General features: G+C 41.3%; 17 protein-coding genes across 31 annotated transcripts; 7 read left to right on the forward strand and 10 right to left on the reverse strand.

Annotated features, from left to right (window-relative positions):
- Positions 1-554: 554 nt before the first annotated feature.
- arl8ba (ADP-ribosylation factor-like 8Ba) lies at positions 555-6,117 on the reverse strand. The gene is made up of 7 exons (XM_062403732.1): positions 5,893-6,117; positions 3,168-3,248; positions 2,967-3,040; positions 2,746-2,839; positions 2,554-2,621; positions 2,101-2,171; positions 555-1,507 (listed from the first exon to the last, which is right to left on the reverse strand). Exons 1-7 carry the CDS (start codon positions 6,013-6,015, stop codon positions 1,458-1,460), a joined length of 561 nt encoding a protein of 186 aa, XP_062259716.1. The 5' UTR covers positions 6,016-6,117; the 3' UTR covers positions 555-1,457.
- A 1,000-nt stretch (positions 6,118-7,117) lies between these two features.
- On the reverse strand, positions 7,118-9,946 carry tnfrsf18 (tumor necrosis factor receptor superfamily, member 18). Of its 2 annotated transcripts, XM_062403710.1 has the most exons (7): positions 9,822-9,946; positions 9,587-9,712; positions 9,280-9,411; positions 8,818-8,926; positions 8,659-8,729; positions 8,389-8,517; positions 7,118-7,788 (listed from the first exon to the last, which is right to left on the reverse strand). In XM_062403710.1, exons 1-7 carry the CDS (start codon positions 9,892-9,894, stop codon positions 7,640-7,642), a joined length of 789 nt encoding a protein of 262 aa, XP_062259694.1. In that variant the 5' UTR covers positions 9,895-9,946; the 3' UTR covers positions 7,118-7,639. The 2 variants fall into 2 exon arrangements, with proteins under 2 accessions (XP_062259694.1, XP_062259702.1); XM_062403718.1 differs by lacking the exon at positions 8,389-8,517.
- Positions 9,947-13,091: 3,145 nt separating this feature from the next.
- Positions 13,092-16,878, reverse strand: si:ch73-361p23.3 (tumor necrosis factor receptor superfamily member 4). The gene is made up of 7 exons (XM_062403746.1): positions 16,756-16,878; positions 16,471-16,584; positions 16,122-16,256; positions 15,962-16,028; positions 15,617-15,870; positions 15,419-15,520; positions 13,092-14,750 (listed from the first exon to the last, which is right to left on the reverse strand). The coding sequence occupies exons 1-7, from the start codon at positions 16,835-16,837 to the stop codon at positions 14,662-14,664; spliced, it is 843 nt and encodes a 280-aa protein (XP_062259730.1). The 5' UTR covers positions 16,838-16,878; the 3' UTR covers positions 13,092-14,661.
- A 2,828-nt stretch (positions 16,879-19,706) lies between these two features.
- ddi2 (DNA-damage inducible protein 2) lies at positions 19,707-28,471 on the forward strand. Of its 4 annotated transcripts, XM_062403778.1 has the most exons (10): positions 19,709-20,182; positions 21,432-21,561; positions 21,921-22,229; positions 22,339-22,465; positions 22,563-22,690; positions 22,834-22,962; positions 23,591-23,694; positions 23,801-23,993; positions 25,559-25,607; positions 25,918-26,006. In XM_062403778.1, exons 1-9 carry the CDS (start codon positions 20,045-20,047, stop codon positions 25,567-25,569), a joined length of 1,269 nt encoding a protein of 422 aa, XP_062259762.1. In that variant the 5' UTR covers positions 19,709-20,044; the 3' UTR covers positions 25,570-25,607; positions 25,918-26,006. The 4 variants fall into 4 exon arrangements, with proteins under 4 accessions (XP_062259771.1, XP_062259762.1, XP_062259743.1 ...); XM_062403787.1 differs by lacking the exon at positions 25,918-26,006 and having other exon boundaries at positions 19,707-20,182; positions 25,467-25,587; XM_062403759.1 differs by lacking the exons at positions 19,709-20,182; positions 21,432-21,561; positions 21,921-22,229; ... (1 more) ...; positions 22,563-22,690; positions 22,834-22,962 and having other exon boundaries at positions 25,918-28,471.
- An 817-nt stretch (positions 28,472-29,288) lies between these two features.
- Positions 29,289-33,667, forward strand: si:ch73-15b2.5 (rho guanine nucleotide exchange factor 5). Its single transcript, XM_062403801.1, has 12 exons — positions 29,289-29,602; positions 29,682-29,819; positions 29,897-29,952; positions 30,045-30,343; positions 31,122-31,282; positions 31,359-31,511; positions 31,585-31,714; positions 31,810-31,884; positions 32,527-32,619; positions 32,731-32,879; positions 33,074-33,238; positions 33,326-33,667. The coding sequence occupies exons 1-12, from the start codon at positions 29,394-29,396 to the stop codon at positions 33,381-33,383; spliced, it is 1,686 nt and encodes a 561-aa protein (XP_062259785.1). The 5' UTR covers positions 29,289-29,393; the 3' UTR covers positions 33,384-33,667.
- A 451-nt stretch (positions 33,668-34,118) lies between these two features.
- On the reverse strand, positions 34,119-36,294 carry cplane2 (ciliogenesis and planar polarity effector 2). The gene is made up of 5 exons (XM_062403813.1): positions 36,084-36,294; positions 35,241-35,393; positions 35,012-35,136; positions 34,767-34,906; positions 34,119-34,478 (listed from the first exon to the last, which is right to left on the reverse strand). The coding sequence occupies exons 1-5, from the start codon at positions 36,292-36,294 to the stop codon at positions 34,256-34,258; spliced, it is 852 nt and encodes a 283-aa protein (XP_062259797.1). The 3' UTR covers positions 34,119-34,255.
- A 546-nt stretch (positions 36,295-36,840) lies between these two features.
- Positions 36,841-38,212, reverse strand: LOC133974864 (heat shock protein beta-7-like). Its single transcript, XM_062412661.1, has 4 exons — positions 38,134-38,212; positions 37,710-37,843; positions 37,060-37,185; positions 36,841-36,979 (listed from the first exon to the last, which is right to left on the reverse strand). Exons 1-4 carry the CDS (start codon positions 38,210-38,212, stop codon positions 36,974-36,976), a joined length of 345 nt encoding a protein of 114 aa, XP_062268645.1. The 3' UTR covers positions 36,841-36,973.
- Positions 38,213-39,989: 1,777 nt separating this feature from the next.
- On the reverse strand, positions 39,990-53,211 carry epha2a (eph receptor A2 a). Of its 2 annotated transcripts, none has more exons than XM_062403835.1 (17): positions 52,837-53,211; positions 51,951-52,018; positions 49,909-50,545; positions 45,968-46,123; positions 45,526-45,858; positions 44,878-45,005; positions 44,577-44,754; positions 44,376-44,478; positions 44,057-44,106; positions 43,845-43,970; positions 43,567-43,752; positions 43,398-43,459; positions 42,871-43,080; positions 42,554-42,703; positions 42,048-42,241; positions 41,461-41,616; positions 39,990-40,812 (listed from the first exon to the last, which is right to left on the reverse strand). In XM_062403835.1, the coding sequence occupies exons 1-17, from the start codon at positions 52,910-52,912 to the stop codon at positions 40,704-40,706; spliced, it is 2,922 nt and encodes a 973-aa protein (XP_062259819.1). In that variant the 5' UTR covers positions 52,913-53,211; the 3' UTR covers positions 39,990-40,703. The 2 variants fall into 2 exon arrangements, with proteins under 2 accessions (XP_062259819.1, XP_062259810.1); XM_062403826.1 differs by having other exon boundaries at positions 44,057-44,109; positions 52,837-53,209.
- Positions 53,212-60,213: 7,002 nt separating this feature from the next.
- Positions 60,214-67,044, forward strand: h6pd (hexose-6-phosphate dehydrogenase (glucose 1-dehydrogenase)). Of its 2 annotated transcripts, none has more exons than XM_062403856.1 (5): positions 60,214-60,269; positions 63,361-64,017; positions 64,111-64,228; positions 64,326-64,595; positions 64,783-67,044. In XM_062403856.1, exons 2-5 carry the CDS (start codon positions 63,385-63,387, stop codon positions 66,129-66,131), a joined length of 2,370 nt encoding a protein of 789 aa, XP_062259840.1. In that variant the 5' UTR covers positions 60,214-60,269; positions 63,361-63,384; the 3' UTR covers positions 66,132-67,044. The 2 variants fall into 2 exon arrangements, with proteins under 2 accessions (XP_062259840.1, XP_062259830.1); XM_062403846.1 differs by lacking the exon at positions 60,214-60,269 and adding an exon at positions 62,198-62,350.
- Positions 67,045-67,607: 563 nt separating this feature from the next.
- Positions 67,608-70,329, reverse strand: LOC133968073 (uncharacterized). The gene is made up of 7 exons (XM_062403892.1): positions 70,201-70,329; positions 69,125-69,273; positions 68,950-69,012; positions 68,756-68,835; positions 68,538-68,668; positions 68,306-68,372; positions 67,608-68,190 (listed from the first exon to the last, which is right to left on the reverse strand). Exons 2-7 carry the CDS (start codon positions 69,196-69,198, stop codon positions 68,087-68,089), a joined length of 519 nt encoding a protein of 172 aa, XP_062259876.1. The 5' UTR covers positions 69,199-69,273; positions 70,201-70,329; the 3' UTR covers positions 67,608-68,086.
- Positions 69,242-70,731, forward strand: rbp7b (retinol binding protein 7b, cellular). The gene is made up of 4 exons (XM_062403903.1): positions 69,242-69,688; positions 69,906-70,084; positions 70,232-70,333; positions 70,417-70,731. The coding sequence occupies exons 1-4, from the start codon at positions 69,616-69,618 to the stop codon at positions 70,468-70,470; spliced, it is 408 nt and encodes a 135-aa protein (XP_062259887.1). The 5' UTR covers positions 69,242-69,615; the 3' UTR covers positions 70,471-70,731.
- A 403-nt stretch (positions 70,732-71,134) lies between these two features.
- cenps (centromere protein S) lies at positions 71,135-73,674 on the forward strand. Its single transcript, XM_062403916.1, has 5 exons — positions 71,135-71,438; positions 72,098-72,221; positions 73,137-73,170; positions 73,281-73,347; positions 73,534-73,674. The coding sequence occupies exons 1-5, from the start codon at positions 71,409-71,411 to the stop codon at positions 73,642-73,644; spliced, it is 366 nt and encodes a 121-aa protein (XP_062259900.1). The 5' UTR covers positions 71,135-71,408; the 3' UTR covers positions 73,645-73,674.
- Positions 73,503-78,717, reverse strand: tardbpb (TAR DNA binding protein b). Of its 3 annotated transcripts, none has more exons than XM_062403868.1 (6): positions 77,933-78,717; positions 76,901-77,064; positions 76,671-76,820; positions 76,402-76,569; positions 74,932-75,997; positions 73,503-74,270 (listed from the first exon to the last, which is right to left on the reverse strand). In XM_062403868.1, the coding sequence occupies exons 1-5, from the start codon at positions 78,171-78,173 to the stop codon at positions 75,500-75,502; spliced, it is 1,221 nt and encodes a 406-aa protein (XP_062259852.1). In that variant the 5' UTR covers positions 78,174-78,717; the 3' UTR covers positions 73,503-74,270; positions 74,932-75,499. The 3 variants fall into 3 exon arrangements, with proteins under 3 accessions (XP_062259852.1, XP_062259867.1, XP_062259860.1); XM_062403883.1 differs by having other exon boundaries at positions 76,680-76,820; positions 77,933-78,716; XM_062403876.1 differs by lacking the exon at positions 73,503-74,270 and having other exon boundaries at positions 74,335-75,997.
- A 2,186-nt stretch (positions 78,718-80,903) lies between these two features.
- gnb1b (guanine nucleotide binding protein (G protein), beta polypeptide 1b) lies at positions 80,904-92,940 on the reverse strand. Of its 3 annotated transcripts, none has more exons than XM_062403928.1 (11): positions 92,555-92,940; positions 87,725-87,834; positions 87,539-87,577; positions 87,351-87,457; positions 87,030-87,093; positions 85,741-85,903; positions 85,259-85,325; positions 84,948-85,149; positions 84,615-84,831; positions 84,376-84,491; positions 80,904-82,625 (listed from the first exon to the last, which is right to left on the reverse strand). In XM_062403928.1, the coding sequence occupies exons 2-10, from the start codon at positions 87,779-87,781 to the stop codon at positions 84,385-84,387; spliced, it is 1,023 nt and encodes a 340-aa protein (XP_062259912.1). In that variant the 5' UTR covers positions 87,782-87,834; positions 92,555-92,940; the 3' UTR covers positions 80,904-82,625; positions 84,376-84,384. The 3 variants fall into 3 exon arrangements, with proteins under 3 accessions (XP_062259912.1, XP_062259920.1, XP_062259929.1); XM_062403936.1 differs by lacking the exon at positions 92,555-92,940 and adding an exon at positions 92,117-92,275; XM_062403945.1 differs by lacking the exon at positions 92,555-92,940 and adding an exon at positions 89,336-89,354.
- A 2,758-nt stretch (positions 92,941-95,698) lies between these two features.
- On the forward strand, positions 95,699-98,079 carry LOC133961735 (calglandulin-like). Its single transcript, XM_062397054.1, is given in 6 exon segments — positions 95,699-95,766; positions 95,884-95,954; positions 97,168-97,312; positions 97,445-97,467; positions 97,470-97,544; positions 98,009-98,079. Coding segments are annotated over 6 exon segments (453 nt in total).
- A 386-nt stretch (positions 98,080-98,465) lies between these two features.
- On the forward strand, positions 98,466-103,098 carry si:ch211-161c3.5 (uncharacterized protein C3orf18 homolog). Of its 3 annotated transcripts, XM_062403975.1 has the most exons (6): positions 98,676-98,834; positions 99,956-100,378; positions 100,511-100,536; positions 100,837-100,966; positions 101,365-101,399; positions 102,434-103,098. In XM_062403975.1, exons 2-5 carry the CDS (start codon positions 100,118-100,120, stop codon positions 101,368-101,370), a joined length of 423 nt encoding a protein of 140 aa, XP_062259959.1. In that variant the 5' UTR covers positions 98,676-98,834; positions 99,956-100,117; the 3' UTR covers positions 101,371-101,399; positions 102,434-103,098. The 3 variants fall into 3 exon arrangements, with proteins under 3 accessions (XP_062259950.1, XP_062259959.1, XP_062259942.1); XM_062403966.1 differs by lacking the exons at positions 98,676-98,834; positions 101,365-101,399 and adding an exon at positions 98,466-98,597; XM_062403958.1 differs by lacking the exon at positions 101,365-101,399.
- Positions 103,099-103,205: 107 nt separating this feature from the next.
- Positions 103,206-114,416, reverse strand: LOC133968132 (high mobility group protein HMGI-C-like). Of its 3 annotated transcripts, none has more exons than XM_062404003.1 (6): positions 114,126-114,416; positions 111,990-112,190; positions 111,764-111,847; positions 109,996-110,043; positions 109,836-109,874; positions 103,206-107,393 (listed from the first exon to the last, which is right to left on the reverse strand). In XM_062404003.1, the coding sequence occupies exons 2-6, from the start codon at positions 112,092-112,094 to the stop codon at positions 107,316-107,318; spliced, it is 354 nt and encodes a 117-aa protein (XP_062259987.1). In that variant the 5' UTR covers positions 112,095-112,190; positions 114,126-114,416; the 3' UTR covers positions 103,206-107,315. The 3 variants fall into 3 exon arrangements, with proteins under 3 accessions (XP_062259987.1, XP_062259972.1, XP_062259980.1); XM_062403988.1 differs by having other exon boundaries at positions 109,996-110,046; XM_062403996.1 differs by lacking the exon at positions 114,126-114,416 and having other exon boundaries at positions 109,996-110,046; positions 111,990-112,514.
- Between the last annotated feature and the right edge of the window lie 256 nt (positions 114,417-114,672).

The following is a 114,672-nucleotide window of genomic DNA, read 5'->3' on the forward strand; positions in this document are numbered from 1 at the left end:
TAATATTCTTTAGCCTTTTTTCTCATGGTTTTTTCATAAACCATGAAGGCTGCATTGCATTAGTTAGAATTATAAAACTTTCAGAAAGTTGCCTTACTAGAAAGTGGTATTGAAATTTCGCATGACTATTGACTGAGGAGGAAAGTACAGAAGATTATAAGGGCCGGGTAACAGGAAAGGGAAAAAGAGGAGTTTGACTTTAGTCTTGGAATTTCAGGTTTATTCCTAACATTCACTTGATAATTGTCTGAGGGTTTGAAGTGAATTCAAGTAAAAATCTACAAGATTCAAAGCAACAGACTATTTTTTCATTAGATAACACCCGTCAGGTCTGTGTTGGTGCATACAAGCTGAACCAGATCAATGTTTTGTCGGACCTGTTGATACAAGACCTCATGCTATCACTAACAAACAAGCTCAACCAGCAGAGATATAATCAGCCCGCTAGCTGAAAAAACATCAATGTGGATGTGCTGGACCTTCTTGTTTTTACTCTTTACATTGTGTAGAGAATGCCATCGTTCAAAAGGTGAAGATAAAATACCAAGACAACATTTAAATTAAAAAGCATGCCTTTATATTTCTTGAATGTATTGAAGTGGTGTATTTTCCCTCTACCCAGCATGCCGCTCTGCTCCAGAGGTGGGAGACATTGCACAAGGCACTTTATATTCTGCCACTCTGTGAGCATCAGGGCAGCACACATCGTTCCACTGAAGCTGCTTGCAAAGAGAGGCCCAATACTACCACACAACCCCATACAGCTTTACTTTGAGTACATTCAGTCTTTAAATAGAATCATATTTTCATACACGCACCACTCACATCAGTAAAAATCATATTAGCTTGATATTTGTACAGACCTGCTCAAACTGATGTGCGCAAATGCACAGTTTTCTAAAATAACAGACATGTGTTTGAAAGAGGGAAACCTGATCAAGCTAAGAACAACTGTTCTAGGGGTAGAATATGATAGAAATGGGAACACCTGCTTGTCCACGTCAGCCTTCTCTTGACATGATTATCTAACCGTGGAGGAACATTTCTGTGAGGCCTGTTTGACAGATTAAATCCTTCAACACAGTGTTGTTCTACACCCAAGATTAGTGTTGTAAACCTCTGGGTATGATCAGTCAAGTAATGCCTGAATGGTAAAATGTAGATGAGAAACTAGGCTCTTACTCAGAGTTAAATTACAGCTTTCACAATACGTATAATGCCAATTACATTCCTTAAATTTGGTTCCAGATTTTCATAGTAGTAGTGCATTGTCAGGTCTTGTGAAAGAATCACAAGGTGAGAAAAGACATTGAATGACACAAGCAGAACAGTGCAGCATGTGACCTGTGACCCGAAGATACAACTGTACATCATCACAGAGTGATGCGGTGTGGCATGACAGTAACATGGCGAACACAGCTGGCCAAAAAAAGAAGAAGAAAAAAACATGTGCATTCTCAGCTCCTCCGGGATTTTGAGTGCTGGATGAGCCACTGAAGCGTGATATCTGAAATAAATAAAAAACACGCAGGGTTTCAGAATCTGTTTAGGTATTTTTAACTTGACATACAGTATAATAACATATAACTCTCGTACAGATTTATCTACAAAGAACCCAATTGAACTACTGTTAATGACGCCCCAGGCAAAGTGATGCGATAGAACCAAGTTTTCATATAAATTAATGAATTAATGCAAAACACATTCCTAAGTAAATGCTAAAGTAAATTGCTGCATTATTAATGGACTAACACATTTGATATATTGTTTGATTTCCTTCAAAGTATCCATTTGGAGCAGTTTTTTTGTGAGTGAGTCCATGATTTGTTTTCTTGAGCAAGAGCACAAGGATAAATATTAACACCAGCAAGCATGTGTGTGACATAACTTAGGAAACCCAGGCTCACCAAAGGGAACATTATAACACTGATTGAAAGGTAGGGATAATGTACCAAAATATGCTGCAATGAGCCCGGCGAGGAAGAAGCGTACAAATTAGAAAACATGGATACAAACTTTTCAGAATTTATTTTGAGTGAAAAGGATAAAATCCCCCTTAATCCAGTGGAAATGACACAGCAGTCATTTATTTCAACTTACCAATGTTGTCTTTCTCTTTGCAGGAAATGGAGTAGCAACATATCTCTCTGTCCTGAATAGCTGCCAGATTCCTATGAGGAGAAAAAGATGCACGAACAAATAAATATGAAGCCTATGCAGCAAGAATGATCATCAGTGTTATTCATCTGAAGCTTCCTGGCAAGAGCTCAACACAATTCTAAACCCATGTTTCCACTTGACAGCAGAGGGAGCCAGATCCACTTTTGCTGTCATCATCATACAGGTATGTTGAACTCATGTGGAATTAAAAGTAGGAAGTTGCAATGTATACGAAGCAAAATACTTGAATAATATTGAAATATTCAATTCTTCTTCTTAGGACAATTTGAAGTAATCATAACAGAAGCAATCTACAGAAAGAAAGGACAAATCTACATTCAGCTGTGATCAGAACAATTGAGTTCAGGACTTTGAATCATTTCTGTTACTTACATTATCTCAATGAGCTGCTTTTCATCTAGTGCAGTGGGAAGATCCCTTTTGTTGCCGAGTACCAGAATCTAAGGGCAGATCGCAAGTGAAATTTGCAACTGGCGCAAGTAATCACAGACAGAACCCACGCAGAGTTTTGCAGAACAGATATCACGGAGATTTTGTAAAAAGTGGTTTCAGGGAAAAACTTACAGGAATTCCTTGCAACTGAGGTTTGTCTAGTAAATTATGAAGTTCGTTTGTAGACGCCTCCACCTTTTCTCGATCTGCTGCATCGACCATGTACCTACAAATCAGCAACATTAAAACAGAGAGTTTGCATATATATTAATAGTGAAGTTCAACACCAACTTCTCTTCTCTGCAATTTAAATCACACTTTAATTATCGGAAAGCCAGAACTTGGATACTCACACAATCGCATTAACCCCCCGACAGTAGCGCTCCCACATGCTCCTGAACCTCGGCTGCCCTCCTATATCCCAAATCTACAGAATTAAGGGCACAGCATCACATGACATTCCTGTTTCAAAGTGTCAGTAACATTGCAAATGTTTCCTATTTTTGGAAATCATTCTGCTGGTCACTTAACAGCATAACAAATTTAAACTGAACCTTGATGGTGACGTTTCCTTTGGAGACCTTCCTCATGTTGAACCCGACTGTAGGGATCATGTCTTCACTGAAATGCCCCGACTGAAAGAAATGACATGTTTGAGTTATTTTCATTACTGATGATAGAAACATGTTTACAATAAATTAACTGGTCCAAAGTTACAGAAAGCCACTGCAGCAAACACAGATGTAATGTTCTCCAAATATTGAGTTAGTAAAAAAAACTAAATACTAACTAAATACCACTCAGTAGAGCTCAGACCTCAGCCAAAGCCCAACAGTCCTCTTAGGAAACCACATTTAAATTCACTAGATCCAGACTTTTATTCGGATCTGCACCAAATTGTACACACTCATACATATCGAACCCCTCAACATGTTCAAGATCCATGAAGAGAAAGGTAGAAGAAGAAACCCCCCCAAACAATTGAAAAACACACTATCTCGAAAAAATTTAAGAAAGTCAAAAGCTAAATCCTGCATTCGCAACTTGATCTGGATCTGGTCCAACATTCTAATGGCTTCTTCCTTGGAAATTGACTGATAATATTTGGTGTTTTCCTGCCAATTAAAAAACGATCGATGATAAAACAGTTTGTGAAAGATACAGCAGGGTCACACAACTATCTTAAAATTTTAAAGAATACTCAGTCATTAAAAGCATGTTATTATTATTCATGTTATCATAAAAGCATTTAAACTACAATATTGGGGAAGAATTGTAGACATAAGATAATTATGACACAAGAGTATGACTTCTGAAAACTGAAAATCTAGATTATGTACAAGCACATTCTCAAAACTGTGAAGAGGAGAAAACACTAAATGCATCATTTTATTTTAAATTACAAAAAGATTCAAGTAATAAAACTTTATCTCCACAGCTTCTCTCTGTGTTAATTGCTGAAAAGTGAAGTGGACGGAAAAGAAACACTTCAACACAGAGAATCAGCAGCTTTCCCCTTTAAACTCAAAAGCCGTTTCCACTCCCTCTCCCTGCCCTCCTCTGTAAACCAGAGAGCGTGCACAGTCTGTTGTGCACACACTTCACAGCACATGACTGGCTGGAGTCACCTGACGGGGCTCAAAGAAAATAAGTGCAGCGGTCTCATGACTTGGGAAAGAGGAAGCTCCCCCACTAACAGTTCTCGCTCGCTGACAAAACATTTTTTTTTTTTCTTATCTCTTCCACATGAAGGAAGGATCAGAGTTTTGTTCCAACCCCCGAACACAACTTCCTCCTCAGACACCTAGACTTTTAACACATGCCTGGGTTCCTCTGAGATTTAATCTGACTACTTTATCAGTGCAGATCAGAGCTGAAACTAACGATCATCATTTTTGGTCTGCTGCTTATTTTTCATCCTTTCACGTTTTCCTTTATCTATCAGAATTGTGGAAATAGTGGGAGTTCCCAGTTACAATTTCTTAGAAACCAACGTGACATATTTAAATGACCAACACTCAATGACCAAACTATGATATTACACACAGACGCATAAAAAATGAGAAGCTAAAACCAATGACTGCTTGTTTTATATAAAAAACATAGCTTATGTGATTAATCTTTTAACACAATGGTTTTAACTCTAAAAGAGATACAGGATGATACTAGTGGCATCAAAATAAATATAAAATATGGTTTTTAAATGTTTTTGTAGACTCTCAAACGCACTTAACCAAAAAGACTAAAACAAGAGGAGATACAGGAGCATCAGCAGACTGACACAATCGCAGGCGTTCGACAGAGGAAAGATCTTAAAAAGTGTTTGGCTCTTGTCCCCTTTGAAATGCCAGTCAGCCGCCAATACGTTCTTTCTCCTGATATAGCATGATTCCTTCTGCGTAGACTTTGGCAAAACACTTTGAAGGTCAATCAGCTATGACTATTAGGATTGAAGGATTGTTTTGCATTGGTCACATGAGTTTCTAGTCAAGTGATGAGTAATGAAAATTCCCCGCAGATCCGGAGCACACCATAATACAGATTGCTTTTAGCTGAAGAACGCCAAGTTGCTCTGCACCGGGGAAACACATAACATTAAAACCCACGCAACCAGTCAAATTCACGGTGGATTCAAAGTGATGTGTGCCAATCACTGCGAGAGGCATCACCACCACAAACTGCCTCCGATCACAACAGGAAGTGTTGTTGCCTTTTCACAATATGCTGCTAAAACACGTTACAGTGGCTGTGCAGTGATTGGCTAATGCACATTGCTCCACCAGAAACACCGGTTTTGAGAAATGTCACGGGAGGACACCACGGACTGTCTGTAGGAAGCACACTCTGCCACCTTATCCCTGATAGCATCTGAGGTGAGGAGACAGCTCACGTGTTCTGCAGCTGCACAAAGATCAACCGGTTTTCAGTGGTTTCATGTTGGCAGACGTGGAAACAGGCAGCGCGAGCTCGGCTCTCTCGTGACATTTTGGAGTCGTGTGGGCCTCAGTGTCAACCTGCTGCTGCTTGAGATCAGCTCGCTAAACCATCACAACACACGGGCAGCAGCTAGCATCAAACCAGTTAGCCCAGGTGCCTTGTTGACACAGGTGCTTCGCTGGATGCTGGGACCACAGCACAGCAACGTCACGTTACATGACTTCCGGACCAGGACACTGCGAGTGGGCACAAACACAACTCCCCAGCTGTTAACCCCCGATATTAGCGAGATTGGTGTTAGCACTGCCCTAGCGCGGTGGCTAACAGCGGCTGAGGACTTACAGCGATCACGTTTACGAATGTTGTTTTCCCCGAGTACTGGAGGCCGACCAGCGTCAGCTCCATCTCCTCCTTCCAGAACAGGGACTTGAACCAGTCCAGCAGCCGGTTCACGAGAGCCAGCATCTTGACGGCGGTGTTCACGTTTCCCCGCGACCGAGTGTGAGCCTCCCTCCCTGTCAGATGTGGCGTTTTCCAGCGGGGAAGGGAAGTGGGACCCGGACAGCGGCTGTCATATGATCTGTCAACACGGGCCCCACAGCGACCCCCACAGGCAGAGCGGGGCTCACACATCAGCTGAGGGGATCATAATGATGACAACAAAAATATCTGTGAACATCTTTGTGAAAAAATCAATAAATATGTGTTTATATATACACATCTTATATTTATAAGATTATATGATAAATATAGATTTTGTATTTGTATATGTTATATATATAAAATATACAAATACAATATTTATATATATAATATATAGAAATATGATATGTATATATTCTGCCGTATACATATATAGAGAAGGGTTAGGGATAGGGTTAGGGTTAGAAAAAAATGTTTTATTTATGGTGCTACAAGATATATGGATTATACTGGAGACAATAACAATTTCTGTAAAAACATCAAATATATATACAGAAAATTTATATTTTCTTTATCGTGTTAGAAGAGAATAATTTGTACGTAAATGTCAGTGATGTGTGTGTCTGTGTGTTTAGTTTTCTGTTTGGTAATTGTTTGGTTATTAGAGCAGCTTGACTCGACACGTGTAAACACCGATTTTTCAAACTGAGTACTGTGTCTCTCAAAACACAAACATTATTTTCCTCTGTATACAAATATACGAGGGTCAGTCAGAAGAAATAGTTTGACAATGTACCAAAAAATAAGTATGAGAGCATCTTCCGCTTGGAAGCCTGAAAAACAAGACCCTATACCGTACAATACATCATGACATTTAAAGGTGAAGGCATGTTTAAGGTTAAGTTTGGAATAAGTTAAAGGTTTACATTAAGGTTTGGGTCGAGGCAAGTAGCAATTGTTATTACATAACATCTCCAGGGAAATCTATTTAAGTCAATTTAATGTCCTCTGAAGTCATGGAGACCAAACTGTTGTGTACGTTTGTGTGTGTGTGTGTGTGTGTGTGTGTGTGTGTATTTGTGTTACAATAATGTATATAGTTAACCTGTCCTGTATTTTAACACTGTAGAAAAGCACAAACACAAACATGCTTATAATAATAAAAATAGTATCTTTATATACATAGAACCTTTCAAAAACAGCTGTGACAAAATACTTTGCAAAGAGGACGATTAAAAGCAAGAAAACAAACCATCAAAGACACCAAGCAAAATACTATATCATTACAAAGCAAGTACTATATATCAATGTTTAAAATCAATAACAACAAATAAAATGACTAGGCGGAGAACATATAAGTAAAACCTATTTGTAGAAGAAAATTAAAACTGATTTTTAAAACAGTCCTCAGGTAAACTATTCCAGGAAGTTGTTGCTATCTCCTAAAGAGCACTGCTAATAGGGAAGGAACCAGTGAACCTATCCTTCAGCTTCCTGTCCAGCTATCCTTCAGCTTCCTGTCCAGCTATATCCTCTTGGTTTGGAGATCAAATAAAGCACCTATAACCTTCACAGGTTTGCCTGTTCTTTATATCTAATTACACTATTATATTCTATTTATAATCAAAATCTTTAGATGGAGCCAACCAGTCTGGTCACCTTCTCCTTAAGTACAAAGAATGGGGACTTTTCCCTGATGGAGTTCGTCCAAATGGCTGCACTCCTTGCATTCATCGGAAATACTGAGCTGGAGTCCACACTCCTCTTTCGGCAGGGGGAAGTCTGCAGTGCTGAGACCTAACACAGGATAGTTTTCTGAGGCAGAGAGAAAAGTACAAAGGGTTTAGAAATCCACTCTCTCATTAAGGACCCACTGTGGACATGTCACACTTTAACAAATTTCTTCTTTGATTGTTCCATTTCATCTTGACATCTTTTCAAGTGCTGCTCTTTTCAAATGCACTGTATGAATAAAGCCTAAATCTGTATGTAGTGTGTACAATAAGTTGATCATAATTGTCTCATCTTATATACTTTTATAATCATTTATACTGTAATATAATAATATAGAGCAAATAACGTTTATTAAGAATTAGACATTACATCTTTTCATTTTATTTTTTAAACCAAAGAGTGTAAAGAATTGGATTAAATAATGCTATAAAAATGTGTCTATGTCTCTAAATACAAAGTCATTATGAAGTTGTGATTGCTGCACTCACATTCTCTACATGTGAAAAACAGTTTATCTTCCTTAACCAATTAGCTCCTTTCACAACTTTTGCTGATCTCTAAATTCATTATGATAGCTAGTCTCTTCAGCCACACCTGTGTTTTAGCAACAGAAATCCACATATGTTGTTATAGTTGGGTTGTTATATGATATGGATTTTTTCTATTAAAGCTTTTACTTACTTGCTCTATACTTCCTCAGATTCTTTACACAGACAGCAGACAGAATAGCCAGGAAGCAGACAGAGAGCAGCAGGAAGCCAATGCCAAGAATCGTATTGCTGGAGTCTCCTCCTTTGCAGTGCATCCGTGCTGAAGCATCAAATCACGTGTCAAGTCAGTTCACTTCAGTGATATCATTACAATTATTAGTGTACAGCATAGCACATGATTGTTGCAGCAATGTTATGTCATCGACAACTGTCAGTAAATAAAACTGTTCTGATCACATACCACAAATATCACAAACTGAGTCGTGGGTTTTGTTTCCTGGAAATAGTTCAGCGAGTCCAAATGCACTGCACCTGTTGACCATAAATAGTTAAGGTCTCTGTTGATATACCTCTCTACTTTAGGGAAAATCAATATCTGAGCAAGGTGAATGGGTCTCACTGTGTCCTTTGCTTGCAGGTTTGCTCTTTCACGTCGAAATAGGCATGAGCAGTACATGCAGCCTCACAACTGTAGGTATACTTAATCAACTGTCCACTTTGGGGAATGTCTGCAACGAAAGAGAGAAAGATTTTAAGAATGAAAAGTGGGTAGATGGTTAGTTAAGTAGGTAGGTAGATTGATAGGTAGATTGTAAATGGTTTGTATTTATATAGCACTTTTCTAGTTTTGATGACAGCCAAAGAGCTTTACAGTACAGTTTTGCCATTCACACTTTTTTCAGGTAGGAAGGTAGGTTAACACATTTACATTTTTAAATGGAATATTTATCAATGCCAATGAGCTTGGTTGACTCTTATAATTGTCAATCTGGACTATTATTTTCAGCAACCAACAATTTTGAAACTATCACAAACAGCAGAACAATGTGTTTCTTTTAGTGCAGAACACATCCACTCTTACCTGTTCTGTTCACTATCTCCCCTGCAACACACTTGTTTTCCTCACAAGTCAAACACTCGTTGCTGGAGCACAGGAAACCCGAGCGACACGAACATTTAGCATTTGTGGTTGGTGTACATTTCTCATCATATTCTGTGGACAGACAAGAATTCTAACCACAGGACTTTCCCTTATTCAGAAGATCCCTCATTTATCCACTGTGTTAAACATATTATCACTGACAGGTGTATTTTTGGAAATCATGAGATCAAGATGACATTTTTTTTCACATATAAATTAAATATCTTATCAATATCTTCGGTCTTACCATGAGGGCATGACTGGCATTTCTCACATCTGTCAAAGAGGTTGAAGTGATCAGAGTAGTAGCCCTCAGGACAGGGGCTACACACAGTTTTAGTATCCGCATTGCAGAACTCCTTCATATATTCACCTTCAAAACAAAAAATAAAAGCAGTCACTCACAAGAACATGGACAATATTCACTAAAAATTTGATCAAGCAACTCAACAGATTTGTAATTATTTAATCGTATGCTTTACCTGGAGGACACTTGTCACAGCACAGACCGTCGTTCGGAGTCTGTTGCTCACCACAGCTCCCAGCATATCCCATAGTCCAAATACTCAGCACATATATAAATGCAACCGAACACTTCAGAGAAACCATCATGACCAGTGTGTGGCTCATGTCTTCAGGGTTTTATCTTGACTGTGGATTGCTGACGTCAGTGAGAGACGGGAGTGTGGCTGACTTGCTGACACATAAAGCTCGTTGAGGAAGTGAAAGACCACCGATCACCTGGAAACCGTGAGCACTGCAGTGACTGTTCAAGTTCAACAATGTACATCATCTATATCATTCTCATAACTCTTGCTGGCTTTCTCTGACTTAGTCCAAATAAACATGGAGTGTTACTATAAAACAGACTTAATTGTGGGAATGGAACAAAAGACCTTGGTAAAGATCACACAATCATCCTCGGTGGTATTGAATCATTTAGATTCATTCATTAAGTTTACCACTGAGACTCCCAAAATAAACAACACACATATTAATAATAATCATAATAATCATAATAATTTATCTCTATACCACCTAAATTAAAAAGGTTTCTAAATGTTTTACAAAATACATGGGAATAAAACAATTTATATATATATATATTTTTTGGGTGAATTTGAATCATTCATCATTTCGTAAAATGTAATTTTGTTCCAGCCATTACATGAATCGTTTCAGCAAATTTTGAGCAATATTCCCCAAAACCACTGGAATATTTGGTGGGAATTTTCACACTTTATGTGAGTTTACTATTGACCCGATATTAAAGTGTAATTATGTGAAGGATGACAAAACACGGCTTTGCTTTTTTGTTCGCCCAATGTTGAATTTAGACCCCCAATAGTGGATATTGTGTAGTTAATGGTGCTGGGGGACTAATGCCTGATGATTTGTTAATAAGTTTTATTGTGAAATTGCTGTGTGTGTAGTGGGACTTGGTTTGTTGACATTTGCTGCAACGGGGTCTGGTTGGGGGTTTCCTTATAAATGAAAAAAAATAAAAACACTGTTCAGTAGTAGTAAGAAAATGACTAGTCAAAATTGATCAATGAGTAATTTCTGCTGTGCAATGATACCACACATGTATTTGAGGGTTTATGTTACTTTAATGGTTGTATGGACAACACACAATTAATTGAATTATGTTAGAATAAGACACAGAATAATCAATAATAAAAATCAATCATAAGTTGCAGATCCTTGTCCATCTGCTGTGGGCTCCACCCTGAGAACGTAGAACCATTAAATCATGAGTATGGGTGGGATTCTCCCCCATGGGGACCACATGCTGCACCACCGAGAGTGGAGTCACGGACTTCTCCTGTGAGTCACACAATCACATGGTCCCATGAAAGCAGTTTTTCTCATGGCGTGACATCACCACAGACGCACTAAGGTAATCAGTGACGGTGTGTATGCATAATTCTGAGATGAAGGGACATTGGTTTTCCCTTTAAAGCTGTTCTGCAGAAGCACCACCCCCAGATACACTGTGGGCATTGCGGTGACAGTGTGAGGAAAACACATGCGCTGTAGTACTAAAGGTTATGACATCTGATGACTGTGAATGCATCGCCTGAACTCCAACGCTGAAGATGTATCTCTCATTGTAAATCAGTCACAGAGCAAACATGGGAAATACGGTGTCGCCTATATCTCCTCGTGTACTTTTCTGGCTAAAGTTTAGTTTTGTACGTAACCCTGTGTTTAAAGGTCTTAGAGAGTACAAGTGTATATGTGAAAAAAATTGCTCAAAGCCTTTCATGGCTTAGTAGAGGTTGCCTCAAGTGATGTCAGGGGCGGGAACCAAGTGAGCTTATTAGACCTCGCTGCCACATAAAGCGGATTGTCTGTTCTCCATCAGTGTGAGGCTCATGGATCCACGCTCTCATTGTTGGTGGTTGAGTTGCATTGTGCTCAATGTAGCCACCGAGTTTGGACGGTGCCCAATAAAAGTAAAATGTTGTGTTATTCACTTTGATGCCTTGTTTTTTGCTTAATCAGACAGCTCTACTCTATTAAAACATACAATCTAATAGACCGATCTCTACACAATCAACTGCAAAGATGCAAAGTTCTGGATTGCATGAAGACAAAAGAACTCCAAGAGAGAAGGACTTATCCACCTTAATCCCTGGAGCCGTACTGCACAGGATTATTGGTGGAACTTCCGGTGAGATTGCTGAAGAGGCAGTAAAGTAGTTAATCCCAGTGGCTAACACTGGTTGTTCCAGTCTGACGGCTGACTCTCGAGGGCGGTTCTTAACCAAGTAGTTATCTCACGGTCTATTTTGAAAGCTTTGTTTCTTGATTTTGTTTTTGTCTATTTAACTAAATGTGTTGTCTCTCAAATGCTTAACACACTGGTACCTCTCGCTGCATGAGGTATTTCTGAGAATAATGTTTCCATTTGTGATGTGTAATAATGATTGTCTGGAGGGGGAGGCTGTTGCCTAGAGTCACTATAACAAATGTATTTAATCAATAGCAGTTAGTTAAATAAATAATACAAGTAATATTAATCTAAAAACGCTAGTTTAAAATGTATAAAGTTAAATATTCAAGTCTGTTGGTTGATTGTTGTACATGAATGAGTTAAGTCGTCATATTCAACGAGGCAGCTACTTGAACAAAACCCACATGGAAAGTATCCTGTTCAAGCACAGGTTGTTTTTTTGTAAAACCACACGCTGACTTCCTCCGTCACTGACATTTACTTGAAAGTGTTGGACTGTTTCTGGCATGTACTCTGAAACCAATCTCTTACTCAAATGCAATAGTTATACATGGTCCCAGTTCATTTGGAAAAATCCTCATTTACATTCTGAGGGAAATAAGTGCACTTTGAAAACCGAGAACAAAAATCTGTCATGTAGAAAATAAAGCACAATTACTATATTGTATTTAAGTGCAGTTTCTGAGGTACTTGTTCTTCCATTTTATGACACTTCAAACATCTGCACCACTACATTTCTGAAGGAAATAGTGTAGCTTTAGCTCTACAACATATATTTGATAGCTGTAAGTACTAACACTAAAAGTAGATTATTGACTTACAAAATTACCCAAATGAGATCATTAGATTGAATTGTGAAAGCTGTGTCGGAGGTCCCTTGAGTCTAAAAGTTTCAGATGTCGAGCAGCAAAGAGGTCCCAGCTACTTTCAAAAATATTTGATTTCTTCTCTTTAAACTTGTTTAATTCAAATAGAAAAGTTAATAAACTGAAAACAAAAATTTTAGATCCAACTTTCTTTATAATTTTCTCACATTCACCACATGAACATTGAAGGGGCCTTAACCCTATAGGCTGCTAACTTCGCTACATCGCCTGTATTTATATTTTATAATTTCTCAACCACTTAGCTTCACAAATTGTCTCCTATTCATCCATTCACATGCACATTCATACCATGGAGACACATGCAGCATTAGGACCAGGAAGGGGTCAGTGTCTTTGAGATACTCTTTGGAGGAGTCAGGGTTAGGAGCCCTTGGATCTCTTGATGACCAGACCATCTCCTGAGACTCCACCTTGTCCAGTTATAACATTAAACTGCTGCTTACATCGCACCGATGCATTATTTTATGAGAAATGAAAATATAATTTCTGTACAAAGGAGCATTTTTCACATTCGACACTACTTTTTTTTAATAAAATGAAACTGTACTTTTACCAGTACGGGTGTTAACTGCAAGAGTATCTTCACATGTTTTGTCTTGGAACTTTTATTCAATTTGAGGGCATGAATGTTGAATGCTACAGTTTTTAAAATAAGAAATGTCAGTTCAATTATTTTCCTTGAAGTGTGTTGCAACACCATAAGTTGGCTGAAGTGTGGATCCTACTGGCATCTTAGGACTATATATCGAGTACATGCTGTTATTTGAAGGCTTGTATATCTAATTTCTTATCACAACACAAACAAATGGCAATAATGAGGACATGCTTTCATATTAAAGTGATTTGGGGGAGTCTCCAGTGAGTTATGAACAACACAAAAGCCCTCCGGGTCAGTCTCTCCAAAGGTTGAAATGAAGACGTGACAGGAAGTATTTCTCAGTGGGAAAAAAAGGCACATTAATCACCAAAAGGGGAACTCCCCCAACCCAACTGAAAGCATGTTTTTGCCATGACTGTTTTCAGCTTAACAGATATGATACCAGTGGAACAGAACTGATAAACAAAACATGACATGCATAGAAACACAAAGACTGAATGAATGAAGTAAAATGTTTTTCTAAGGCTCTTTAGCAGTTCAAAAACAGTTTGGCTCAGTGCTCATTACTACAACAATACTGATCACACTTTATAATTCTTAGAAAATTGTCTCATTTACCCACATCACATTATAAAAGGTCATTAGGCTTAAAAAAAAAAAAAAGCAGCAAAATAAACAATATCAGAGCTTCTTTTTTTAAACCTGGTTGAAAACAGTTACAGACATATCACATGACTCTACCTGTGATCAATTTGAAGTAAAACTGTATTTTGAGTAAAGTTAAAACTCTATATACTCAATTCCCTTGTGTATAATGTATTTGATTTCATTGTCTCCATATAACAAATGAGGGTACCTCATCAGTAACTTAACACAGTTGTGTGGAATCACTGTGTGTACTTTTCTATTAAGGATTTCCAGGTAACTCAGTGGATACTCTATTATCAGTCAAATATTGACCAAGGATACAATACAGGTTCCCACATGTTAAACCCAACAATATGAGGAATACGTGAATTAAGTTATTCATGTGATGGTCATAAGATCCAGAAATTCACATTTTAAGTCGACAAGTTCCCTTCAAGAAGAGTTTCACCTCACGGCTCCCCGGGAATCAGCTTGAGAGAGGTGGACGGGCTGCTGTCGCCACTCTCCTCAACCGGCCTCCGACACAATGAGTCATTTGCTGAAAACAAACATCGAAGGATCTTAAGTTAAAATGGGGAGGCACATAAGCTGGTTATCTAAGAACCAACCTTTTTGTGAAGAAAAACACATAGGTATAGAAACAATGGGTTTGGGCTGTATAATAATGACCTAATAATAATCACTGTAGCCTGCGCAATGAGTTCAATGTTCATATTGAAATGAGATATGCTTATCCAAATTCTTGAAAATAATTGCATGAGATTATCAAACTTTTATGCCTGTTTGCTAAAGTTGACACTACGGCCAGCACTTGCTACTTTAGCCCAAACTAGGGGGAAACATCTAGTATGCTAGTAGTATGGCCCAATGATATTAAAATATGTATACCAGCACCTCCTAAATATATCAACCAATATGTAATATCTCATTAGTATAATCTGTACAATTAGTGCAGTATATAGATGTGTCTCAGTTTAGGGGCTGACAATCAATGAGACGTTATCACGCTAACTTGTTTCAACTCAACTGAACAGCTAATGGTACTAATGTTAAAGAAAACCAAAGGGCATTCAAACTTTGGCTGCTGGCTGCATGGCTTCATATTTAGCATAAATCTCCTCATTTAATCATAATCTAGAAACCGAAATCAGTGTTGCACTGGTACTTGAAATGCACAGTCAGTTTACTCTAAATCCAGTGACATACTTGGCCCTGGTTTTCTCTGCACACAAGGGGCGTTGTGCAGCTTGCAAGTCACAGCAGTGAGAAGAAGCAGTCCAACGATTCCAAGTAGGATGAGGACCATACCTGAACGAGATGAGTACAAAGTTACAAGTTACTTTGGGTTAATGTTATTTATCAATCCGAGGTTGCGTCTTAAAGAGATGCCAACAAACGTTTCACCTATGTGGTGGCCTGTGCTTGAGTCGGGGGAAGGCTCTATTTTTCTTTTTGGCTTGGGGGTGACTTTGGGTCCTGGAGGAGCTGTGGTGGTGGTGGTGGTGTTCATGGTGGTTGCGAGCATGTTCTGAGTATGGGCCCCCTCACGTGGCTGCTTGGTTGGTGTGCGTGTGGTGTAGGATGTAGTGTTGATCCTCCGCTCATTACAGGTGACATCTGAGGTCCCGTTTCCATCAGTTTTTACCCCTGACTCACATCTTGGATGAAGGATAAAATATAAAACTGTAAATAACAGATAACTTTGTTTATATTACATTAATAAAAATTAAGCGGTTACAGGGGACCTACTTTTTCCACTCTCGACATGGTGAGTTGTTTTTATTGCTGAAATGACCGTGTTTGCATTTGGAACATACTGACATGGAAAAAGAAAGATCTTTTGTTATTATTTTTAAAAAGATGATTTTTTTGAACATCCCAAAGAGTATTGTGTGACCCCTCTACGTACCTCCATCTATTAGTCCAAATCCAATGGCACAATAGCAATGGGAAGAGCTGGAGTCCCAGGCGACAAACTCTGCACGGCACTCACATTTGGTGTCTGTCTCTTTCGTGCATTCCTGTTTCATAGAGCTTCCCCAATCTACAACAATAGAAAACGTAACGAAAAACAAAAAATCTATGGATTAAATCCAGGTTGAGTTTATAAAGTCAACTTGTTAATTTGGGAATTGAAGTTTAGATAGGAAACGTAGCTCACAAAGGTTTAAAAATGTTTGGCTCTGTAAACAGATTCATTATTAATTCTAAAATAGACATATTTTTTAACATATATCAAACAAACGTTCAACACTCACTTTGTCTACACTTTGTACATGGATTGCACCGAAGAGACTCAGTTTCTCCAGAATTGAAAGTTCCATCGCGGCAGACGTCACATTCTTCACTGCTACTGCTTTTTACTTTTTGACCTTGATTATTTCACAATATCATGAGAAATAATGGACTTTAATAAGAGTAGCACAAAACAGCACGTTGCATAAAAAGAGAAAATATCTTGAAAGGTCAAATTTAGTTTGTTTTTTTTCTACAACATTTTTCAAGAATGAGTAGGAAACGGTAGTACAAAAGTCATACTTTACCTTTTGGGCATTTTATAGCGTCCAGATCAACAATAAGTTGAGAAAAAGTCAAAGTGAAAATAAGAAGTTTGATCAGAACCATATTTGATGCTTCTGTAACGAGAAGTGCTGCTGTGAGTTTACTCTGAGTCACCAGAGAGACTGAGAGAGGGAGGAAATACGAGAGAGAAAAATCATCCCCTTTTGTCTGACGTAAGAAAACGGTTTGCATTTACGATCACAATAGGACAACTGTAACTCAACTGGAAACATTTAGGTTTTGTTGTAACAAATAGGAGTGAGACCACTTATAAGGCAACAACCAAAATTAGATGTATGATGTATGTATTATAACGTCTTGCTTATAGTACTTTACGTACTGTACCTTTTATGGACACAAATGTGATAACTATAAAATAATGTACTATGCAGGGCGGTTTGAAGAAATATGACTGAATTCTGCTAAATATAAATACTGATTATTTGTTGTTTATATAAATTTCAGGGACTAGCTTTTCAGTATTATCTCTCAGTCTTTCCTTCAAATACAGGTAGAGATAGAAATAGATATAGAGACAGAGATGGAGTCAGACAGATAGAGATATACAGTAGATAGACAGAAATAGAGATAAAGATATGGACTAGCCCTTATTTGGGCTTTCCTGTTTTGTAGGACACAGATGTTTCTGTAAAACAACTGGAATATGAGTTTGATATTGATATCTCATAAAACAATATTTTTGTCACTCTTGGGCAGATTCCTATGATGCTACATTTTGATAGTTTTAATGTTTAACAATGGAGGAGAAATAAAAATGTTGCTTTCTCATTTGTTAGAAACCGAATAATCAGTCAGTAATTCAATTGTGCAAACAACACTTTGACTTTTCTGTAAAACATTATATAGGCGTTCATATGAAATAAATAATCAGCCATGTCTACTTCTTTAAGATGCACTTTATTTTTTATGGTAACATTAAAACTGACAAAATGTACAATCATCATCTGGGCTAGCAGTGGCCTATTCAACATTATAACGTTTTTGCGGAAATATTATCATCTTTTGTGATAAAAACATCTGTTGAGCTATTTTGGTACATTTACTAACCTTTTACTGGGTTTCTGTTTTTCTGTCAGGACCTATAGGAAAATAGGTGCTGCAGTTCACTGTCGGAAACTGTGCAGCTTTGAAAAAAAAAATTGCCAGTAAAAAGACGTGGAGTCAAAGGAAACAACCACATTTTCTTGATCAAGATAAACCACTAAAATGCTGAAGGCTCACGTCAAGAAAAATACACCTCCGCTCAAGATTCTGCTGGCTGTCGTTGAGTGAGGTATGAAAGTAATTTAAATTTAATTAGAGCATCGAACCCACAGTCTTTGGTTTATAAATAGAATTGCACTTTGTAAGCACATACCTCCGCCAAGGCTCAAAATTCCCCTTAATTACAACAGTCTGGACCAAATCTATATATTTTTCCTTTATGATGAACTGTTCCCCCATTCATATTTGCACTAAAGTGTTATTGTACCCGGACCCATCAACAGTCCTTGCTTCATGTTTCACGGAAATCCATTCAGTTGTTTTTTGTTATCTTGCTTACAAACTAAAAAAAACACAATAAACAAAGAAACAGGGGTGAAAACCAAACCCCTCTGCTGCTGCAGCGCTGTTTCATCATTCTGCAATTTGATCTGTATTTTTTAAGCTTTACTGCACTTTGATGATATGCTTTGAACATATTTGTATTATTACCGACACCTTGTAATATAATTTCAATGTCTAAACACTAAAAGACAGTTATGTAATTTAATGTAAAATGTAATGTAATATAATGTAAAAATGGTCGATCCAATTTTAATCCTTGTTCTCTCGTTGCAGACTTTGGATTATCTCCTTATGTCTGAATAGGTTTTTGCTGGCTTCCTCCGAATGTACAAGACATCCAGATTGGGGTAGGTTCATGAGACTCTAAATTGACCACAAAGGGAGAATGTCAGTGAGAACAGTGTACCCCATCCTTCCGCAAAATGTCAGCTGTGACAGGCTCCTCCTAAACTTTGCACCAGATTTGCAAGCTTTACCGTGCCGCAGAGTTTCAAATGATGTATGCTTCATGCATCATCAGAAGTCTCATTTGATTGGAATAAAGATGAAGACATAAACTCTTAGGTAAGCATGATGCTTTATATTTACCGTGTTTGAGCGAAGAAGAAAAAAACAAATTGAGAACATCCAACAACCAGTCACCACATTGATGAGGTATTTGCAAATGTGTAGCTCATGTCATCATATAGCCTGTGAATATCTCCCATATTCCCTCCGTTTGATACCGATGTCATTTGACTGAAGTTTAAAAATTAAAATCTCATTTCCTCATAGCTGTGCAGTTTGTGTGTTAAAATAAAACTTTTATCACCCAAGATAAAGAAATGTGAAAGTGGTCTGAGAGTTTCAGACCCTAAACTGTGTCTTCAAATGTCATGTGCGCAAAAAGAAGACTGAAAAAAAACTTTTAAATAGTTTTGATTCTTTTTATTCCCCTTTTCATTGGAAAGTATAAGTATAAAGAAAGAGGATTAGTTAGTGGTGTCAGGGAACACTGATTTAAAGTTCTAAGATTATTGGGCTATTCAGTCTAATCAGAAAATGCTTGTATGTGAATAAAAAACTTTGCATATAGAATGAGAATCAGTTCACATATAGATTTTTTCAAAGCTTTTATTGTAAAACACATCCTAATCAACAGCAATAAACAATGGACATCAATAAACAGACGATGGATTGAGGGAAACAAAATAAATAGTTTAGCAGTATAAAATGAAAACAATACATACACATTAAGAGTCTTTAAGTTAACCCTAACTTGTTTATGTTTTGCTTTATGATTTTTTATTTACTGTTTGAGCCTCGCTTTAATATGTGTAACTGTCAACAAATCCGGTAGAGGGTGATAGTATGACGCTAAATTGAAGTGCTTGTAACATTAGAAGAAAAAAACGCTCGCGACAATGAATTCTGTCATACGACATGTCGTAAAACCAGGGAAATGCGGCACCTCTGAGCAATATGTGATGTTGTTTAGTTAAAAGAGAAACTGTCACATCGGGCTCGTGCTTCGTTAGTGCCAAGCAGTCACCGTGTTCGTGTTGCGTTGCCCCGTTACGCTACTTCCGCTCCTGAACCACGTCTTTACGTTCGGGCAGGAATCTAAAGAATAACTGGGGCTCTTCCTCTGTGAAACTACATTAACCGCAGTCTGTCACAGCGGGTTCGTCCGGTGATCGCGCCCCTCTCCTCCGACAAACGATGCTGGTCACCGTGTTCTGCGCTCCGAGGGACCAACCAGAAACCACCTTCGGCCTCGATGTGTCCCCGGAGCTGGAGCTGAGAGACTTCGTGGCACTTTGCGAGCTGGAGTCCGGGATCCCGGCGGCGGAGATCCAGGTCAGACCCGAGCTGCGCTGCGGCCGCCGAGCTAACGCTGCTAACGGCTAGCGAGCTAGCTAATGCGCTAGCATGAATAGTAGTTTCGCTGTTTTGACGGAGGCGGTGTTGCGAAAGTGTTTGTCAACAACAGACACTATTACAGACGCGTGTGTTCAACAGAGGACACCAAGTTTCCAAGGGACAGTGGTGTCCTTGGACATCTTTAACTTGACTGAAAGTCAAGCTAGCTGCTGTCTGGTAGTTAGCTTGGGTTCCTGAGCTTCACTTTGTTTGAATTAACACAATTAACAGAGTATGTTGTTGCGTTTTGAACCCATTATTTTTAAATCCATGTTAGTAAACGTCTTCTCAACATCACTCACTAAATGCGGAAGGAGGAGGCCCGACAATTACTGTTTACTTTCTCTTTAGTGTTTTGTACATAATAGTTACATTTATTTATCTTTGCTTGGCTTTATGGTCTTAGGTTTAGCTGTGTATTTGTATTTCATTGTATATATATATTATTGAAAAAGTACTGTGTGTAACTATAGAGCTGTCTGAAACAAGGGTCCACTACACTTGGCCTGGGACCTATGAGGATCATTCCTGGCATTCATTTGATTTTAACAAAAACATTTTGTGGGAGAACTAGTTAATGATTTAAGTCACTTTATGAGCAAAACATGTTAAACAGGTTCAAAGTCCACCTGCCATGTGTTGAGGACTTTCTTTTTCTCGTTGCTCAATGTGATAAATCGATTATTATCTTTGTGTATTGTGTTGTTGGTTGAACAATGAAGCAACCTCATGGCGGCACCTTGTGCTCTCGAAAACTAATATCTCTTCTTTCAGATTATCTATAGACCAAATTATTATCTGAGAAATGAATCAATGAAAACAATTTTTTTTGCTACTGCCCTTAAAGTGTACAATGGGTGACATTTAGATAATTTAGCCAAGCAAGCCATTATTATTCACTCAGAAAACAAGGATTTTGAATTCCCTCGTCGCCCTAACTTCCGTAGTACAGTTTGGTGGTAGTCTGGACACTGGACGCAGAAAGTGAGATGATTTGCGCCAATACACTTGACACCATGATGAATCTGATCTGGCAGTAGTTTCACTTTGCAGATCTTGGTTTGAAGGTAGCTATTACATCCTCTTGATAACCATCTGAAACTTTAAGGCAATCCACTGAAACTGGCCTAGACATTGAAACTGTATAATTCATTTAAATAACTGCCCTGTATGTTTCTATGTCCAGATCACGTATGTAGAACAGCCCCTTAAAGACCCCACTCGTGCCTTGGGGACCTATGGTGTTAAAGATGGAGATGTGGTGGTTCTCAGTCAAGCTGACAGAAGACCAGCACCAAAACAGCCAGCCTTTCCAGGTAATGCACGTGTTTGTTAAAATATCATCAAAGAAATACTGACGTTTTAATAGAGGGTAGATAGTAGAAAAATCTTCAATTTAAAATGTTATTTTGCACTGAACAACACAAATTAAACATACAGCAATGATGCCAGTTCTACTTAGAGAAGTAGAGCTGCAGTTTTTTTATGTGGGAGGGGTGGGATACAAGATTACGGTCTGTTATCAAAAGTATGTGGGGGAAGGAAGGAGCAGTTATATAGTAAGAGTCAATTGGATAACTTTAGGGTAAACAGAAAGTTATAATATAAAAAAAAAACATTTACTTGTTTTATGCAGTGAGCTAATCTCTCAGTCTCTGTCCTCTCTCCCCATTAGGTCTGCCCCATATCGACTTTCGCTCCATCACAGTCCCGGGCACTTCTGCCTCAACCAGTCAGCGTAGTGCAATCAGGCCACAACAACAGGCTCCACCACAGCAACAGTCACCGCCGCAGCCTCAGCCTCAGCCCCAGCCGCAGCCTGTTGCTCAAACCTCCACGCCATCGGCCTTTCGCGGCTCCTCTCCTCAGGGGTTGGATGACCCCGCCTTACTCCAGCAGATGCTGTTATCCAATCCCCATGAGCTTTCACTCCTGAAGGAGCGAAACCCACCACTTGCTGAGGCCCTTCTCAGCGGAGACCTGGGTAAATGAAACAAAAACAGCCATCACATGCCATGATTCTTTTACTGTCAATAAGATATGAATCCACCATGTTAGTATAACTGTCTGTCTGTCTTTGTAAACATCCTCAGAACGTTTCACCAAAGTGCTGCAGGAGCAGCAGCAGGATCGAGCTAAGAGAGAGCAAGAGAGAATCAGACTTATTGTTGCTGATCCTTTTGATTTGGATGCACAAGCAAAGATAGAGGAGGACATTAGGTATGGTCTTAATGCTGTAGAGGTTTTTACCACTTGTATTCAAATATTAAAATCTTCTTTACAAAGTGTCTTACCTTTGGATTTGTACGGGTTCCAGGCAGCACAATGTGGAAGAAAACATGACCATTGCAATGGAGGAGGCCCCAGAAAGCTTTGGCCAGGTGGTTATGCTCTACATTAACTGCAGAGTCAACGGCCACCCTGTGAAAGCTTTCGTTGACTCAGGTAATCAGCATTAAATCCTGACATGCTTGTTTTGAGCAAATATGTAAACCATAATATCGTCTGCTATTTCAGACTCACTTAATGGCAAATCGTTTGTATTATTGGTTATGATTTAATCAAATCTTGACATTTCCAACTTTTAGGGGCTCAGATGACCATCATGAGCCAAGCATGTGCCGAGCGCTGCAATATTATGCGGCTGGTGGACCGACGCTGGGCCGGGATCGCTAAGGGTGTGGGCACCCAGAAGATCATTGGCAGAGTTCACTTGGGTTGGTGTCAAATAGTCTCAAGCCTTTTTTACACAAATATGACATAGTTGTATAGTTGAGGTTACCTCGGTTGCTAGATGTCTTTAAAGTCAACCTCCTATTTGTGTGTAGCCAGTTATGTTTTTAATTATTCAGCATCCCACTGGCTATAACGGTTCTCCTTTGAGATTCACGGGAAGCTTGAGGCAGTCCCAGCAGATTTGGTGCGAGAAGCGTGTACTTCTAGGATTAATGTACAATTTGTGGTTATGAAATCGCATATTAAGAAACTTGTTCACAGTTTAAGAACCAATGGGTTACAGTAAGTATTGTATCCATTGGAAAAGATAAATTCCTAATAATAGGGCTGAACCGAATGCTGAGATTATTAACATGATTTTCAATGTCAAAATAGGTGTTTCAATGCTGGCAATCACACAAGAAATAGTAATCCATCTTTTTTATTATGCATCAACATCAATTATTTCTATAAGAATAATTTCCAAATTTATGAACACAACTTGCATCTGTGAAAGTGCTGTATTCCAACCAAGTTAAACGTTCTGTTACTTCAACTGCAACGACATTCAAGTCTCTACCTGATAGTTCAGTGTTGTTGACAAAGTGTTGTCCTGTTGCTCTCATCCAGCTCAGGTCCAGATAGAAGGGGACTACCTTCCTTGTTCTTTCTCCATCTTGGAAGACCAACCGATGGACATGCTGCTTGGCCTGGATATGCTGAAGAGACACCAGGTGTGAGGCCCTTCTGACTGATCATAGTGTGCACTTCTACATTGAATTATACATTTTTTTCCCTATATAGATTCATTATTTGTTCCTTCTTTTTCCTTTTTTGCAGTGTGCTATTGATCTGAAGAAGAACTTGGTGCTAATAGGCACTACGGGCACTGAAACCCGTTTCCTGCCTGAGTCGGAGCTGCCAGAGTGCGCCCGACTGGCATATGGAACAGAGGGTCGTGAAGAAGCCCGTCCAGAAGAGATGGCTGACAGGGAACTGGCAGAGGCTCTTCAGAGGTCCATACAAGAAAGCGGTATGAACCTGCTTCTCATTTCTGCACCTCAGCCTGTTTTTACGGAACTTTTTCCAGTTGAGGTGTAACTATGTTTGCATGTGCCACATAAAGCTTCTTACTCTCAACAATTTAATGTGTCATCAAAATCATCACATAACCACCTCATGTCATCACCACAGCAAATACACTGTGTTTCAGAATAATATAAGATCGGGGTACTAAAAGATTTTGAGCATATCTAAGCTTTTAAAAAAAGATAAATAAGCTCTTGGCTGATATAAATGTTTCAGGCTTAAAGGAGAACATTCATGAGTCAAAACTGTATCTCGGTATCAAAGTTATTGAGAAAAAGACTAATTAGCACTTATTTGTGATTCTTAGGCAGTAGACAAGCCACATAGTAGTTTCCTGTACATATTTAAGACCCAGCAGAGGCAATTTGTCTTCACTGTTGGAGAGTCCGTTAATGTTAAGATCTTTGGCTCATTCTGCCTTGTTTTAAGTGCCATGTACCATTAATGTTGATGTTTGATTGACTGTATTCACTTTGGATAAAAGCCTGAACTTAAAGGTGCTGAACTAAGTCAAGCTTCTACCACTTGTGACAAAAACAACAAAAAAAAACAGGTGAACAGCTCTCTGTGCAGCAAACACACTGCCCATTTCCAGCAGGCATGTTTACAACAGGTGCTGCACTAGCTCACACAGACAGTGTGAACAGCACTCCAAACCACTAATACAAAGTAGGAGGGAGAGCTTGTGCTAAGAAATGTAGGGGGTAAGTTGTACAGTGAGAAATATGCTTTCTATTTATCTTCACAAAGTTTAGACAATTTCTTGTAATTATGATTTCTGAAGAATGAAAAGAATAATGTCATAATTGTAAGATTTGAATGCAAAACAGTGTATAATTGTTGAAAAGAATATCTCAACCGCCTGAGAAAAGCTACAGAGGAAATGCTGCTGGTGATTAAAACAAGACGTTCAAATTACATTCCCTGAAAACTGCTTTGGCCCAATTTAATGACCATACACAGTGGGCTTTTCATGTGTATGCTTTGCCAAGTTGCTGAGTGTTGACATAATAATTATGTTATCATCAAAATGAAAAGGCAACTTGAATGACTTTTGGGGTCTAAAACTATGGTCTCAAATTTGTGAAATAGTTCTCTGATAATAAGATGATAGTCTCACTAACTTAAGAGGCTCTTTTTGGCAAGATTTAGCAAGACAGTCAGCCATGTCCAGCAATGGCTGCAGATTATAAATGTGATCCAGACAAACAAGCAGGGGAGTTGTGATGCCTTTTTGTGGCATCAATCAACTGATAGTCTCATTATCTTACGATTAAGTGCTTTGATCAATCCTCTTCCTGACGTTGCCTCAGGTTTAGTGATTGCACCGTCATCCCTTTCAGAACATAAGATCAAGTTGTTTTTTTGGATGACACTTTTCACATCTGTGTGCGTGTGTGTGTGTGTGCGTGAAAAGGCTGATGGGTTGGTGCATGCCCCGTGTGCGACTGCTAACTTTCTCCGTCCCTTTGCATGATGCGTGTGGTGTGTGCCTTAACCCCTAAGCAGGACAGCACTGATGCATTTGGAGACAGCTGGAGAGGGCCCTACCAACCAGGTACTGCACATTCGCAAGTCCATTGCAAGTGCTAAGTCCATTGCTTTTTTATTACTTTTGATTTGCTGTTATTTTGCTGGATTGGTTAATTGATGTTGTACTTAAATGCTTTACTTTGTGTATTCTGATACCAATAACTTTTAAAGCGATAGAACATCTGTTATTATATTTCCAGACTTTTAGCGAGGACACTTTTGTTTTGTTTCCCAATCTTTTAATGAAAAATGCATATTTTTTTAAGTGGTGCTCCCAGACAAGATTCACATAAATTCCTGCTGTTGAATTCTGCTACTGTTTTCTCTTACATTAGACACTGCAGATGGACAAACTACCTCACCACAGCCCCCATCATTTACATTACCCAGAACCTTAGACAACATATCCTCATCCACCTCCCCCACCCAAGGCCCCTCCTCTGGCCAGCCACAAACCGTGGATCCCTCCCAGTCTGCCCCAGCCGCCATGGAGCAGGCCTCAGCACCAGGGCAGAGCCAGGACCAACATGGCGTTCAGGAGCTTCCTCCACCTTTGTACCCTGCAGAGGTTTCTGGTTCTACAATTCATCAGGTCCAACCTCACCCTCTGCCGCTCCAGAGCAATTCCGAAATGTCCCCTGTACCCAGTCCATCAACAGACGTCCTCCCAACACTGTCCCCTCCAGCAGACATGACAACATCATCCCAGTATCCAGAGGGTGAGGAACACTGTACAGCCTCAGAGACCGATGCTGAATCATTTGAGGTACTGAACAGCTCAATGACCTCCCAACCAGAGGAACTATCCCCCATTCAACCCATGGAGCAGGAGACGATTGAGTCCCTCACCGCTAATTCCACTGAAGCCTGTCAGAGTGCTGCTAGCCAACCGGACTCAGTTGAAATGGAGTCTCCCACCGCATCCAAGTGCGAGGTGACCACCGAGAGGGACCACCCTGAAGCAGAGCGCCGCTCCAGCTCCGACAGCATCCCCTCGCTGGCAGCAGCTCTGATGGAGCTCCACGAGCTGCTGGTCACCAACAGCTGTGCTCAGTCCCAAAGCCGCAGCACCTCCTGCTCCCCGTCACATCCGTTCAGACAGGACGCAGACGAATTGGTCACCGAGCCCCGCACCCCGACACCTGAAGACTCCCAGCCTACCCCCTCCACTGCTATTACTATTACATCTGTTGCAGAACCAAGCAATGCCAAAGCCAACCATGCTGCTGCTGTGTGTGATGAGGGACCATCTAAGTGTCTTGTGTCCGACCTCTCTGGCCAGGATGAGTATCTTGGTAGAAATGAAGCTGAGACTGTAAAGGAACAAGGGCCACCTCAGCATCCAGATGGCTCTGGGGAGAGGGGGGCGGATAGAAGTGGGATAAATGAAGTCGGTAACATCAGCATCTCTCAGCCTGAGCGAGGGGCACCTCCTGATCCTGCTGCAGACCTGGAGCTCAGGGAACCTCCTGAGGGGCAGCAGGGGACACTGGCAGCAGAGGGACAAGCCTCTTGCACCAACAGCCCAGACACTCTTGGCCCCAAGACTGATCAGACTTTTCTTAGCCCTCTGTCTATAACAGCAGGCTCATCTGAGGAAGTCTCTAGCACCACATCCTCCTGTGGTCCTCCTCTTGCTCAGGCTGCCCAGACTTCATCTACAGCCCCTCATCACGCGTCTCCAAATCCCTTTACAGAACCATTTCCTGCTGAGCACATCCAGAGAATCCAGGCAGCTGGCTTTTCTGCCAGGGAGGCTGCAGAGGCACTGGAACAGGCCCATGGGGTGGTGGAGCTAGCTCTGCTGGCACTACTAGCCCGCAGTATCATTGTGCCCACCTAGACTCAACCACTCGTGTGAGTCCCTGGCCTCCGAACTCTGCATCTGTCTTATTTATACCTTGTTACTGATCCAGATGTCTCAGCTCTTTTTTACCAGGGAGCGCATCTAAACACAGGGAAATGCTGTCTCTTGGTTTGTCATGAAGAATATCCAAGAACAAACAGGACAACCGCTAATTCTTTTCTGGATATGTGAGGTGTGTTTGCATGCAGATGTTTTGGTGCCCACCCATTTCTTTTGTTTTTAGAGATTTCGTATTAGATTGATTTTCTTCTTTATTTGTTGTCCAACTTTGACATTTTATTAAATGCCCCTCGTATAAATGGTTCTTGAACTGCTAAACTTTATTATAATTTGTTATTAAAGCAGCATAATTTCTACACCCCATGCTGGACTGCCCCAGTCTGGAGAGATTTAGATAATTCAGCACAAACATGGCAATTTGAAACGATTTGGTGATTTTTCTTCTTTTTGTTTTTGTTGATTTTATGTTCGTTGCCCCTTCAATTTACAAATAAGAACCAGTTCATTGAGAAGCGGCTGCCGAGTAGGGTTGATCATTTCTGATCCAGTTTACAAATCACACACAAATGGAAACCCCTACATTCACAGCCATTCTCACACTGAAATATCAAGTGAGCCACACACACATGTGTATGTCTATGTTGAGGTTTGATCATTATCGTTTTTTGAATCCAGTCTGTGTATTGGAGAAGGGATCTTGTACTGTATGTATCATTCTTCACAGTTTGAATGCGCTGCCATGTATTGGTTACAAAGCTGTTTGTAGCTCCTGTTCAGAAAGTCCATGTTGTGTCAAATCATCCTAATGTGTGTTCATACCTTTTAAACGCATCCACTTTCAGTTTGTAATCTGTTAGAATTTAGACATTTCGCAACTGTCAAATTTTTTGTCACTACTTTCATCGTATTATCAAGGATTTTAATGGCTTCATTTGAGTCAAGTACCGACAATGTTCAGGCAGATCGAATTATTTACTTTTATGAAATTTTAAATTGCAAATAAAATGGAACTAGTATTTGTATACCATGTGATACAAGTCATTTTTCAAACAGAAATGATGTGACCTGATAGAAGAAAGTTATTTGAAGCCGTCACTTTGGGCTAAATGAAATTGTGATTGGAGTTTTTCAGTTTGTTTATACAAGCGGTGGCTCATAATTAGCAGATCATTTACCAATGCAGTAGAGGAATGGAAATGCAGTACATTTACTCTGCTACTGTACTTAAGTGCATTTTCAGATATCTGTGTTTTACTAGATTTATTTTGGGGAACTATTAACTTTACTCCAATACACACATCAAAAAATCTCTGTACTTTCTACTCAACTACAGTTTTACAATTCATTTAGTTTAAATTGTTTTTTATATATATATTTTTTGTCAAAGGTAATCAATATGGGGGGTTAATTCATCCAATCAAAGCTCAGTGTTGAAGAAGTCAGGAAGTACTTAATTTAAGGAAAGTAAGTAAAATAAGTAGAAATATATAGACAGAAATGTACTCTATTGTAAGTGCCTTGCCGTAGGGGGTAGGCTAAACTCTGCAAATACTTTTAATACTTAAAGTATATTTAAACGCAATAATTTACTTTTACTCAATTAGTAAATTTAATGTGTCACTTTTACCTGGGAATGTTTGTTGATCTACTTGTACTTTTACTCAAGTAAAATGTTTGAGTACTTCATTGATTAAGATAACCAAGACTGTGTTGTAGCACTAAACCAGTCTTTCTGTCATCGTCCATCAATGATCCAAGACCTTTGCTCCTGTGAGGACTTTCCCAGCTGACTCTGGTCTGTGTGATTGCTGCTGACGGCTCAGAGTCCGCTGAACTGAGACCATTTAACCTCAGTGATTGTGAGGCAGACGGAGGAGAGAGAGCTGCTCTGGACAAACGCGTCACAGAGCAGAGTTTTAAAATAAAGTTTCATGCCGACGCGTCATGGCTCAATCTGATTACAATGAGGAGAACCTTAGCTCTTCGAGCAGCAGCATCATCGCTAATCTACACTCCTACTTTGGAGATAGTCCTGTACTGACCACAGGAGAGGAGCTCTCAGCAGAGTTCCCCACCTTGGAGAGGGATGGTGCACAGGACAGTGGAGCTCTGGATGAGAGCGACGACTCCCTGAACCAGCAAGAAGACAACAGGTAAAGTATCTCAAGTACTGTAGAGGACTACATTTAACTTGTAGGATTTTGTTAATGAAACATATTTGACCTCTGACAGCCCTGCCATAGTCATATCGTCTGCCATCCGCTCGTTGGCTTTAAAGGGAACATGGAATTTGGCAAAAATGCTTTCAGTGCCCAAGTTGCTCTCTGTTCTCAGAGTTGATGACGAAGATCAGGATACAAATGCAGCCGGGTAAGAGAGGCAATGCATTATCATTTCTATATTCTGTGTACTCTACTAACTAAACGTGGCCTGCTTATTCAAACCAGGGAGGGAGAGCCTGTAGAGGAGGAAGAGGTGTTCCAGTCAAAGTACATCCACTTTTGTAAGCCTACCATTTTCCTCGAGGCCTCTAGTAAGTCATTGAGTTTGTCGTCAATGAAAATAACCTGTTGTGTATCTCTCTCCACTCTGCAGTCCCTCTGTACCAGGACTACTGTCTGCAGGCGGTGAGGAATGATCTGCAGAGTCTCGACAGGACTTTTCTGTCTGAACTGATAACGCCGCAGTATCTGCAGGGTCTGCAGTTCCTTCTTGGCCCGAGTTCTCAGTCTGAGGCCACATCTCCACAGTCGCACCCGGCTGAAGTGAAGCCATCCTCACCTTTAGCTCACCCCATCAGGGTGACTCCATGCACCCTTTGGCAAGATCTAGATGAGGTGAAGGCATCAGGCCTGCTCAGCAGTTTGACCAACAGAGAGATTCGCCTTCAGGAGGTACGATGGTCTCCATTTCATGCTTTTACTGAGACTTAACTCGGGATGTTTTGATATTGAATTAAATATGATGAGCTAGAGTGTAACCCCCCCCCCCCCCCCAAGTCCTCACAGTCCCTTTTAAATTGGATCAAGCTGCACAAAATTGTACACGCACATAGATATCCGTTTCCTTAATGTGCCTATTTCCTGGGAAAACCGTGAACATTTAGAAAAGAACACTACCTTATAATATTTAAGAAAGTGAAAAGAAAATCCTTGGTCCCTTCCCCACTCTGAGTAACAGGCTCATGTAAGCCTATGGCCAGGTTCAGCTTTACATTGTTTTACCTAAACTCCTCTTGTTCCTTTCAAGCCGCACATTTGCATATTAGCAACATATAGTACGTAACATTAGCCTGCAATGGTAAGATGCTGGTTATTCCTTCCCCAAGCATGTTAACATTTTGGGTTTAGCTTTAAAGTTCATCTTTAAAGCTCCTTTTTAGCCTAGATTATATATTGTACATTTCTGACTTAAAAACTACTTTGTGTATTCATTTTTATAAAAGGCTAAGTAACTTTCAGTAATATAGGCAAAATGTCACTCATGAAGGAATTAAAAGTGGCTTAGTTTGGGATTATTTAAAACATGTTGTTCACATTCAGTTCTTACCTGGATCATTTCAGTGTTTTAGATTTTCAATGGGATTTAAAGACTTTTGTAAAAATCTAGTTTAACCTTCAACGTCAGGGGAACAAACTAGAGAAATAATGTTCTTGCTTTGTTCATTTGAAGTCCATGTTTGAGTTGATCGGTTCTGAAGCGTCCTACTTGAGGAGCCTTGGAGTCGCTGTCAATCATTTCCAAGCATCCAAGGCACTGAAGCAGACCCTGTCGCCGATGGAGCATCACTTTCTGTTTTCCAACATTCGTCGCGTCATGGCAGCCAGTGAAAAGTGAGAGCTCCACACACACAACCTTTCATTTCTGAACTGGTTGCGTTGACGTCAATACTGAGCCAGTGTCTCGTAGGTTCCTCATGGATCTGGAGATGCGGCTAGGGGAGAGCGTGTTCGTCTCTCAGGTTGGAGACATTGTGCTCCAGCATAGTTCCGAGTTTCACGACCTCTATGTGCCCTATGTGACAAACATCATGTATCAGAAGGACCTGGTCAACAAGCTGCAGTAAGTGTCTGTCCTGCTTTAAACACCGTCAGCATTTGTAAATCAAAACCACTCACCCATCGTCTCTTTCAAGGCAGCAGAACAGAGACTTTGTGTTTTCACTCAAGAAGCTCGAGAGTGACCCGGTTTGTCATAGACAGGATCTCAAGTCCTTCCTTGTCCTTCCCTTCCAGAGGATCACACGTGTTAAACTTCTGCTGCAGGTGGGCATCTGATTAAAGTTTTTAATATATATGTATTTTTTTTAATAATCCTCTTTGTTCAAAATGTTTCATAAATCATGTGTCTTTCATTTCAGAGCATCCTGAAACTGACTGAACCAGACTCGGAATCAGTTTCAAATCTTATCGAAGCAATAGCAGCCATTCATGAGGTAACGCTGTTCACGCTCAAGTGCACAAATCAGAATAATCCTGCCAAGATGGAAGTCAACAGGTCAATGACAGTTGTTAAGTAATGTTGTTGTGTAAATTATGGTTATAAAACTGATTTTAAACGAAGTAAAGGAACTAGCAAAGCTAACTTTCGATGAACTTTGTTAATGTTTTGTTTAGATTGAACATGGAAGCTGCTGAATTAGTCCAAAATGTTGGTTCAATGAGATTTTACGATTCCTTGTTTTCAAATCCTCCAAATGTTTGTTAGTTTCAGAGACAGACTGTTGTGTAAAATTGCACATCATTAATTGATTTTACTGTTGCGGTAGATTGTTTATCTGAGGCCTCATGTTTGGGTGTGTGTTTGTTTTCAAGCAAGTTAAAACAAGCCCCGTCTTAAAAGATTACAACATTAAAATGATGTGCACATTCATTCACCAGTCACTGTTCTCCAGCATTGTGAGTCTGAGATGGGTCGTTTGCAAGTTAAGAAGTTTAGGTTTAATTTGATGATAATATTCCTGCTCATAAATACAAATCTGAACGCAGGCCTTTGACCTGTATCATTATTTCTACTCTGTGATATTGTTGCACACGTACAAGTTCAGAATACTTCCTCTCTGTTCTTCTCTCACCAGATTGTGAACGACTGTAACGAGGGAGTTAAAAAAATGAAACAAATTGAGGAGCTGGTCTGCCTGGAGACGCTGCTGGATTTTGACAAAGTGAAGGTGAAGAGATGTTTTTTTTTTTTATCTTTAAAACAGGCGTCATTTCGCAATAGAACCTGTAGATGGCAGTAAAACGTTGTATTTAGACCACCTCCTCCTCCATCCATCCAGGCAGTTCCTCTGGTTGTGAGTAGGCGGTTTCTGGTGCACCAGGGTCCCATGAGACAGCTGACTGTGGAGGGGACATACAACCCCAGAACATCCTTCATCAGCGTCTACTTCCACCTCTTCAATGACCTCCTGATCATCTCCTCCAAAAGGTATTTGAGAAACACTTTATTAAATTTAAATTAAATATTCGGTAGGTAAACGGTGTACCTCTGCAGTCAGGAAAAGTGTAAAATAATAAAGTTATAATTTCCACATGAGAAACCAAACATCCCAGCAGATGCTTTAGTTCATTGTTGGCCTTTAATCACCACTGATGTGTGAGTTCTCTCTGCATCCTGCTCAGGGATCAGCGGTTCATAGTTCTGGATCACACAGAGTTCCCTGCACATGTGCGCGTTGAACACCTGAAGACCGAAGTCCTGAATTTACCTTCAGACTCCTTCCTGCTACATCTGTCCCAAAGTCAAGTAGGACATCCCACTGCCATGATATTTGTCACAAACACAAGGTTAGAGAAAACTCCCAGTGATTCATCAATAAATCTCTTATGATCAGCATTCAGTCACTCATCTGTCATCACTTTCTTTCACCACAGGTCAGATAAAGAGGCCTGGATCAAGCTGCTGTCACGTGATGGGAACATGACAATTTAGATTTTTAGCCGTCAAATTTGGTTGTTTTCAAATGCACGTTAGTTGTTTTCGATAATTAACTTTAATGTTCACCCTTGAGATTGAATGGAATTTGAGTGCACTTCAAAATGTTCAAAATCACAGGACAACATAAGACGTAACACAAGAGTATTCTAACGAGCACAAATTCATATTAGCAGACACCTGGAGTGAGGGAATCTTGTTTCTTTTTTTTTAAACTTATATTTAACACTGGCTTCTTAAGCAAAGTTCTCTGTTTTCTAATTATTAAAAAATTAAATGTTCTGATTTTATTACATGGACTTAAAGCACAAATGATCACATAACAAACACACTGATCTTCAATGATAAATATGATTTCCTATTTATCACAAACCTCAATGAACATTCTGTCAGAGCTACTTTGATATTGATGATTCACTGATGTAATATATTGTTTAAAATGTATAACCTGGTTAAAGATAATAGAAATGTCTTATATTTGACTGTACAGTGGAGGAAGGGGACCACAAAAATAATGTAAAGTCAACATGACTAAACAAGAGGCACTTGGTGTTTATTTCTTTCAACAAAACAACTAATAAATACTGACTATGGATTTTAAAGACCCAGCATTGATGGTATTCCAGCTTTCTAATATAATATATGATCAGTCCCAGTTAGAATCTGGTCTATGACCCCATGATGTCAACACATCAGTCTGCTAACAGACCATGAGAAGTGAAGACCTTTGAGCATAAGCATCCATCTCTAATGCTCCATCTCATCTTGAGGGAGCTGAGATTCTCCCGGACCAGCTGCTGAGCGCAGTCCCTCAGCGGCAGACTACCTGGGGTCCATGTCACCTCCACTGCCTCCTTAACTCCTCTGAATCAGAGAAGAGTCACGGCCTCCTGCTGTGACGGGTGGCGGGCGGATCCAGCTGTGACACAGTCCTGATGCCACAGCTGCTCTGCCAGGCAGTTGAGGAGCAGAGCTACGTCCCCCAGCCCATCGCTCACCTCCCCTCCCACACGCAGCAGCGGCAGACCCCATGTCTCCTGGAAGTCCCTCACGTCTCTCTCCGCCACGTCACAGTGCATGAAGAGATCAAATCTAAACCAGAATTAAGGACCAATGCTTGTCTGTATTAACATGGTTTAAAAAAACAAAAACATTTGGGTAAATGACTTTCAGCTGCGTATCCATAACTTGAATGCACAATATGAGAAGCAAAAGTTCCTCCTGTGTATATTAAATGAACTGGTGATCAAACCCTTTGACACAAATGCATAACTGTGATTGTTACTTTATTGAAAGGTCTATAAATATCTTGAAAGTTTAAAAAGCTTTTGAGTTTAAGTGCTCAAGTGAAACTGTCAATAAAAGAACACAAAAGGATACTTGGTGCCGACCACCAGTTTTGCGACTCGACCCACAGAAGGCCCGGTCCACTTCCCGATCTGGTTTGACAGGTCGTCGAAGGAAGGCCTGTCGGTGAAGGAAAACAGGAAAAGGACGGCGTCCACCTGCTCCTTACAGGACTGAAAGACACAGGACAGGGATGTGACACGTGATGGATGAAAGTATTTTTGATACTCACTTGTTCACAACTCGGTTTTATGTAAGACTCTTTATTTTATACATACCGGAAGCAAATGGTCAAATCTACGCAAGGCGTTCTCTCCACAGTCCCACAGCTGTAGACGGAAGAAAAGCACTCGTCCACTTTCCCTCAGCTTCACCGGCCAATACACCACGGTCGTCTCAATACCTTCGAGAACAGGAGATGCACATTGCAAAGATGTTACAGTTTTAGGTATTCCACTAAGTCACACTGGTTCAGGAGCCTGTTGCAAAGTCGGGGCAGGGACCCACCTGTGGTTTCGTAGTGCACAGGGGGAATGTTCAGGCCCGCGAGTCGAGCAGCCAGAGCTGTTTTACCAACTCCACTCTTTCCAGAGATGAAGATCTTATAATGAACCGTGTCCACCGCTGCATGCGGGGGCATCACTGGAGACTCCAACAAGCCTGGAGGACATTTAAAATGACCTATAGTGTTTCTCTCTTGGGGTGATGCTTGGTTCAATATGTAAAATGTTTTCTCATACTTTCCATGATATTACTTTTAACAGTCTCCAAATCAAGACGGCAAAGAACATTATTCAACCAACAGAAAATATGGTAATGCTCAGCGGTTTCTGACTTACAAACAATTTATTGAACTAATTCTCTGAAATACTGTTGTATAATCAAATCCTGGTTAGGGTATAGATTATGTGTGGAGAACATATCCACATCCCATACTTATACACACACACACAATACTAATAAATAGTGATGGCCCCATTAAACAGTTCTGCTGTATGTGTGTAAACAGTACTTTAAAGCTGAAATAATAATAATGTTTTCATTATGGATCAATCTGTTGATTATTTTCTCGACTGGAGTTTCAAATAGGGAGAAATCACATTACTGACTAGAGCCAAGCGCATCATCTTCATATGTCTTATATTGTCACCAGATCACTTTGCAATGACAGTGATCCTGTTTATTAGAGTAAATACAATGTAAAGCAGTAAATACCAACACATGAGAGGATTATGTATAAAGTATTCAAACATATCATTCAATACTCGAGTAACTTCAGTTTGTATTCCAGTACTTAAGTAAAACCCATGATGCTCTGCGGTGTATTTATCAACAGATTCTCAATCCTACCAAAGTTCTTGCGTCGTTTCTTGTGCAGGATCTTGTTGAAATACTCTTTGCTGTCTTTACATCGATGCCAGTCGCTTACTACGACTGATCCAGGAGCAGGGACATCTGCCATGTTGTTAGCTCTAAAGCTAACGGAGGTAGCATCACATGGAGCAGGCAGACGTGTGTTTGTTAGCTTGTGGACATCACAACATAACTGGAGCCGCATCATAAACACTTCCGTAAACCAAAACATCCCATGACAACCGCCCTCGTCACTTCCGCCTTTGTCGTGTTGCCTTCAGGTGCTTCAAGAAGTCGTCCATCACAACGTTTATGGAGGTGATCAGTTAAAAAGCTAAATTTTCCGCTATATATGTATTACCATAAAAATTGGTCATAGAGGTAATCCTTTGTTTTTATAATGAATTAAACTGGCAAAGTTTGAAAAAGCCAGAGGGTAACCTGTTCTTAAAGCTAGAAACTCCTTTTATTATCCAGGCAGACACTGGTGGCTGCCATTTTGAGCAGAGGTGAGTTTCAAATATCAGACCAGATTTTTCAAATGTCCCCAGTTGGTTTTCTTACAAACGATCACCAGATCTCCAAAGTGTATAAACTCGTAGTTAGCAGCAGACCTGGTAAAAACTTCAAACTTCAATAGATTTATTACATCAATGTCACAATATTCTATGTGATTCGTCGCTGCTTATTCTTAAATATCACACCAAAAGAAACAACAAGTTACTTATGACATTTTATTTCCGTTGTTGGTGTCTTCAAGTGCACCCTGATGAGGTTTCTCATATTTCCCATAGTCTGTGAATGACGCATTGTGTGATCCTCCACTGGCCAGTAGAGGTCACTAAACTCTAGTGGTTCCCAGGAGGATCACTGGTGTGGTGCTGGGATTACATCTGAAGGAATAAAGAGACAAACATCAGAGGACAGTTTTATATCTGTTGAAACGTGGTGAGCACACAGAGACGGAACACACCCTGTGGGCTCTGACGGTCAGGGCCCCGCCGCTCCCCATGCACACGGCCACAGACCCAGGGTCCACGTCTGATGGTAGAGTGCACCGGTGGGAAAAGGTGTTTGTGACTGTGCCATCTTCTCCCAGCTGATCATGAGAAGAAGGGAGAAATTAAACCAGGAAGTGTTTTCAAATTGTATAGATAGGTGTGGTTATCGAACAAAGACAAAAGCTCATGAATCACAAGTACAAGGTCAAATTTGTAAAACCAATGTGGTTCCCTAAACCTTTGCGGTGCAGCTAAAGTCTCATTTACTCCAGAACAGCTTTAGAATCATTTAAAATCAAATCTTAGGCATTAGTCAGTTTAACAGAAAGTATTAAAAACTTTTTGAAGATTTGCAATCCCCTGATTTATTAACCCACTTTATTACTTTCATTGTGTTCATTTAAATCCTGCTGTTCATCCACTGCTGCCGTGCAGGGTGCGAATAATAGCCTGCCATCCCATAATCACCAAACCTTTTTTGTTTTACATTCCACAAGCGTGCCTCATTCAGCTGCCCTGATAAGTGACTCATTCCAGAGCAGCATCTGTGCGTTTTGGTTTTGTTTTGACTCCACAGATGACATTTGCCATTGTCTGCAGCCGGCCCCGCCGCGCGGCTCACCTTCTCAGCGTGGACCTCCAGCAGGTTGTTTGAGGATGTGATGATCACGTCCTCCGGGGAAAACTCGCTCATGTCGACAGTGAACTGGAAGATGTCTCCAATGACCTGGATCTTCCCTGTAGGATACGAATGTTCTGGAACATGTCACAGAATAGAGGACTATTTACTATGCACTATCATTGAGTTGAGCGTTTTTCTCCTGGATGGTGCCTAAACATTAAAAAGAGCAAATTAATAAATATAAAGTGCCAATTTTACACTGTTTGCTTTGTCCGCAGGTTAAGGCATTATAAAATAAAGTATAGTGAAACTGTTCAGGACAGTTATTTCATTATATCTCGTATAGATTTTGATTCCTGCACGACGGTTTCTGATTAGGGTTTTCTCAGAATCATATATATCTACCAATCTCCGTTCCACTGACCTTCGAATTTGTGTTCTCGACGGCAGCCCTTAGGATTGGATTCTGGATCTCCAGAGAAGATACCTCGACCTTTCTCCATGCAGACTGAGGACGTGAGCTGTAGCTCTTGCTGACTGTATCTACAATCCCGGAGAGGTCATTCTAATCTCTTGGATTCTGGTCTCCGATGAAAGACTCTTTTGTAGGCGACCGGGAGCTTGTGGGGGCCGCGAGGTGTGAATGTGATGTCCCTGAATGATTCCCCTGGGAAGAAGATGACACCGATTTAAGATATTCAGTGTGTCAGAGCTTTTGTTGAGCTGTTGTCGAAGGGTCCAGGATTTCTCGCCGCACCCCTGACTACTGGGAGCCTGTGTGTGTGTGTGTGTGTGTGTCTTGGTGTGTGTGTGTGAGAAGCGTCGTGAAGGAATAAGCTGTAATTACCACGTGTGATAGTGAAGGAGCTTCACCCTCAACCTCAAGTCAAGAAATGCAGCATTTTGACCAAATGAGCTTTAAGACAAGACTTACAGGATTCTTTAAGGGTGGGTGAGTGTCTCAAAAATGACACTGCACTGATTTCCAGTAAAGGCCTTACAGAGACAGGGGGGGGAGTCAATATGTCAAAGTGGCAGTGGTATGATGGAGCACAGTTGTGTGTAGCTGTGACATTCTGCTGCACCTTGGCAAAGTCACCGAGGTTGATCAGCTCCATCTGGACTCAGGGCTTCACCTTAAACAGCCTTCACTGGCGGAGCTGCTGAGTGTGAAGAGCAGTCAACTGCCAGGGAGGAAAAACGAGGACCAACATTGGTTTTAGACTCGCGGGAGTTGTAGTGGTGAATTCATGTGCAACAGCAGGAGCATGTGCAAATACAGTTCTTTGTTATCATAATAGTGTGAAGAATACACTGTGTATAAATGCGTAGCAGTGTTACTAGGATACATGTTGTGATGGTGGAAGAATGAAGAGCAGTGTGTTAGGAGAGTAAACATTGATGTCTGTACTCTTTCAGACATTCAGGTACAATACAGTAGACAGCATGTCTGTATATTTATACATTTGAGGCTGTTTTACAGATATATGTGGTTCAATCTTAATTTATCATTTATTAATTTATCCAATTACTTACTTACTTATCACTATCTTGGAATTGTTTTCACTTTAATACCCTACTTTAAACATCTCTTTTAGTATTTTATAGCCATATTTTTAATATATATATTGAGTTATTTTATTTTAATTATTTAATTATTTATTTATAATTATCTTTTTTTTAAATCTTTTTTTCTTTCATTTCATTTGGTCTTTATCTAATTTTTATTTTATCATAATCCTTTATCACAAAGGATCTCTTTTAGCATTTCATCATTTTATCTTTATCCTTTTCACGTCCCTTAAAGCATTTTTTATCTTAGTTTTTTTTATCTCTTTATTTATCTGCCTTTGGTGTAACCTCCTTTCCTGTCGAATTATCAGATTTTCGACAGCGCCTCCTCAGTTCCTGTAAATGATGTTTTGATGGGTAGGGTTGTTTTCATTGTTTTTATTTTGTGAAGTATGGGTGTCATTGTTCGTATGTAGAGAAGAACATTTCAAAAAGTCTGATTGATGGATACAAAATGTAGAGGTGGTTATTCCTCGACAATTTAATTAAGTTATCCTATGTTAACATTTTGTATGTAACACTAAGGAAAATGTAAGTGAATGTTACTTTTTTACGAGAACTAGAGAAAATGACAGTGATGTCAGCAGGGTTCACCCTCTGGGGAGCATGAATGTCAGTGAAAAGTTGAATGTTAATCAATCCAATAGTTGCTACAATGTTTAATAACAACACTGATGTAAAAACAAAAACACACTGACGACTGCCGAGTACGAGAAAGTGATCCAGTCACAGGCAACACTTTATTTCAACACAAAAATACACGGCCTGGCAAATATGCGCTAGGTCAGACTTATTTCTCATGTAGCAAATGTCATAAATATAAAGTAAAAAATAAATATTAAATAAGAATGGACAGTTGAATTAAGACTTGTTGTAAACAAACAAATGATGTGAGGAAAACGCATCATGCGACACACAGACTAACCAGAAGAATGTGTGATGCTAGGCCCTGAGTGGAACGCTTATTCCAAATATAACAGCAAGTCTCATTGAAAACAAAAAGTGGAGCAAAACCAACTGATTTAAAGATCCAGACACACTGGCCAGATAAAGTGAGTGCTTGGAAGAAAAAAGCCCTTTTTATCTTTAAGAGCTTCAGACAGTTCAGTCAATCAGTGAACACAGGGACCGACTCCCTTTGCATTGTCTCACTACATCACATAATTTATCTTATTACACATTTTTACATAAAAGATACAATATTCCTCTTCTTTTGTTATAAAGTACGTAAGTGTTTTTTTTCGATCTCAGTCCTTTCTGATTGGCTTGTAGGCTCCTCTTCAGTCGAGCCGCGCTGCACCGAAGGTAGAAAATAAACCTCGGCAGCATGGCTTAGTTTTAAACCCCCCCCCCCGCTTCAGTCTTCCAGGAGTAAAATAGCATGGTCGGTCAGTGCACTTTGAATTGGAGGAATGCTTTAGATCACACTGCGAACACGCTGAGCGAGCTGATCTCATCTTTCAGGCCCAGGATGCTGTACGCTATCCTCTTCATGTGACCGGGCAGCCGCACGCCGATATTCCTGATGTCTCTGAAAGGAAGAAAACAAAAAAATGACAGTTTTAGTCATCTGGAAAAAAACGATTTGCATGACGAGAGCACAGAGATACACTAGTGATTATCAGGAAGGGTCCTATCCAGGAACTTTCATAACTTTGTTGTCTCACATTGAGACGGGCCTTTTTTTTGGACATTTTCACTGATTTCTAATTATTAATAATTCAAGGATCCTAATTAGAACAATCTAGCATATTTGGGGGACTGGTATTTTTTAGTGTGTTCAATTTAATGCAGATCCAAATAAGAATCTGGATGTAGTTGATTTGAATGTGGTTTCATGGGGGTGACATTTTTTCACACGCTGTTCCAATAGGGACAGACATGTTGTGGCTGATTTACTGTGGCCTCAGCTATTAGGCTTGTTTAAATTTGAGGGGAGTGTTGGGCCTTGGCCGAGGTATGTGCACTACTGAGGCCCTTCAAGTTGAATATAATTTACAGTCTTAAAAGGCGGTGGAGGTTATAACAGTAAGGAATGAGAGGAATGCTATGGGCAGAGGCGCAGGGGATTATTCCTGCATCACAAACTAGACGACAAATGTTTCGACTCAATACGTCCTCTGTGCTGCCGCAAGATGTGGCCCGGTGCCAGATACACCCGTGTCATGTGTGCACTTACTCATGCCTCAAGGAGAACACCTGCTCCATGGTCGTGATCCCAGCGCGGGTGAAGCTTTCGTGGTACTGACTCATCTTGATGGACTCCAGCCACTCGGGCACCGACCCGAACAAGGGGCCATCGCAGTGGCTGGTGCTCGGCAGGCGGATGGACACACTGCAGAGGAACGACATATATGTAGATTACTCACTCAGTCATTTGCTGCTCCCCAAGTATTAGTGTGTGTGTGGATTTGTCTTTTTGGCAAGTGTATAAGCAACAATAGCAATTTGTTGGTTGTGTTCAGGTCTATTTATTGGCCGGGGACAGTTGGCAGCCAACCAGGAAGTCACCTCGCCAATAATAGTTCCAAATATAAAACCCATTCATTTGGACTCTTTGTTTTTGTCCAGATTAAATAAACAAGATACCAGGTGTTAATGAGTGTATTTCCCTTAGTACACACACATTTAGATTAGTATCACTTGGTTTATATTAGTATCGGAGACAGAACATAGGATTGCTCTTTGGTTTTAAGTGACATTAAAAAATTGGGCTGTTTTGTTTTGTCCCGAAAACTTAAACAGAGATCAAATCAAGCTTCATACCGTGGATCGAAGTCGGCGATGGTTTTCAGAGACTCTGGGTTTCGGAGCAGTTTGTCCAGAATGTTGACGATGTCTGAGAAGCGAGGTCGTGTGGAGCGGTCGTGCTGCCAACACTGGAACATGAGCTGGTAGATGGCGGAGGGGCAGTCCATGGGAGCAGGGAGCCTGAAGGCCTCGTTGATGGCTTTCATGACCTGGAGGGAGAAACGGGGGGGGGGGCAGAGTGAAGTCAGTGCTAAGATTTAAAGATGCTTAATGGTTGAAGCAAGAGACGAGGAGTTTGAACAGGCAGCGGTCCAAAGAAGTGCTGCGTCCGCATGTTGACTTTAACAGTAAATTTAAAGACGTTGGTGGGAAACTGTGCTGGATGTCAGGCTACTTTCCATCACCACCTACCCTGCAGCGACTCAGTGGTAATACACGTTCAAGTTTGACCCACGCAGGCCTAAACCATCCCTCATCGCCCCCATAAGACTCGGGGAGAGGTCGAGACAAATGAAACATACCTCGTGGTTGCTCATGTCCCAGTAGGGCCGTTCTCCGAATGCCATGACTTCCCACATGACGATGCCGAAGCTCCACACGTCGCTGGCCGAGGTGAACTTCCTGAACGCGATGGCCTCGGGGGCGGTCCAGCGGATGGGGATCTTACCTCCCTGACAGAAGAGACAAATTAACAAGCAATGAGTTGAATGGAAACACATGGTGCTGAAAGATCAACACTTAGGACTGGACACTTGGGAGTTGGAAAAAAAAAAAAGGATCATTAACAGTCTCTAGGAGGAGAATAAAGGCTGGTCTGTGTTCTGCTGTTAAGACTCACTCTGGTCGTGTAGGTGCCCTCAGCGTCGTCCTCCAGCACACGCGAGAGGCCAAAGTCGGACACTTTACACTCCAGGTTGCTGTTCACCAGGACGTTTCTCGCTGCCAGGTCACGGTGGACGTAGTTCATGTCGGAGAGGTATTTCATGCCAGCGGCTATTCCACGCAGCATTCCCACCAACTGATATGAAGGAAGCTCTCCATCCCGGTCCTGAAGGGAAAGATATGAATATAGCCGGTTTAAAACCTTTTTCTTATTTTTCATTACCTCCACCAAGGAGGTTATGTTTTCAATTGGATTTTCATTAGTTAGCAGGATTACAAACTAATGCCATTCTAGGTCTTACTTGAGTTTTGCAACAACATTAAATTGTTTCCTTGGCTTTAATATAAACTTAAAATACATAAAGCGATTATGGGAAATATACCCTATAGATGTTTATTTCAACATATAACATAACTTAGGATTCTGAGTCTCTATGAAATAAAGAAATATTAAGTGTAAAGTTTAAGTCACTGGGAACCTACCTTCAGATATATGTCTAAAGCGCCGTTCTCCATGTATTCAGTCACTATCATGGCATGCTTGACTGAAAATGAAAACAAAAAAAACGTTGAGTGAAATTTAAACACACCCGCAGGTAATAAGAGTGAGCTGTGAATGGCAGCTAGGTTTCTGTTCGAAGGCGCGACTCACATTTCGTGACGACGCCCTCCAGGCGGATGATGTTGGGGTGTGAGAACTGCCCCATGATGCTGGCCTCGCTCAGGAAGTCCTGCCTCTGTTTCTCCGAGTAGCCCAGCTTAAGGGTCTTGATGGCCACGGGCACCTCTGGTCGCCCGTGCGGCTTCATCACGCCCCAGAACACTTCTCCAAACTCTCCTGATCGGCAGACAGACGACAGGGACGTCAGGAAAACAATATCGCACCGGGGCTTCGTGAAATGGAAGCTGAGCGGTTTGAAAAACACTCACCTACACCGATGACCTTTTGTTTGCTAATGGCGGTCGGGTCAATTTCCGTGACAAACTTTTGGATGGCGATGTTGGGGTCCTCGTACATGTGTGGATCGATGTAAGTCTTCAGAGGCTTGAGCTGATCTGAGGAGGAAATAATGAGGAGAATATCAGACTGAATAATAAACGGTTTCCTCTTCTTATTGTTTGTATCGTGGGGGTTTTCTAACCTGTTGAGAAGTACGGATCCTCTGCTCCTCCCCTGACGTGAGACCTCAGTCTGCTGAGAGGAAAAACAAGACCATCACTATCGCAGAATACACACTGACTTTTCAGTAATTGCCAGTTGGTCCCAGCTAAAGAAGACCAGGGCTGTGCTCAATAGCGGCACCGGCTATTACTCATAAGCCCCCCCTAAGATGTCACTGCACAGTATTGGTAATTAACCCGAGCTTGTGGCGCGTAATAACACAGTCTGCAGGTTCCTAGATGACATTTATCTGGATGACACAGGCGTTGGATGTGGATATGAAAGGTGCGGCCACCAACCGTTTACGCAGCAGCAGCACGGCCACCACGACCAGCAGGATCACAGCCACTCCCACTACAGCTCCCATCACCATGGTGGAGTTGCCCTGGACCTGAGACTCGGCTGCACACAATCACAGAGACAGAAATATTTAATAATCAAACTCAGGTTCATGCAGAGAAACTGTTTCATTCCCGGTGGGTTTGAAGGTTTCTTGGTACCTATTGGTGAAGTGTGGAACTCGTGCTCGGTGCTGTAGCTGCCCGGGTTGCCCTCCGGACTCAGGGCCTGGACCCTGAACGTGTACGTGGTGTTTGGGGTGAGGTCATTTATCTGGACCGAGCTTTTGTCCGAAATCACGACCGTGTAGGTGGTCACGTCCCGCTCGCCGTCCTCGTCCTGCGAGGACAAAGTGGAAGGTGGGCGGATTAGAGAAGTCTTCCTCAGCACTTGAGAATGTCTTTCAACAAGCTGAAAACTTGAGGGAGGGAGGAAAAAGGAGCACAAAGCAATGAGTCTTACTTTTCTGCGGTACATAAGCTCATAGCGGTGATTGATGTGGACTGGAGGTCTGCGAGACAGAGTCCAGGACAGAGACAGACTGGTGGGGCTGCGATCGTCCAGATGGATCAGCGTCACCTTGGGGGGATCTGAGCAGTCGGAGAGAGGCGGAAAGCAAAATAATGGTTGGTGACTAATCACAGTCTGTGGGAAGGACGCATGGAAATTAAAGCCTTTGGGACTTAGTGGGTCAGACTGAATTCTGGTTTTATCACCTGGTTACTTCTTAGTACTTCAAGATGACACGTTAAAGCTTTAAAATGTGGTTGAATCCCGTAAACGATTATATGCTCTTTAGTTTTTATTCTGATCTACTAGATTTACTATATTCCTGCAAATAGAGATTCGATTTTTTTTCTCATGCTTAGTTGAAGAAAATACACATGAAGAATTTTAAGTAATACAAATTTGACATGCTCCTTTCTGTCAGAGTGGTCATATTCACTGAAATGTATAAATTAGACATGCACAGAAAAAAGTTGAACTTTTGTTTTTGTATTTGTTAAATGCAAATATTATTCAATCGATAAAAAAGTAAAGACTGAGAAAACAAATACAAAGGATAGAATCAAAGTAAAAAAGAAAATGCTAACATGTGACTGGGCTCACCTGTGTAGTCCAGAGCAGTAGTGATGGTTGCTGTGGGTCTGTCAGTGCCGTACTGGGACACGCCGCTGTGAGCCTCCACAGTGAAGGTGTAGTTCAGATGAGAATCCAGGTCGGAGACGACGACCGCGGCGTCTCGCAGGCCCGTGTGTCCTGGGTGGTAACGCATCTTCTCACCACAGGGGGTGCACAGGGCGGCCTCGCAGTGCTCGCACACCACGCTGTAGGTGAGGTCACTTCGGCCTCCAGTCACCAGCGGTGGGCTCCAGGACAGCTGCAGCCGGCCGTCAGCTGACAGGGTGGTGGAGGTCAGCTCGCGAGGGGCACTGGGAGGAGCTTCAGGAGGGAAGTGGGTGACAGGACGGTTAGTTTGAGCCTCCGATCTGCCTGTAATCAGTATACAAGTTGACTTTTTGCGTGAGGTGTCAGTGAGGTGGGTCTTTACCGGAGCAGGGAGATGTTGGCGGGTCGGAGGGGGAGCGGAAGAAACCTTCCTCACATTGACATTCAGTGGCGCCGGTGCCGGAGGGCTTGGTGTTATCAGGACAAACCTGACAAAACTCGCTGGATACATACGGCTTGAAGTAGCCTGGCTTGCACGCTGTATGAGAGAGAGACAGAGAGAGAGAGAGAGAGATGATGTGTGTTAGTTCAAGCATGACATATACAGCACTCACTGTGGAAAGGACAAACACAGGAAGGAATGACGGACAACAATGCAAACAATGAAGCTGTGTCTGTAATACCAGCCCTTTACGCCCAACAGGAAGCTCTTGTTGTGAGGAACCTATAATCACAGAGTCTTTGTATCCAGAGGAATGAAAGGGATTTCCCTGACGATCTGCCTCCACTCGCCTTTTTTGCTCGGAGGCCTAATCTCAGGTCACACTGCGAGTGTCAACCGGATGAGTGCGGTGCATTAAATCCATCAGGTGATCCGATCTGCTCTTCCCCTGCGGACTCGCACTCGGCTCATATTCCCTGGCAGATAGTGTTTGTGTTTTTGCCAAAGGAAACGGCACCTTGGAGCGCTGCGACGGACATTTCAGCGTGCAGCAGATAAACAGGCGTCCAGGGGCATGGGAGGTTAATGAACATGCAGACTGGACAGAAACCAGGACAAGTGGCAAGTCAGCCAGAGACTGATGTTTCCTCCCTTTCTTCCTTCCTTCCTCTGACCCCACGACACCAGCCACAAATTACAGCACGTAAGGTGGAAACGTCCGCGTACGAGAGAATCAGGAAAGAGCACAAGCAGCTGGAAACTAATATGAATTTGGGTTTATGGAAACAGATGCCCATAGTTTCTGGGACCGATAAAAACCTCAGAGCGCAGTAAAACAAATAAAAGATCAAAAAGAGCGGATCTTGAGAAAGAACTTGTGGCTCTGCTTCCATTCTGCCGGCTCCCCGGGGGAACCGCCTTTCATGTGGGCCCTGTGCTGGTGGCCGAGAGAAGAGGTCAAATGAACCCTGGATTTAAGACACGGTCGCGTTACTCCTCCACCAAGGCAGAAGGACCTTTGCACCCTGAGCAGTGCAGCGGCCAGGAGAGGCAGCAGGTTGAGTTCTGAGTAGAAAGGGGATAGAGATGAATAGATGGAGGGTTGGGGGATGGGGCGGGGGTGTAAAGGTCTGAAGCACCAACAGAAGTTCTCTCAGGGGAGTCACTTGGCGGCAGTGGGGGTGCAGTGGGGTCTTTTCGCATAAGAAAGAGGGGCCAGCCCATTTTCATCTTGAGCCGCAGCAGCAGGGCCTCTGTCACGTACCAAAGGAACTCCAGCCCCATTCATCTATTGTCTCCATGATTGGACGGAGTGGTGCCATAAATACGTTCTACTGATTATAGAGCTCCAGAATGGCGGCAGCTGTACATAGCATGAATACAAACACTCATAACTAAAAAAAAATTGTATCATCTGTTAAGAATGCTGTTTACCCACGATGGAGTTTTAAACTTTCAGTGGTTAAACAAATGTAGGTTTTCACTTGTTGGTGGAATGTGTCCCTCTTATTGTGCCGCGCTCTCCTGTGACCACAGCACACATGTGAAAAGGACGTGTGTTCCGCACCGGTGCATCTGTTAATTGAATCTGTTTTTTGCTCTTTGTGGTGACCCATTGTTCTAATGAGTGGGAACATGGATTAGGGAGCTCGTTGCGTGTGTTAACAACCGGATGAAAGAGCAAAGGGAGGCGAGGCGGGGGCATGTCATTGGCTAACAGCTGTCCTGTTGCTCCACTAATCCTCTTGACTAAATTACACTCCACACCTAACTAAGCAGCCACGGAACTAGCAGCCACCCTCACGCACCAACTGTCGACTCGCTCCCCACCCTCTGACTCCGACCAGGGACAACCTGCTTATTTGTGTCACTCAGCATTCCTCCTCAGCTCACTTTACTTCCTTTTCCCACAACAGTTGGGCTCCTCGGTGGAATCCACACGCAGGCCATGAGCCCTTAAGAGGATATCACTTTCTACGACATCAAAAACTGGAGCGAGGTCCGGGAGAAGAAACAGCATTGTGTTTTATTAATGTCATAAAAATGATTTCCTGTGTCGTAAGTATCAGATCATACTCCAGACTTTGGAAATCCCAGTTTTTTCCAGTCAAATGTTTCCTGTCTTCCACTCGACAGTTGCCGTTTCACTTCCGTTTCAGGTGCTCGGCCCAGTTGTCAGGAACTTCAAAGTCTGACACATTCCTCTGCCTCGACTTCCTCCCTTTTCCCCTCGTGGTCATAGCCACAGTTCACGGATCACTCTTTTTAAGCTCAGTACAAATCTATCAAAGATATTTAGACCGTAAAGAAATGGTAAGAAAAGGTTTAACGGGGAAAAGGCTTTGAGTTTTGTCTAACCAAGTCAAAACCACAGAGATATTCCATTTAGAATGAGGTGAAACAGAAAAGAAAAAACAAGAACAGGAACAAAAAAGGGACTTAAATGACAAATCAACTGTCAAAGTAACATGATTCATTTTGTGTTGGTCAATTTATTGGTCTCATAATTCTTTCAGCTGTTAAAAATAATCTGTTCATCTCCTGGAACAAACTTAGAGAGGAGGCCAAACCCTAAACCGTCAAGGTGACTCGGACCATCAGGAGTCATAAACCACAGGCTGACTCAGTCTAACCTCCGAGAGGTGTGTCGGCCTCTTCCCTGTAATCTGTGGTTTGTGTCCCCTTGGCAACGGTCACACAAACATTTACTGTGCGGGCAGAAGACGGCACTCAGGTAGTCATCCTGTCACATTCACACGCTCCTTCCTTTACTCAATCAGTGGTGGAGGTTGACGCCAGGGTGAAAGAATTCCTTTCAGCCGTCCCCACAGCCTCCTTCCTCCTCCTCCTCCTCCTCCCCGTACCCTGTCTCTCCTCCCACGTTTCCTCCAGACAGCTCAGCACACCGCACACCACACCCCAGAATGCCCGCACACTGCCAGCCTCCACACGCACAGTATGAACACGACAGCTATACATATCTATATGTTTTTAGTTTAAAGTAAATTGACCTTCTAACCCTAACCCTAACCCTGCCCTTTCAGGTTTTTCAAATGCACAAAAACTCAACACTATGCTTCTAAAATTCCCATCATTCTCAAATGAGTTGCGACTTCTTAAAACTAACCAAATTATGAAAAAAATACTTTTGTTCTACACAGTTAGGGGAGTTTGTAAACAAGACATTTACGTTCCTAGCTAATTTGAATAAACATAACAAAATAGAGCTTGAAAAGGAAAGAGAAAGCAACATGTTTAATAGTTTTCTACTTTTGGCCTATTTACTATTGTGTCCATTAACACAAGTTCAAATTCTCCATCCCAGGACATCTTCTAGTTGGTTCCCTTTTATAGTGTAAACACACAACAGTCTCAAAGTCCACATAGAATTAGGAACAAAGCTTCTGGCCCTGTCACCTCCAGTCAACGGCCTGTCCATAAAACAGCACCTCAGCCCAGCCCCATTCCTGAGTCCTGAGAGAAACACACTGGAAAGAATGTGCTATTGGCCAATAGGTGAGGAGATGATGAGGCACCGCCGGGAGTCTGTTCACCAGGGACTTTTTATTATCTACCATCACATGGAGCAATTCCATGGTTTCCTCTAAATCTAAACAAAACAAACAGGTTGAGACACCTTCCCAGTTTCCTCCCAGTTTCCCTCTCACTCAGTCCTGCAGTGGCTGACCTATTTCTAGACAGATATGTTGGGTTTTTACTGCAGAACCCCAAACAAGCCTGACACAATTAACATTCCTGAGCACTCACTTCTCACATCTCGCCAAAGATCGTGGTCGGAGGTGTTTCACTCACGACGACTCCCCCGCGGCAACACAAACACGTCTCAGCTGAGTGCTTGGCATATTTTTGGCCGTGCTTACCTTGGCAGGATTCCCCGGTGGTTTCGTAGCCCGACAGACACTGGCACTGACCCACGGGAACCACCCATTCCCCCTCAGCCGTGCAGTAGATGCGTGGGGTGGCCTGACTGACGGCGTTCTCCACGCAGGCTCCCTCCACTACCGTGAGAGCGTCCGCCACCGTCTCCGGGAAGGCCGCCAAGCTCTGCACCGTGGACGGGCACGACTTGTAATAAACTCGGACCGAGAGGAGCGCCACGCAAGTGCCCATGTCCTGGAAAGCAAGGTAGAAGCCCTCTTTGGACATAGGCCCCACGGTCCTCGTCTCCGTGTTGACCTTCAGCTCGCGGCCCTTTGTGACCTCATCAGGGGCGATGGTGGCCACTTTTCGGAACTGCCCTTTACGGAAGTTGGTTCCCACATCAGCGTCCGCCTCGGAGATGAAAAGGTTGAAGGTTTCTTTGCAGGCCACGGAGGCTCCATCAAAGCTGTTGCAGTCCCGCACGACGAAACGTAGCTCCACAGAGACGCGCGACGTCCCCGGGCGCCGCTGGATGAACGTTGTACGTAGCCAGTTTTCCTGTTCTGTCGAGTCTATGCTACAAACACTGTAGGTATAGAAAAGCGAGCCATTCACCACCGTCTGGACGATCTCCCACTGCAGGACAGAGGAAGACAGAGAGGGGAAAGGGATCAGTTTAAGAGGCAAACGTCACTGTCACCAAAACTACAATAATGAAAAGGAGGAAAAGCATTTTTTCTGTGGAGTAAGTAGAGGGTTCGGAGGCTTTGTTCCTTCAGAGAAACAGTTTTTACTGATGAGACACCTCGTCTTTCATGCTGAGCGAGAAGCTCATAAAAGCGCAAAAAGTGAGCCACAGCTTTTTCCCTCACACTAAGATTACTGGCCTGGACATGTGCTGCTGTGCTCGCGACGTGTGAGGTTTTCCACTAACACACGAGGACGCACGTGAGTGAAACGCACATAAACCAGAGCGAACGCCACTGTGGAACACCAACCAACGTTTATGACAGTTAAATGAACTTTGGAAGCCGACCGCAAAGTCATCCCGGCAGGACTGGCAGCAATTAAGACGTTTTAGGAGAGGGAAGCAATGACGGGTAGAGAGATTAAAAGGCCCAATTTGATGATTAAATTTCATTAAAGTCACATGTTAGCAGCACTGGAGTGTTTCAGGGACGACATCAGTGATTAAACTTGTATTAATTGTTGTAGAAAAGAGGCTAAATTAATTGAATTAGATTAGAGCAGCATTTTACGAAACTATTTATATTTTGCCAACATCTAAATCTGAACTTAAACCAACTTTCCAACTTTGGCTCTTGACTCTGACAATTGTATTTACACAGTAAGCTCTTTGTGTTTGCTGAAGCCGCGAGCACACATCGGAAATACTCGTCTCTAGTACAAATTTACTTTAAATGTGTGAGAAAGCCGGATCAGCGCAAAGCAAAGATTGAAAGACGAGGGGATGAGTGTTGTCTTAGATCTTCGAGAAATGTGGCCCACACAGTGGAAGTGGCCGTGTCCTGTTGCTTTTTTTAGATGGAAAGCCACTGAACTATAGATAGAGGGATGGTTCTCCACATAGGGACCACTCTTTCTTTTTGCTCGAGTCCTCCCACCGAACACACATCCTCCCGCTACTGTACTCTCTAAATGCACAGAGCAATCAAAAAGGAAAATTGTGATTTGTTGTTTGCTGGAATGAAGGCTGTCATTGTGTAAAATACAATTTGGCACTGTAAATTTAGATAGCTTAGGTTGATCCTTGACATTTTAATGGCATTCATGAGTTCTTTATGAAAGGGTAGAGTTAGCATGAGACTTGCGGAGCTCCGTTAAACCTCATCGAGCTGCCACTCATTCCATCACTCCCAGTGAGACGGTTTTTTCGTGTGTGGATTCAACGAACAAGAGAGAAAACTCTTATTCAAATTCTCTCATGGAACTTTTCTCTACTGGCTTTCACAGAGTGGAGGGCCCTTTCAAGTGTTGAACCTGAAGTCTTAAAAATGCCTGTTGAGGTATAAATACTCACTCCGTTCTCATATGGCAACGTCAACCAGCCGAGCTCTGATCCTGAAGCCCTCATGTCCAGCAATACTTCTACAGGGACACACAAACAACACATGGTTATAACAGGCACTGGGAAACCCGATGCATCAAAGAACCACATTTCTACAGATCTATTCATATATAAAAAAAAATCCACATTTAGTTATTTATCACATTTGTAACTCTTATTCCAACCAACCCACAGAAATCCAATATATATTTTTGATCAGTTGTTAAATCATTGGGAACCGCTGGGATTTGACTGTACACATAAATCCTCTGCCTCGATCCCAGGGGCCAGGGGGCTTTATGGGGGGCACATGCCAGGCTTTGACGGTCTAATCGAGCATGTCGGCTCTGACTCGGGTCTTCATTGACCGTGTCCTCCAGGTCCCCGCGTACAGGACTTAAAGTCTATGAGAAAGGCGTGGGCTGCTAAATGACCATGACGAGAGAAATACATGAGTGTGCGAAACACCGGCGAAACAAAAAGTGAGGGACATGTTCAGACATCAAACACCCCCCCCCCCTTCATCCTTTAAGTTAAAGGCCATTACAAATTAAAATCTTATTTAAAAACTCAGTTTGAAAGTAGAAGTGATGAAGTCAAGTGGAAAAAGAAAAAAGAGAATTTTCTTTTTCAACATTCATGTCATTCCTACATGTTTAGATATTGTTTGTTTGAACGGTTTAACTAACATTACACACAACTTGGCTTTGTGTGTCAAACCAGGACACAGCTCTAATCTCAACAATGACAATTAAGCGGAGAGTAACACTTTACGGAGGCTCTCGGATTCCAAGCCCCTGACTCATGAGGTGCGGGGAAGCGTTTCAAAAGACAATAAATACAAAAAAGTAGTACTCACGTTCTTTGGACTGGAGGCTGAACGCGAGTTGGTGAATAAATACAAACAGGACCGAGATGAGTGGACGGAGCTCCATGATGTTTCCACAGGTCTTTTCTTACTGAGTTAGAAGTTTGTCTCCTGAAGCCTGTACGCTCCCTCTGTCCCTCTCTCTCCTCTCTCTGGCTCTCTCTCTCTCACTCCACCGGCTCAGTGAGCACGAGCCGGCAGCCCATTCACTAACAGGTGGCGTCATCGCCCCGCCCCGCGCCCTTTGGAATGAGGAAGTTCTCCAAATATGGTGCCCCCAGGGGGCGGGGCTACGACGCTCCGGCCGCACCTGTTTCATTGAAGAAACCGAAGCGCTTCCCAAACTCCGCTGTCATTGGATCGGTGTTTTCAAATGTCTGTTTTATTCATAATCGATGGCTGAGGGGAAAAATATGATCAGCAGCCATTCGGTCTGTCCGCTGTGTTTACAGACAGCACGAGCTAAAAACTGAAGTTTAACTGATCTAACATTTGTAGAATTAAAAAGTGTCCAGATAAATCATTATAGCATGTTAGTGTTTAAGTATGATGTATATTTTAGAGGTGTAATTTCAGCATAAAATAACACACAATGACTTTGAGTGCAGTGGAGTAAAACATTCATTATTTATATCGGGAATGTGAAATTGAATGTACCAAAATGTGAACACATTCATTGAATATTCATGTACCTTGTTTATCTAAGAATGCCCTAGTAATAAATTGTATATTTACTTAGGTATACTTTAAACTGCTTCAATAGTTAAGAAAACATAGTATTTTTTTGAATAGTTGTTTTCTCTGCATTTGTCAGGTCCATGAACTCTTTATTAAATGCTGAAATCTAAGGAAAAACAATATATATATACTTGCATATATGTATCATTGTTCTTCTCACTGCATTCACAGATCTTTGGTGCCTCTCTTGTATATGGAATGGGGATTTAATAAAAGATGTCACACCAAGCTACACCACAGGGTGTAAACAATCCATTCTACTTCTGCTCTGGTAAACTTGGGGGCCTCTGGTGTTTAAATACAGATTTAGAAGCCGTCATGGATGTTTTATCCGTGCTGGAAACTTAATTTGTGGTTGTAAGTTTTTCAAACTATGTGAATAACATAGCACAAATATGTTTGGGCTTTGGTTGCATTTCAAAATGAAAGCGTGTTTAAGGCGGACAATCTTGTCTAGCCCTCTTCCAAGTAATTGGTTGAATTCAACCACATCTCATCCAGGACGTCTTTCCCACGACTGGTAAAGGAGGGGTCAAGTGGGGGGTGGTGGTCTGGTATGAATATTTGACTACTAATGAGGCGGTCCTCATAAAGAACCTTACAATTTGGGTATGAATATGCCACCACAAAGAAGATCTGACAATAGCATCACCTAGCAACTCTTATCAGGAGGAATTTCAGAGTCAAGTCTTCTCCGTGAAGCGGCGTGCACTTGGAGAGAAGAGGCTCTCGGGCTGCGAGCCAAACGCACCCGGCTCCCCTGACAAAGACCCTCCTCCTCCTCAGAGAGACTCAAGTGAAGAGGCGGCGATTGTCTTGTCCACCGTTACCATACACGGACATTAATCATACAACAGACAGAATGAGCGTTGTTGGTCAAAAAAATAGATTAACAAGTTAAGTGTGGGTTGAGTTATGACTTTCTGACCTTTGGATGACAATTACCTCGATTGCTGACAAACACAAATTGTAGTTTAACATAATCAGTGGCACTCCAAAGGGATACTTTCAACTTTTAGAAGCTAAAACATCTTCTAAATCAAATTATATATGCTTCAATTAAGACTAAACCTACATTGGAACCTTCTACTCTCATATGATTTCCTTTGTGTTTCTTTTTGGTATTGGCTGTTAAACTTCAGGGGAATTTTCTCTAAATAATGACAGATGTCACATTTGAATTCCAATCCCTTATAGAGAAAAGGGTTCTTTGAGCTTCCACAAATATTTGTTCATTGTTCAAATAGTTTTTTTAAGTAACCACATTTACTTTGTAATCTTTTTTCAGACAAAACAAATCATGATCTGGGTTTTTGGATCTCACAGGTTCCCGGCACCATCCCTTAAGATGCAGATACATGTGTATTTGAATGTGTTTAATCCACTTGGTTTTGAGTGTTAGCTGCCACTTTAAGGAGACTTCCACCTTAAACACTCAAACAGCCTTTTCTCTCCAGTCCTTGTAGGTTTTGGTACACACTGAGGTACGCTCAGGTTTTATTTTCAACTGCGTTTCAGCTTGAGACTCTGAGAAGTGGTTTCTGTTGTCACACTGTTCTCGACGGTGTCAAAGGTTAACACCCTCTCTAACGCACAAGTATGCAAATGCTTTCATTACAATACAGGCTTGTTTTTCATCCACCTCACAGAGCATGTGTCGTGCTGCAGAGAGGACCACAGCCTCACAGAGCTCGCCCCACTCCGGGTGACCAAACATCCCACCCTCCCTCTGGTCCTGGGGCTTCAGAGGGCAGTGACAACACAAAAGTACTTCACACTTGGGGGCTGCGCCGCAATTGTTTGGGTCAGTGAACAGCGGCAGAGGCAGCCACGCCATGTCATTCAGACCCTGCTCCCCTCACACCCTTTCTTTCCTCACACTTCTCGTGGTATCAGCAAACACAGAGGTGCACCACTTTTGAAAGTGCGGGGGAGTTTTTGTGCACCGCCAAAATAAAATGCACCCACTGTTTTCCAGCACTCTCACAGTGTGGGCCCCCACAGCCCTTGTTAAGGGATGATGGATTCACGCCGTTGTGTTTACATTTTGATGACTGGAGCGAAACCATCATTGATGCATGAAGAACTTTACATCAAACTATCTGCTATTAGAAGTAAAATGACTAGGTTTGAACTATTGTCAACAAAATGCACTTAAGGAAAAAGTTGTCTTTAAACAGAACAGTGCTACATTATTACAATATATTATTGAATTGATTTGATTCATTAACATGTAAGCTTAAGCGGTACTTTAATTTTGTAGTTAACTCCCTATTTTTAGTAATATTTTGTCAATTAAGCAAATGTTTTGTTTGGAAAATTTTAAGATGAAAAAATTAATTGTAGCTGCTGAGTAGATTTAATAATTATAGTGCAGTTTAAGGATAAAGTAGCATCAAATGTAAATTCAGCTAATTCAAATTGGTCTATAAGTAGAATAATTAAAACAGTTAGTTAGTTTGTTCAGTAGTTAGCCAAATTTCTGTATGTTAAATATTCATTTTTGTAGATTAATGCTTCTCCCTGATATTTGGTGTTATAAGATGTCTAAATGCTCCATTTGTCGGGTTATAAATTAGGGTTGTATAAAAAAATGATTTGTTTTAAATAGAGCAAAATCAAACGTATAACATGTGTTATTGCAATATATAAAAAGTAGAGCTCCAGTGAAAGAGTTTTGCAAGGACATTGTGTTTCTGTCATAAACTGTTAAAAAAAAGAAGAAGTAGAAAAGCAGTCTTGTGATTTAAACCAGATAATCCAACTGGATTAGGAGTCACTGAGAGATAATCCAGCCTACGGTGTTTGATGCTCGAACTCATCTGATCACATAAAAAAGACCACACAAGATAGAAGCTGCAATTTACAGAAAGACAAAGAAATCACATACGATTAAAACATGAGGTATGTCTGCTCACCAATCACACCCCTGTGTGAGACTGAGGACAAAGTCAGGTGAATTGTACTGTAATGAATTGCAAATATTTATGATGCCATGGACTGATAAGCGACAGCAGAGGCCAGGATGTGAAGTCACTGATCTGTGCAAACAGAGGTCAAAAGGAGGACATGACGTTTCTCATCAAAACTAAATCAAACCCCCAAGACCTCATATTGTAAAGTATCATTTAAAGTGTGCTCTGATACTAACACCACAAACTCCAAACCACAACCCTTTTATCTAACCGACGGAATATGTTAGAGAAGCATCTTCATTCTACACCAAGATATCATTTGCTGTGTAGTGTTGACATTGAGAGGCGTGTGCATTTTTCCTCCATGTCCTGCAGTCACCTCATTTTAAAAGCTCTAAAAGCCACCTCTGAGAAACACCACCACTCTGAGCTGGAATGTAGGGCGGGTGACTGTCTGTGTGGGATGTGTTGTGTGCAGCGCAGTATTCAGACACAATACAGACGGCACGCTGCAACAGGTCCCTGTATTATGAAGAGATGAAATGTGAGAATGTGGTTCAAAACACTGGGCATTACTCATACCCACACACACGGGTTAAATCTATTTGAGGCTTCGCCCTGATCAGTCATCGCTGCCTGCATCCGCACGGAGGCCATGCATCAAAGAGAAAGAGGGATGAACAACGCAGGTAAAGACATAGAGATCTCTGGCAGCATTGCCTCACCTTTGAAATACAAAACCCACCACTTATTACCTTCCCCTTTAAAGTCACATATCAAATGACAATCGCAACCAACCAGCAAATTACTCAGAGCAACAAAAAGGCATTTATCTAACGCCATTAATATGCAAAAAGTTGTGTATTCAAATGCACCCCACACTGAGGTCACTGTGACGCCTCTCGTCTGGCAAGTACGAGTGAGGGCTGAGGCCATGAAAGTGAAAAGTCCCTCAGTAAAGACCTGTGTTAAATGTAATGGCTGTTGGGGAAGAGGCCTAATAAAGATGACAGCACACATTCATATGCAGGCGTTTGTGTGCTCAGCTTGACGAGGTCTGCCCTACAGGCTTAACAAAGGGGAGGAAGGAAGCCAGGCGCTGTGGAGAATGCCTGGGGGTGTGGGGTGACAACACACTCCTCACACACACGCACACGCACACACACACACACACACACACACACACACACACACACACACACTCACACACACACACACACACACACACACACACACACTTTAGCACACACAGTGGCCCTCCAGCTCGTGTCCTGCGGTCTCTCATGTCTGAAGTCGCAGCAGTGACAGCTGGGCTAGCACACTCTGCATGGGCTCATTCTCTCCTTAGCAGCCACACACCCACACGCACAGACAAATACACACACACACACATTTGTACTTCTATCTTAGTGAGGACACTCATTGACATAGGGCATTCCCTGCCCCCTTACCCTAACCTTAACCATCCAAACTAAATGCCTCACCCTAACCCAATTCTAATCCTAACCCCAAAACCAAGTCTTAACACCCATAACAGCCAATTGGAAATGAGGACCAGTCAAATGTCTTCACTTTCCAAAAATGTCCTCACTCTGTAAAATCTATTCTTTAAATGTTCCTCACAAGGATACAAGTAAAAAAAGGCTAACATACAGACTCACACACCATACCTTACAAACAGCTGTAATGCATGTGATCACACTGCAGAGCCCTCCCAAGTTGACCGGCAACTGTGAAGTGTAAACAGTAAACAGGATGGAGAATCCTGTGTGTGTTTGTGTGTGTGTGTGTGTGTGTGTTCCTGTACTTATATCTAAGCATAGGCCCTAGAGAGTGGGGACATTTTTTGAGAGTGAGGACATTTTGGTCGGTCCTCACTTCTTCAAAGGGATGTGTTAGGGTTTAAGCCTTGTTTTAGTGTTAGGGTTGGAATTAGGTTAAGGTTAGCCATTTAGTTGGGTTAGGGTTAGGGTAAGAGGCTAGGGAAGGCATTATTCAAATGAGTTTTCTACAAAGACAGAAGTACAAACGTGTATGTGTATGTGTGTGTGTGGCACACTTGGAATTTGGGACTTACATATTATAAAATTGTTGAGTTTGAAAGTTTGTTCTTCAGGAGGTGGCAGTCATAATCGCATGTTCAAATTTCCATTTTTTAAAAACCTCTCTTTTCTATGTTTTGCCTAAAAGTCGCGGGCGACCCTTTCAAATTTTAGGGGCTGATGTCAGTAAAAGGGAATAAAATAATTCCAACACTGGTATTAAATTGTCTGAAAGCTTGAAAGCAGCCATAGAGAATGAGTCGGTTTATTTTTTGCCACTAAATGCTTATAATTCACAGAGGGGACAACAAGACAATACTTAAAATTTCCAGCTGTGACAGATAACGATGAAGGACTCATAATTGAAAGTCCTAATACTTTAAGCATTTCAGAAGGGTAAACGTGTGTAACTTCAGCTGCTCACTGTGCATATGTTGGATGGGCCTGCGTCACTGCTGAGTCGAGCTCTGCACTGTAACGACCACAGCTGCTGGGCAGAGGAAACAGGGGACCCGGAGGGGCGACAGTCAGTGTGGTCCACAACAATCACATCACTATCTGGCCAAAAGGACACCTGCTTTGTTTGAGGTGGACCTGGATTCAGAGGGGGATGACACCAGACAGCTGAGCTATGCAGAGCAAACAGGAGTTAACATAGACACGAGGAACACTGTGGGAAATATGTGACACAAGCAGAAAGCAGCTGTACCACACATACGCCTACAGGGGGCGGACTTGTTGCAGGGATATGCTGCGGTCAACAGCTGCCCCCAAGTGTCAGCCCACAGTCAGGCACTTAGAACACAGCTGATGAAAGGTTCAGATAAAAGATTGAGTCATACAGCAACTTCCTAGAGCTATAAAAACATCTCTGGAACCTGTACAGTGGAGCTGAATCTATGAGATCAATTTGACTGTATTTACTTACAAACAATTCCCATTCTATTTAACAATTATTATAGAACACTGATCGAATTGTACATATATAAAACTGGCAGTATGGTCATGATTAAGTTTTAAATATCTGTAAAGAGCCATATACAGAAAGTCGAGGAAGCTGCTTTTCAAATAAAAGGCTGACAATTATAAAATGTAGCTGTTGTCTTTCTATTGATGGTTGAATTGAAGACCTCTGATGCTGATGTCCCACTCAGCATTTTGTCTTTTTTTTTTTTAACAAAAAGTTAAGAGTCTAATCCTAGATATCCGTACCAAACAGACATACAGTCCAAAATATACAAATAATAATAATAAAATAAATTGCTAGGTAGAAAATGTAATTAACAAACAATTACTAAGGAAAAAAATTATCAATATCTTGTGCTCACTTTTTTATTAATCACAAAACTAATATAATACAAATAGACGTACACACAAAGATATACATTTAATAATTGAATAAGAAAAAAGAACAAATCAGAACAATTTACCAATAGAATAATCACAACAAACGTTTATAAAGAGATCCTGATTTTATGACACAAAAAATACAGTTAACGAACAATAACAACATCTTTTGTAGGGGTGACTTTATTTTTATTGAAAACTTATGGAATTACAGATAAACAAAATATACGAAATAAACTGCTATTAATATTTAACCAAAATTCCAAGGGAAAAATAAAAGTAATTTACCCAAACCAAAAATAATTCTGAAAGCGGACCTTGTCACGTGACTGTTGCAGGAAGCTGCTAGAGGAGGTTGAGAGCGTCGTTCACTACAGAGCAGGTTCGTGTCCGCTTCTCTCTTTAACACGTCGGGTTCTTACAAGTCAGTCGTCTCATGTTGTGTTCTATTACATCATATTACAGTACATAGTTAACACAATGATTCAGGAGCAGTGTGTGTTAGCATGTGTGTGTTTGTATGTGTGTCTCCCTGTGTGTGTGTGTGTGTGTGTGTGTGTGTGTGTGTGTAGCGGAAGTGAAGTTTGACAGTTTGACACGAGCAGGTGGATCGTGGCGCTGATTCGCTGGTTGGGGACGTTAGTCATAACATCAACTTTCCCTCTGGCAGCTTCCTGACCGAGAGCCACACACAGATCTCACAGGGGTACAGAATGAAGCACAACACGTGTGGAGAACAAACACTCTCTTTACTGTTACTCCTCTACTGATATCAGTCAGCAGATATCTGTACATTCTACCTCACTACATTACAGAGACATCAAATGATATAATATAGAACAACACCTTCAGTAAGGTTGAAAATCAACTGATCAAATCAGAGCAGGCAGATCATGTTAAACTCATCTTCCTGTGGTGATAAGTCACTGGTGAAGAAACACAAAAAATGCAATCGTAATAATAATAACAACAACAATAATAATAATACATTTAGTTATATAGCACCTTTCAAATCAACCGTTACAAAGTGCTTCACAAACAAGTCAAATAGAAACATAACATCAATAGCAACAAGCATCTTTTTACTAAGCATTATTCTGAGTCAAACAAAAAAAGGGTCTGTTGTTGTACATGTTTCAAGGATCAATGTAAAAGTAAACAATCTTATGTTTGCTTGTACCGTAAAATATCAATGAAGATCCCACGCAGCCTTTTATTTAGCACTTGATGCACGTGTTGTGATGAAACACGACCAGATTGATCCTCCTGGCGCCTCCAGTTGACCGGCGTCAGTGAGGAGGGGGCCTGTACTGTGAACTCAGGGCTAACGACTTCCTCATTGGTCACGGTGCAGTAGAGCTGAATGGACTCATCAGATTCTGATGAGCCCTCTGCTGTGACCAATCGGACCTGTCTTGTGAACAAAACCACCCAGACAGGTCCTCGGTTTAAATGTGAGCCCTTTGCTCTGGTTTGTGGCTCTTGCTCGGAGTTGGCCTCTGGAATAACCAATTGAGGCTGTGAAATACTTTGCTGTCCTAGGATAAAAATCGAATAACAGGCAGTTTAGTGTGTGGAGGTTGTTAGCAGCGTGAACATGAGGCAAAGGGCAGAGGTTCTATACTAAAATGAAAACGGCTTGTGACTGAGGGGGAGTCATGTGTTGGAAGAAAGACAACAAAATAATGTCAGAATCTGAATGAAGATAGTGTCTGTTAAGATAGTGTGCCACTTTATTGATTGTAGCTGTAGGAATGTGGAGTGTGTAATTGCCTAGAATTGCCTAGAGTACAAGCGTTAAAAGAAGCAGTTTTATTCAAGCAGCTTACATAAGATGTGAGGGAAATCAATTTAAAACTTGCTCACCTCAGTCCCCCTTAAAGCCGAGCTCACATTAAGCTGGTATTGAAGCAGTACACCATTAAGGTGGACTTTGCTGTTTGCATGTTCACTGTGTAAACATGATTGTGGAACACAGGGGATTCCAGATGTTGCACTGAGTCATAAAATCAGCTTTATCTGAAAAATGGTCATGAAGTAAAGTAAGTAAAGCTGCACACATATTTAGATTCCTCGCATTTACTCATTATTTATAACGATGGAAAAGTTACTCATGATATCAAAGAGAAACGACTCATTATATGTGAAAGTATTGACTCGCTAACAACTTAGCTCCTCAGTCTTGCTACACAAGTGATTTTCGGTCCTTTTAGAAAGTCAAACAAAAGTTGCTCACACATTCCCAGCACTACTGTTCAACTGCAGAAGTTGTGTACGGGAAGCTCCCCCCCCCCCCCCCCCCCCCCCGAGCACAGTGCAAAGTGCACGCGCCTGCTCCACCACGACGCAGTCATCACTACACTCATGATATCTTCACTGCACCACATCTCGGCTCTGACACGACCTGGGACACAGACCTGTGCTGAGTTATCCATCGCTTATCTGTTTCTGTGGAGATACTGGGTAGGTTCCAGTGTATTTGAAGTTTATATTGACGACTTCTCACATTCCTAGTGATAACGTCACACATGTCTCGGCTCTTGATTGTTTAAATGTAACTTTTTATCTTTTGTTGTTTTTTGATGTATAACCTTTTGAGATTTCAATCTTGTCTGTCGAAGGAAAACTGGAAGATATTTATATATGGGTTTATATACTATGAGTGCGACTGCATTCATTTCTCACTTGTAAATTATCCTGTTTCAGGAACTTTTATGTTGAATTTGATTTTAAGCAGAAAGTTTTCAATTATTCGAGAAACAGCATTCTAGTCACTATTTCCTTCATCAAGGAGGTTATGTTTTCATCTGCTTTAGTTTTTTTATAGTTAGCATGATTGCACAGACACCGCTGGACAGATAATGGGGTTGGTATGGTTCAGGGAAGAGCACATTCATTTTGGGTGCAGATCCAGGATTTTTTCTCTAACATCGTAATATAAATAGGGTTCCCGACATACTTTGTGAATTTTGAAAGAAATTATACAGAGATCTTGATGAAAAAAATCGACTCGATTGGATTCCAGGGCTGTTGGGCAGAGGTATGCGCTCTCTGAGTACCATTCTAGATAATCAATGTAAGTTAGTTACAGTCCATTAGGTTGAATACCAAGGTCAACTCCACATTAGCATCCTTTCACATTTAAACTGGTTTTGATGCTGAACTTTGAGCGTAGATAGTCTTTCTATTTTTTGCCTGGTTATTTAACATTTATTAACATCATTAGTCGGTTGTTGGAGCCCTCAGAGCATGATGTCATCACATGTCCATGGAGAAAGAGACGCAAACAGGATTTCCTGGTCATTTGCTGAGATGCGTATTTGTACTATCAAAATAAAATACTTTTTCAGTTCTTTTGCAACTGATGTGGTTCTTTCAAGTTATACATTATTGTGTTTTATATTGAACAAGAAATTGATAAATTAATTGTCAGTCTGGAAGTTCATGACTTTAAAAACATATTTTTCATACAGGAGGTGGACAGTTGAGACAAGACCATGTTTGTGACTGTGCTCCTGCTCCTGGTCACTCTGTGTGCCGTGGGAGGACATGGTGAGGAGCCAAAGAGAGCCGGCCATGTCTCGGTGGTGATAGTGGGAGCCACCGGTGACCTGGCAAAGAAGTACCTGTGGAACGGCTTCTTCCAGCTCTATGTAAAGCAGGTCAGTAGTGGTAACACCTTCTCCTTCTACGGCGGAGGACAGTCCCCTGCCGACAAAGCCAATCCACTCCTCTTCGAGATCCTGAAGTCGGTGTCGTGCTCAAAGGGCGTGTCCGAGGAGCGCTGCGCTCTTCTGAAGGAGCAGTTCCTTCGACTCGCACAGTATCGGCAGCTGAGAACCCTTGAGCACTACCGGGATCTGGCCAAGCACATTGAGAAACGGCTTCAGGAGGAGGGAATCACAGAGGCAGGGAGGCTCTTCTACCTCTCAGTGCCAGCTTTTGCATACGCAGACATCGCAGATAAAATCAATAACAGCTGCAGACCGACCAGCGGGGCATGGCTGAGGGTGGTGCTAGAGAAACCTTTCGGACACGACTCTACGAGCGCTCAGGTGCTGGCGTCTCAGCTCGGGGCTTCCTTGAGGGAAGAGGAGATGTACAGAATCGACCATTACCTGGGGAAGCAGGTAAGGACATCCTCCACAGTGTGTGCCTCTCAGCTGACAATCTGGAATCGAGATGTTTGAATCCATCCTTTGTTTTCCTGCTTTTTCATGAAGGTGATTGCGAAGATACTTCCATTCAGAATACAGAACAAGAAGTTTCTGGATCCCATCTGGAACAAGCACCACATTGAGAGAGTGGAGATTGTGATGAAAGAGACCCTGGACGTTAAAGGTGAATAAAACTGCACTAAAACTCGTATAAGGAAAAAGAAGCCAGAATTCCTAGGACTCATGTGTTCACGTCCTACCTTTGCCATTTTCTCCTCGAGGTCGTATTCCCTTCTACGACCAGTATGGTGTGATCAGGGACGTGATACAGAACCACCTGACCGAGGTCATGATGCTGTTGACCATGAGGCTTCCCCGAAATCTGACCTCCAGTGAGGAAGTCGTTGAAAACAAGCTGCGGATCCTCAGTTCACTGCTGCCCTTAGGAAAGAATCAGGCTGTGATTGGCCAATACCGAGCGTACAAGTCAGAGGTTCAGCAGGAGCTGAATAAAACCAAACATCACATCAGCGTCACGCCAACGTTTGCAGGTGAGAACTTAGTTCTTATGTCTTTAAGGTTACATCCATACCACTATGTTTTCATTTGAACCGTGTGTTTTGGCTCCATTTTAATCCCCGTACAGTAACATGCTTAAAATTGATTTAATATTGTGTAATAAAAAAATCACTGCACAACAAATATAGCTCTGGTAATGATTCTGTTTGTGTATTGCAGCTGTGTTGGCCCACATCGATGAGACCCAGTATGAGGGTGTTCCCGTGCTTTTAATCTCAGGGAAGATGTTGGATGAGCGGGTGAGTTACGCCCGTATCCTTTTCAAGAACGACATCTTTTGCGTTCAGAACCACGACAGCGTTCACTGCAAACCCAAACAGATCGTTTTCCACCTGGGTCATGGCAGCCTCCAGTATCCGGCCATTCTTGTGAGCAAGAATTTATTCAAGCCGGCTTTAATGGAGGGTGAGTGGAAGGAAGTGACTGAGCACAGAGACGCCAGTGTTTTAGGTTTGCCCGTTTCAGACTACTACGTGCAAACACCAACAGAGCAGAGGGAAGCGTATGAAGAGCTGATCGCTCACATCTTTGCTGGGCAGAAGAACAGTTTCATTAGTGTTGAAAACCTGCTGGCATCGTGGGACCTGTGGACACCACTGCTCACTAGCTTAGCCAGCTCTTTCCCCCGCATCTACCCTGGCGGTGCAGACAATGAGGACCTGTTGGACTTCTGTCTGACAGGGAAGGACATTCGCTACAAAAGCGAGGTGGTGATAATCAGCCCAGATCAGATGGGTGGCATGGCACCAAACGGTTTCCAAGTCATTCAAGGCAAATTTCGGAGTTCCGACATGGTGTCCGCCTGGGCCGAGGAGCTGGTGGAGCGGCTGGCTGCAGACGTGCAGGAGGCGGCAGAGGCAGCGGTGCGTGAGAGCGGCGTTTTCCATCTCGCCCTCTCTGGCGGGTCCTCACCCATCGCTCTGTTCCACCGGCTGGTCCTGCACCACTTCTCCTTCCCCTGGAGGGACACCCACGTGTGGATGGTGGATGAGCGCTGCGTGGCGCAGACTGAGCTGGAGTCCAACTTCTACACAATGTACAACCTCCTGCTGCAGCACGTTAGGATACCGTACTTCAACATCCACCCCATGCCAGTGCAGCTCAACCACCGTCTGTGTGTGGAGGAGGACGGAGGAGCACAGCTGTACGAGAAGGACATCAACAATCTGGTGAACGGCTCCAGCTTCCACTTCGTGCTGTTGGGAGCCGGCTACGACGGCCACACTGCTTCTCTGTTCCCTGGAACTAAAGTGGAGGAGTACGGGGAGAGTCTGGTGGTCCTCACCGAGAGCCCTGTCAAACCTCACCAGCGGATGAGCCTCACGTTCAGCGCCATTAACCGGGCACGCACAGTTGCTATGTTAGTGATGGGTAAAGGCAAACATGAGCTGGTCACCCAGCTGAGCCGAGTGAAGGACAACCCAGAAAAATGGCCGGTCACGGGGGTGAAGCCTGCTAATGGCCGACTGGTGTGGTACATAGACTATGATGCACTTTTAGGCCAGTGATCTTCATCCTGACTTCCCATCACACAGCTGCTTAAATTCAGCATCTGGTTTGGAGTGAAGAGCGTGTGAGGACCAGTACATGTTTTAGATTGTTAATTACTAAACACATAAACTGATCATTACTGCTGCATTTCTTTAATGTCAGTGTTTTTCTGATTGATTTCCTGACCTGCAAACATGATCTTAAATCAAAAGATCTGGGGGGGTTCTTGTGGGGAAACATGGACACTGGACAAGATTACATTTGTGTTTCATCACATTAAAAGTGAAACTGTTTCTTGCTCACGGATTGACCGGCAAGAAAGAGTTGTAAATTTAGATTTACTCCCAAATACAGATGGAGAATTGAGATGAGCAGTTCAAGTTAACATTGGGAAAACCCATCCAGTTCTGAATTACTATTCCCTGTCGGGTATATTTAAACCCATGCAAAACGTACTGCATGTCCAAATGATGTAGTATGAACCACAGCAGACACTGACCTATGGAAGGAAAAGGCAGGAATGTGAAGTACATGTTATTATTTGCTAATGAGTCACACACAGCAGGTACGGCCCTTTCATTATTCAAAGTTAAACTTTGTGTGAATGTTCTTCTGTGTGTGACTGTGTGAAGGGATCGTCGTGCAGACTCTTTATGGTTTATCTAATGCTAATCGAGGGTGAGGTGAGTGAAAATCTGTACAAAATGTGCAGAATTATCATAACGTCTGAATTGTATCAGATCTCAGGTGAATTTCTGAATGTTTACATAAATGCAGTTCACTGTGTGATCTTTACTTTTGATTGTATATTTCGTATACTTGAGTGGCAGTGATGAGTTGAATAAAATGAAAATGTGACAGTTGAATAAATATTTTGTTTGTGTAACAACAAAAGATTTGTAATTTTGAAAATAAAAGGATTTAAAATCTTTCAGGTGATTCAAATCTATGGTGCATATTCACATTCCACTAAGAAATATCAAGGTGCTTTTTCTAGATGCATGAGTCAAAACAAGAGGAGCTTTGATTGTATCTATAAATCCAAACAGTTATTGCACACCATTTAGTCTTATAAATATGAAAAATCCAAACTTTTTAGAAATTAAAGTATTTCATAATTAATAAATGTATTGTACTAATAAAGTACAGCGCTAGGAGTTCTCTGTTTTTCTTTTCACAGTTCATTTATAAACCTGAGTAGGGAGGACTTCTCTATAGTGTTTGATCCATCCAACAATTAAGTGAGATGTAAAGTATATTACACTATACAACACTATAAAAATGGAGCATATTGACCCCCAGGAACAAGTTTATTTCCAACAAAGATTTGTTTATGTTTTTTTTTTTTTATCATATCCCAGTTGTTTAAATCATACATTGATTTGTGATCGATACAAAAGATCTGAACAATAGCATTGATTCTGACAGAGATCAGTTGCAGTCTATGAACGATAGAACGGTGTCAGTGAAACTATAAGTATAACGTGCACAGGTGGGATTTTCCAGTTTATTGTTATACAGATGTTTGTTGTCGCCAGAGCAATTATCCAAGTTTCCTTTTGGATAAGACCGCTCAGATAACAAGGGTCATGTTTTGATACAACATCTGCATTTTATCATATATGACAACCTGTTATCTTCATCAATATAAACAATTTCCCTTTATTTTCCTTTCTATTGGTGCTGTATATATATATATTCAAATCTGTATTTTTGTATGTGCAATTATGTATTGAGAAATATAAACAGAATCTGCTGTGTAGATCGTGTATTTATTTGCTTCCTATGAACAGTTACACCATCAACAAATAAATGCAAAACCTCTCTGATAGGCCGGACATCTGCTTCCCTGTTACTTTCTGAGGTGAATTAAGTCGCTTTTGCTTTTCTAGTTTTTGTTCCCATGGTTTAAAGTTACCAGTTCTGTTGGCATGGAAACCCCATGAAATTTTTATATGAGCGGTGTCGGATGTCATCGTGGGACAGCTGGAGCGGATGACCGCCCAGTGTTTGTGACCGGGTCCGTCACGGGCTGCCTGTCACTCAGCCAGCGTCCTCCTCTCACCGTGAAAAAACCTGAACAAGACATGAGCCGGTGATATTACTGTGACCTGAAGAGTCCATGTGTGAGTGACACCACACAGTACAAGTACATGTGTTCACCATAGACTGTATGTATAAATGTATTCACCTGTGCTGAAAATGGAGGCAACCGTCAGAACGAGAGACATGTAGTACAGCTCTGGGGTCGTCTTGGCCTGTGAATACACACACACACACACACAGACACACACACACACACACACACACACACACACACACACACACACACACACACAGACACAAACGTATTGATCGTCTGTTTTAATGGATTTTTTTCCGCAGAACCTAATGAGCAGTAACATTTAAAGTCGTTTTCTTACACATGCTGTGGCTGTCAGAGTCAGGATGATAGTGCACAGTCCTTGTCCACATGACACCAGCCCAAACACATGATAGGACGCCCACAAGCTCTGAGGAACTGGGTCCAACAACGTGAAGACCACTGAAAAACCTATGAAAAGACAAAGTTATATCCAAACAACAGATTGTTTTGTCTTTTGTCTTGATGTCTGATGTTTTCAGACCTGATCTGGTTTACCTGAAGCTATGAAGGACAAGGCGACGGAGGCCGACAGGTTGTTCAGAAGAGGCTGCCTGCAGTATCGGGAGGATTTGGGCCTTTGTAAAAAACAGAAGCAGAGGACGGGAGCGTCACTGTTAAAGCCTCGCTCCCTCTTGTGAAGACGACCTGCGATCTCTATGGCCTGATGCCATCACCTCTGTCTTAGTCACCTTGCCAAGACGTAGAGCTGAGGAGCCAGAACAATAGCTGTGAACCCTGCATTCAGTATTTGACTGCAAATAGAACATGAACAAAACAACAGGATTAAAACAATAAAACACCTTGAAATGAGCTATATAATGGCATTTTAGCATTTGAAATATCTCACACCATAGCAGCACTTACAATCTTAACCTCTTACTCCTTGGTATCCATCTGCTGCCATGATAAGCCATGAAGACTAGCATGTAGAGGAACATGGATGTTAGGACACGCAGGCAGACGTGTGCTGGAACTCTATTCCTGACGTCCGGACGTGTTCAGCTGAAGCAGCTCTGCATACATGAGCAGGAGGAAGGATTTGATTTCACGCGGCACAAAGCACAGAGTCCTTTGCTCCACATTGTATTACTCCAAAAACAGTACACAGCACCTATACAGTATTAAGGATGCAGTGTTTTAAATTGATTAAAGAATAACATCCTGTATGGAGGCTTTCGTCCTAACAGGAACAAAATAGTTTCCTCATATTATGTGCAAATGTGAAGCCTGCAATACATCACCTCTGCCCCACATTGACACACAATGAAACATCCCACCCAAGGGCTTAAAATCTGCTCCCTCATCACACTGGAGCCTGTTGCCTCTTCCAGAGAGTCACGAGAACATCCAGCAAGATGCCTGCCGACTACAGCGGGACATGGGACCTCGTCAGTAACGTTAACTTTGAGGGATACATGGTCTCACTTGGTACGTGTCGGTGCTTCTTTTAATATGAGAGAGTTTTCATTTAAATGTTTAGTTATGTTTATAGTTTAATGAAAAGTTTGTCTTAATAAGAAATCTTAATTATCGATGTTGAATGGATTGGGAAATATTGATTTATTAACATGCATTTCTTTGGATCAATGACCTAGAGACTTTTTTTTAATGTGCAGTGAATGTTGTTTTTATCTTTTACGTGCAGGCATTGATTTTGCAACTCGCAAAATTGCCTCGATGTTGAAGCCCCAGAAGGTGATTAAGCAAGATGGAGATTGTTTCATAATCAGGACGTTCACTTCTTTTAGAAATTATGAGACCTCGTTCAGAGTTGGAGAGGAGTTCCAAGAGGTGACCACAGGAATGGACAACCGGACGTGTCAGGTAAAAACCGTTAGTTCACTGTAAGATGGTAATCATAAAATTAGCCCATGTATGAAATGTTAAAAGCAGGAATGATTAATGTCCCAAACTGATTTCTGGAGCAGTTACATATTTACCTGTAGTTCTCTGTTTTCCATTTTCCACCAGACTGTGGTGACCTGGGACAATGAAAAGCTGGTGTGTGTTCAGAAAGGAAAAAAGAAGAACCGAGGGTGGAAACACTGGATTGAGGGGGACGAGCTTCACTTGGTACGACCCGGCTTCTCATCCTGGTGGTGACCCAGCACAGCCCAGATACTTTGTAGTAACTACGATGTGTTTTCTCTTCTCAGGAAATGACCTGCGAGGACCAAGTCTGCAAGCAAATTTATAAAAGGGCTTCTTGATTTATTGTACTTATGATTGGTGAAACCATTTCCTGCAACGGAGAATTGAATTCACATTAAATGGGCTAATCCACATCATTGAGTTCTTCTCTCTGTTGTGGAAGAAGTATCTGAACCTCTTATTTTAGAAAAACTACCAATAGAACAGTGTAAAGTACTGCATTGAAATACTACTTAAGTAAAATGACAAAAGTATTAATGCACTTAATGTTATTGAAGTAAAATTCTGCATAATAAAATACCCCTGTGTGATTTTTCATACTCTTTGACTCTGGACTTAATTACCATGGATCATATTTCAAGCTCATCGTATTTAACAGGATAGTTTTTGTATTTATCTAAAATAATTTGTACTATATGAAAGCTGGATTCTCTTACCCCGCATATGGGATACTGCCACTTGTACTTCAAACACATCATACTTCTTTTGTATGTACTTCTAATGCATCTGTGTTTTACAAAGTGAGAGGGAAAATTTCAAATACAAAATGTTTGTCCGCTCTTCAAGTTGTTCCGACGTTCAAGTGGGAAACTTGTTCTACAACACCTCATGAACATCAGCTCATCTGAGGGAAATGATACAGTAAAGTGGAATCAGATTGAAGGATTCACTGAAAGTACAAGTATCACAACTGCATATTGTTTAGTCCACTAATATGGAGTAGAGGTACTTTCCACTACTGATTCCTGAGTGAATAGATTTCTGCAGTCTCTCCTCCAGACCACAAGAGGTCGCTGTACAAATTGTTCATCACAACCAGGAAACAGGCTCATGAGTTGTTGGTTTGCTGATCAATTTTTGCCGCGGGTTTTTACAACAGTTTTGAGTTTGTGTGTTTGCTGAACGTGTCTCGTTTTCTGGGTCTTTTCCCGATTCTGTGACAGTTTCGTTACTTTACGGCAACAGCAGCTGGTCTGGTACGTTTCTTCACGTGAAAATGTCCGCGGATAAAGAAGAGACTCGTCAGGTAACAACACATTTTACATGTTGACAATTACATTAACATTTATGTCATGGCTGGAGAGTGATGAGGATTTGTGGTCACGTTGTGTTTGTTGTTGTCATGTTTTGTAATAGTTGTCATTTGTTCAGTGTCTGTGTTTTTGTGGTCGTTTTGTATTAGTTGTGATCATTTTGTCTCTGTCATCATTTTGTGTCTCTTTGTGATCATTCAAGACTTCCTGGTCTGTTTGTGTTCATGTTGGGTTAACTGTGATCTCTTTGTGTAAGCTACAGCCTGTGGTGAGTTTTGTGTCTTTTCTGGGTTGTTTCTACTTTCTTTGCAGTTTTGTATCTGTTCTCTGTGAAAGACAGAAGACAGTGTGGCCCCTGTGTTCCACAGGCCTGCACACATGGGTCCAGGTCACATTAGATGAACTAACAATTATATACCACACACAGCTGGGATCTACTCATACAATGGGACATATGTTTTTAGATGATTGGAGGGCTTATTGTTCATTAGGATAACTTTTTAAGGAACTATTTTGTTTGCTATTTGCATTACTGGGATTTTTTTTTTTTTAAACCATAACATTGAAACATGTTACACTATCATCCCTCTGATAATCAGTTTGAAGCATCATCTTGAACTCTTCTAATCAGATTGTTTGTGTTGAACTGCAGAGGTTGAAGGCGGCGGTGCACTACACTGTGGGTCAGCTGTGTCAGAAGATGGGAGAGGTCCACCGCAGAGAGTTCAGTCGACAAGTCATAGCAGCGATAACTGAGACCACGTTCAGACAATGTGGTGGGTGTGAGCGAGGACACGAGCTTAGTCCAGTCCTGGGAACACGATCAGAAACATGCTGGACATCAAGTTTTTAACTTAAAACTCAAAGACATACTGCTGTGAAGTGCTCAGCTTCAAACTTGTACAACACAAAGTAATGTCAATATGCCGAAATTACTTTTTAATTCTTGATTTGGATTTTTTTTGCAGAGTAATTCCAAAATTCACAAAATAAAGCTAGTCATTCTAGCAATATAATACAAAAAACCTCTGTAATCATCATACACGAATAACTATTATATACATTAGATGTAACGCTCGGCAACTTGACGCTATATTCTGCATTTGGCCACAGTTCACATAACAAACTCTGTCTCCCAGACCCTTTTCCACTTCTTTGGAAGTCTTCAGCTGAGATGAAGACTATGCTCTGAAGTTGAAGATGTTACATTTTTACAGAAAATGCAGCAAATTGAGTTTTTATACAAAAAGTGAAACATTTTCTGGATGTCAAATTTGTCCATATAAACATCAGTTTTGCCAGTTGTGTAAATGTGGATGCAAGTCACAATCACTGTTTTTAATTAATCTGTCAGATATTTGGTTTCTGTAGTTGATGCCATTTCAAACTAGTTTCAAAGGTCCAACCCTTAACATGAGTTAACATAAATTATAATAGACTAGAACAACCACACATAATTATGAGAGATCCCGAAACCAGATAATTTGGACAAAAATGCTCAATCAATAGCTGCAAGTTTTCTTTAACTGGCCGTAGAGAACTGTACTATTCTGACACTGCATATGTAAAATAATTTATTATAATGCAGTTTTATTACCAACTCGTATTACTTTTTGAATACAGTTTACTCTTTGACTTCGGTAAATTGAAACCTAACCTCTAATTAATTGCTGACTTTGACTTTTCCTCAGATGTATTTGCTACGGACCTGGAGGCCTTCGCAAGGTGAGAATCTCATTTTGTAGTTTTAACTTGTAACTTTGGCCAAAATTCCCAGTGAAGTCTTTTGTTCCTTCACTTAAATCCATCCTGTTCAAAACTCATTTGATCTGTAGGCACGCTAAAAGAAGCACAGTGACTACAGAGGATGTAAAGCTCATAGCCCGACGCAGTACTGCACTGGTGAGTTGTTCCCACTGGACTGTCACTTTAATGTTGTGTATTTACTGAAGTCAAAATGAACTACTATATTAGTCAATGTTGGCATCTCAAAAACAGCGGGTACATTCATAAAAAACAGTAGTAAATGTGCATATATTCTACAGCAGACAGCAAACTCAATGTTTAATTTGCCTTTATTCATTTCAGTCAAACTACATACAAAATAAAAGTGAAGAACTGAACCAGCAGAGGGAATTAAAAAAGAAGAATACTGGGAAGAGGAAGAGCAGAGACACTGAGGAGGAAAGCAGAGAATAAGGACATGACACATGCAGGCCTGCAGCTTCTCACTTGTGTGTCCAACATTCAAATATACATAAAGTCTGACTAGTACATCACAGTAAGTCAAGTCAACTAAGGTGCCAGAATCAGCTACAGCAGTTCTCCGATGCCTCTGTACATTGAACTCTAACTTCTCTAATTCTGTTCAGGGACCTAACACAATTTCATGTCCAGTTCTTCATTTTGCACTGTTCTGTCACAATAATAAAACACTTGTAATAAAATGAGGCCTTCATTGTCTTTTATTTAAATGATTTAAATGGTGTAAAGTGCTAACTGACCAACCTGGCCTATTTCTCCTGTTTACGAAGTGTCATTTTCATGCTGTTTTACACTTTGAAACCAAGACACTGTTAAGATCGGCAGGCAAACTACCCATAGCGCTCAAGGCTATCTAAAGAACGTCCGTCTTACCTGCAATGCAACTGAATAAGAATGGTTCAATCTGACAAGCCAGTGAAATCAGCAAAAAGACAGGTACTACCCCATGTCATGTTTGAGAAGGCCACACACTGAAAGTGTTGGAACTTCCGTCTTCATCCTTCAGAACAGACTTCAGTCAGGGTTCAAACGGAGACCTCGACCAGCAGAGCCCAAGGTCCCTAGATATGTGAATCGAATTAGATTTGTTTTTTAATTTGACAAATTGACTCAAGTAATATCAACTAAGCATCTATTCAAATGAACTTTATTAGAGAACTCCCTTCATTTGACATGTTTTTCAAACACCTCACAAACAACAAGAGCTACTGGGAACCATTGGACACACCACTTCACGTTCTCACACTATCACTCGCGTCCCCCAGAGTCTTCAGCAGGTGTCATCCACATCAAGTACACACTTACAGATCAGTTCAGTAACATGAAAGCACACACCATACAGCATTCAAATCAGATAATATAAGCAATACAAATATTCATCACAACATTCCACTACATTTGATATTTCTGCACTTGAGCAACATACTTAAAGAGTAAGGAAAAACTTGCAAAGATAAAAAAAAAAATCTTGAAGTACTAATTAAAGAATGTCCATGTTAGGGGAGGCGCTCGTAGCATCCGCAGCTTCCACTCACACACTCAGAAAGCAGTCAAATTGGGATCTTTCATCGCACAACCAGTCCGTTTCACGCGTCTCTCCGTTCGCTCACTCACCGCTTCACTCTTCGCCACAAGCCATCCTCAATCGCACTCATCAGTTCTTAAAATGTCAGTTGCGCAGTTCTTTCCATTTTAAAAGTGGATAAAAGTGAAAACACCCACCGTCTCTTAGAACATGCGGAGTGAAGCCGTTGTTTGATGGCATAGCATTTACAGGTGGGAAGAGGGAGAATGATACCGATATCACCCCAAAGAGGAGCTTCCTCACAGGAAAATGGAAGAGAGGTGAACTGCAGAAGAGATTTCAATGAAGGCTTTTCCATAGAACTTGACTGCAAATAAAGTTGCACTTAAAAAAACATTTAGGTTTCAACCAGATTCTTCCCAATGCAAGATTGCTTTTTTTAAGTCGCTGACGAAGCCTGATAATGGTTTATCAGAGACATTCATGCATTTTCAAAATGGGTATAATCACATTTCACAATGCATGCATTAGAGAATCCAGTTGAAATGGATACAAACAAGACATCAAAAATAGCACTTTAGTCGGACATCCTGGTAAACAATTCACTTCAACACTTCCTAAATTAAATCTTTAGCATTTTTCCAAATGTACAAAACATCTTCCACAAAAGTGTTAAGTTTTCAGATACGCTTTAACACCAGAAAAAAACTGTTTTTGTTGAAAAGACTCATCTTTCTCACAATACTTACCATACAAACACTTAACTTACATCCCCCACCCAGATGACTTTGACTCCATACTGGACCCAAAACCTGAGCTAAAGCCACTACCACTGGTTGTCGAGTTTGACCCTGTTCCCCACCCAAGACTGGCCGAGCTGGTGCCATAGTTGCTGTTGCCTCCTGTACCGAAAGACTGACTCTGGTCCCTGCTAGAGCTGGTTCCACTGCCTGAGGTGCTGCCTGAGGTGGACGTCTGCTGCTGGCTAGCTAGCATACCCATCATCCCCCAACTACTCTGCAGAGCAGCCTGAGCGGCCGCCATCATGGCTGGGTTCAGGCTGAAAGAACCAAAATTAGCCAGACTACTGTTAGTGCTGCTCCCTAACCCACTACGGCTGCTTCCAAATGCTTGTGCTCCGAAACCATTACCAAACCGTGTTGTGCGGTCAAACTGCCTATTGCCGTGTTTGGGCTCAGCGTTGGAGATGTGAACACTGACACCTTTAATAATTAGATCCTCTCCACAGAGAGACTGGGCAACCTGTGAGGGGAAAAGACACAAATCAGTTCCTCTGGATTTCAGTAGTGCTAAAACATGAAGCCACTTTATATGCACTCACTTATGGCTGGGCGAAATAAAACAATCTTATAACGATAACTTTTTTTTCATATCATTTGATATAAATAAAATCAGCAGCTCTGCATTGAGTCAGTGTTGTGCATCAACGTTCATGTATTTTTGTGAATTGTGAATTGAGAGCACAGACACATCAACTAACAGAAGCCGATTTCAAACAGGGAGCGAGTTTGAGTTTACAAAACACACAGGCCACCGGGGCCCAGACGATCTAGATTCATGATCCGGCATCATCGATCAATAACAAAAGAATAGTGATACTGTAAAAAATTATCGTTATCTTTTTTCTCGTCCACTCAATGCAATACCTGATCATCTGCAAACGTCACAAAAGCAAAAGCACGGAATGGCTTGGGAATGAAGACATCTGTCACTTCTCCGTACTGCATAAAGAACTGCCGCAGGTCGTCTGTGGTCATGTCCTCTGTGCAACGGCCTACAAAAACCTTGCGACACCTCAGTGGCTCATCCGGACCCTGCCATGAACAACTTGAGTTAATTTAAATACTGAACACAATATGTGTGTTCATGTGAACAGCTCTCATTTCCCATGTGTGGGTGAATGCATGGACATTACCAGATCTACCTTGGAGTTAGGGAGCTTGCAGTCGCACCATCTGCCGTCAATCATATGGCGCTGGGATATCACCTTTTCTTGACACTCGTACTCTGTGAACCTCACAAAGCCGAATCCTTTAGAGTTTCCTGTCTTGGCATCTCGTTTTACCTGGAAGATAGACAAATGATTATTATTAATGGTCACTAAATACAACACAAGGTAAAATATTAATGTTCTTCAAGTTATACCTGAACCATGATGACTTCTCCAAATGTACTGAAGTAGTCCTTCAGGTCCTGCTCGGATGTCTTCCAAGGTAAACCCAGTACAATCAGGTCAGACGTCTTCATATCACCTCGCTTCATTTTCACAGCAGAGGAGGCATCTATTTCCTCCATTTTCCTTTTGTTGTCTAAAATACGAAAGTCAGTATAATGAATTAGATTCTATATAACTCCTCAGAACAAAAGGAACTTTAAGGTCATGTGACTGTGCAGCCCTGATTTATTGTATGGCAATATAATTTGGTTATTTATTTTTGCCAACTCACGAGATTATAATAATTGATGTCTATTGTTTATTTCGTTCTGTAAAGTACTTTGTAATATACTTCATATGATTCCTTTAGAAAATAGGTTTTAGAATTATTGTCAACAACAAAAACATGACCAGAAGCAATGTGTTTAAAAGACATACGTCGCAGTACTTCCTGCTAGTAGAGAATTAAACAGTATTTCCTAATAATATAATAAACATCAGTTTACAGTCACAATCATGATCTGTGTATGAAGCAGCAAAATGGATGACAACTAATTCACAATAAGGGTTAAGATTATAATATGGGTTTATAAATAGGAATCAGAGCTCTGGAACAAAAGAATTCCAGATTTTGCCCCCTCAATTCTCATAAAAAACAATGTCGTCACCTTCAAAAGACTTAAACGCAATGGTTCAAGAGATTTGCAATGTAAACATTAAACTATACACACGATTTGAGGCAGACGATGAATGAAAACAGCGCAATACAATTGGTACGAAGAAGGGGCTTTAGTATGTTGAAGATAACAGATTGTAGACTTGAAAGTCGATTTTCATTTGAACTCCTCTCTGAATCATTCAGCGACTCAGTCTTGTGGGCGTGGACGAACCACACGGCTGTTCACCCCCACTCTCCAGAGAGCCGAAGCCACACCATGAATTATAAATAACAGGAAACATGGCCACCTGTTGAGAAAGCACGCAGCACAATTAAAGTGTTCACAAAACATCGTGTCACCTACCTTTTGGATAGTTGACCACATACACGACGTTGCCCCATCCGTTCTCCGGTGCGTGCAGGATCCCTTCCACCAGGCGAACCCCCCGCATGCACTGGGACACGGGGCTCCTGAACCGCAGGCCGCACGCCCCGGGGAACTGAGCGGCCACGGTGGAAAGCAGGACGGTACCGTCATCCTCGGACGGGATCTCCATGGGCTCTTCATTCTCCTCCTCCGCCACTCGAATGTATACTTCGGCCATTTTCGTCCACAAACAAAAACTTCTCGCTACCAAAACAACGCTGTGCTAATGTTAGCAATTAGCTCGCTACTTGTCCACAAACGCGGCTAGCCTTAGCCGATGTTGCTAACGGGACTGAATGAGTCAGGCCAGTGGATTTGTTTTGTTCGCAGCGAATATGCCTCGCGTTAAACTACCGCAACAATACGACCTGTGAATGAGAGTAATTTTAAAAGCTGACATAAACGTGGTTCTTCTCCGGACAGAGCTGACAGGTGTGCGTCGGCCTCTCGGTTCCTTTGTTCCCTGGATCTGCGTCGTCAACACCGGACGAAGAGACCGTGCGAATGGGACTTGTGAGGGGAAAGTGCGCACGGTGTCCCGCTAGCCTATCGACAGAAAAACGGTTTCTACACGATGGTTCCCACCGCCTGGATGAAGCTCCGCAGCCTGCACACAGCGTCCGCGTCGTCCCGGAGAAAAGCAGCTGGGAGAAATGTTTTCCACACGAGGAGACAGAAGAGAGCAGATCGCTGGGCCTACAAAGATGGCTTCGTTACACAAGTCAAAGCACTGCTACGTCACCCGGTTGGGCGGTTCCACTTCATGACGCGTCATGTGGCCGACAAACACATCGAGAATATGGTGAAATATATCAACTTTCAGTATAAACCTGGGAAACCCGACTTGGTTATGTCATTTACTTCTTTTATTGGTGTAAGTAGTAGAGTAAAATTAAATTAATTGTAAGGATACGTATTATTATTATTTTGAGACACCCCCCTCCTGTCGCTAGCTCTGCTCGGTGGTACAGTCACGACGGCAGCTGTAAACATGTTGGTCTGCAGAGAAGGCAAGATGGCGGCCCGCTTGAGCGCTCCGGTGAAAGTGTGTGAAGCTCTAAAGTCCATGATGATGAGCTGCAGAGACTCTACAAATGGTTTTAATGACTAAACTGTAAACTACGAGCCGCTTTATTATTAATAGGACGATTATCATTAACTAGATAGTAATAATGTCATTTTCCTCTATCACATTTGTCATGAATACCAGTGAAAGTATTACAGTATTACCAGTATACTACTTGTAATGTAATAGCCTAACTGCGGTAAAGTACTTAAAGAACACAGTATATTACAACACCCTTACAACATATTATAATTTCTTGGCCTTGTGGGGAAGCCTGCAAAAGACCATATGTATTTTTGTATTTCAGGGACTTCAATGTAATAAACTTTGATGTTTTATAATCATACACGTGGATTATTACAGTCAAGAACTTCAATTAATTAAAAATCACTGTTTTCCAAGTTAAGTTTATGTATGACTGACACAGTGACACAAAAGGGTAATATCCACCAGATGACTCTCTCTAAAAACATGAAGCGTAAACGAAGCAGATGCAGTTAAGAATGTTTTGTTTATACGAGAGTAAAAATAAAAAAGATCCATTCAAGCCAACAGGCGTCTCAAGTTGAGACCAGCAAGACTCTTTACCTTTGCACATCACCTTTCACTCAGAACCGATATGCATCTGCTTCATCTCAGTGTGTAACTGTGAGGTGCAGCATGTGAATGTTAAATTAATGAATCAACTTCTCTTTGATTTGAAAGAAGACAACTTAACGTTTAGTAATAATTAATATTAGACGTAACGAAAATTCAACCATAGTCTTACATTTAGTTTAGGTTTTATCGTGTTTATATCGTACTCTGTGAACCTCAGTTTGTTTTTTGAATTTTAAAGAATGAGGATACAGTTACTTTTCAGCAAATCAAATGAAAATACAAAACCCAAGGATATGCTGATTAACTACCATGTGTGGCACTTAGCCTATTGTAACTCAAAAAAGTTGCTGGACAAAGTAGTTTTTAACAAATAATTCAGACAAAACTAGAAGTGTTTTTATATTGGTGATGAGTATTGTCCGACACGCATTATATTATATTTGGGTTTAAGTTGAGGATTTTCAGCAGCAGGGGGTGTATGTGAGACAGATCCAATATAAAACTACAGTATCTATGTTCCTCAGTGCAATTCTGTGGCTAGTAGTTTTTGGACAAAAGTGGTGCTCTGTAGGTGATGGGATTTAGTCATGTCAGAAATATTTTCTTTAATGGGATTAATCAACAATAAGATAAATACAGAATATCATTTTAAGGCAGATTTATACTTTAAAAAAAAATTATAAAGGGAAGTCTTAAGTTCTAGATATTTTTCTGAAGCAGAATTTAGTTCTAGCTCCATACAACAAAATGAAATGGTCTGAATAGATTTCTCATGAGCCACGTTCACACTGCAAATATAAAACGAAAATACACATTACATGAGGTAATGCGACAGACAGGATAAGAGGATAAGAGAATTTGAATTGTATCGACAAGTTGTTGCAGTCATCACCCCTCTATATAGTGCTCGTCGGTTTGACCAATTAATAAGTATTAAAAGTTTGACACCTGCAAAGGGAGCAAGCAACACAAGCAAATTAAAATATAAACCTCAAAAGTACAGGTAGTATTGTCCTGACAATTATTTCTTGGTTTTCTTCTATTTAAAACAAAAAAACATGCCGACTATGAGATTTTGATACTGGTCAGTTTCACTTTTAGCCCTTTTATTCTTCGTTTTTTGAACACAACTACTACTGGTCTCAAAGCAGAGAAGCATTAGTCTGAAAAGCCCCAGCAATATGGTGAAGGGATGTTATAATTCCTGAACACTCAACACTTTGGATTCAACTCAACAAAAAGTAGAGATCTCAAACAGCTTTTTATTACATTTTTCAATCAATAACAGTACAATTTAGTACAGTATCTATCTTGCATCCAGCTCACCGTGGAACACCAACAGACTGAAATGAAATACAAAAAGTGAAAAGGTACATAAGGGTGCAGAGCTCTATAATATTAATGGAAAGAGAAAAGGGAATCCATCTCAGTTGAATTGCATTTTCACTTGTGGCCACACACGAATACATCACATTTATTGTACATCATCGCAGAAAAAAAAAAATAGGAAAAAAAAGGAAAAGTGAAAATATGTCACAACTTTAACAAAAGTGCTTCTGTACACAGTGAAATGTTGTCATTCAGATGTTCTGATTTTCAATTTAAGACCAAGAAAAAAGAATGTACAAAAGTTTTTAGTATGGACAGGTTGTGAGGATGTTATTGTTCCATTGAGGGTGAGGATTTGAAGGAGAGAATAGAGGAATGGAATTCTCACAATGATTGTTATAATTATTACAAAAATTGGCATCAAGAGAACTGGTAAGCATCATTTACACTAAGTATGCAGTCAATATTAAGTCTTTCTCCACTCTTGCTCACTCTGGTGCATAGCGTTACCAGTATTAGTACATGATGTATGCAGAGCTTGAGCCCAAAAAATTTGGCTTCTATTAAGTTCAATGAATAGGTTACTCTCCTTTCCAGAAACCAAAGAAAATCTAGGATTGTTGCACCATTGAAAGCAAGTCTACAGCATGCACATCTAAATTAACTCATGGCAGACAAAATTAAATGTCTTAACTTAAAATATCAGACCATTATTTTCAGACATTGATTTGTACATTTCATTCACAGAGTTGCAACTGCAGTCCCAAGCAAAGGAAGTGTCTATTTAGTCAGGTGAGGTGTTTCACTCAAAGTGGATTCTAAGAACAATCTCCCCCATCCATATATTAAAATCCAGCCATGCCCCAATTATCTCTGCACCTACCTTGCTAGCCCGCCCCCTTTCCCACCCAAAGTCGAAAGGCATGTATAAGAATTAAGGGGGTTAACTGGATAAGTTACTCGTAATAACTCCTTTTGTACTGGAATGAGCATTCATAACTTATAGCATGTGCTTTGTTAGTTAACATAGTATTAGTTGAGAGGCAAAGCTTCTTCATGTGCAAAAGGCTGTGATGAAACAAAAACAGCTAGTATATAAATACATCATGGACATTTGGAAAGCTGCTTGTGTAATATGATCCAAGCTTTTACTTCTGCGTGTTTTCTCTCTCATCTGTCTATTATGATTTAACTGGATTAGAAAGACAAGCTGTAATTCAAACATATCTAAAACCACTAAAGAAATATGACAAAAAGAAAAGCCATCAAGAATAACAAACCATCAGAATATAATTCTTAAAAAAAAAAAAAAAAAAGTTAAATAATTTGTACATTACACTCCAACATTTGCTTTCAAGACGCACACATTTGCATGGGATGATAGTGTTGTTGTTTTTCTCTTTCAGGGTAACATAAAATGGTCCAAGAAGGAATGCACAAGTTTCTGATTTGATACCACAGGAGATCCTTTCTTAACTAGGTGATAAACAATTGTGCTCTTCTTTGTGTAGGAAAGGCATTGGTTTCCCTTCGTTTTTGTGGTGTCCAAGTCAGTTTAAACAGTGTTGAAGAAGATGCTGTGAACATTCTGAAGTTGTAATGGTCTTCCAGTCAACTTTGGAGCTAAAAGAACATCTGGGAAACAAAGACAAATGGAATTTAGAATGTAACTAATCTACCCTGAGCTACAATTTAGTGTTAATTTAAGGCTGTTTGTGTTCATTATGAGCTCTAGGGCGGTCAGATTGTTTCAAAATGATTGAAGAGGCAGCTCTGCATTACGCCGACGAGCTGTCCCGAGTTGAGACCACCTCTCACCCAATGTCAGCCCCGTGACTCTCAGGGAGAAGTGGAAGAGCTGATAGATGGATGATAGTGGCCAAAGAATTCACAATGACGATATTTTCATGATATCTACTGATTATTTAAAAATAATAATGCTACTAGTGAAATGAATCGTTTTTATTGTGTGTTTTATCTGTTTTCTGACAAATTAAGTGCACTCATAATAAAACAAGCATGTCTAAAGTTGGAGTGTGATCCAGAGAGTACTGTATCACATTGGAAAGAACTGGAAATTATGAGCTGGTGAATTATTTGTATGATATATGTTTATCATTAACCAGATATTAATAATTTAATTGATCACTTATATAAACGCAAATACCAGTAAAGGTATAACAAGTATTACCAGTGTATTACCTGTAATGCATTACCTGCAATAAAGTGATAATTAAATAAAAAATAATTTCTCAATGTAATGAAAATGTTAAAAATCATACACATAGTATTAGCAGTCGGTTATTAATATGACATCACTACGTTCACACAGCCGGCCCAAGTGGACCAAATCTGCCCCCCCCCCCCACCTGTGACCCAGATCTGATTGTTTAATAACAGTGTGAACAGCACTACATCACGTGGAATCTTTTCACTTTCATATTTGGTTCTAAACCTGATCCAGATCAGGTTTCTGTTAATGCGACCTCAGTCTGAACAGCCATGTGACCCGTATCGGAATTCAATGCAGTTTTTACGTCACTCTAGATTGACATTCCTCATAAGTTTGCACAGAAAATGGGGTGAGCAGGAGTCAGTTGGCAAAACCAAATATGGAAGACACGCTGTGATGGTGGATTTGAGTCGAGGGACAGTGAGATAGTACTTGGGATTACATGTGACAAGCAAATCCTGAGGGGTTGTACCATAACCGGTCTGTGAACGTGTATCAAGGGAAAAGTTAAAATCGTAAATCGCTCACATCTGTGACTCCTTTTCCTTGTTAATTCTGTAAACAGTGTGCTGCGTGTCACTTCTTGTTATACTGCGCATGTGAGTCACATCAGAGCCACGACCGGTTTACATTGGAGTCCATTTTAAATTATAACGTGAAGAGCTACATAATTATTTTTGAGTCTAGAAAGAAAATTCAAACTGAGCACTACTTGCAGTGTGAACGTAGTGTAAATGGCTGTCTTTCTGAGTTGCTCTGACACAGCAACACAACATGAGAATATCCACTGGATGACTCTCTGTACAGCCTGTATAATAAAACATGAAGCTTAAACAAATTACTATAAATGTAGGGCCAGAATGTTTTGCTGATTACGCGAGTCAAAAGAAAATGACATGGTCCATTCAAGCTTGCAGACGTCTCAAATATGCAGACCAGCAAAAGAAAAAAATACATTTTAATGAACCCACGACTCTCTTTAACCTGTAAGGCAACAAAAGTAGCACGATCAGCACATCACCTTCGACTCCAGCCAGGAAAAAGACGAGGCTGACATGTGCAACGACAGGTATTTACCGGAAACAGCTTCAAAGAACAAATGTAGGAAAATGTGAAACAATATAAAAAAAGAAAGAAAGGAAAAAAAAGAACCTTCAGGCTTCAATTCCAGATCTTCAGAAAACTGTCCCAGGATCCCGTTGCAACGGCCATGCCATCATCAGTAACTCCCAGACAGCTAACACGGTTGTCGTGTCCAGCCAAAACACCTAGATGAAGTAACACAAATGTGACTTGGTTTGCACGAACAAGCAAACATGTTTAGATTGTCATGTTGTATATCTAGTCTGCAGGGTGGGGCTGATGTTTGAGATCATGCTTCAACTACTTACCAGCACGGTCTGCTTTTAGTGTGTCCCACACATTACAGTTGAAGTCATCATATCCAGCCAGAAGAAGACGGCCACTCTTTGAGAATGCAACAGAGGTGATGCCACATATGATGTTGTCATGGGAGTAGATCATTAATTCCTGATCCGCACGCAGATCGAACAGCCTGCAGGTGGCATCATCCGAGCCCGTGGCAAAGGCATTGCCATTAGGGAAGAACTGAAAATGACAAAGAAAAAATAATTGCTTCACAAGTACACAAGTAGAGGAGTACACTGATAGTAAAAAGGTAAACCTATGCAAGTAGTGCTCAAGTACAGTTTGGAATTACTTACACAGATGGCATTGATGTCAGACTCGTGGCCAGTGAATGTCTGTCTGCACATGCCCTCTCGGACATCCCAGAGTTTAGCAGAGGCATCACAAGCACCAGAGACGAATAACCGCGAGTCAGGGGCCAATGACAGGCTCATGACATCACCTGTATGTCCAGCAAAAGTGGTTGTCTGCTGGCCAGTCTCAATGTCCCAAAGTGCACTGCAAAATAAAACACGCTATAGCAGTTTCTACAAATTCCTTCAAAAACTGTAATTTTTTTTACACAAAAATGCTGGCTTAATGATTTAGCCACTCTGTTTTTTCTTACCAAGTGGTATCTCCAGAGCTTGTAACAATCTGGTTGTCATCAAGGAAGCGACAACAGGACAGGTATCCTGATATTCAAAGACAACGGTGTTCATTTATATGGAATTGCATGTCAAATATTTTACTAGCAGACAAACAGTAAATATTTAGTTACAGTTATTAAGAGTTAATAATTACATCTTAAATTTGGGAATGAAACATTATTTGTAAGTATGGGTTTTATGTCTTTATTTCCCAGCTCTTGGCCTCAAATCTCCAGAAAGTGCACTTTGAAATGTTTTTTCAGCAAATTTTGATTGCTTGTAAATACATTTAAACTAGGTTGTACCAGTGATCCACCAATTTCTTTTATACGGAACAAATGGTGTGGCCTCAGACGCAATTCATTTTGGTTCGGAATTTGTTTATTTGCGTTGCAAAGAATCAAATCAATGATTCGTAAATAAATGATGCCACAGTTAGAATAGAAAACAAAATGTATACCTGTATGTCCAGCGAGCTCACGGCTCACACGTACATTCCCCTCACGTGTTTTCAGGTTGTAAATCGAGCAGATGTTGTCTAAGCCACCACAGGCCACATAATTTCCTGATGGTGCATATGCGCAGGTCATGACCCAGGAAGATCGAAGTGGAATGGCATGAACCTGTAACAATGTTGAGACAAACAAACATATGTTTACACAGACAAATAAAGACAATCATTTTAGAGTTGCTAGTTTTACTCATCCTTTACCTAAAAAGGTTAGAATTCCTATTTCTTGGGAATGGGGCTTTTTCTTTGCAGTAAAAAAGTGATCAATTGGGCACCAAGACCTAAACCAGTGTGACACCCAAGCCAGGTCACAGAGTGAAGCACCCATGACTCAATTATGAGGGCAAGTGAAATGAGAACAAAGAACAGACTGTGCTGCTTTGGTATGAGACAACATCCTGTATATTCACGCCCATATCCAATCCATTTTGATTGAAACATGATAGTGTACATCGGTCAATAAGCTGCTATTAGGAGCTCTGTCAAAATAATGAGGCAGAAACAGTCAGTGTTTCCATTTGTGATTCCCTGCACACATTAAGGTATCTTGTATAAAACTCTCACCTCAATCTGGCCTGCTTCCTTTACAGTAGGTCTGGAGATACAATTGATGAATGACCCTTTAGTCTTTTAATTCACAGTTGGAGACATTATCCGCTGTATCAAGTTCATGTGATGTTTTTTTCATGTTACCCCCAAAGCTTCTGCAGCAGTGTAGGACTAGTCAGAAAATAAATATCTCTAATTTTCTGCCTGTGGTGAAGAGCGCCAAATAACCCATCAGGCACACAAATTGTGCACTACTTCCAGCCATCCCACTAACTGCACATCAGATACATCAGCCTCAAGGCAAAGACCACAGATACTTCCTCACTTTCTCTGATATGCAACTACTCTGATTCTTCTCCAAATGAATGCAGTTAGTCTCTCTCCTTCTGATACAAGCATAACCTCATGAGTTCCATATTAATGGTTGCATGATGAAATTTCTCAAGCCGAGGGAAAAATATCATTTTTTTTATCATTACACTGATGTAAAGCACTTGAGAGACCAGGGACACGTCATCAGTTTGTATCTATTTTGCCTCAACTTCTGCAGTAACAAAGACTTTATCTACTTTTAGGTGACGATACTGACATAATGATCAAATCTATGCTGTTACTGTAATCACTTTAATTTCACATTATAGGACAAATAATCATCCATTGGTACAATACATCAAAAATACATGACATACCTTATTTGTGGTATAGCTGTCCCAAATAATAAGTTTGCCATCTTGAGAGGCACTGACCAAGAGCCTACAAAGAAAGGAGCAGCAATTTAAACATTACCACTACATCAAACTGCAATTAATACACAAAATCAATTTTTTTTATCTAAAATCACAAGTGAAATAATGAGGGAAAATGGATTATAAAATATAAAAATAAAATATGACAAACTTTAATAAATCACAATGAAATAATCTAACTCTCTCACACACAAAACATAAAACACAGCAAAAGACACACAGGTCAAATCTCCAATCCACCATAAACCCTTGCTTTGATCTTACCTGGAGTCTGTTCCCCAATGCATGGCATAGATTTTAGCCAAATGACCCCGGAGCGTTCGTCTTGTACGCATCTGGATTCGGCCAACGGGGTCAATGCTAGCTGTGATCTGGGGAAATAAATACACAACACAGTAAGTACTCTGGTTATTTTCAAACTAAGAGATGGATCCTAGTGACTGAACCATTACCTGTGATAGTGTAGCATCTGCACATGCTTTCCTGGCATCCTGAAAAGAAGAAAACTCAGGTGTTATGGGCAGAATTCCTGCACATCATATCGAACTTTGTCGTAGAGTCGTAAATGTCTAGCTAGACAACTGTATTTTTCATAATAAATAGCAGTAAGGCATATATAAAATGAGTTTGTTACTTACTCTGATCTGATTTTTGAGCTGCTCTGCCTCTTGGCGTAACTGGTCCAGTTCACTCATTTTAATTCTGCTTTTTCAATTACCTTACTCCAGCTACAGGGGCACTTGTTGATCTAAAAAAAAGAACATGAGGCACTTTAATGATTCACACAAATCTTCAATGTTAAAAATTCAAGCTCATATTTCGACCATAAGCAAAGTTGTTCAGAACAGAGATTCAACAAAACCCGAGTCTTTTAACGGCAGGAGGTAATTGGACCAAGACCAATTTCAGTCAACTGGCAGTCATTGACTTTTCATTTGACCAAACTATATGTAATGTCCAGTTTATGGTTCAACCTTACGTTCCCACCTCAATGTCACGAACATAATCCTGACACACAATCTAGATCGCTAGACAAATCCTGTTAAGGCATGACTTTCCAATGATCCGAAAAGCAGTCATTATCCTGTTGACCTCAATCCCAAGGATACTCCAAATTTTAGCTGTGATCAATAAGCTACTTATATTAATACAGCGCCTTGAGGCACATTCAAAATGTATAGAATATTTTTTTTTTATAAATATTTAAATTATGACCCAAGTAGCCTGGTCCCATTATGGTATACATCAGGTTCAACAGTTGACAGTTATTGTAGCAAAGCCATGAACATCACAGCTAATGCTTTTTACTCTGTGACATTCTGTCTAAGACACTGACAGTATAAAAACTGATATTTACTGTATGAAACAAAACTCCATGGAAACCCCATTTATAGAATACCTTGATCAAAATGAAAGGTACAATACTGAGTATGGAAAAGCAAATAAACACTATTTCATTTGTTTTTCATTACTAATCAGCATTTTATGATTGCCCATTTCTGCAATGTACTGTGATAAATATGGCCTCCCAAATTGTCCTTTCTTGATTTGAAGCAATTAAAAAAAAGTATTAAAAAAGGTATCATAATACAACAACATGGTAGTTGTGGACGGCTTCAACATACTTAATTGTTTTGAATCACGTCAACGGTTGGATCATTAGTTTGAAAACAGTGACTGGTTGTTTACTAACTCATGCTACCCTGGAAAATGGACCCTGCACTCAGGTCCATCCAATTAATTATTCAAGTGCGTCAAACAGAAGCACCCAGGAAACCAACGCTTCATCGTACTCTTAATGTGTCTGAGTGTTTAAAAACATGCACATTTCTCGTGGTAAATCAGTACCATGTAATTTCTGGCAACACACAAATATTATTACAAAAAAACAAAGACAAATATTTACACACAAGTTTAACCAAAAGAAACATCAATTAGTATTTTCCACTGATAAACAGTTATAACAAAAACCTTCTAGAATCCACTTCAAAAAGGAAACAAAAGGTAGGGATACATTTTTTTGGAATGTTTTAACACGGTCACTTCTAAAAGGTGTAGTCAATGCATACTGCCTTCTATGGGGCATTCATTATCTCAAATAAAAAAACTTATCTGATCTTTGCAAAGCACATGAAGCATCAAACTTCAGCATTACAATGTTTTCAAATGAACAGATGAAGATTTAACAGAGTTTGCAAAAACTAGAGCAACATTTAGTTGGAATAACCTCGCCTTCCCAGTTACCTTACCTGCTGTGTTTCACTCAGCAGCCTATGTCACTGGAGACTGAAGATCTTCTCTACCTGACTACATTGTCCATAAGATCCTCTGATTGACCTTTCTAAAGACTGATTATCCTCTTACACCTATTAATCTAATAATAAAGGTGTCATTGAATGTAATTATTGTGCAGTTTCAACTAGTGACAGCAGAATTCCTTTATCCCCTCGAGAACGGATATATCTTTAAGAAAACATTCTCCATTTTCTAGTGAAGTTGATTATTCTGTTTTTTATTGTATTGTACTGAATTTAATTATCGGATAAAGTTTACAAATGCCTACAGTAACATTACATTTGGATACAACCTGTTAAGTAAATAATTTAATAAGCAAAGTAATTCCACCTAGATTTAACTATAGTAATTATTAAGCCTTCATTTACAAATTCAAAGCTTTTGAGTTTAACCTAATACACACTCCTTTGGTCTTCAAAATGCTCTTCAGTTTTATTTAATTTGTTAAGACTTAACCTGGTGATAACAAGATACAAATCATTTAGTTTTTTGCTGGTTTATATACAAAAAACTATCACTGCTATGTTTAATCTAATAGTGGAATAGCCTGGAGTTGTTCTATAAACTTGAGCTTTAAATATTCCACATTCAAAAGTATTATTTACTATTGACCTCTGTGGATGCTTACAGTTAAGGAGTTCCTCTCCCTCATCACTTCTCCTTTCCAAGCGCCTGATCACAGTCAGCTGACTGCATGATAAACAATGAGCAGTGGCAAACAGCCTGGAGTTGTAGCTCACTAGCTGTGTCTGCTTCTTTCAAAAGGTGTCTTCTACACTCTAGGTTCAAATTTCAAAAACATTTATCTCTCTTTTTCTCTCTACAGTAGGTGAGTAAACATGTGTTCTCAAAGGACAGTCAGCTTATCTGCACTGTTAAACGATGATAATGCACTGTTTCCCTGCTAAAGCTGGATCATAGAAAAAAAACATAACCAGCAATATCACTGAGCAACTCCATAATCCTAAAAGCTAAAATCCTCAGTCAATGACTCTATAATCCTATCCATGTCTACTAACATAAACAGCTGGCAAAGCTCACCCAGGCATTAGAAATATGTTTTCCCAATCATAAATGGATGAGTTTAATCTCATTTCTTTTACACACAACACGCTTAGAGCAAGTGGCTGGATTTTCACATGGCCACTGAAATACTGTGTGATTCCACCTGCTCTTTACAGAGTTCCAGTGTGATCAGATACTGTAGAATAAGTACCACTCTTTCTCTAATAAATTAGAATGAATTTATTCATAGATGTCAAAATGTATTTGCAAATTGCATACACACAAATGGCACACCGCATAGTAAAGCATGACAGATAGATAGTAGACATACAAGTACAACCTCCTACATAAACTACCTAGCATGAGTATTTTCTTAGTGATTTTCTGTGCACACTCAAACACAGTATTCAGTGTATTGGCAGTTGACTTAGTTACTGTTTGTAGTACTGTGATTTGCCTTCAACAGTACCATCGTTTGCATTGCATTTGAATGGCTAGCGGATAGCTGTTTAAACCAGGCTGCTCCCTCACATTTGCTTAGAAGGTTTGGTCTACACAGGCTCAGCGCATATTTCTGGAGAAATCTGAGTCAAACGCGGCTCCACAGTGAGGCAGAAGTCACTGGTGATTTAGGGAAGTTAGTGTCTGACTACGTGTGATCTGGTTTCTACATTTACTGAGCGCGGGACAGTGAAGTGATAATAGGACTTGCACTGATAGAAATCTGAGAAGATGCAGCTAAACGCCATCTTGCAGTCTGCGGTCCGCTAGTTAGCTAGCTAGCAGGCTTGACAGTGAAGGCCTGCAGGCAGGGCAGAGCTGCTACTGACGAAAGCAATACACTCATGTCGTTGGCAACACTTTCACTAGTGATTTAAAATCGTCCCTTGAAAGCAAAGTCCGTGCATTTTGACGCCAACACCCACATCTAGCAGCAGCTACAGCCAAATGACGACCCACGGCTACTTTGGGGGGAGACTCGGCTGCTCTTCCGCAATTCAATCGAGTGCTACACAGTTAGCTTGTGAGCCGATGCTGGTTAATTAGAAACGGGTTGCTCGGCCCTGCAGAAATCCACTTACTCGCACACTAATAATCTCGTTAACGCCAACGGTGCCCGGTTGATTTGATTAGGACGTATCGGTGTGTTTCTTGGCTTCCCGACGATTCGGTGGACTCGAGCCTGTGGAAACTGCAAGGTCGGGCGGCGACGGCCTGTTCGACTCGAGCGAGCAGCGATGCGGGTGATTTCTCACAAACCAGATGATCCGTGAATCATCCGCCGCTTCGTAACTCGCCATTTCACCACTGGTACTGAATAAGTTGTGTCTACAATCCCTCGTTGAAAGGCGTTGCACCGGCGCGGCCGTTTCGGTGCAGGGAGGCAGCAACATGCTAACTTATTAGTTCGGCTCATTAAAAAAAAAAAAAAAAAAAAAAAAGGGTGTTAACGCGGATACGATAACTCAGGCTGACAAAAGTGTGTTCGTTAGATATGTATACATTTAAGGTGCTTATTTAAAGTTGGCTGGAGACGCTGTCTGCTGTACCGTCTCCAATAATCAACATTTACTGTTAATTTTGTTCGCGGGACGGTTCTTTTTTTCCTTTCCAGCCCAGCCCAGTGTTTCATCATCAACTGACAGCCACATCTTTTTAAACGCAATTCTTCAAGTGGGCCAACAAAACGAGTCAAAACGAAACTAGTCAACCTCAACCATCGCGTTTACCTTGTGTGGAATGTGGCTGGAACCGGAGCGAGGGTGCCAGTGCTTTAGGCCGAGAAGCAGCTCCGCGGGGCCATCGCTGACAAGGAGCCTCGCTGCCCGACGTTTACGTTACTTTCAGCCGCTTGGCTAACGCGAGCCGCGGTGAACCCAACTCCGCCAGTAGCGTGGAGATAAGTTCAATATAAATACGAGTGTTTCCCCGCGAACGAAGAGCACCGGCTCCACGGCTGCATACAGTCCCGCAGCTTAGCTACTTGTAGTCCCTTATCGCTAAATAGCCAACTTACACGTTAGCTCACCGCGGCTAACTAGGGGAGCTATCTATCGCTACCCCACCCCCGGGCAGTTGCAATTCCGCCACAATGCATCAGCTAATACCAGTAACAGACCCAGTGGAAGGTGGGAAAGTGCCACGAGGCCGGGTTGGTTGCACCTTACCTGATTCAATTTGCGCTTGTTTCTGCGTTTGGGCATTGACCGGAAAACAAGACGGCGTAAACCTCCGATCCACGCATCAACGAACACCACAGCGCTAGCTTTCTGACTAGCTAGCCGGCTAGCGTTGGTTTTCCGAAGGAGCAGCCCTTCCCGTGCGCAGGCTACAGCTAAAGGGAGCTTGACAACCTCCGTCAACCAACCGGAGAGGGAGGAGGAGGGGGGGTCACACCCACTAGCTATGTGCTGGAGACACCGTCCGGGCGAACGAGAGAAAAAAGGGCTGAATCTTCACCGCCGCTGGAAGTCCAAAAGTCCGCCTGCTCTCCGTGACCCTCCTGCCCGTCTCAACATCTGCCCTTTCCCTGCGATCGCTCTCCTCCGGCCATCGAAACGACGAGATGGGCGCGGTGACCCTGCAGTTAGCGCCGGGAAACCCCACGCTGCAGCAGCGACGGGGACAGAAGCATCGATCTGTGTGTGATGGTTTTATCTGCACATGGAGAAGCCTCATCGATCACTGTGATCACCGTGGAGCGCCTCTCATTCTGCCGTGTGTGTGTTTCATAATGGGTGGATAAGAGCACTGGAGAAATGGCGTTGGTTTGTTTCCGTTCCCTCACCAAGCGGCCTGGTTGAGGGTCGGGGGGTCAGTCAGGCCCCCAGTTGGGTTTCAAGTTTGAAGTGGTGTTAATTATTTCATCTATAACCAACTAACAGCAGCATCGACAATAAAGAGTGGACTCATGATGTTGTGCTACAAGACTGACAGGGATAAAAGGTGTGTCGATTTGGTGAGAAATGAGACATGGTAATAAGGAAACACCCTCAAAATTAGAGCAACACTTACGTTAAAAAATAAAAGCACTCAAATTGATTAGAGAAATAAGTGCCTGGACCTGGATATATTTACATGTATTCCCTTTCATGAGCCTTTGCAGCACAAAAAACAGTTTGTCGTAGACTTATTTAAATCAAACAAAGATAAGACTCCTATTTAGTTCTAAAGCTGCCCCCCTTTAGCGGCTTTGCTTTTAAACCTTGATAGGCTATTAAGATAGACTCATGCCTAACCCGGCTGGTCGCTAACCTCTGCTGGCCCAGATGGCATACGGCTGTGGACCAATTAACGCAATGATGCAGTAGTTCTTGTGCCCCGGACAAAAGTGAGCCTGAAGTGGCCCACTTGTAAAACAGCAAATGTGGTCCAAATATCCCCAAACAAACGATGGCCTCTTGTGTCAAACATGTGGCAAAGTGTAATCTGGATGTGAACCTTTAGTGGCCCATGTAGTAAATGGTACAAAAATCTGGGCCACCTTTGCCCCCGTTGGTATTGCTGTGGCTTACTTGTGGCTCAGATCCGGCAAACAGGAGCGGACTGCTCAAGTGCCGTCATTCCAGATGGTATGTGGGCTGAATGTGTGATGTGTGGGATGTGGGTCTACTCTAATCTAAGCCAAAATAATCTTGCTATGTTGGGATGTTCCCTTGTGTCTGCTGGTGGTTAGCAGCTTATCATTAAACTAGCAAGGAGGATCTTCAACAAGGGATAGTCACCATCTTGTCCTAAAATTATTGTTTATATTTTCAAGCACCTTTCACATTAAAGGTAAGAAGAGATTGGACTTGGACTGTGGACAAGGCCAGTGTTCTATATGAACATGGGGTAATGAGTATAGCTGTGGAGGTTTGGGATGTTTGCTGATTTCAAACTGTTAACTGATGTTTTAATATTCTTTTTTATACATTTCCTTTTCTGCCTTTTTCCTTGTTTTGTTCTGTGTTGTTTTATTCCCATGTATTTGTCAAGCACTTTGTAATGTTAAGTTTTAAAGAAATAAAGTTTTATTATTATTAATGTAAATTTGTGTTACTGTTTCTTTGCATAGGTATATTCGGAGAAAAAACGGCCAGTAATCACAATCTATTTAATGTGTTACAAATATATATATACAAACACTGATCTCTTCCAAAACCACCTCTCACTTAAATGCTCACTAGTTGTGATGCAATTCCAGAAAAACATTACATCAGAATACTCATTAATTTCCCCTGAAATACCACATAATTATTATAAATTAACCATGTGCTGGGCAACAAAGTCCATTCTGCTCTTCAAGTGGTCTGTTGTGTAGACATGCACTTGTCTAATTGTTTGCCAAAGTCCTACAATACCTCAACAAACAATAATTAGTTAATTAAGCTATTTATTCAGGGCGTCTAATGGAGTCCAATAATTATTTTCACAAGCGGGACCTGGGAACCTGTTTGGGGACTTGATTTTTTCCCCATAAACAGGAGCAGTTTTCCAATGTGACTGTCTAAACACATTTAGGTCCACAAAACATGAGCAATACCTGGACTACATGTACACAGAGTAATGAGTACAATTGAAGTAAGCTTAATGTTCAATATTAAAGTCTCAAATGTCTTGAATTTGTTTTGTATTTCATTCAGGTGCAAGGTTCTAACTTTTTCTAAAATTCAATAATTTGAAAGCAATCATTTAACTGAGGTTCGTGAACAGGGTAACGCCTCAGCCACAACTCTTGCCACTTCCTGCTAACCTTGTTAGCTGCTCCTCTCATGTTGGTCTTTCCTTCCATTGTTTACTCACCCTCCACCATCATAATCTTATCCCTCCTTGCATCTCCTCCCTCCTCCCTCCTGCATGGCCCCAAATGAAGGACCTCTAAATCGAACCAAACCGGACCCACTGATCAAAGAAACACACGATACCAAACCCCTCCAATCTTCTAACAATTAATTTAACAAACAAATTATACACAAAGTGCATTCACAGCTATTTTCCAGTAGGCACGTCCTCAGCTTTGTAATGCTCCTGCCCTTATATTCAGCTTTGTGGGGTTGATTTAAGGCTGTCTGTGGTTCCTCCTTGAGTTTTCATCGGGGCTGTGCAACAACAAAATACAGGATCAAAAATGTAAGATAAATTATTTGTCACAGTTTTCTTTCGTAGGCTTACTTGGTGTCTCCCTACAAACTTGGTATCACCCTACAAACCCTCGGACAACAAATGTGAAATTCTTAATGTTCCCACTTCAGTGTTGCAATATCCTCTTTATTTGGTTGCCTACTTTCATTACAGTCACTACGGGACACCCAAACACCTGCTAAAGGCTAATGGCTCGCAGGAAGCTAATCGCAGGTCCCTTCAATAGGACATGTGACGGTGAGGTCACAGAAAACAGGTCTGATCATTGACATAGCTTTGACAGTTTGTCTTTAACCCTTTTTGGTTACTTAGAGAATAAAATGGTATTGTACCCCATTGAAAAGTTTACTGTTTATAATTTTTTGGGGTTGAGAACATCTTCCAAATTGTTCGATGAGGAGGGAAACGGAGACGTGAAGACGAAAGACCTGGAGAGACTGATGAGTGAATAAGGAGGAGGAGATGTTTCTTTACTTGGAATGCGGCCACTTCATTTCTCGGACATACAGCAGGAGCAAGCCCTTCTATGTGGTCCGTCACTTCTCCTTAAAAACACACTTTTAGCGTATTTTCCCACAATACCCAGGTGCACTACGTCACACACTAGAAACTTTCCTTAAAGGGGCAGGCCATACCTGCGACACAACAGCTCTCGTTCACATATACAGATGGCAAGAGAAAGTAGAGACGCAGATTCAGCAACTACATCCGAGATCCGATGCACCTTATTATTATCTGAGGGATTTTTACATACTGTCTGAAAAACATTCCGACAGTAAAGGCAAGGGGTAGTGATGGATAAGGTTTTCTTTAACAGGTCTTTCATTCTCAGTTTCCACCAAAAAACGATGAAATGAACTGAACTATGAACTAGTTCAGAATTGAAATGGTGAACTATGAACGTGAATTATTCATGTTTACTTGTATGAACTTTGAACTAGTTCATGAGAGGTGTGAACTTGCACAACACTGGAAATGAAAGTGCTTATTAGTTTCTTTATAGGCTATTCACTTTAACTTAAGTGATCAGATGTAAATATAACAGATGTGTAATTATTCTGATAAAGTCAAGATAAATTAATCTCAAAACACATTTGAATTAACTCTCTGCAGCTCATCAGGTCTGGATTTTTGTTGTAATTACAGGAAGATTTAAACAGACCCACGGCTAAATTTTCAAAGGGGAATATCATCTTCAAAAATACATTATGAATATTCTAATATTATCTAATTCTGCAGCATTCTGTTTACTCAAGTGAGCCCGCTGTATCACTAGGTGGCAGTGTTTCACTGTCTGATGTATGCAGGTTGGGCTCATTATAAAACGAATATTGGCACAATGTTCTTCTGTGAACAATATTTAATTAAAATTTTAGGATTAAAGCTCATATCTAGCAACAGGTCAATGGTTTCTATGTCCACTTAAGACCAGGGTATATACTCATACACTTTATATAAAGTAAACCGTTTAATCAAGATGTTTGATATATTTTATTTTCTAATTCAAATTCACAACCTTTAGTCACTTTAAAATTTCATATGAAACATGTCTTACAATATGCAGAGAATACTCAATCCTGACTTTAGTTATTATTGTTTTTCTCAGCATATAGAATAAAGGTTTTCTTCAGAGCTAACAAAGGATTTTTAATTTCAGGTAAAGGGATTTTTAACTGTGACAGCTTCTTGGGTCTGATGGCACTTTACCACCAAAGAACCAAGAACCAGGATGCTGAACTCAGAGCTCCTTTTAAAGTTTTTGATAAATATGCTAAGGGCTATATTGACTGGAGCACACTCAAGTAAGAAAAACCCTTTAAACAATAAACAAGAGTAAAAATTTGTACAGATATTTGAACAAAAACATAGGACCATGCCCATGTTTATGTTAAGCATAGTGTTCATATTAATTTTCAATCAAATTTAATTCCCAGGTATGTACTGGCGAACGCATGGGAACACTTAATGAGTTCGAAGCAGAGCAGATGATGAAGGAAGCTGATAAAGATGGAGATGGAGCCAATGATTATGAAGGTCTGTTTTATATCCACATCATGAAAAGATATATAAAACCACTCTGCCTCACTATAGTTGAAAAAAAGTTGAAGGTTTTGTAAAAAATTCTTTGTGGTTAATTTCCTTTCGATCTATCTTGAAATGTTCATTTCAGCAGCTTATTGCAATTTATCCACAAGATAAATATAAAATGTTACGAACCCTGCAGCAAGCTCTTGTTACTTTAGCAAATTTTTGTATTCTTAATTCCTAAAGCCGATTTTGTACGTAAATACATCGGAATACGTTTTATTTGTATTCATAATTAAAGCTTGACAAGGATTTCATTTTATTTACATTTGACTTTTATACTAATTAAAACATCTCCAAATACATACGAATATTCAGAAATGTGTTGTATTGAAATAGATGTGAGGACAAGATTATAAGAAAATCTTGTGGGAATATAGTATTATTTATTTATATAATTCGAACTCCTTCAGAATTTGTGGCCATGATGACCGGGGACCTGTTTAAAATAACTGTCTCTTCTCTGCAGCAGTTTTCTGTTTAGGTTCAGGTGACACATGATTGTAAAACAAGAAGTCTGTCACAATCCCAGATCCCAGCTCTGGGAATAATTCTACAAATCGTTTACATCAGATTAATAAATAAAGTCAAAAGGGATTGGTCAGTCATGTTTCTTTAACTGTGTGTGTTTCTGATGGAGTGAATTCAGTCAATGAGGATCAGAGAAAAGACATCACAGGGTTAATATCCTCAGACCTACCACCCGGATGCAGTCATTCACATGGGTCTGACAGCATCTGGTGTGCAGGGCCATTAAATCCCATCCTCATCCCTGCAAAACCAGATAGACGGCTCAGGGAGCCAACCGCCTCTGTCATGCTGAAGCCATCAGACCAATAGCAGGGTGATGGGGGGAGGAGGGGAGGGAGCCGCACTGATCTCTGCTTGCAGCATCCCTGGAGCAGCCTCTGTGCTGTGAAATACAAGAAAGGGCAGAACGGGGGTAATAGATCCTGGGAGGCCACTGGAGAACAGAAAGGGGATCTCGTGGAGTCTGCTGGGGTAGGGTTACGTCAGTGTGTGGAGTTCATCTGTAGAGAAAATGGCTGTTTTGTCAATGTAAACAGCCTGTGCAGGACCTGCATTGCTAAAGAGGGGGGGGGAGCAGAAGAGGAAGAGGAAGAGGAGGAGGGGCAGACACTGGAGGAAATGTTGCCTCTTCCAATGAACATTTTCTCCTCTTGCTGGCCCCAGCCTGCTGCAGCTCACCTCTGAAACTCATGCATGACACACGTTAAGGTACGTCTGCATCTCTAATCTGAGAAGACACATGGAGTGGGACCCGGTCACGTTGGCGGGATTAGTGGCTCAGCTGTCTGTGCAGGACAGCTGAGATACAGTCCATCTCGACTAAATATAACATGATATGTGTCACAGTAATGAGAAGAGCATTAACTGATTTGGACATCCAGAACTGTTGGAGGCTTTGTGCAGAGCAGGGATCGTCAACCAAACAACAGCCATAGACTGAATCCAGCCTCTGGTTTTCATTGGCCGTTTGGTTCAGCTTCACATGTTCCTCATTAAGAGGAACAAGCAGGCAGGATGCACTCAGGAGAGAGGAATGAATGGATCATATGTCTATTTCCACTGGCTTCCTGTGACGCAATATCACACTGCTTTAAAATAGAAAGCATAAACTCCTCATACACGTAGGCTGCATCTCCAAGATAAATTCAGTCTCATGGGTACAGTGTGTGTGTGGGTGTGTGGGTGGAAGGCACAAGTACGAGTCTTGGATGCAGTGGATATTTTTGGAACCTGTGTGTGGGGCTGTGTGTGTGTGTGTGTGAGTGTGTGTGTGGGGGTGGGTTTTTGTTTGATTCTGTCGTTTGAACGCACCACAGACACATTTCCTCCCTGTGCACGTTACAGTTGGAGTGGTTAGTATTCCTCTGTAATTTATCAGGTTTCCTCATGTGCCTCTGCTCCCCACATCCTGCCCCAAAACACCTACCACAAGCCAGACATGTCAGCTAGGGTTTGAATGAAATCGAGGTATGGGCTGTGTCAAAAATGAAATGTTTAATTTCCCACACTAGATATCCGTTCCCTGAATATGCTGGAGTTTTTTCATCAAGATTCACATGTTACAAGCTAGGAAATCAGTGAAAATGTCGAAAAAAATCCTGCAATCTTAAAAAAATATGTATATATATATTTGATCCGTCTCCTGATTCAGATCCACACCAAAATGTTGTGATTCTGCCCTGACGAAAACCATATCCTTCCACAGAGTTTCATGGAAATACGTTCAGTTGTTTCTGTTTGATCTCAAACCAACAAACAGACAAAATACAAAGCAAATCAAAAATACCCCTGTATAATTAATCCCACACTGTCTTTCCTTTTTGTTTTAGTTTTAGGTTCTCCAGCTCATTCGGCCCGAGCCTCATCGATGGCTCAGCAGACCCCAGACCAGAGGGAGGACGTCTACGTCGACTATGAGACACACTACAGACTGAGGGACATCACCACCTCCACATAAATACATTGCGCTGTGAAAACGGTTACACTTGAACATGGCTTTAACCGCAGCTAAAACAACTACAAGCTTTTTCTCCACATCTGCCAAGACCACCACAATCCCATTCCTCTCCGTGGGCACGAGCGCCAGAGACAATATCACCTCCAGGACTACGTTAATGACTGTTACCATAACGACAAACGAGACCAGCTTCAATGCCACCACGTTTCCGGAGGTGGTGATCGAGGGCTCGGGAATGGGAATGGTTCTTGTTCCCTTCGGCATCATCACTGTTATTGGCTTAGCAGTGGCAATAGTAAGGAATCATTGATTTCTCCCAGTGTTAGACATTAGTGCCTTTATTATCTAGTTTGTATAACATGAGTTCTTTCTCCTTACATCTATCGTATATCTGTATCTTATTCTGTTATGTCTTTCTCCATTCTAGTTGCTGTATATCCGGAAAAGGAAGCGGTAAGTTTATATTCAGCTAATTTATTTCCCAGCTAAAATAGGCTCAACAGATCAATTTGTTGCCACTTAGACGAGTCTTATATCAAAATGTATTTTAAAAATCTATATTATTTCCCCTTTTATTGTGCCAACATGTCAATTAAAACCTTACTCATGTAAAGCATTGTTCCCTCATATGACTGCTGGTAGTACAACATGTGCCTTAACTAAGTAGGTCAGGGGTTGGTCAGGGAGGCCCAACATCAAATCCTTTGGCTAGGCCCGTTGGTCTTCAGCTCTAATCTCTGCCTCGTCCTGCAGGCTGGAGAAGCTGAGGCACCAGCTCATGCCCATGTACAACTTTGACCCAGCTGAAGAGCAAGATGATCTGCTGGAACAAGAGCTACTGGACCACGGGCGGGAAGGCAGCCTCACAGGTCCCAACGCCAAGGTAGGCCAGAGAGTGTCTGGTATTCTCACACGAACCATCAACCCTAACCCGTTAACAAATCACAAGTGGTTAATGGTTGAATAACAAAAACCATGATAGCCATATTTTATTCTCCTCATTCTTAAGTAGAAGTGGTGAAGTCACATTTTTCTAATATAGTCTGATGCCCAAGTTGGAGACATTGCAATGATTCTTGTGTTTTTTTACTGTGATGTGTTGGACATATTAAATTTTGTTATCTGTACATTTTACACATAGTGTTATTATGACAAACCCTTTATTAATGCTTTATTTAGGCCCTTTATCAAATGTTCTACTTTGTTGAAATTATCTACATTCTTGTAATTTTTTTTCCCTTATCATAATTCATCTTTTTGTTTACCTTATTTTCTTTTAAGTTTTGACAAAGGGGTAACGGTAAAAGACAAACATGGTAAAGTATCGCCTGTGTGTCATTTGAACCATCTTTCTAAACCTCTCTTCCCTCCACAGTCCTCATTCTTTCAGACCATCATTTTTTCTGTAACTCAAACCAAAACCTGTAGATTTGGTTGTAACTAAATAATTTTTCATGCTAACTTATCTGTTTTTAGGTAGATTCTCACAATGACCATACTCCAGTACATTGAAATCATCTTTATCTTCCATCAGTTTGATCTTTTCCTTTGTCACCCCTCAACTTAATATGAACACATTCAAAATTGAAGGGGCCACATGCATAACCAGTGCTTGAGTACAAGCTTTATTTTCAAAGAATTGAATGCCACAACGCATTACAACGCTACACTACACCTGGAGAATCTTTTTAAAATGTATATTCAGTTGTATTTGTTTTCTACAGTAGACAATTTATATAAAAAGAAAATCTACATTTCTCTGAGTGTGAAAATCCGTGTTGACAGGGAGGTCATGGTCCACTCACAAGCTTCTCCCAAAGCTTTAAAATGCATTCTCATGTGTGATGACAACTGAACCTAATCCATTACAGCCCAGCAGACTCAATTCAATGATGAGAACCATGACATGGTCAAAAGGTATGGAAGAGGCTAGTAAGTGGACCACATTAAGTTTTTATAGCATCAAACCTCTATGTCTGACGCCATGGAACAATGTGTCCGTCCACACAGCGTCCACAAGCGATCAATAATCACCCAAATAGCATCACGTTGTCATTTTGAATTGATCATATTTGCCATATAAACATTCTACTGATACGCTGAACATTTGCTGTTTTATACACGTGGCCTCTGGTTCTAAGAAAAACTCTGATTTCAGTCGTCAATCCCTTTCTACCTCTTGACATATAGTCAATAATTCCTACTAAACATGATTGTACACAGGCAGTCATGTTACACCAGGACAACAAGCTACTGCTGTTTTTTTCTCAAAGTTCAAGGCTGCTGTCACCAAGTTAACATCGCTAACGGCTTTATCTCTCATCTGTCCCGCTGCCCGTCTCCTCCGCAGACTCTCACCACCTCCCAGGGGACCACGCAGAGGCCCAGTCGTCTGGTCTTCACAGATGTAGCCAAAGCGCTCAACGCTTGACAGCTCTCTTCCATTGGTTCGCCTCAGTGTTCAGGGCCCACTGCCGGCCCCCACTGAAATACAGACTGTCGCTCAGGAGGGGAAACAGAGGGAAGAACTGGACTGTTTTCATGGGAACAACTGGAACTTTCGGGAAAACATTTTTAATCACGATGACTTGTCACTGTGCAAAACGGCGAAGCGGTTTCCAGTGGGCTGGAAAGAGAGCAGAGGATGTCGGGTGCATGTTTGTGTGTAAGGCAGCGTAAAAGGGAAGCGTCACACGTGATCTTGCACTGTTTCCATTTGGCACACAGACGCAGTGTGGTGCACTTTTCCTAAATTCTTGTTGTGTCACTGTTGTTGAAACGTTTGGTAGCTCGTCAGCGAAGTTCCTCGGAGCTTCGAAATCTTCTTCCATGTTTGATGTGAGAGGAGTGTGTATTTGTGCTATTCTGATTTTTCGTGGTCTTACATCTCCGACTAGCTCGGACGCTAGATGTGTCACCATCCCCCGAGTGAACTGACCCTCTCCATTTAGTTTCGTCTTTATAGAGCAATGAAGGACTGATTCTGTCTGTATGCATTAAAACTATTTAAACCAATCTGACTAAATAGTGTTTTCGTTGCACAAATACGTGACAGAGGAGTCGGTAGGTGTGATATTTTATTGGTAAGCGATAAAGAAGCAGAATAACATAATTCACATGGTAAAGAGTCATAACAAAATATATATCACAGGTTTGTGAGTTCAATTAAAGAAGTGGATGAGGACACATCAATAATATCACTACAAAATTGGTGTTAAAAGTAAGGCATACAATATGATTGCTCAAGTTACACTTCAACCTTTCAATAGTTGAAAATGGATCAAGTACTGTATTTAACAATATCACTATCAGTAAGATCACATAAAACCATTGTCCCCATATTGAGTGTAAATATCCAACGACGAAGTATTACAGCCATATTGAAGAAAAAGGATTTGAGATTTTGTTAATAGTCATAATATTACAAGAATTAAGTTGTAATCAAATGAAAAAAATGAAGATGTTTAAAGAAAAAGAAAAAAGAGAGTTCCACTCCTTGCTCCAAAATCTTTGTAACCAATCTCATTGTTTCTTCCTCATTTTAACCCAAGTGAGAGGCTGATCTTTTGATATTCCTCTTTGAAAAAAGTCTAAAATTATGACTTAATCCTTATAATATTATGACTTTTTTCTCCTCTAATCTTATCACTTGATTCTCAGACATTTTCCCCTTAAGGGGCTCTCATACTTTGTTGCAACTTACAAACACAGCTTGTGTAAAATAACAAACATTGACTTGGCTGTGATTCAAATGAAGAGGCTGACTTCCATTCACTTATGGTGACATGGACGTAGTGAGATGAGATGAGTGGACTACGACAGCACTAGTTTGAGAGTTAGTTCAAGATTTCATCCACGTCACCTGCAGCCCTGACGGAAACATTTCCTCAGAGACGACCCAGGCGTGTTTGTTTTCAGAGGTAGTCCAGACGGCAAACACAAAATAAAACGTAAATGTCAATGCAGTTGAACAAGAAAACTGTAACTGAAATGAGTTCTTCCGGCAGCAACTTAGTAAACAATGCTGAAATACATAAAATTAATGGGATACAACATATCATCAGTGATATCATAAGTGAGTTTAAGTGAATTAACACTTAATATATACAGTAAATGAAGGGTGATATTCAAGTCACGTAATAACTACTAAGTGATATGTTGTCCATGCTGGGTAACGTCCTCCCATGATGACACTGGACTCAATTTGATGAAGTTGAAGTGCTTGCATTTGTCTGATCATTTGTCTGACCAAGTCTCAATAACAATTTTTTTTTTTAAACATAAGAGTCAACGTCTTTATCAAAAAACAAAACATTTTGGTAATCCACGTAAAAATCTCTCCAATATACCAGTATTACTATATGACTAGTTGTTCAGTTGCTAAATTAAGAATAAATGCTGAATTGTTACTATTCATTACACATTAAACGTACTACTCTTTGTAATTAGTTCACCTTAAAGTGTGGGTTCTCGCCAAAGACTGTCTATAAAGATGGATGACAGACTCTGCAAAAGTTAAGCCAAAGCATGTCGATCGCCCCCCGGGTGGCTGCCTGGAGAGCAGCATTATCTCTCCTCCATGTTAGTCGATGGGCTATGGACCAAACTAAGAGGTCAAAGTTTACATCAATTAAACATTTCTCAAAGATGGTTGTAATCATTTGAGATTGTTCTTATCAAACAGATGTTTGTTCATTTGGTTTTGGCTCCAAATAGAATTTGGCTTCATTTCTGGATAGTGGGGGGAAGTGGAGATGTGTCCTCTGTCTTTATAGAAAGTAAATGGTTCTGTGATGGAAATGTGGTCATGGTCAGTGTGACCATGACCACATTTCCATTTTCAGGGCCATCACAATACATCCAAACCAAACTTGAAAAAGAACCTGTATGTTCGGACACCAATGTGTTCTCATAATTTGGGTGAGCTGACCTTTTAAAGCAAGGCAATAACTTTTGAAATCAAACCCACACATGAAATTTTGAACTAATAAGCAATACGTTGAATTGATAAGCAATAAAAGACAAGCAATAAGACATAAGTTCAATCCAATATTATTTCTGCTGTATCATCACTTGTTATAGTAAGACCAGTGACTTTTGGTAGCTGTTAGCATACTACATTCTACTTGTGCTATTGCACAGGGGCGTTGCAATAGGGTTCACAAAGCAGACAATTCCCGGGGCCCCACACTGAACCGAGGCCCCTGAGAACAGCTGATAACATTAGTCCACGGCAATGACAGTTGTGTAGCCCCCCCCCCCCCTTTTGCCTATGGCAACCAAAGCTGTTTAAGACACACCTGCTCCTGTTAACTTATACGTTAGCATTTAGCTTTAAACCATCACTGCCACACTGACCACTGTTGTAGCTGTTCAACAAAAGTTATGGCCTAGTTTTATCAGCCAGAAAATAGAGAAAGGTACAACTTGGGTCCATTTTCCCCCTAAAAAAATCAGTCATACAAAGACAGGGTTCCTGATGCGATGCTGAGTATTGATTAATTACCCAGAATTCATTTCATTTCAAGCTATTTTCCTACAAGGTCAGCGTGGTTTTATTTTCCGCCCTTCCTTCCAGATCACATGAATTATAGAGTGTCACACATACAAGTTACAGTGTATGAGATTACATGATGTAGTAAAAATTGAAATATCAGAGAATCAGACCCAGAAAACAAACGCACAACAAATAAAACAAGTATTTCATTCAGAACTACACCCTAAAAAGCAAGTATTTCATCAAGTTGTTGTAAACTATTGGCTGCATTTTATTTCCCAGGAGACCAAAGCAAGTGTCACACCATCTTTTAACAAGTACCTTTTTTTTAAGTATTGACACTGATTTTTTCACGGAGAGTAAAATCAACTGTTGCAGTGTAACGTCTGTGTAGGGCTGGGTGATGAAACAATATCAATAAATATCATGATAATTATCAATAAGGACTGATATGAATTTTTTTATCTTGATGTAATTTTTGGCCGTAACACCCAGCCCTACCCCTGTGTGTTTGTTTGAGTGTAGCCCTGAAAACCCTTTGTCTGTCTATATGGTATATCTGCACATGAACCTGTGCGTGTGTGTGTGTGGGTGTTTGTGTGTGTGTGTGTGTCACTGTCGAGGGAATGGAGAATGACTATGCTGGAGATCATCTGTGTTTTTTGTGATGCTGAGGTAGAATGAGAGATTAAGAAACTGAGGGTAACTGAGGTTTGAATGAGGTCTTTGTGTCAAGGCATACTGGTTATGTCAAATACAGATCAGAAATGCACAACAAACACGGCACAATAATTATTACTGAGTAGACTGACGACATGTTCCTGAATAGTTTTTTACCTGAGGTTTCAATATGGTGTAAAAGCACTGTAATAGGGAAATCCTGAGTGTGGTAAAATGATGCGTCAACACTGCTGTTGACTCAAGTAAACATGAAAGGTTGATCAAAAATGAAATACCCATTTCAATCTTTGGGTATTTTCCTTTTTTTCGTACATTAGCTGCTGGTTGGGAGGAAAAAAAAATGCATTTCACTGAGGTTATTAAAGATCTGAATACGTTTCTTACATTGACATGTTCTCCCTCCAAAGTTGGACATTTCATTTTGGAAAAAGCACCTTTCACGTCTACTTTCATAATAATGACTTCAGCGCACATGTTCATATTGTAACATTATTCAAAATGTCACCACCTTGCTCCCATTTCCCGCAAGGTTTCAAGGCGCTCCAGTCAGAAACACGTTTCAACAAAAGGGTTCAGTTTGGTTCCTTTTTTTTTTTTCTTTCTTAACCCTCCCGCTCATTTTAGCCTGCGAACCTGTCACACACACACACACACACAAACACACACACACACACACACGCACACACTCAGACACTCAAACAGACACACAGGCTGAAAGGCTCAGGAAGGCAAGGCATACTTAAAAAGGAATAGTTCCAAAAGTACACTTATTTTGAGAAACTTTTTCCTTGGTGGAGCGTATTTCCCATAATGTGAGAACTACTAAATAAGACATTAATAAAAGCCCTTTCCAATTAAATTCTTCAATTTTTAAAACACAGAACGGACAAATCCAGGGTAGATTTCTCCTTTTGAGAACAAACCACGGTCTGCAATGATTGTGTGTGAGTGTGTATATGTGTGTGTGTTCCTGAATCCCCATCACAGATAGGTGTCACATGGTACCCCTGTTTGTTTGAGGCCGAACCTTGAGGTAGGTCGAGAGGTGACATGTCTACTCCCCTTCCTCCTGCGGCGTGTCCTGAGATGACGAGCGCTGCGACGGGCCCTCCCCTGCGCCGCCTGAAGGATCCTGGAACAACAAGCAAGGCAGTTTTATTTAAAAACCATATTTCATACACAGAAGTATATTCAAGGTGTTGAATAGGGAAACTAATAACAACACAGATGCTAAGTTAAAAGAAATTGATTTCAAGTTAAAAGCACCGTTCAGAACAAATTAAAAAAAGGAAAACAAACAAGATTAAGAGAGGAGAAAAAAGAGGCAAACGTATATAAAAAAAAAAAATCTATATTATAAGTCTAGAATTTTTAAAAACAAGTTAAAGGCATAGAATAATTAAAAAAATTACACAAATTGACTTTAGATTTTGTAAACTGGTAAAAGTGAATAAAGCAGTTTTGATCTGGATTCAAATGATGCAATGGATTGGGGCATTCCTAGGATTATCCAGTGCTGTGCTGCATAATGACTAAAGGCTGCTTCTGCTTGTTAAACCCTGGGTACCACCAGCAGACCCCTACCAGAGATCTCAGAGGTCTTACAGGGTTTTATTGCACTATCATCTCTGTTAGGTATTTTGTGCCAGCTCCATTAAGACATTTAAAAAGGAACCAAAACCCTTTCTTTCTGTTATTGTCTGATCTCTTTCAGTTACACTGAGTCAAAATGCACAAGGTCATGAATCACACGCGGATACAAGAATGAGTGTAAGAATTTCATTGAGTGATTGCGTGCGGGGAAGAAGATCCAGCTGTCAAACGTAGAATTGTGAGGAAGACGACGGTTAAGTCAGGAAACCGAGAAGACAGAGGAAGAGAACAGTTAGATCAGGTTTCCCCTCTCGACATTGACTCATTCTTCCCCTTCGCGTGCGTGCGTCTGAGAGAGGGAGTCTGTCTCAACAGTTTCAGTTCTTGAAGCATCTCTACCCCCTTTGACAAACTGCTCTGTGGGGAGGATGCGATAAGGCAGACGAGGGGCATCGACAGAGCCGGCCCGCCTCGGTGACAAACGTTGTGCAATTTTTGAAAGATGAACAAGACGCCTGAAAGAGGTGAAAGTTCTGAGAAACGCTGTGTGAACAGTCTTCACCAAAGCTGGATGACTTCACGAAAGGATGTTTGGAGGTGTCTCTGGGGAATTCAACAATCTGTGCATTTCCAAGAATATGTCCCGTCCTCATGAAGCCGGTTCACATAAAAGCCCAGAGAACAAGTGCCCTGGTTGTTGGTTATTTACAGTGAATGTGCCAAAGCAACAGCAAAGTTTGCAATTCTACACTGTGTTAGTTTGTTACTGTGCTCAGTTTCAAAAGAGGAATCATTTGCCACACAAGTGTAAAAGTCTACTGTTGAAACAGTATAACGATGCATGATATAAAATATTAATATGTTCGAAAACTCTAATATGCTGGGGACAGGGCCAGGGAAATAGACAGAGGTCAGAGTCCTCCCACGGTTTGTTCAGATTTCAACAAATTCAATTTAAGATATTTTTGGGAACAAAATAAATTTGTCCTAAAGTTTAGAATGACAGATATGAAGGAGTATCGGAGCATTACTTAAACTTCCATAATAGATAAGGTGATGAAGCCAATACAAAAAAAACGTTCTGGCGCAAACTACAACGAGACAGACGTTGTCCACAGACTTTCCTTAAGACAGACACTGAATAAATGTAGACTAGAAAGGTTTTTCATTGATCTACTCTAGATTCTATGAGGTTCTTATGGTTCTTCTCAAGTATTTCTGAAATAAATCACATCACCAAGAAGACTTGGGATATACATTGATAGCCTAATGCAGATTTTGGAGACTGCAGTCAGTTTGAGGTGCTGTTAATTAGGAGCTTTTTTCCAATACCATAGTTTGTCCACCACATCGGTGGCAGCTGGGTGTGCAGGGGTCCAACTGCATGAAAGCCCCCGTTTGTTGGATGCAGCCTGACTGTCATGTGAACAAAGGGCTTTTGAATGTAGCTAATAGGATTGATGCTGAACATAAACTGTGGACTCACTTAACACCAGCTCATGATGCCCATGAACGGTTGAAAGAGATCAAGTCTCATTTACAAGTCATACATGTAATGATCTGAGTCAACAGGCACATGTGACACAGGCGGAGGCTGTAAAAGTCCACGTTCACAAAGTGTCACAGTCACTTCACTCTGATCTCATTTCAAAATATAATTTAAAACAATTCAAATTATTTGAAAAATTTGCAGAGAAGAGCCGTGAAGTAATTAAATGAATGAAAATCAGATTGGACTAACGTTTAAGTTTGTAAGACCACGAGCCGTTTGTGCTAGATTTCATTTCAACATGGCTCCTTAAGTCAAGTGTTCGCCTAACATCACAGACAATACAATAAAATGCTTTCAGCTTCTTTTAAACACAGACCTTTTATCAATCATTTAAAATAAATCCAAACTTAGTCATTTTTAGTGGATTTTCCCTGCAGGCTTACAGTGCGTCAGAAACCAAACTGAACCACCAGATTTAGTTTTCCTCACCTGCTGCTCTTCAGGTACTTCTTGAACTACTCTCTGAGGCTGTGGAGAGAAATGAATCCACCATTAGTGAAGCGCTCCTCCAGCACACACACCAACACATATTATATGTTTAGAGTCAGTGTTGATGTACAGTGGGGAAGTGTCAGTGATCGCTCCATACCCATTTCCTGGGTCGCCCGCGTGGTCGTCTCTCCCCAACCGGCTCTATCTTCTGAGGGAGAACAGATGAGTGGTTAAATATAGATTCATATTTTAACAATCATATCCTGAAACAATTTGCGCCCATTTAACTGTAGCTTTTTTAGACTTTTACAACAGAAACAATTTAACAGCTAAATCTTCTGCAAGTCAGCTGGGAATGATCCCCACAGGAGATACACAATACTCAATACATTTTATAAATACTCATTTTTAAAGTCATTTGTAAACGTTTAGACTTGAATTTACAAGCACAAGTTGCATGTCCTGCAACAGAACTACTCCGTTATGTGATCATTTTCTAATCTAACCCTAACCCATTGAACAAGGATCCAGTAAAAGAATCAGCTTCTATCTTCTGCTTATCTGAACATCACTGATGATCTCTCACAGCCACAGTAAAGAATAATACACCAATGTCCCCATATGTGTGGTATACTTTGCTCTTTTTAAACCCTCTGTTAAGTTAAGTTTTTTCAATTCTGTAAACTCAAACAATGGATTTGTGTGAGTGACTGTGTAACTGCAGATTCAGAGAAAATACGTTGCAGGAACAAGTTTAGCAGGTTCGGGTACTCGACAATAATTGTTCCTCGAGAGCTGCTGATAAAGAAAAACGATCCTGACAGTGAGTCCCCTCTGTGTCTCTGCCAACAAAACTAACTATTGGCATAAGTCATTTTTCCACGTGTATAAAAAGACCAGTTGCTCTACGGAGTTATGCTGTTCATCTTCAACATGTTGTAAACGCAGGAGCAGCTCCAGCCAATCATCTGTTCTGAATGGAAAGCTGCCAGCAGGGGCAGTACAACAACGTTACCCCCTGAATCAACAGGTTTATGAGAACCTCAAACCTGAACTGTAAAGGCCGGCGCATGCTTCTGCAACTGCGTCGGCAGCTTTTCACGCAGCTGTGTCGCAGGACTCTTTGTCATTCATGCTTCCCAAAACTTCCACAAGCGTTGCGCCTCTTACAAAGCAATTCCCCGCCAGAACACTAGGCGGAGTAATGATTTTTGTCGAAGACGACCTCAGAGACGCCTTCTTTCTTCTTCGTCGATTGTTTATTTACATAGCCACTGCGGCTCCTCGTAGCCTCTTTCTGGCGGACAAATCCGCCAGTCAGTGACAGGTTATACAAGTGATCATACTATCGGATCTCTTCTGCCAAACGCTCTTCTATTTGGTCCATATTCGTTCTTCTAAATCTTCCGTGATTACTGCCGGTATTATGGGGCATGAAACCGGAAACTAGACTCCGGCGGAATGTGGTAAGCAGACCAATCACAAGCCTTGCGGGCTGCGTGAGGCTCGCGTCGTTTTGTCGTGTAGTTAGAAAAATTGGGCGACGCACGTAAGAAGAGATACAGAAGCACGTAAGGGGCCCGAAAGGGCTCTTGCACTTGCGGGCCCGTGAAAACGCAGAAGCATGCGCTGGCCTTAACAGTTAAAGTTTTGACTTGGAGTGCAAATTGTAGTACAATATTATACAGAAAGTCTGCTGTTATCGGTAGGAGAATTTAAGTTTCCATGTCGCAGGTAAACTGGTCAGTTGAACCAATTTAGTAGCACTTAGATGCCACCTACTTAAAGCACTTTGTAGTTTGCTTTTTTTGAGGAAACTGTACTTTCTCAATTCTTGTTGTTCTGGGTTTGTCCCCTCATGGTTGAATGCACTTATTGTAAGTTGCTTTGGATAAATGCGTCAGCTAAATGAAATGTAATGTAACCTTGGGTGCAATTTTGGGGCCTTTGTTCTTGCTGCCTTTCGGTCGTCCTCGCGGTCGCTTTGGAGTCGGGGGTCCAACGGGCTCCTGTAGAGAAAGATGGGATTTGAAGCCATAACCAGTGAGAAAATAACAGTAGCAACCAGTAGGAATAGACTTGGTGTCAACTAGCCACTGACTTAACATGTTTCAATGAGTTAGATTCATCTTTTGGAGACCGAAGTCCTACCTGCTGCTGTTTCCTCGGCCGACCCCTGCCCCTGCGCGGAGGTTCAGGAGGCGACTGGTCAGTGGTCGGCGGGGGAGACGGCTCTTTGGTCCCACTGTCACTCATGCCTGCGTCTGTCCACCTGCTCTAGAGAGTGTGGGCATCAAAGCCTGGAGGGGCGGCCTCGAGGGCTTCAAGTGGAGAAGGGCTGAGTATCAGGAGCTGGAGAAAGAAAATGACAATGAATCAGTTCAACAGCGGCACTTCAAATATTCTTCTTTTGCACAATTAGCCCGGTGAGTTTGAAGGAGTGCTAGATATATCAGAACCACGCAGGACGCCTTTCCAAGAGCAAGCGTGGGAACTGCTCGTACATAAGCCTTGGCACCCGGTGCATCGGAACACAGACAGGGCTCTGGCAGATGCAGGGAAACATGAGAGTAGTGTGCAGCGACTAAAAGTAGCACAGATATTCACAACCTGCATCAACGCTCTACGCTGCTTTTCCATCTGCTCTCAGGGAGGTATTTCTCACTGCATGTGGTAGGTGTGCTGATGCTGGGACATCTATTACACAGTTACTGTATTACAGTAAAACGCAGGCCACTGAGACCATAAAACTACTACAACTACATCTTCATGGAAAGAGTCTCCAGAATAAGACGGCCTGTGGAATAACGTGAGTTTGCCACCTAAACTTAACATGAGAGCAAGGAACAATTTAATGATAAGTCCAATCAATTGACAAGGAATGAATTTCCAACTGATGATTGATTAATCAAAACAAATTCTGGTGCTGGATTTTACATTTGAAGGATTTGCATCTTTGAATGACTTCTGTGAGACACGAAACTGAAGAGGTTTTGGACAGTTGGTGACACACACGTCATTGCACAGCATCGTTTTCACTACTTTCTGAAAGTTTCATAAGTTTCTATAATTATATATGAGTTTTTACATGTCAATAACTACGTAAAGGATCTAAGACAACGGTTTTGGAAATTAATGTTTCCAGAGCCAAAAGTGAGGTCTTCAATCTGCTTCTTTTGTCTGAACAACTGGACAAAACCCTGACTTTACTGTCACACGAGACAAAGAAACACTGACGAGGAAGTATAGGTCATTTTGCCTGAAAATGATGATTTATCAATAAATCAACAAGTTGATAATAAATGATTATGTTTAGTCGGCGGAACCCGACGGATCAATGTGACTCAAACAGTTTGAGCTGTAGCTACATTCCAGGCCCTGATTTAAAGTTCCCCAGATGTAAACAAGATGTAGCCTCTGTCCTCCTGCCATTGAAACTTCTTTAAAAGTGACTTCTCGTGGACTTTTGATGCAGAATTTGATCGACGGACGTGAGGCTCCTCTCCGCCGTGTCCCGAGGTGGCCGTTCACCAGGACGCCTCGGCTCCGGGAGGAATGTGCCAAACACTAATTGCCAACACAGCCCATCAAACACGGCCGCGCTGGAGCAGGAAGTCTCGGTAATCTGACAAAACCTGCGTCCTCGTTTTACGACTTAAAGCCAAGCGAGACGTCGCTCCCAAAGTGTTTTTTTTCTTCTTTTTGGAGCAACACAACAGGCGTCCCGCACTCCTCCTCCGGCTCCTCCTGCAGCACAGGACCGTCCGCTCGACTCCAGCCGTGTGTTTGCCAGTCAGCTACGGGACTCAATGTACTTTCTACGTATAGACGGGCGGCAACTGCAACCGCGGACACACACGTCTCCTACAGCCCGGGAGCACGGTGCGTAATGCGCGCCTGGAGCGGGCCAGTGGACCCGGGTTCTCCGCGCTTCGGTCCGAGGCGACTGGACACATGTTGACGGCAAAACAGTCGAGGCCACCGCCGAGAGTTTGAAAGAGTGTGTGGGGGGGGGGGGGGGTCCGGTCAGTGTTCACAACTTCCCAGCGCGTCCATCACTTGCGCAATCGGTGTGAAAATGTGTTTTGGGGAGAGAGCAGGTCCGCACACATGGATGGACTTGTAAGAAGAGAAAGACAAAGACGAGCAACGCAGGTGCAAGAAGCTCGAACATACACATACACACACACTACATACATACATGCACTGGGGCTATAGGCTCCATGTTGAGCAAAGCTGCTCGTGCACACAGCGCCAGACGCAACACAATGCGGCTGCACAACTTACCCCGTGTCGCTTTTGCAGTTTCACCTGGAAGTTCAGCTCACTCACTTTGCACAACTCTGGAAATCTCACTTTATCCACCGTCTCATTGGCTGCAATGAAAAGACAATCTCTCACTCTCTTCCTCCCTCCCTCTCTCTTTCTCTTCCCCTCTCTCCTTCCTCCTCTAATCGGAAATGTGTGTGATCCCCCCAGACGTCCAGTCACGAATACCCCAGTTGCAGTATAATGGGGGGTTGTAGCAGAGCAGTATGCATTGCATACTTCTTCTATTAAAGCATGTTTCAAGACAGAGCGAGGGTAGGAGGGGTGAGACACAGAACCCCGCCCAGAAAGGCTCACCCACTTGAGAGAGGGAAAAAAGAAGGAGAGAGCGCGAGAGAGAGAGAGAGAGAGAGAGAGAGAGAGAGACGGGCACCAGCAGACAGGAGCAGGAGGGTAGAGTCTGGTTCCGGGGTTCCCAAAGTAAAGTCCGGGGGGGGGGGGGGCTGGGAAGTTCCCTCCACAGAAGAGGAGAAAAAAAGAAGTTTTCTTCGGTAGAAATGATGGT

Source organism: Platichthys flesus, chromosome 2 (genome assembly GCF_949316205.1).
Source record: "Platichthys flesus chromosome 2, fPlaFle2.1, whole genome shotgun sequence".
Classification (NCBI taxonomy): Eukaryota; Metazoa; Chordata; class Actinopteri; order Pleuronectiformes; family Pleuronectidae; genus Platichthys; species Platichthys flesus.

Coding starts and splice junctions, on each gene's coding strand:
- si:ch73-361p23.3 (XM_062403746.1), bottom strand. CDS start 16,837: ATGGTTCTGATCAAACTTCTTATTTTCACTTTGACTTTTTCTCAACTT. Junction 15,521..15,616: donor AAGCACAGGCCACCACATAG/GTGAAACGTTTG, acceptor CATCTCGTTCAG/GTATGGTCCTCATCCTACTT. Junction 14,751..15,418: donor GCAGAGAAAACCAGGGCCAA/GTATGTCACTGG, acceptor GTTTGTTTTCAG/CAAATGACTCATTGTGTCGG.
- LOC133974864 (XM_062412661.1), bottom strand. CDS start 38,212: ATGGAGAAAGGTCGAGGTATCTTCTCTGGAGATCCAGAATCCAATCCT. Junction 37,844..38,133: donor TCGAGAACACAAATTCGAAG/GTCAGTGGAACG, acceptor GACATGTTCCAG/AACATTCGTATCCTACAGGG. Junction 37,186..37,709: donor TGGAGGTCCACGCTGAGAAG/GTGAGCCGCGCG, acceptor TCTCATGATCAG/CTGGGAGAAGATGGCACAGT.
- cenps (XM_062403916.1), top strand. CDS start 71,409: ATGTCCGCGGATAAAGAAGAGACTCGTCAG. Junction 72,222..73,136: donor GACCACGTTCAGACAATGTG/GTGGGTGTGAGC, acceptor ACTTTTCCTCAG/ATGTATTTGCTACGGACCTG. Junction 73,171..73,280: donor GACCTGGAGGCCTTCGCAAG/GTGAGAATCTCA, acceptor TTTGATCTGTAG/GCACGCTAAAAGAAGCACAG.
- si:ch73-15b2.5 (XM_062403801.1), top strand. CDS start 29,394: ATGGCTCAATCTGATTACAATGAGGAGAACCTTAGCTCTTCGAGCAGC. Junction 31,885..32,526: donor CAATAGCAGCCATTCATGAG/GTAACGCTGTTC, acceptor TTCTCTCACCAG/ATTGTGAACGACTGTAACGA. Junction 32,620..32,730: donor TGGATTTTGACAAAGTGAAG/GTGAAGAGATGT, acceptor CCATCCATCCAG/GCAGTTCCTCTGGTTGTGAG.
- rbp7b (XM_062403903.1), top strand. CDS start 69,616: ATGCCTGCCGACTACAGCGGGACATGGGACCTCGTCAGTAACGTTAAC. Junction 69,689..69,905: donor GGGATACATGGTCTCACTTG/GTACGTGTCGGT, acceptor TTTTACGTGCAG/GCATTGATTTTGCAACTCGC. Junction 70,085..70,231: donor TGGACAACCGGACGTGTCAG/GTAAAAACCGTT, acceptor ATTTTCCACCAG/ACTGTGGTGACCTGGGACAA.
- si:ch211-161c3.5 (XM_062403966.1), top strand. CDS start 100,118: ATGGCTTTAACCGCAGCTAAAACAACTACAAGCTTTTTCTCCACATCT. Junction 100,379..100,510: donor TTGGCTTAGCAGTGGCAATA/GTAAGGAATCAT, acceptor TCTCCATTCTAG/TTGCTGTATATCCGGAAAAG. Junction 100,967..102,433: donor TCACAGGTCCCAACGCCAAG/GTAGGCCAGAGA, acceptor TCTCCTCCGCAG/ACTCTCACCACCTCCCAGGG.
- arl8ba (XM_062403732.1), bottom strand. CDS start 6,015: ATGCTGGCTCTCGTGAACCGGCTGCTGGACTGGTTCAAGTCCCTGTTC. Junction 2,622..2,745: donor CTCAGTTGCAAGGAATTCCT/GTAAGTTTTTCC, acceptor ATCTGCCCTTAG/ATTCTGGTACTCGGCAACAA. Junction 1,508..2,100: donor CAAAGAGAAAGACAACATTG/GTAAGTTGAAAT, acceptor TATTTATTTCAG/ATATCACGCTTCAGTGGCTC.
- epha2a (XM_062403826.1), bottom strand. CDS start 52,912: ATGGAGCTCCGTCCACTCATCTCGGTCCTGTTTGTATTTATTCACCAA. Junction 46,124..49,908: donor CACCGGGGAATCCTGCCAAG/GTAAGCACGGCC, acceptor TCTCTCATACAG/CGTGCAAGCCAGGCTACTTC. Junction 44,755..44,877: donor AGCTTATGTACCGCAGAAAA/GTAAGACTCATT, acceptor TTGTCCTCGCAG/GACGAGGACGGCGAGCGGGA.
- LOC133968132 (XM_062403988.1), bottom strand. CDS start 112,094: ATGAGTGACAGTGGGACCAAAGAGCCGTCTCCCCCGCCGACCACTGAC. Junction 109,875..109,995: donor GCGGGCGACCCAGGAAATGG/GTATGGAGCGAT, acceptor TTCTCTCCACAG/CCTCAGAGAGTAGTTCAAGA. Junction 107,394..109,835: donor AAGTACCTGAAGAGCAGCAG/GTGAGGAAAACT, acceptor TTGTTGTTCCAG/GATCCTTCAGGCGGCGCAGG.
- h6pd (XM_062403856.1), top strand. CDS start 63,385: ATGTTTGTGACTGTGCTCCTGCTCCTGGTCACTCTGTGTGCCGTGGGA. Junction 64,018..64,110: donor ACCATTACCTGGGGAAGCAG/GTAAGGACATCC, acceptor TTTTTCATGAAG/GTGATTGCGAAGATACTTCC. Junction 64,596..64,782: donor CGTCACGCCAACGTTTGCAG/GTGAGAACTTAG, acceptor TGTGTATTGCAG/CTGTGTTGGCCCACATCGAT.
- LOC133968073 (XM_062403892.1), bottom strand. CDS start 69,198: ATGTTCCTCTACATGCTAGTCTTCATGGCTTATCATGGCAGCAGATGG. Junction 68,669..68,755: donor CTTGTCCTTCATAGCTTCAG/GTAAACCAGATC, acceptor GTCTTTTCATAG/GTTTTTCAGTGGTCTTCACG. Junction 68,191..68,305: donor TGCCTCCATTTTCAGCACAG/GTGAATACATTT, acceptor TGTCTTGTTCAG/GTTTTTTCACGGTGAGAGGA.
- tnfrsf18 (XM_062403710.1), bottom strand. CDS start 9,894: ATGGGATATGCTGGGAGCTGTGGTGAGCAACAGACTCCGAACGACGGT. Junction 8,730..8,817: donor ACCTGCAAGCAAAGGACACA/GTGAGACCCATT, acceptor TATGGTCAACAG/GTGCAGTGCATTTGGACTCG. Junction 7,789..8,388: donor TCTGAGGAAGTATAGAGCAA/GTAAGTAAAAGC, acceptor TCTCTGCCTCAG/AAAACTATCCTGTGTTAGGT.
- ddi2 (XM_062403759.1), top strand. CDS start 23,904: ATGGAACAGAGGGTCGTGAAGAAGCCCGTCCAGAAGAGATGGCTGACA. Junction 23,994..25,558: donor GAGGTCCATACAAGAAAGCG/GTATGAACCTGC, acceptor ACCCCTAAGCAG/GACAGCACTGATGCATTTGG. Junction 25,608..25,917: donor GAGAGGGCCCTACCAACCAG/GTACTGCACATT, acceptor CTCTTACATTAG/ACACTGCAGATGGACAAACT.
- tardbpb (XM_062403868.1), bottom strand. CDS start 78,173: ATGGCCGAAGTATACATTCGAGTGGCGGAGGAGGAGAATGAAGAGCCC. Junction 76,821..76,900: donor GAGAAGTCATCATGGTTCAG/GTATAACTTGAA, acceptor TCTATCTTCCAG/GTAAAACGAGATGCCAAGAC. Junction 75,998..76,401: donor TGACGTTTGCAGATGATCAG/GTATTGCATTGA, acceptor TTCCCCTCACAG/GTTGCCCAGTCTCTCTGTGG.
- cplane2 (XM_062403813.1), bottom strand. CDS start 36,294: ATGATGCGGCTCCAGTTATGTTGTGATGTCCACAAGCTAACAAACACA. Junction 35,137..35,240: donor TGTGCACTACGAAACCACAG/GTGGGTCCCTGC, acceptor CTGTTCTCGAAG/GTATTGAGACGACCGTGGTG. Junction 34,907..35,011: donor GATTTGACCATTTGCTTCCG/GTATGTATAAAA, acceptor TGTGTCTTTCAG/TCCTGTAAGGAGCAGGTGGA.
- gnb1b (XM_062403928.1), bottom strand. CDS start 87,781: ATGAGTGAACTGGACCAGTTACGCCAAGAGGCAGAGCAGCTCAAAAAT. Junction 87,458..87,538: donor CAGATGCTACACTATCACAG/GTAATGGTTCAG, acceptor TTATTTCCCCAG/ATCACAGCTAGCATTGACCC. Junction 84,492..84,614: donor ACTAAAAGCAGACCGTGCTG/GTAAGTAGTTGA, acceptor TACTTCATCTAG/GTGTTTTGGCTGGACACGAC.